Source organism: Pelophylax lessonae (assembly GCF_965119305.1).
Source record: "Pelophylax lessonae genome assembly, chromosome: 2".
In the NCBI taxonomy this organism is placed as follows: Eukaryota; Metazoa; Chordata; class Amphibia; order Anura; family Ranidae; genus Pelophylax; species Pelophylax lessonae.
In genome coordinates this window covers 370,426,584-370,570,762 of record NC_138769.1, presented here as the reverse complement: position 1 = coordinate 370,570,762, position 144,179 = coordinate 370,426,584, and the positions used below count along the sequence as shown (strand labels likewise).

Below are 144,179 nucleotides of genomic sequence, written 5' to 3'. Positions count from 1 at the left end.
CTACAAATGCATCAAAATCATGCCAAAAGTAGTGCAGGGACTACTTTGAAATCGGTGCGACTTCAATTCGCACAGATATGAATGGGGCTCATTGAAAATAATGGAGAACGACTTGTCATGCACAGTCCCAAATCGCATGACAAGTCGCAGAAGTAGGGGCCTAAAAGAACAAAATTATGCATTTTAAGCATTGTGCTTATAGTTATCTTGCAGTCTTAACAGAGTTGACAAACATTTGCTGGAGGCGATTTTTTTGGACAGCTGTGAGTGAGCAAAGACCAGCTCTGTAAGAATTGAGGAAACGCAGTTTTAGGATCGTGAGAGGGGTTGAATCGAGATTGCGATTTTTTTTTTTTTTTAAATGATTATACATGCAGCTTTATCAGATAGAATGCACTCTTTGTTTAGGTATCATCCAGGATAATCATCAAATTCTTGCACCGATATGGCAGCTCAGATGACACACTCAACGCAACTCCTGGTGCCTGTGCAGTTCATGGCCGTGTTCAGAAAGGTCTAAGGGCTCTTTCACACAGGCGATCCGTATGTCCGCAAATCATCCTATTTTTTTGCGGATGAAATACGGACATAATGTAGGTCAATGGCATTGCGGATGTCAGCAGATGACGATCCGCTGACATCCGATTTTCATCCTTTCAGTTCGGTTACGTTTTTTGGAACGGAACAGAACCCTATTTTTGTTCCGTTTAAAAAACGGAGCGGATGCAAAATCGGATGTCAGCGGTGTCATCCGCTGACATCCGCAATCCCCATAGACATACATTATGTCCGTATATCATCCGCAAACAGATGGGATGATATGCGGACATACGGAGCGGATGACACAAGTGTCAACCGTGTCCGTGAGAAAAAATAAAAAAAGTGCCGGAGCGGATCGCAATGCGGTCCGCTCCGTGTGAAAGAGGCTTAAGTGTGCTTTTGCGCTGCCCCACTGGAGTTTGGCTTCACCTGGGTTGCAGCACAGTGTACCTGTACCTTTTTTTTGCGGGTTATTCAAACTCTCCCATAGACTTCTATTATGCAATTCTGAAAGCAAACCAAAGATGCAGCATGCAAGACTTTCAGAAAACATACAGGACACAATAGAAGTCCATGGGAAACAACGGTACACTGCACTGCAGCCCAACCACAGTGGGGCAGTGTGAAAGCGCCTTAAAAAGGGATTGTAAAGGTTTTTTTTTTTTTTTTTTAAACCTTAAAGAGGAAGTAAACTCCCCCCCCCCCCCCCAAAAAAAAAAAAAACCTGAAAGACAAAAGGCATAATCAGCTAGGATGCATTGCATACTAGCTCATTATGAAATACTTTAGAATGAAGCCCCCGCAGTGCCGCCCGCTCAGCGACAAGACGACGGACATGTTCGGCCATCCTGCTTCCCGTCCTCCGGCCATCTGATTGGCCGGAGGCACGATTACATCACTCCTACGCATGCGCACGGGAGCCGCTGTTCACGGCACAGGGCTCCGCAGAACAGTCGGGGTGGCCGTTCCTTCATAGCGCATGCGCCGATGACGTCATTGGCTGCATTAAAAGTAAATATCTCCTAAACTGTGCAAGTTTAGGAGATATTTTCAGTACCTATGAGGTACAAGTTCTAAAAGAGGGTTTACAACCTCTTTAATGCATTCAGAAAAAAAAAAAAAACCTGTGTGCAGCAGCCCCCCTAATACTTACCTAAGCCCTTTTGTTATCTAGCAATGTTGCAGGAGTGTCTAACCTGCCTGGGACTCCCCTCCTCATTGGCTGAGACAGCAGTATGGAGCCCCTGGCTCAGGTAAGTGGGGCCCCATATTTGAATGAACACAGGGAGTTGTGACTCGGCGTTACACTAACGAATTTATGCCAAACTTGAGCTAACAATGTAAAAAAAAAAAAAAAATAAAATAAAATTTGGAAAAAAAAATATCCGTAGATCCCTACTATCCGGCAGTGGGTTTTTTTTTTTTTTTGCAGAAAGACATGCAGGTAATGATGGGAAACAAACCAGTACAAATGGCTAAGGAGTCTGGTGTATAAAATTGTATTTTTTATATATTCACACACTGCTCAAAAAATTAAAAGGAACACTTTTTAATCGGAGTATAGCATAGTCAATTAAACTCCTGGGATATTGATCTTGTCAGTTAAATAGCAGAGTGGGGGGGGTAATCACTTTCAGATGCTCTGGTGTAAAAGACATTAACAGGTGCACTAGATGGGCAACAATGAGAACAACCTCCAAAACCGTAATGGTTTTACAGGTAGAGGCCACTGACTCCCCCCCCCCCCCCCCCCCCCACCACCCGACTCATCTTTTCTGTTTTTCACCAGTTTTGCATTTGGCTAGGGTTATTACTGGACCTATAGAGGTTGCCCAGGCAGCGCAACTCCTCCAGGATGGCACATCAATACGTGCCATTGCCAGAAGGTTTTTAGTGTCTCCCAGCACAGTCTCAAGAGCATGGAGGAGATTCCAAGAGACAGGCAGTTACTCTAGGAGAGCTGAAACATGAAGATTAAGAGGCCGCACACTTTGGTAGTGAACAAGCACGCTGTTGGTCGCGTGAAACGCGTCTACCATTTCCATTCTGTTGTACCTTGTATACAGATTTGTACAAATAAATCTTTGCTACTATCAAGTCATTGTATTTGGTGTGTAGCCACTTTCTCTTCGTGCTCCTGTTATTTCAGTGGCGATCTGAGGTCCAGCGCCCAAGGCTGATTGTGGATATAGATCCGCCTGAGCAGTGTACACCTTTTCAGTATCTAGGAGAGCTGGACAACCCATCAGCAGGACCGGTATCTGCTCCTTTGTTCAAGGAGGAACAGGATGAGCACTGCCAGAGCCCTACAAAATGACCTCCAGCAGGCTACTGGTATCAATGTCTCTGACCAAACAATCAGAAACCGATTTCATGAGGGTGGCCTGAGGGCATGACATCCTCTAGTGGGCTCTGTGCTCACTGCTCGACACCGTGGAACTTGATTAGCATTTGCCATTGAACACCAGAATTGGCAGGTCCACCGCTGGCGCACTGTGCTGGAGAAGCCATGGAGAACATTATGCTGCCTGTAACATCGTTCAGCATGACCAGTTTGGTGGTAGGTCAGTAATGGTCTGGGGAGGCATATCCATGGAGGGAAGCACAGATCTCTACAGCATAGACAATGGCACCCTGACTGCCATTAGGTATCGGGATGAAATCTTTGCACCCATTGTCAGACCCTACACTGATGCAGTGGGTCCTGGGTTCCTCCTGGTGCACGATAATGCCCGGCCTCATGTGGCAAGAATATGCAGCCAGTTCCTGGAGGGTGAAGAAATTGATACGATTCAATGGCCCCCCGGCTCGCCTGACCTAAATCAAACAGAACACCTCTGAGACATTATGTTTCGGTCCATCCAACACTGCCAGGTTGCACCTCAGTCCGTTCAGGAACTCAGTGATGCCCTGGTCCAGATCTGGGAGGAAATACCTCACCCAGGACACCATCCATCTCATTAGGAGCATGACCTAATATGGTCAGGCATGCATACAAGCACTTGGAGGCCATAATAACTACTGAGTACCATTTTGAGTTACTGCAATAAACTTTCAGCAAAATAGACTAGCCTGCTGCATCATTTTTTCACTTTGATCCTCGGGGTATCTTTGAATTCAGCCCTCTGTAGGTTGATAATTTTCATTTCCATCAAGCGATGTGTCATGCTTCTGTTCATAACACATTACTCAGTCCATATCAGTATAGATATCCAATCCAGCATGATATTTTTCCTCATTGAGAACTGATGTGTTCCTTTAATTTTTTGGAGCAGTGCATCAGTGTGAGAGATTATATATATATATATATATATATATATATATATATATATAAAAAAAATGTAATTGTGAATATAAAGTTTAGTGTATGTGGATAGGATATATAATATCATGTATCATATCGACACACAGAGCCATGGATAAGGGGAGGGGGGGGGGCCCACACAGGGAGGGGCTTTAGTGATGGACATTTACAGAAATATTCCTCCAGCAGCTGAAAGCGGATCTCTCCCCCTCTCCCTGCTGCCAGCATTAATCTGCTGAGAAAGAGTTGTCCCTCACTAATCCCTCTCCCTATGTGGGCCCCCCTCCCAGCCCTGGCTCTAATGTTAGCTCTGCTCCTGAGTTTATATTCCTGCAGTTCTTCCTATACTCCTTGTCCCAGCCTGTATATTTTTTCATCGTTCTCCCCCATTGCTCTGTCTTCCTTACACAGTCACAACTGATCAGCTGCAATCCATGGGGTGAAGAATTACTGTTACACGGTTCCATAGCTGCCTTTTATCTTGTTCCAGTGTAGTTTAGTGTGCTTTATGTAGCTGGGCTTCCCACTCTCTCCCCCAGACTGCTTCCTGATCTCTGCTTCTTCCCCCCCTAACTGCCAGTTCCCTCTGCATCCATGCATCAACTTCTTCTATTTACCAGCTGATCTGGCCGTAGTAAACTCCGTTATTTATCTTTTATCTAGAGGTAAATCTAGAATAGGGCTTACATGTAGGTACAGTGAATATCTCCTAAATGTAGCAGCCAGGGATAGCACCAGCGCATGTGCACTGCACTCTCAGTGGTAACATACCATCCATTGAGAGAGCTGTGCTGTGACCATGACATCAGCGCACGCATGCGAGTTACATCATCGCAGTTTGTCCAAGCAACTGAAGCCGAAGAACCCAGAGAGAAGACCAGGTGAAGATGGAATCCCTCTTAGTAGTGACAGCACTGCTGGAGAGATCTGTTTTTTAGGTTAGAAAAATATAATTAAGGGCCTCATTCACACATTCAACCAGAGTATTAATTCAGGTACTCTGGCTGTATGAAGGAGGGGTTTGGGATGGAGCCACCTGTCATTCTATGGGGATGCAGCGCCTGTAGGAACACAGCCGCAGGCCCTATTTGGACAGGTGTGAAGGTGAGCGTTCCCCCAAATGCACATTGTCTGTGTTTGGGCTGTACACCTGCATCCCTACGCCTGTCAGATTAGAACCTGCAGCTGTGTTCATACAGCTTCAGACGGCCACATATGTGAGCCACTGATTCACACTGTACAGACCACAGCACCCATGTGCATGAGTCCCAACACCTCCCCCACACACAGATTTAACAACTCAGTTCCATCTTTTAGATTTAGCAGGAATTCTGGGAGTTATGTTGTATTGTATTTGTGTCTGCTAATAATGATTTTATTGTATTTTTTTTATATTTTCTTTGGGGGGGGGGGGGGGTAGCTGTCAGGCAGTCTGTACAAGGCCCTGCGATTTATATCAGTAGCCCTGTCCACACACACCAAACTTCATATTCCCAATTGCATTACCAAATCTAATTCATTGAACTCAAATGAAAGATTATGAATTATTGCATACTTGTTCATAATTAGGAGTATACACTGTAAACTCGGGGGGGGGGGGGGGGGGGAGTGTTGTTGAGGGTCGGTTCACACTTCCGCGTGTGCGGCGATCACATGTAATATCGGAGCGCACTGCTCCTTCATTACATGCGATCGGATGTGCAGTGCGAATTCAGCCATACACTTTGTATGGCTGAATTCGCACTGTACCCGCACAAAAGTCGCACATGAGGCATTTTTTCAGCCGCATCAGGATCACACAGTGGTTCACACTTGTGCGATCCCATCCTGTGCGAACTGTCAGATCGCACTGCGATATGCGATCAAACTGGGGGTGTCATTAATATTTCATTGACACCCCCAGCGTATCGCATATAGCAGTGTGAACTGCCATATGTGCGTTTGCGATGCGGGAACAGGCTGTGAATTCGCAGCCTTCCCGCATCGCACAAGTGTGACCCGGCACTCCGTGCCGGTTTACATATATGCGATGCGGGAACCCTGAGAATCCACTGCGGATTCTCACATCGCACCCGACTCGCAGGAAGTTCACACTGCCATTTACGAATCGATGGGGGTGTCAATACAAAGTTAACAACACCCCCAGATCAGTTTATATATCGCAGTGTGTACTGTCAGTTCGGACATGAATCAGATCGCATCCGATTCTGGTGCGGACCCAAAAAAGGGTCCTGTGCGAGTTATGTCTGAAGGCAATGCAAATGCAGCCATACAATCTGTATGGCTGAATTCGCATCGCACAGACATTGCATGTGATTTGCAGAGCAGTGCGCTCCGAATCACATGCAACGTCTGTGATCGCATACATGTGAACCGGGGCTTAATATAAAGCGCAAACTGCAGAGAGCGCTAACCCACAGCAGCCAATCAGAATCCACAGGGAAGATAGAGCAGAATAGGAACTGGTTATTGCGGGTCCAGTACTTTAATGATAAGACCAGTGGTGTCATAGATGGGATACACCAGAGGAAATTCTATAGAGGATTAGGCTGGTGTACTGAGCACCCCCCCCCCCCCCCCAATGTGTGCCATGACCCCCACACTGCCCCTAAAAGGCACAACCCCCATTTCCAGCACGTTCCCCGTGCAGTCAGGAAAGCCTGGACAACCCCATAAAAAGGAGAATGAAGTGAAATGGGGCTCGGTACACACAGAGCCACCCAAGGGTCACCCCGGAACCCATTTACCTCCCCCACATGTGCCTCCTACCTCTGAATCTATCCACCGACACCCCCCAACCTCCCGCACCCCGCCTCTCACACAGGCCACTCTCACCATCATAGTAATAGCACACTTTCTTCTTTGTTCCTTGTGTGTACGCCATGTTCCTTCCTGGGCTCCGGATCCACTAGAACTCGACTGGCCAGCGTTCAACTACGTCACCGGCACGTTTATCCAATGCCAGAGCGACATTGCCCGTCGGTGATTTGATGGACAGGGAAGCGTCCAATAACAGAGACAGCCCAGAATGGCTAAGGCGGAGCTTCAGTCATCGCCCTCTCAGGAAAGGGTTGGTTGAAAGGTTAGGTTGGCTCGTGCTGGTCGCCCTCATCCTCCAATTTGTCGTGTAGAATCGAGAGATTTCATCGCGAGAGGAGACTCCCGCCCTTTGTCTAGTCATGGCCATTCATAAAACCTTGCTGGTCCCAAGGAAGCCCTTTGTTAGTCCCATTGTTAAAGAAATGGGAGCAATACTATACTGCCATTGAAGACCTCATTTTGAGAATATCATCTGCCTGTTTGTGGGCTCAGTTACTTGTGTCAGACCTGGAACAACCAGGCAGTGAGCAAAAGGCAAAACTCCTGATCTGTGATGGTTGTTCTTGGGTAGAGATGCAGTAAGCCCTACAATTTTGGATTTAACGGCCAACCAGCTCTTTCAAAATGTAAATGTTTGGTTTGAGGGTAACAAAAAATGATTGGCCAAGCGACACTTTTAGCGACCCCCCTCCCCCTTCAACCATCTCCCATTAAGTGCATGGTATCACCAGCAGGGCAGCCATCAGGGGGGGAGAGCCCATACACATGTAGGGGGCCCGGGCGTTCCAAGGGGCCCAGCCGCCCAGGCCCCAACCACGGAGACCGAGTTGTTGTTGCTGCTGTAGTAACTAGCAATTGTTAAAGCAGGACAACTGCAGTGGAAGCCGATGCAGCTGAAGGGATGTCTCTTTGCTGGATTGCGCTGTCTCTTTGCTGAAAATATGAGACTGTCTCTTTGCTGGATTGGGATATCTCTTTGCTGAATATACAGTATGAGGCTGTCTCTTTACTGGATTGGGATGTGTCTTTGCCAAATATATGAGGCTGTCACTTTGTTGGATTAGGATGTCTCTTTGCTGAATATATGAGGCCATCTTTTTGCTGGATTAGGATGTCTCTTTGCTCAATATATGAGGCCGTCTCTCCGCTGGATTGGGGTGTCTTCTTGCTGAATGTATGGGGATGTCTCTTCACTGAAATGAGATGTCTCTTTGCTGAATATATGAGGCCGTCTCTTTGCTGGATTGGGATGTCTCCTTGCTGAATATATGGAGATGTCTCTTTACTGGATTGATATGTCTCTTTTCTGAATATATGAGGCCGTCTTTTTGCTGGATTGGGATGTCTCCTTGCTGAGTATATGGGGATGTCTCTTTGCTGGCTTGGATTAATTTTCATAAATTGTAAGAGTGTCAAAATATAAGTGGGTGCACTGAAGGACTCGGTGGGATGGCCAGTGGGCGGATTCGGTGGGATGGCCAGTGGGCGTATTCGGTGTGACGACCAGAGGGCGGACCCTGTGAAATATTGGTGGTCAGGCCCGGAGGGGCCCAGGCCTAAAGCTGTGTAAGGGGCCCCAAAAGTTCTGATGGCTGCCCTGATCACCAGTGGTGGGACAAGGTCATCTAAAGCCCAGGGTGACCATGCCAAACAGTGCCTCTCCTCCCAAGATGTATGAGCATTATGTGTAGGCAAAACAATTGAGTCTACCACATAAATTTCCCCTCCTCCAAAGACAAGTCTGCCCCCCTGCTGAAATCCCCCCCCCCCCCCAGCTCAAATCCTCTCTCCCTCCTAAAATTCCCCCAGCAAAATTTCCTCCCAAAAAAAACACTCCTCCTAACACACATTACACACCCTGTCCCCCCATTCCAAATCCCCCTCCCAGCACAAATCCCATCCCAATCCCCCCTCCTAGCATAATCTTCCCCCCTTCTACATTCCCCTACCTAGCACATCATCTCTACTAGCACAAATCCCCCCTCTCCCCCAAATAAAAACAATTGCCCTCCTAGTACAAATCCTCTCCACCTCTACCATATCACCTCTTCTAGCACAAATCCTCATCCCCCATCCTAACACAAATCCTCCCAAATCAACACTCCTAGCATAACCCCGTCCCCAAAAAAAACAAAATTCCCTTCTGGAATGATTCTTACCCCCTTCCTCCCCCAAATTTACTCCATACACAAATCTATGCACCCCCATCTTCCCTCCCAGCTCAAATCCCCCCCCCCCCTAAATTCCCCCAGCACAATTTCCTCCTACAGAAAAAAAAAAAGTTTCCCTCCTAGAACGATTATTACCCCATTCCACCCCCAAATTCCTCCCTCCCAACACAAATCCCCTCTCTTCCAAGCTCCTCATGGCGCCCTACCCACCTCCCATGATACCACAGTGCCCAGGGCAGCTGCCCACCCCTTGTCCCAGCCCTGGGTATCACCACTGGTGCCTTGGTGGTGATTATAATGCAGTGAATTGTGATCAGTGTACAGCAAGCCTGCTGCATGCGACCCATTCAATTTAATGTGCAAGTGTCCTCTCTATTTGGTAAAAATGGGGTTAAGCATGCGTTGAGAAAGCATCTCATCGCCTCCTCACTGTGTGTCAATCACCTCTGTAAAGCATTTCCAATGCAGCTTGCCTTTCAGAGGAGCAGTGGGTTTAGATGCACATCTAAAGAATCTAGCGTAAAAGAGTTCAGCAGTGACAGCCTACATCTATTTTCATTACAGGTTTCCTTTCAGGTCCTATTCACACCTGTGCATTTTTCATGCGCTTTCTATTTATATTAATGGAAATGCATCAAAAAGTATATGAATTGTCATGCACCATGATGTGATGTGCATTATATGGCGCACTGACATTCAATAGAAAGTGCAGTCACCTCCATTCTAATAGGCATGCATTTCTATCAATTTCAATGGAAAGCACCTTTGGAAGAAAAACACATCACCAATCAATGTAAATTACCCCTAAAGCAATCCTTTTGAAATTTTGAAAATTAAAAAAAAAAAAAAAAAAACAGAAAAAGATTTCCAGCTGTCCAGCTGGCCGTTCCTAAGATCTTTTCTCTGGTGAATAGCCACAGCCTCCTGCAAAATCCATGCATCCTACATTTCCAGGAATGGGCCTCACAGCTCCATTCATTTGAATGGCTTTCATATGGTGGTGGTACTACCGGCCCAATGCCACATAGGGAATCATTTTTGTGAGGCAAACCCTGAGCAGCTGCATGTAATCCTTAGGGCAGAGGTGTCAAACTCAATTTAATCGCGGGTGGCATCGGCATTATTATTGCCCGCAAAAGGGCCGGTTGTATTTGTAAGACTAGATGTCCAGAGCATCCCCTACTCTTACATAAGTTATCAAGAGCCTCCCCAACATCAGAAATTGAGTCCCCCACCCTCCCTTACATCACAGCGCATTCCCTTATCTTGTGCTGTTGCTGGGAAGAAGCTGTAGGCATTGCTGAAAAGCAAAAAGTACTGGGTCTGGAGGAGGACCAGAAGAGGGCTGGAGCTCTCCTGCAGCTGCAAGAGAGGTGCAAGGGCCACATGAAATGGCCTAGAGTGCCGGATTCAGCCCGCGGGCCTTGTGTTTGACACCTGTGCCTTAGGGCATTCAAGACTCAGTAATATCATGATGTCTGAACTGCCTTTTTTTACTGCCCTTTTTTCCACCCATGTTAACAAGGCCATGTTACTCATTGACATCCCTCTGTGATTGGACAACTACAAGTCCCAACATTCTTTGTGGCTGTCAGCTTGCAGTTCTCAATGAACTACCACAGCACTGCAGTGGTCCTCAACTCCGGTCCTCAGGGCCCACTAACAGGCCAGATTTTAAGTATTACCTCGGGTAGATGCAGACTAGAGTACTGCAATCACTGAGCAGCAAATGATATCACCTGGGATGTATTTCAGTTATCTTGCAAATCTGGCCTTTTAGTGGGCCCTGTAGGCCAGGGTTGAGGACCACTGCTGTAGAGCATTGTGGTAGTTCATTGAGAGCTCCTGTCAGATTTTATCTGCTTATCTGTACAATGTATGGGCACACAGATACACTGACAGGTCTGCAGGAAACCTGCATGGCACCAGATAAACTGCTGATCGCTGGTGCAATGCTTCAGGCTCCGTTCTCACCTGAGCATACTGGAATCACAGGTGGAATCGCACTATTCTGCTTATGATTTCAGAATCGCGGCAAAACACAGGACACATTTGCGATGTCATTATTTTGTAATGGCACCTAAACACAGTGATTTTGCTCCGACTGTCAAGTGACAAAACGAGCTAAATTTGCAGCAATAATCGCACTGCCAAACGCACTTGGCCCTATGCCAAATTGGGTACATGAGCTTCTTTGGAGCAGAGGGAGGCCCATTTAAATGTGGCACAAAAACACACAAAAAAGCTTAATAAAAAAAAAAAAAAAAAATGCAACAGCTGTCCCTCCACTATGCTTAGGTGTGAATGGAGCCTTCACACTTGCTGCGGCCACGGCTCACAGCAGGGGGTTCGGTGCGTCCCTGTTCTCCATTTCAGGTGTGACTCAGGTCCAAATCTTTGCCTGAATTCGGACCTGAAACGGACCAGAAGATGCAGAGGACCCTTTTCCAGTGCGGACCGCGGCCACCACAGAGATGTGTGAACCAGCTTTATTAAGAACCAGTCACAATCTCCTGTCATGCGAATTGAATGCAGGGAAACCCACATCTAATTCGCATAAGTGAGAACCCAGCCTTAGAGGCTTCTGAAACGAAAAATCATAAATGCACAAAAACGTGCATTTATTATTTTTAATTCAAAGGTGAACCTATGCTTTACGTTGGAGTAGGCAGTCTTCACTTGAAACAAAGGGAAAAGATGAGACAGGGGGAGAAAAAAGTGCATGGGTTGGGGATGGCACTGGACCCCTGCACAGGTGAGTGTCCTTTTATTCAAAGCTGCTAAGTTTAAATGTATTTATTTTTATTTTTTTAAAGAGGCTGAAGAACTTTAAAGTGGCCAGTTTTATCCTAAGTTAAACTTACTAATAATAATTTTTTCTCTTTAAAAGGAACTTCATCCCTGGTTTATGGTGTCTCTGTCCCCCCTCCAGTGCTGCCATTATGGCACATGGTGTCCTAACTCCTGATCAAGCACTCTGGCACATCTGCGCATGCAGCTTTGGGACTTCCTTAATACCTGTCTTTGCACATGTGTAGGGGAACCCACACATGTGTCTCAGGGAAGCCCTGCAGCACAACTGTGCACATGTAGAATCTTGTGTGTGGGGGATGCAGATATCATACTTGCCTTCTTGCTTACAATAAAGCCCCGTACACACGTACGGATCGTCGTCATACAAACGTCGGCGGACGAAAGATCTGCCGATTGTACGCGTGTTAGTATGGTGCCTCCGACAGCTGTCTGCACACAATCCGCGGACAAGAGTCTTTCTTGCAAACATGAAAATTTTTGTCTGCGGACACCAGAACGGACGATTGTTCGCCTGTCAGTACAGAAATCAGCCGACAGACCGCAGATTTGCAAGACTGGGCATGCTCAGAAAATAAAAAACACAGGGAAAGTTAACCATTACATGACATCACTTCTGCAGTCAGCTGAAGTCTGCGGACAAAATTCTTGTGCTGTCCTTGTGCTGTCTTTGCACTTTTCAACAGACACCGACATCCCGGGGAGAAAAGACGAACGTTTGTATGACGACGATCCGTACGTGTGTACGGGGCTTTAATCTCTAAAAAAAAAACAATCTATTTCCAATTGGAGGAGGCAATGCAAGAGGAGATTAGGTATAAGCCCTTTTCACACTAGCAGACTGATCGGATCCACCTTTAAGTTTTTCAGATAAACACAATTGGATCCTCCAGTCTCCGAGTGGTGGGTCCATTGACACCCGCCGACATCCAATCCTATCCGATAAATAAAACAGATGGATGGGGACCCTTTCCCCATCAGTCTGGTGGATCAGATTGGATGGCAGTCAGGTGTAAACGGACAGGCAGACCATTTCCATCCGACACCCTTAGGCTCGGTTTCCACTGTTGCGACTTGTTGTGCAACTTGACACATGTCAGGATCCCAAGTAGTACCATGCATCAATTAAATATATAGTTTGATCCATTTATAGGCATAGAGGGAAACCCTCATAAAAAAAAATCCATTATCTCCAAAGTGGGCAGCAACATAGAGTTCATCATAACTCTCGGTGGGGGACCCCTTGTAGGAAAGAGGATTTTTTAATACCATTACTGTTGAGCTTTACTTGTGGCCTGTATGCAGCAATGTCTTTGGTGGTCCCCTACACTGGCACTAGCTTTTTTGAGGACTATAATTTCCCTCTTTTTTCATTATTCCTGAATATGTTCATGGCTTTAAGGGGGCGGGTGATGAACCGTATATTGCTGCCCACCTTGGAATTAATGGATGATGTTTGCTCTCTTTGTCTATAAATAGATCAAACTATATATTTAATTGATGCTATATGGGACCCCGATCTACAACTCTTTATGTGATATACTGTATCCAGGGCCGGATTAAGAGCATCTTGGGCTTAGTGCTGAGGATTTTGAAGGGCCTTAAGGGCCGTGCCTTGGCATGCACCCAGAGGAGGAAGGGTGCAGCCATGCATGCCTAATTCAACATGGGATGCTGTCTCTGAAGCCCATAAACACATCCATGCATCGGCAACTGTCCCTCCTTGTCCGGCCTTCGCGCTGTGTGGGGAGGTTCTGAGGGAGCTGCCTGGGGAAGCGAGCATAGAAGCCAGACTTCTGTGTTTACAAGTGACAGAAGAGCGGTAACAGTGAATATGGCCAACCCGGGGCCTATATAAAGGTAGGGGCCTGGAGCTGCAGCTCCAATAGCCCCTACGTTATTCTGGCCCTGACTGTATCTGGAATATTTTCTCCGGCCGACGCTGTTGTAGCATTTCTATGTTTGCACCTTCTGCTCCTTATGAAACAGAACTTTGCGAAACATGTTTAGCTTTATGTGGGGTGGTGGAGCCCTCTACTATGTATATTGTTCTGGTTTTCAGTCTGCAATTCTCACACTTGGCCATCAGTCTAATCGACGTAGGTTGCACAATGCTACTGTGTTTTTAATTACAATGGTTTTAAGATTTTATTGAGCATTAAAAACATTTTGTATTTTATATACAAGGAAATTTGGTGGTAGCCATTAGGTCCATAGAGTGTGGTCCAATTCATTTTGGTTATATGTATTTCTGAATGCATTTTTTTATTTTAATCATTTTTTCACACCTGCCCTAAAACTTTTCCAATTTATTAAAAAATTGGCACCAAAAACTTTGGATAAAGCATTACCACTAAACATAAAAACAGGGTTCCCCTCTCTTTTCCATATCTCCAACATGCAGTAGTGGAAAAACAGTTCTGTGGTGGGTTTACCACAAATGCTTAAAAATTTAGGTAAATATCACAAAAAAATTAGATGCAGCATTAAAGTGATTGTAAACTTATTTTTTCTATAGTAACAAACTTGCTATACTTACCTGCTCTGTGCAATGGTTTCGCACAGAGCAGCCTTGATTCTCCTCTTCTGCGATCCCTTACGGCGCTCCTGGCTTCTCTCCCTGTTGAGTGACAAGAGCCATGCTCTAGTTTAACACCACCACCCCTCCTCTCCTCACAGTCTGTGATTGACAGCAGCAGGAGCCAATGGCTCCCACTGCTGCCTCCATGTCCAGTTAGGAGAGAGAGAGTGGAAAGAGATGCTGCTCGCCGGCACAGCACTTGCTTGAGATCAGGCTTAGGTAAGTGCTGGGGGGGGGGGGGGGGGGTTTCCTATGAAAGGGAGTTCTTTTTTTCTTTATTTTCGTTTTATTTGCTGATCCAGCCAGTACGTCTACTGTTTTTCCAACAGAGCAAGCTCTCCTGCAAATGTAGCAGTTAGAGTGTTGAGACAATGGATTTATCACAGACAGATGTGCTTACAATGATCAGCTTTTCATGTAAAACCTTTATCACAAAAGACCCAAAACTGTTACTGTAATTGCTCGTGTAACTGCAGTGTGAGCTGGATTTTGGCTTCAATTTGTTAGTGTCTGTACAGTATCTCACAAAAGTAAGTACACCTTTCACATTTTTGTAAATATTTTATTATATCATTTCATGTGACAACACTAAGGAAATTACACTTTACTACAATGTAAATTAGTGAGTGTACAGCTTGTATAACAGTGTACATTTGCTGTCCCCCAAAAATAACTCAACACACAGCCATTAATGTCTAAACCGCTGGCAACAAAAATGAGTACACCCCTAAATGAAAATGTCCAAGTTGGGCCCAATTAACCATTTTCCCTCCCCTATGTCATATAACTCAGTGTTACAGGGTCTCAGGGTTGAATGGGGAGCAGGTGTGTTAAATTTAGTGTTATCGCTTTCAATCTCTCATACTGGTCACTGGAAGTTCAACGTGGCACCTCATGGCAAAGAACTCTCTAAAGATCTGAAAAAAGAACTGTTGCTCTACATAAAGGGGGCCTAGGCTATAAGATTATTGCCAAGACCCTAAAACTGAGCTGCAGCACGGTGGCCAAGACCATACAGCGGTTTAACAGGACAGGTTCCACTCAGAACAGGCCTCGCCATGGTCGGCCAAAGAAGTTGAATACATACATGCTCAGCATCATATCCAGAGGTTGTCTTTGGGAAATAGACGTATAAATGCTGGAGGTTAAAGGGGTGGGAGGTCAGCCTGTCAGTGTTCAGACCATACGCCGCACACTGCATCAAATTGGTCTGCATGGCTGTCGTCCCAGAAGGAAGCCTCTTCTAAAGATGATAAATAAGAAAACCCGCTAACAGTTTGCTGAAGACAAGCAGACTAAGGTCATGGATTACTGGAACCATGTCCTGTGGTCTGATGAAACTAAGATAAACTTATTTGGTTCAGATGGTGTCATGCGTGTGTGGCTGCACCAGGTGAGGAGTATAAAGACAAGTCTGTCTTGCCTACAGTCAAGCATGGTGGTTGGAGTGTCATGGTCTGGGGCTGCATGAGTGCTGCCGGTACTGAGGAGCTACAGTTCATTGAGGGAACCATAAATGCCAACATGTGTTGTGACATACTGAAGCAGAGCATGATCCTCTCCCATCGGAGACTGGACCGCAGTGCAGTATTCTAACACAATATCGACCTCAAACACACCTCCAAGACGACCACTGCTTTGCTAAAGAAGCTGAGGGTAAAGGTGATGGACTGGCCAAGCATGTCTCCAGACCTAAACCCTATTGAGCATCTGTAGGGCATCCTCAAACGGAAGGTGGAGGAGCGCAAGGTCTCTAACATCCACCAGATCCGTGATGTCGTCATGGAGGAGTGGAAGAGGACTCCAGTGGCAACCTGTAACACTCTGGTGAACTCCACGCCCAATAGGGTTAAGGTAGTGCTGGAAAATAATGGTGGCCACACAAAATATTGAAACTTTGGGCACAATTTGGACATTTCACTTAGGGGTGTACTCACTTTTGTTGGCAGTGGTTTAGACTTGAATGGCAGTGTTGAGTTATTTTGAGAAGACAGCAAATTTACACTGTTATACAAGCTGTACCCTCACTACTTTACATTGTAGCAAAGTGTCATTTCTACAGTGTTGTCACATGAAAATATATAATAAAATATTTACAAAAATCCGAGGGGTGTACTCACTTTTTTGTGAGTTACTGTAAATCTACTAGTACATCTAACATTCCCTCCGCCAGGATTTACAATGCTGCTTGCCAAAGGTGCCCCCTGTGTTAATTCATCCAGAGTGCTGGGAACTCTAATAGTGCTAATAGAAGGTATGTTACTGGCCAGATCACCAGGGGAAAATGGAGGATAAAAAGCCTAAGAAAAGGAACATAATGTGGCCACCACGTCTAAGGACTGGTAAAATACAATAACATAAAGTCAATTCACAAAAAAAAGAAAACACGTTAATTATGTGTTCAATCATGCTACAGAGAGTAGATATTTTATGAATGTACAAACTAACAATGAGAGGACTTCTGCACTGGTCAGTAAGTTAAAAGTATACAATGTATCATTGTGGAAATGTTATGCCCTTAGCTCAGGGGTGTAAACAAATTGTAACATTTCACTAGAAGGAGATTGTTCTGTGAATGAAGGCACACAAAGGATGTTTTCATTGTTTCACAATATTTCTGTGTGCCTTTATTCAAAAAACAATGCAAAGTTAACCTGTGAAAAAATGCAATAAAACAATGTAAAAATAACACTAAAGTTGGGTGCTAAATATCACAAAGCAAATTTTGTAATGGATTTGTTAAAGCGGAGTTCCATTGGCTTTTGTGTTTATTAAAAGTCAGCAGCTACAAAAAGTGTAGCTGCTGACTTTTCATAAACACACAATCACCTGCGGCTGGGGGAGTCTCGGTTCTCACTCCGTCTTCTCCCTGCAGTGCCAGCATCACAAGTGTGGGCACCCGGCTGTGACAGCTTGCGGCTTCACAGCCAGGTGCGCACTACGCATGTGCGAGTCAGACTGCGTGTCGTGACTAACCAGGCAATCTTCTGGGACCTCTGACGTGTCCCAGAAAATTGCAGGGAGAGATTGCGGAGAGAACTTCCGCCCGAGCCGCCTAGTGGGAGCAGGTACCTGTCAAAACTAGGTACCCGCTCCCCCCCAAAACAAAATAACATGCCAAATGTGGCATGTCAGGGGGTCGGGTCCACTTAAAGTGGAAGTATCACTTTCGAGTGGTTATAAAGGCTGAAGGTTTTTTTAAAAAACTTTTTTGTACTGCTCCTGATGGCAGAGATGGGTTTTACTGCATGCTAGTACCAAGTCAAGGCCCTCAGGGTCACCCCGCCAGGAGATGAGCAAGCAGTGGTCCAGTAGTATATATAGTAGGCAGGGTTTAAGCGGAAACATAGCCAGTAAACTGACTACAGAAGAAGAGCCATTTCCCGACAACAAATATTCAGACCCAGGCCCTGACACTATGTGCCAGCAGGCCTCTAGCTCCTTTTTTTCTACCTGCTCTGGTCCTGCCCACATATACAAGCTATCTAGACAGAAAATAGCAACTTTTTAGAATGATGTCATGTGTTCTCAGGTACAACTAGAGCCTTGGCTATGCTGGATCTGCACACCTTTTTTTTGCATTAGATATTGTTTCCTGTCAAGAAGCTGTTAGCTAAGGTGTGGCTCCAAGCTGGGGTGTCTGCCTTACAATAGAAAGCGGGGAATAATAAAAAAAAGTGGGACCACAAAGGTTTCCCAAAAGATTTTCCCAAAAAATTGGAGAAAACTTGGGGTATGCGCAGACCGCTGATAAGGCAGTACAGCCAGCCCTCCTGTACTGGGCCAAGGCCCCATCAGTTAAAAAAGGGAGCCCGGGCACCTGTGGAGCAGGAGCGACGGATGTACTGCCTCATTGCCAACTCTTGTGGCTCCCCTTGCAGCGCTGCCGGCTTCTCCTCCTTTTTTCTTCCTCTGGATGCACTGCAGGTGGATTGGTATCTGCAGGGGAGGGTGCCCCCCTCCCCTGCAGCATTGCCAACTTCCCTCCTCTCCTGCCAGCAGCTGCTAAGTCCTATTTACCAGCCCCTTCCTTTCCTCAATGTATGCAGTGAGCAATTGGCAGTGATCACACACTGTGTCCATTCATCACTGAAGCATAGTAAATTGTGTTTACTATGCTTCAGTTTGTGAGTGAACAGGGAGCCTCAGAGCTCTTCCAATTCAGTCACTGTTCAGTGTAGATGAGGCTGCAGTGAAAGCGACTGGGGAATCTCTGTCATTAGTCCCATTTTCTGTCTCTAATGTGAGACATCAGGGGTCTGTTTAGACCCCTGATATTTTACCAAAGGGTCCCCAACAAGACTGCTTAAAAAAAAAAAGAGAGGGGGGGGGGGCTTTTAGGTAGGCTGTATGGAGCCCGGTGATTTCTAACAGCAGTTCTGGCTTGTGTGCATCGGACCTAAGAACATAAGGGACACTGTTCAAAATCAAGCGAGAACTGCATTTGATGGATAAGTGGAAAATTCTGCATGCCACATACACAGAACTGCTGTTAGAGATCACAGAACCCTGTGCAGCCTACCTGAAAGACCCCCCCCCCCCTTTTTTTTTTTTACATTCTTTTAGCAGTCTTGTTGGGGGGCCTTTGGTGAAATATCAGGGGTCTAAACAGACCCCTGATGTCTCACATTTGAGACAGAAAAAGGGACTGATGACAGAGATTCCCCAGTCGCTTTCTCTGCAGCCTCATCTACACTGAACAGTGATTAAATGGGAAGAGCTCTGAGGCTCCCTGTTCATTCACAAACCGAAGAATAGTAAACACAATTTACAATGCTTCAGTGATGAATGGACACAGTGTGTGATCACTGCCAATTGCTCACTGTATACATTCAGGAAAGGAAGGGGCTTGTAAATAGGACATATTCACCGCACACCCCCACTGAAATTAAAATTGAAACTTTCCCCCGCGAGTCCTCAGCAGCTGCTGGCAGGAGAGGAGGGAAGCTGGCAATGCTGCAGGGGAGGGGGGCACACAGAAAGGCCCGGACAGCAAAGCAGGGGGGTGGGGACACAGATACCACCCCCCGAGCAGTGCATCCAGAGGAAGAAAAAAGGAGGGGAAGATGGCAGAGCTGCAGGGGGACCCACAACATTTGGCAATGAGGCAGTACAGCCATTGCTCCTGCACAGCAGGTGCCCGGGTCCCCCTTTTGAACCAATGGGGCCTCGGCCAAGTACAGGAGGGTTGGCTGTACTGCCTTATAAGTGGCTCTGACACAGGCTACAGTGCCATTTACATTACTCATTTGTGATTTTGAGTTTAAGGTTACTACCAAGTCCCAAGTATCCCCATATTTGAGACAGCACAGAACAGGTTTTCATCGTTTCCAAACTGATTATAGTCTAATTTTATGGGTTTTGCTATATTATATTTCCCTTATACTTCTGAACAGGGATTAGGTCTCTCATCTCATTTCTCTTCAGCAATCTGATAACTTACCAATTATCTATGTAATACATTCCTTCTGTCTGTATTGCAGAGTCTTATCTTTTCCTTTGACTGAATTTGTACAACATAGGTTCATGTCATTGATTTTGTTACTTTATAACTATTTCAATACTATAGAAAATCTTTAGAGATAGAAAAAACATTCTGGGCTGAATGTTCATTAGACAGTTAATCATTACCTGACAATTACCCCTGGTCTCAGCATTTAGAAGACTCCAGCTCTCCTCAGGTCCTCCTCCAGAGCCTGCACTTTCTGCTTTCCCACCTCTGCCCCCATTGTGATATAAGGAGGGATGGGGGACCCTTGACCTCTGATGGTGGGGGGCTTCTGGCATCTAATGTAAGGGGGGGTGTTGCTCTGGACATCTAGTCTTACAGATACAATCGGCCCTTTGAGGGTGACCATAATGCTGATGCGGCCCACAATGAAATTGAGTTTGACACCCCTGCTTTAAACAGACTGTCACATTACATAGATTGCTAAGTCAAGTCAAAGTGTCTTAACCTGTTACCGACCTCCTGCCGCAGTTATATGGCGGCAGGCAGCCGCTCACAGGCAAATCGCCGTAGCTGTACATCGGGCTCGTTCATGAGGCTAGGGGGCGAGCGCGCTGCAGGGGATGCCGGAAATCTGACTTGTATCTTAGTGCAGACTTCTGGGAAAATTGGTGAGCCAATCACACGAGCAGGAAATGATGTTTCTGGGGTGTGGTCAGTACATATTCTGTGTACAGAACAGCTCCAGGTAGCCATGTTGCATTGCATATTCAGAAAATTACAACAGCTGCAGATTGAAAAGGAAAGGTGTTTTTTAATAATATTCAATTACAATATGATTTGTGTTGCAATTGTATACGCTATATTGTTTTTTCTTTATTTGCTATTTTTGTCCCCACGAAAGTGGAGTTACCCTTTAAGCTCTCTGAACAAAATTGTTTTTATATTACTGTTTTTGACATTACCTTTATTCCCTGGACAGTAAAAATAAATCTTCATTGCTTAAAGAGTTACTAAACCCACAACAGTCCCCAATCCATCTCCTGATAGTACTGAGCCTTGGAAGCACTCTGCACATGCTCAGTTTGGTGTGTACTCCTAGAGAGTTTTTTTTTTTTTTTTTGGTTTTTGGGAGGGTGCATGTGATCAGCACAGGGCAAATCAGCACTGTCCGTGCCGCCTCATAGGACAGTCAGAGGAGAGAAAAAAACTCCCCCTACAAGCTTTAATCAGTGCTCAGCCAGACACTGATAGAAGTCAAAAGACTGCTATTTACTGCCGATGAGAAAAGGTATTTAGAAATTTCCATGTTCTGTGTACTGTGGGAGATCAGATATAGTGAATGCAGGGTCCTGGGTTTAGTAAGGCCCCTTTTACACAGGCTTTCCGATCAGATGCTCCATTTACCCTATGGGGCTGCGGATGTCAGCGGTGACATGTCCGCTGACAGTCGCTGATATCCGATCCTGTCCGTGAAATCCAGATGAATGGTAACCCTATTTTCCATCTGTCTGGCAGATCAAGTTGGATAGGATCGGATGAAAACGAACAGGCGGTCCATTTTCATCCGATCTTCCATAGAGGAGAGCGGTGCTCTGACAGGTCCATCTCTGCACAGAGAGCGGAGACAGACCTGTCATTTGCCCGCTCAGCGGGGATTGGCAAATCAATCCGTCACTGAGCAAAATGGAGTTTCCGAGGAGGAATGCCCGTGTGAAAGGACCCTAACACTTTAACTCATTTTGATTTCATGGGGAAGTTTAAATATTTTACACTAGACTGGTTAACTTTTAATTTAACATGTATCCTAATAATATCATATTATATTATTTTATATCAATGTTACTTGTTTTATAAATTCAATAAAAATCTGTTGAATAAAAATCAAAGACTTTGCAGGTTTGTGTAATGGTCAGGTGGCCTTCAGTGTCCCCCTCCAGGATGCTGTGAATTGAAAAATTTCAAAAAGATTCTATTTGATCATTGATCTCTTCTTGTCCCTGTGGTCTCCTTAATTTGTTGATCTAGCTAGCACTTTGTTTGATTGTTTTCTTGATGTATACCTGTCTACATTTCTGATTTTTCTTGTTGTTGCCAGTTGGGTGAACTCGGGGCATTGTAAGCTACTATATTTCAAGCAGTATGTCTATGGAGAATCCATAGTATTCCTCAGGCTCTATGTCCCAAAAGCCAGTGCCCGCTACTGGTGACAATTGTAACCCTTCTACTCTTAGCCTGGCCTAGTCTTTGGTTGTTTTAGCTGCACTGCATTTGTAAAGTGGTATTTGTTTGCATGCCCACAAGTCACACACTGTAGCACTGGTTGAGAACAATATACATATTATTAAGATAAGAAGGGAGTCCTTGAGACCGTGCATGCTGGGACTAAGACTAGCACGGCAGACAGAAATGTCAAGATAATAAAACACAGCAGAAAGTTCTGATTTCAGTTACGTAAATGAGCTATGCAGTCACCTTGAACCCTGTGTTTGTGAAGGCTATGCATCTAAATTGCAAATCCTGCTTTTTTCTTGCTCAATAGTTTTATTAAACTTTTGTGCAAAAAATGAAAAAGGCACAGATAAGCCCACCAAAGTCAGCAGAGCTGTGCCCTTCAAAGGGGGATTTAAGTGTGCCTCTAGAAAATATCTATATATGCATATACCTGTAGGTATCACACACAGAAATTGTAAAAAATGACATGTAGATGTATTGATGTGTATCTTTTTTACATTATATGTTTAAATAAAATTTATGTCATTTTTTACAATTTCTGTGTGTGATACCTACAGGTATATGCATATATAGATATTTTCTAGAGGCACACTTAAATCCCCCTTTGAAGGGCACAGCTCTGCTGACTTTGGTGGGCTTATCTGTGCCTTTTTCATTTTTTGCACACTTTCTACATATGGGGGAAGGTGCCACTATATCCTTTGTATCAATAGGCCCATAACTCCCCTTCCACAATCTTTCCTGTTTTATTAAACTTTTATAGAACAAAAAGAGGGGAAAACACCACTGAGGTACATCCAGAAACATTTGCACACACGAGTTTACATTACGAGTTAGAGCCATTATCAAGTCTGCTGTAAATACAGATACTGTTATACTTGTAGCACCCTACAGGTAGGTGCTAGCTAAAAGTATAGTGGGCCTTGTCTGCTTAACAGCATGGCCATGTTTTTAGTCAGGTTGTCATGGTTTCCTGGTGTGGCTGTTGAGACTGGGGAGTCTCCCCACTGTGCTCTATGAGAGGGCTCTCATTGGGCAGTGGAGGAAGCCCCGCCAATGGCACACTCAGGCTTGTATCTACCCCAGAAAGGCAGATTCTGCCGCACAGCATTCTGGGAGTGGGTATAAGTTTGAGGGGAGCACATGACGCAGCATCTTTGGCGGGAAGCAGAGTCCCAGGAAGGAGAGTACGGCTGTCTCTCCTCCTGTCAGAAGGATCGGGTATCCCAGGTGGCTTGCCTGAGGGGACAGAGAGCTGAGCTGCAGAGAGGATCCGGTGTGCCGAGGACCAGTAGAGTAGAGGGGGTCCAGTTTTAGGAGTAAGTTTGTGAGTACTGCAAACTACCCCTGGGGGTCTGCCTTGCTGAGAGGGGACCGCTCCAGTGAAGTTCCAAGGGATCCAGGAGCTAGCTAGTGGTAAAGGGGGTGCCAGTGTTGACCCTGAAGTGTCAGAGGGGGTGCCTAGTGAGAGGACCCTGAAGTATAGAGGGGGTGCCTAATGAGAGGACCCTGAAGTGTAAAGGAAGTGCCAGCGGTTGGGCCTTGAAGAGCTAAAGTGCACAGCGTGCAGTGTACAGTGTTGAGAGTTGCAGCAGCAAGTAGTTACAAAGAGCTACCTCAGTCAGGAAGGACTGGAGGGAGCTGTATTCATATTGCAAGTATTACATTAAAAGGTTGATTAAAGAAATAACATGCATATAATTTATTTATTTTGTGACATACTATATAATATTAAAGGTAAGTTGAAGGTTCAGGATGAGACCTAATGTAGGTGAATAGGGCATCGAGCATTGCTTCTGGAGTGCTCTGAAGGGTTGCTAAGTTTTATGCTTAGAAAAGAAATAAAGAGAAAGAGAGAGAGGCATAAAATAAATAAAAAAAAAGAAGTGAGCAACAGGGACAGTTGGAGAAAAGGGGAAAGGAGAGGGAAGCAACAAGGAAAGGTTGGACAGAGAGGGTTTAGGTAAATTACCTTCTCCCATGAGCCATCCAGATACCCACATAGTTCAAAGGCTTAATGCCCTTTGGCCTGGTTGGTAGTAGGATATCAATGGGGATCAGATTTGGAAACATTTCTCATGGGTGTCAGAGGAAATGGCAAAAAGTTTTTTTATTAGTCATGGTCTCATTCTATCGAATGTACCAAGTATTAAACTCAGTAGAGTTTAATACCCAAGACTTCCAAGAGTAAATCCTGCATTTTTGTATTGTGTTAAAGTGGATGTTAATCTCTGAAATGAAAAATGAACAACACATATCCTTCAATAGTGTGTACCTGCCTCTATCAAAAGCACCTAGTGTGGAACCTGTCTGCTCATTCATTATTTTGCTGTCTGCATAAGCCAATTCTTGACAGTGTAATGGTATTGCACAGGGCGGCCCCAAACCTCCTCTTCTGGATTCTCCTGCAAATGCTCTTGGCCCCTCCTCTTTTGTGTGTGTCCACATAGCAAGTGGCTTCCTCCCAAGGCGGGTTGTGTGCATCCATAGACACACACGGTGTTGTTCGGCCTCTGCCCCCACAATCTCATCACAGCCCAGAATGCATTAACCACTTTACCACCGGAGGATTTTGCTGTCTTACGTCCAGGCCACTTTTTGCGATTTGGCACTGTGCGACTTTAACTGACAATTGCACGGTCGTGCGACGCCATACCCACACAACATTTACGACCTTTTTTCCCACAAACAGAGCTTTCTTTTGGTGGTATTTGATCACCTGTGCGATTTTTACTTTTTGCGTCATAAACAAAAAAAGAGCGTAAATTTTGAAAAAATAACAATATTTTTCAAATTTTTTTTATATGAAATTCCCCCCCCCCCCAAAAAAATGTAAAAATCTAACTTTCTTTACATTTTTGGTCAATTTGTTTTCTGCTACCTATGTTTGGTTAAAAAAAATCACAATAAGCATATTTTGATTGGTTTGCGCAAAAGTTATTGCGTTTACTAAATAAGGGAAAGATTTCTGTCATTTTTGGTGTTTTTTATTTAATGCGTAATGGCGGCGATCTGCGATTTTTTTTGCGGGACTGCGACATTGCGGCGGACAGATCGGACCCTTGACTGACATTTTTGACACTTTTGGGGGTACCAGTGACATTACTGCAGTAATCGGTGCTATATATATGCACTGTTACTGTAAAAAGCTATGCTGAACCCTGCAATGTGACCCTGCCTGCCACTTGGGAGATCCGCCGGCTTGTGTTTACACAAGCAAGCGCGGATCTCCACACTAGATCCCCGATGATCGGGGAAGAGCGGCGGCGATCGCGATCGCCGCTGCTCCTCCCCTGACCCGACTCCCGCTGTGACTCCCGCTCCTGCCCCCGCTCGTTCCCTAAGCAGTCCGCGCGTGTGACCGGCAGACCCGATGTCCGCCGGTCACAAAAAAATCGCAGATCGCCGCCATTACTCGTTAAAAAAAAACCCACCAAAAACACTTATTGCGATTTTTTTTAACAAACATAGGTAGCAGAAAACAAATTGGCCAAATATGTTAAAAAATTTTGATTTTTACATTTTTTTGGGGGAATTTCATATAAAAAAATGTGAAAAATATTGTAATTTTTTCAAAATTTACGCTCTTTTTTTGTTTATAGCGCAAAAAGTAAAAATCGCACAGGTGATCAAATACCACCAAAAGAAAGCTCTGTTTGTGGGAAAAAAAGGACGTCAATTTAATTTGGGTACAGTGTCGCATGACCGCGCAATTGTCCGTTAAAGTCACGCAGTGCCGAATCGCAAAATAGGGCCTGGTCAGGAAGGGGGTAAAATCTTCTGGGGCTTAAGTTGTTAAGTAAGGCTGCAGAGTGCCCATACTAGACCCATTATAAAAGGATTTTGACTAATCTAGAGTGCTGTTAAAAAGTCAAAATATGACTGTAATCCAAAAAAAATATTGTGACAAAAAGCTGCCAACACAAAAAAATGAAAAGCTTGGTAAAGTACATAGTTTTATTACTTTGAGTTCAATACTTTGAGTCTCTGACGTAGAACAAGTTTGCAGAGAAGAAGGTCTGACTTGCTTATTCCAGGTCAGTGACTCGGGAAGCAATGAAACAAGAGACAGCCAGTTAGATAGCATTTTCAAAAGTAAGGCAGCCTCTGAAATTAGTTTAGTATAGGTTTTCTTCGGTTGAAATATTCGCTTGAACGATCACTGCAGGGCACCCACCCAGCATTTTGTGCATTTGTTTAAAATGATGCTCTTTGTTCGTACTGGCATTAAGAGAAAAAAATTGTTTCAATGATTTTTTAATGTAATATACAGCTAAGTAATATATAAGACTTACATAAGCTTGCTATGTTCTTTTAAATTCATTTAACAAAAGTTCAGTAAAGTAAATAGTCTCTTCAGGAAGCAGTTGGTAAAGCTGAAAAGCTCATACATTTCAAGTCTTATAATTTGCTGACAAGGAGTCTTTTCTTCTGTGCCATAAAGTAAACGTGCATTTTAAAAATGTTTTAAATATAAGGCTGAATAAAAAGTACCATGAGGGAAATATTTATAAGATTTTCCCCTTAAATGCCACAGGAGGTCCAGGAAAACCCTATGCAAATACGTACTTTCTTAAAGTTGATATTTACCTATGCACCAAGTAGTGCGTTGTGGAAAGGGGAAAAAGTGAGATACCTTCTCTTCATGTACCCTGGAAGCCAACCTGGTTTGGAGACTCCAACAGAACTCTAAGAAGGAATTCACGGAAATGCTGCAAGTATGGGGGCACATCATTGTGCTGCAGTGCTATGCGCGTTAACGTATGTGTAACCACAAAGCACATAAAGGCACGTTATGCATGTTGGTGCTCTGCCGTACCAGTCATTCTTAGTGCTCCCCCAATACATCTTGCCATTGCACTACAGCTCCCTAATGTTGTGTGTTGTGGTGACTGTGCTACAAAAAATAATGTAAGCATTTTTTTTAGTGCATCAGGCAGCACATTCAAATGAGCAAGCTGCCCTAACGCAATGCATGTTAAAAAGCGTGTACTAATGCCCCACAACAGTGTGAATCAAGCCTAAAACATTATTTAAAATGCACAGATTCACTTTAAATTAAGTTACCAGCGGCCATATCCATCAAAGCTTTTTTCCTATGTGTTAAGTTACCAGTGACCATATCCATCAAAGCTTTTTTCCTATGTGTTAAGTTACCAGTGACCATATCCATCAAAGCTTTTTTCCTATGTGTGTCTTTTTGAAATCAATACATTTTCTTCGGCACTTGTTTCTCCTTATTAAAGGAAGCTTTGTTAAGGCTGTGCTTGATACTGGCCCTCTGTAGCTGTGAAGAAGTCTTCAAGGTAAGAACGAAGAAATTCAAAGGTTGGCCTTTCTTCTGGATGGTCATTCCAGCACCGAAGCATCAAATCATAAAGTTCCTTTGGGCAATTTTCAGGTTGTGGCATGCGATATCCATGTTCAAGGTAGTCTATCACTTCAGGATTAGTCATACCTATAAAAAAAGGAGTGGACATTCAAACACTCAGTTATCTGTCATATTAACCTACTTCTGCAGTGCCGAAATAAAACATGAAAGTTACACCTTAGATAGCTGAGGGGATCCCAGTTCCCAATCTCCTGTGCTGACTAACAACAACAAAACTTTTTTTTTTTTTTATAGAGGAAGGTTACCGCAATGCACACTGCATGTCAACACTGGTGGAAAATACAGTTTTGGCATTTTCAGTCCACTAATCTCCGAACCTGTTCTGAAATATGTTATGCCCTACTGTAATAACAGTCACATTAGTGGTGAATAGGGCACTCTCGGTAAGTAGCTGTTGACAACTTTCACTGTCAGAGCAGGAAAGCACTTGGGTCTTTATTGCCTTCAAGGTATTTTATGGACACTCTAAATAAAATGAAGCCAGCATGCAGACTAGTATACTGTATTGTACAGTTAGTAAGTGCATTTCCCTTATGTAAATACATTTTATTTATTTATTTTATTTTGGGGTTTTACACTATGTTTGTTTCCGTTGGTCTATATCTTCATGGTCCTTGATGTCTGTGAGCCTCATCCTCCATTCATCCCACTGGATATACACCTGGAGAACGCCTGTGGATGCAGTCCAATTTAAGGAATCTCAGTACCATCATATGAGTCTTATTTGACCCTTATGCTGTATAGTAGTTTGGGTCAACACCTTCTGGTGAGCGCATTATTCATTTTGGTGTTGGTGATGGGATATATTTACAATATGATTCACCGGATTACCCTGGATGTCTTCACCTTGCACTTTTAATTGGGACTTTTTGATTTTCTTAATGTTTATAATACCATTGATTTGGTTTTATATGCACTTTGTCACTTACTTTTATATGGAGAACTGTCACAGTTCTATCTGATTCGGCGCTGCACTTTTATTTATTGTTTATATCAACCTGTTTCTCAGTTGTTTGTGCTAGCAGCTTTTATATGATTTGGGTTGGTTAGTGCAGTATACACATTTTCTCTTATACTGTAAGTTACCCTGAAAGAATTACACAAATTATTTTTTTTTATCTTGCAGCTTACCAGGATATGGGATGCGCCCATACGTGATGATTTCACTCAGAAGGACACCAAATGACCATACATCTGATTTAATGGTAAATGTCCCATAATTTATTGCTTCTGGAGCTGTCCACTTTATGGGAAATTTGGCACCTGCAAATCAAGAAAAATTAATAATAAATCAAGCAGGACGTCTGATCTATTCAACAAATTAGTGCCCTAACAATGTGTCCTTAGTTATTTCAATGGAAAAAAACATCTTCATTACAGTCATGAAAGATAGTAATATAAATGTGTGTAATTCTCGCGCTGTCAGGTATAGGTATCTGAAGACCTCTAATGCCGCAGGTACTATTATTGTGAACCACACAATTCTAATAAATAAGAGGGGGAGGAGTACCGCGCTTTAAAGGTGCATCTGTGCTCTTGTAAATAAATATATAAAAACCTAGAAATATTATGCTAATATATATAGAAAGTGTCTCATTATTAATATATAAATAAATAAATATGTGCTTATTATAAACAATGTGTATAATACCTTCCTTGTGATATTGTGTAAAATCATAAACATACAGTGGGTACGGAAAGTATTCAGACCCCCTTAAATTTTTCACTCTTTGTTATATTGCAGCCATTTGCTAAAATCATTTAAGTCCATTCTTCTTCCTCATGAATGTACACATAGCACCCCATACTGACAGAAAAACACAGAATTGTTGACATTGTTGCAGATTTATTAAAAAAGAAAAACTGAAATATCACATGGTCCTAAGTATTCAGACCCTTTGCTCAGTATTTAGTAGAAGCCCCCTTTTAATCTAATACAGCCAGGAGACTTTTTAGGAAAGATGCAACAAGTCTTTCACACCTGGATTTGGGGATCCTCTGCCATTCCTCCTTGCAGATCCTCTCCAGTTCTGTCAGGTTGGATGGTAAACGTTGGTGGACAGCCATTTTTAGGTCTCTCCAGAGATGCTCAATTGGGTTTAAGTCAGGACTCTGGCTGGGCCATTCAAGAACAGTCACGGAGTTGTTGTGAAGCCACTCCTTCGTTATTTTAGCTGTGTGCTTAGGGTCATTGTCTTGTTGGAAGGTAAACCTTCGGCCCAGTCTGAGGTCCAGAGCACTCTGGAGAAGGTTTTTGTCCTGGATATCCCTGTACTTGGCCGCATTCATCTTTCCCACGATTGCAACCAGTGGTCCTGTCCCTGCAGCTGAAAAACACCCCCACAGCATGATGCTGCCACCACCATGCTTCACTGTTGGGACTGTATTGGACAGGTGATGAGCAGTGCCTGGTTTTCTCCACACATACCGCTTAGAATTAAGGCCAAAAAGTTCTATTTTGGTGTCATCAGACCAGAGAATCTTATTTCTCACCATCTTGGAGTCCTTCAGGTGTTTTTTTTAGCAAACTCCATGCGGGCTTTCATGTGTCTTACACTGAGGAGAGGCTTCCGTCGGGCCACTCTGCCATAAAGCCCCGACTGGTGGAGGGCTGCAGTGATGGTTGACTTTCTACAACTTTCTCCCATCTCCTGACTGCATCTCTGGAGCTCAGCCACAGTGATCTTTGGGTTCTTCTTTACCTCTCTCACCAAGGCTCTTCTCCCCTGATAGCTCAGTTTGGCCGGACGGCCAGCTCTAGAAAGGGTTCTGGTCGTCCCAAACGTCTTCCATTTGAGGATTATGGAGGCCACTGTGCTCTTAGGAACCTTAAGTGCAGCAGAAATCTTTTTGTAACCTTGGCCAGATCTGTGCCTTGCCACAATTCTGTCTCTGAGCTCTTTTAGGCAGTTCCTTTGACCTCATGATTCTCATTTGCTCTGACATGCATTGTGATCTGGAAGGTCTTATATAGACAGGTGTGTGGCTTTCCTAATCAAGTCCAATCAGTATAATCAAACACAGCTGGACTCAAATGAAGGTGTAGAACCATCTCAAGGATGATCAGAAGAAATGGAAAGCACCTGAGTTAAATATATGAGTGTCACAGCAAAGGGTCTGAATACTTAGGACCATGTGATATTTCAGTTTTTCTTTTTTAATAAATCTGCAACAATGTCAACAATTCTGTGTTTTTCTGTCAGTATGGGGTGCTATGTGTACATTCATGAGGAAGAAGAATGAACTTAAATGATTTTAGCAAATGGCTGCAATATAACAAAGAGTGAAAAATTTAAGGGGGTCTGAATACTTTCCGTACCCACTGTATATAATCAATAAAACCACATCTTATAAAATTCATACAAAAATTCATACAATAGGTGTTTTGTGCTAATAATATTCCAACTGTTCCTTTAAATCTCTGTATAAGTCCCTACGTGGTTCAATCCAAGTTATAAATATAAAGTGCTCAAGTGTCCCAAATCAGTGTCGATAGTGCTCAAAAACAACTTTCTTCTAAATATGCATGCAGGTGCTCTTCAGTGCTGTGACCACTAGGTGTCCTATGCGCTCACCTCCATTTCTTTAATTTTAGGCCTTATATCTCAAATGTGTTTTTCTTGCTCCTCTACGCTTCCAAGGTAATTTAGATCAGTTAGATATCTCCTTCTCCTTATAAATGGGCTCGATGTAGCCAGGTCTCTGACAGGACCTCTTGATCTCCAAAAAATAGAACGGGCTCAAATGGTGAAGTACCGCCAGGTTTTTTATTAAAATAATAGAGTAACGCTTACATGAAACTTTCTTGGTTAAAAGCATATACCAAATGCGGGTCTGAATGCCGCTACGTCACTTCCGGTGCTTGATCTATTTTAGCACAAAACACCTATTGTATGAATTTTTGTATGAATTTTATAAGATGTGGTTTTATTGATTATATATGTTTATGATTTTACACAATATCACAAGGAAGGTATTATACACATGAATTGTTTATAATAAGCACATATTTATTTATTTATTTATATATTAATAATGAGACACTTTCTATATATATTAGCATAATATTTCTAGGTTTTTATATATTTATTTACAAGAGCACAGATGCTCCATGAAAGATGGTACTTTATAAAAAATAAACGGTATAGGCTTGTGACCTCCAGGAACCAAACACTACTAAAGAGGATATGCATAGAGAAAGGTCCCAAACACCGCACACCTAGCAAAGCCTTTAGTTACCTGGTGAAAGCAGCCTCAGCCAGCTTGATCCGAAGACACGCCCCAACATGGGGACCTTCATAATTAGGCCTCGTAGGTGGGGTAAAATGAGTTGGGGGCATGGCTTTGGATGAAGCTGGTTGAGGCTGTTTTCACCTGTTTACTAATGGCTTTGCTTGATGTGCGGTGTTTGGGATCTTTCTCTGTGCACATCCACAGTATGTAAGGAGTTAGACGAACACCTGCCTATCCAGGACCCACTGCAGGAAGCACCGAATGGATTTAGAGGAGCTGACCGGAAACCTTAAGTTTTATGAGGTACCACTAAAGAGGAACCACAATTTTACAACTCTTAATGAACATTCTGTTTATAGTATCCCTCACTCTTAGATTGTAAGCTCTCACGTGCAGGGTCCTCTGATTCCTCTTGTACCAAATAGTATTGTAACTGTACTGTAAGCTCTGAGCAACCTGCTGGTGCCATACTGTATAATAATTATGATAATAGTAGTTACTGTAAACAACCTGGGTAACGCTGATTTGAGATACCCAGTAACATAAGGTGGTAGGCCCTGTCTGATATTGATCATTTTTTTTTCACAAAACTTTTCCCATATAAGATTCAGTTAGAAAAAGGTGTGAATCATGGGTGAAAGTAGTGTGAATCTTGGGTGAAAACATTAAGTGCTTGTTAAAGTGCTTTGTAGCATTAACAACTGCCATGTTTTTCTTTTAGTAGTACTATTTTACCCTTTACTATATCTTTTGCACTTCAGTACTGCTGCTCTCCTGCAGCCTTTTTTTGGCACTCCCTGCCTACATGCACTTGCTCGAGCATCATTCTCTGGATCAGCTTCCTGATAGTAACAATGGTGGACCATGCCTGCAAGATTTTTGTTGGTACGTTGCCTCTAGCCTCATTCCAGAGCTGAATGTCTGTGCCAGTCCAGATTGACAAAGCAAGAGCAAAATTTTGAGAAAGTCAATGCTCTATAATAGGAAGTGCCTGGCAGGATCAGTGGGTGTTCCCCTAATACATGGTACATATTTAAAAATATTAAAAACTACTTTTGAAATTACAAGAACCTGTATAAAGCATTAATGAGATTTTAGTGATTGGGATCTACTCTATGCAACAAACAAGTCACAGAAGCTGGAAGTGTTTTTTTTTTTTTTTTCCAAAGTACTCCAGTGTGTAGGTATTTTGATTACAAAGCTGTATATATTATGGTCTCATACACATAGGAGGACCCCAGTAAATATTCCTTAAACCTGCCAAGCACCCCAGACACTGGACCCCAAATAAGCTACATAGCCCAACATACATGAGGACTTAGCAAAGCATTTGTTTCGCTTTGTTTCATCACATCCAGGTAAACATGGCTGCACACTAACAAGGCATAGATTAACCAGACTAATTTTAGCAGAGTCCAAGCATGCTGGATGCACTGTTGCATCTAATATGTCCTTAGTATCTTATTTAATTTATGTTTGTACTGTATTATCTGTACTGTTTCTTAAAATGCAATTCAAGCATGTACCTTCTCTGGCTGTATACTCGTTGTCCTCTATTATACGAGCTAAGCCAAAATCTGCTATTTTGCAGCACAGAGTATCTGACACTAGGATGTTAGCTGCTCGCAGATCCCGGTGGATGTAATTTTTCCGTTCCAGGAATGACATTCCTTCTGCCACCTATTGATAAAGGAAATCATAAAATGAAGAGTAAAATATTTAATAAACTCAATTAGTATTAAATTTACTATTCTGAGTCAACTGAAAAGTTTTGAACATGGAAGGATATCATCACATTGGTATATTTTATTGTTATTTATTCATTTTGTTCTTTTAATTTGGAGCACACGTTTCATACTTTAGAGGCTTGCTTTCTTACCTGAGCTGACATGTCTATGAGTTTATATACATTCAGTTTGAGGCCTTGTGATGTCTTCAAATAATCAACCAAGTTTCCTGCAGTAAAGAGAAAGAAATGAATGCTTTACTTCAAAATCAAAATACAAATTGTATGATTGAATACAAGACGCTCCTTTACTGTTTCAGGATTGTGCCTCTGTCTGAGAGAGAGAGAGGCAGATGTTGGTGAAAATTTCTGGGTATACAATTGATTTCAGAGATTATGTGTTATCATAATATATTTTCCTTTGTGTATTCTGCTTTTTTGATGACTTTTATTTCACTAAAGCTAATCTGTCTCAATGCAACTCTACGTTTTCTTTTCTGTTTTTATAAGATAATGGATACTGACTCAGTGTTTCTGTATATGCTATACTGCATCATATGCCATCATCCTCTGATGTACAGAGGAAATAGTATGCGCTCATCAGCTGATCTGTTCTTTATACTAAGCTTAATTAAATAGAAATATAAAATCACAGTCTGACATGACCCTTCCTTACTTTAGCTAAAACTATTAAAAAGGTATAATGGGAGTTCCACTGTTTTTTGACTGCATGATCACATTTGAGTTCCAGAGATGACGACCAAATGGAGCTCTCTAGGTCTATTTATGAGCTTTTTACTGAAGAATAGGTGCCTATTCAGAAAAAGCAATGACATCAAAGCCTCCACGCAGATAAGTCTTTATAACCCGCAAGTGAATATGGTAAAAATAACCCATTATCCAGGACTGATATGGGGGGCCATGCTTTTTTAATACCTTCAATGTGCTGTCATCTGTGTTAAAGGATTGTGTACATTTTGCAAAGCAACTAGTGTAAAACCTCTTCTCTTTGATGTCTTTAGTAACTGTTATTAGAGAGGTTAAAGAATGGGATAAATAATATTGCTTCTGTTATTTCAGCTTGTAATATATGCAATACATAAATTAGTGTGTCCACAGGCGAGCAAGTATTAATCTTTAGCAATGTAGTTCTAATTGGTTGCAGATTATCCATATCCTAACTTCTTAAAACATAAAAACTCAGACCAAGACCCATCATGACCCAACCAAATCCAGTTCACCATATCTGTATTTCAATATTTAAATTACATATAATCTCAGTTAAACCCATAAATTTTTGCCATAAAAAACAACATTTCCCCACAAAAGTAAGAAAGGCTAAAAAGGTATACATTAATAGTTACACCAATTTAAACATAAAAAACAATGCTGTAAATAATATGAAATAATGAGGTTTACCACTTTCAAAATAAGGAAAACCACTGTACTATTCTTTCATTGGGTTGTTGTTATGCTGGAAAGAAAACAGCAACTTCAGCTTTGTAGCATTTAAAGGGCTGATTGGCATGAATGAAAGCAGAGAGACCTCCACAAGTAAGCAGGAAAGTATAGTATATTATTGGACTATACACTATGTAGCTGATTTTCTCCAGCCTTTGAGTATGAGAATATTCCACCACCCCAAAGGGAACCCCTGTCCCTTTTATTATCTAATATTTATGTTGTTTCCTACTTAATAGTACTCACTATACAGTAGGGATGTAACGATATCAAAATCTCACGGTACAATACAATTTCGATATTGACCTCACGGTACGATATTTATTGCGATATTGTGGAAAAGCTCATGGTATTGTTAAATAGCTCATGATAGTGTTTGTGATGATAATAGCGAAAAAATACCGACATTTATTCTGCTTTTGCCAGTCAACAGGCAATTTATTGTTGTATTTATGGATCCATGACAACATAAAACACTGATCACATAGTGCTTTTAAAGTGCAAGTTGTAGTCAGGAACATCAATATTCTGTATAGTAATATTTGGTTGCATAACTGATCCTTCTGTGCAATGTTCAAGTTAAGAAGCAGCTAGAACAATTGTAAACAAACAATAGGCAATTCCCTTTAAGTGCAAACAAAGATCAAGTTAAGTCAGGTTTAAATGTGCAAGGCAAATAAAGGCAGCCTTTTAAAACTGGTATTTAGGAACATAACTTAAACTTAAATAAAATAGTCAGTCAAAAAGCCTTTAAAAAAAACACTGACCTATCAATTAGCTTATGTTCACGTTTTTCATCAGAAAGATCAAAATATCTACATTGCAAGAAAAAAAAAAAAAAACAGTAAAAAAAATCCTCAAACTCTGGTCTATGTAGTTAACAATGATTTGTTCCGCGGGACTGTGTTTATTCCTCTTGCTTTTTGACGGACACCTGTCCTTTTAATATTGTAACCCAACCACGACGATATCGAGACACGACCACGACGATATCGAGTCGACCACGACGATACGATATCGCGATATCTTCGATATCGTTACATCCCTACTATACAGTATATCCAAAATAAAGCTATCACACTGAAAGCTCCAAAAGCTTAGCCATAAAATATGTGGGAATACATAAAAGGATGACTTTACATATTTATTCGTTAATCCCTCAGTCCAATAACCAAAGTTCCTCCAGAGACACTGAAGTGTCTTTGATTACTTAGGTTACCCTATCTGTCTCAGTGGAAATTTCCTTCCTTGGAATCCAAATTGCTTAAAGAACTGAGTGTGATAGCTCTGGTTTTCAATATATGGTGAGTTCTGTTAATACCTTGAGAGGGTTTTGAATGTTGGAGAGAATGACAAATCCCCTGCCCAGCAGGGGATACATGGGCAAATCCCCTGTTGAATCAGAGCCAAATGGAACAGATGCCGGTTATGTTTACATCCATTCCTATTTAGTTTGTGTCTGGCGGACATGGGTGCACCTTGATAACTCTATTGATAGCCGGATGTAAACAGACTCTGATGTCTGTTTACATCAGGCTACCTCCAATCTGTCATGTTTATGCTTGGAAAACACAGAAAGACAGTCTTTTTAAAAAAAATTTTAAGACCTTGACAGACTCGGAGGTAGGTGGGTGTAAATGGTGCGCCTATCCACGGAGTTGCATGGAGCCTCCAATCAGGTTTGCCTGAAAAATTGACAGACAGACCTAACTGGAAAGCTAACTGTAAAAGGGTCCTTACCTACTGTTGTAAACAAATGTTAACAATCATGTGCCTGTGAGAACTTACACATAAAACTCTTATTAAAACAAAATACAAATATTAATTCTGAGATTAGAAAACCTTTAAAAGTATTTCCGGCGTACACACAAATGTTTATTTAACCGCTGGCTCAATCAGAAGTCTGATTGCCAAAAAATGTAATTTTATCATTAATATTGAATTACCTGTTTATTATGCTTCATTACTAGAGACATATACAATATATATATTTTGATACGCACCATTTTCCATATATTCTGTCACAATATAAATAGGTTCTTGGGTCACCACAGCATGTAATCGGACCAGTCGCGAATGCTGTAGTTGTTTCATTAGATTAGCCTCAGCCAGGAAGGCTTCTGCTGACATTGTGCCTTGTTTAAGGTTCTTTATGGCAACTTTTGTATGGCCATTGTAAAACCCTGTACAAGAGGACAAAACAAAACGTGATGCAGAAATATAAGAAAGATTATACAAATTGCATGTGCCCATACATTTAAGTAAACAATTGCTTATAAAAAAAAAGCCAGCAAGTCCCTTTATCTAGTAGAATGTAACCTCTTCTATACTTAATTAGAACTAACAGGGTGGATTGGCTATTTATGGAGGAGATCCGGCAAAATTTCAGATGAGGGGAGAAAATGTTTGGCTGAATATTAGGCCTTTACTACAGCCCAGATGACAGGGTGAAGGTGAACAGTCTGTCCCGACCTTTTCAAACTTGTAATGGAACCCAACAGGGGTGTCCACTCTCCCCACTCTTATTCGTCCTGGTGTTGGAAACCTTTTTGTGAATGATTAGGCTGAACACAGATGTTGGGGGTGTCTGCGTGGGCTTGAATGATCATAAACTGTCAGCGTATGCTGACAATATCCTCTTATACGTGTCCCAAACTCCTACCGCTTTGCCAATTTTGATATCTGAAATAATAAGGAGGCATGGTCAGCTGTCTAACTTTAAAATATGTTTTGGTAAATCAGAAATTCTACCAGTAGCAAGCCATCAAACCTGATGTCACAACTTAAGGTGAACTTTTTGTTTCTTGGCGGGCACTTACCCTGCCCTATTCACATCTAATCTTATACCCAACTTCTACTCCTGTAACTACGGACACCTTCTTGGCAACATGTATCTCCTACTTGGCCAGGATGTATTAAAGTACCCAAAATGAATATCCTGCTAAGGTTCTTTTATCTCTTTCAAACCGTAGCAATCTCTGTGTCACCGGCTTTTTTTCAACAAGGTCGCAGGCTATAGATAAAGAAAATAGGCGACCTTTATTTTGCATGGCAAATACCCAAGATTAGCATATTCTATTCTGCATAGAAGGAAGGAAGACAGCGGGCTGGGTCTCCCTATTATTAAGTTGTACCACTAACTGATGACCCTGGTCCATATTCTAAATTGGCACCATAACACTGCTAATAAAACTCTCTCGAGAACACTATTGCCGGCCATAGTTTGTCAGGTGCGATATGGATCTCTACCACAGCACAAGGTCTATCCTGTTGGACCTCCGCATTCCTCTTTAGCGACCTTAAGCTACCTTAAGAATCTAGGACCAGGTAAGCAAAAAGGGGGAACTGGCCCCTCAGACCTCCCCTTTAGCTTCTTTGGATGGGTTCCACTGGTTTGTGCCTGGTGAGGATGTCTCTTTTTTCAAAACTTGAGGAGCCAATAGCATCACTAGCTGTTTAAAATTATCCCCCATGGGTCACCTCTTGCAACAGCAATATGGGGGGTTCCCGATTGGATTCTAGGTGCCATAGGCTGATCAGAAATCAGAGGAGTCCAAACACTCCTTGTGCAAATGTATTGTTGCAAATGTATATGTTTTTGCTTGGCTTTCATTCCCATTCTACCCCGTATTTCATCCGAGAATGGGAAACAGACTTGGCAATAAGTTTCACACCAACTCAAATACAGAAAATCCTGAAACTCATCCATGCCTGCTCCATTAGTACTAGAACCCAGAAATCCTGTTACAGATTTCTTTCCTGGTGGTATAAAACACCACAGTTTTTAGCAAGATTTTTTCCTGGAATGGATTCCAGTTGTTGGAGAGGCTGCCCCCAGAAAGGCACATTTCAACACCTCTGGTGGTGTTGTCCAAAGATTTAGAAAATTTGGCAAGAGATCTCTCCTTGGATACAAAAAACTACCTTGAGACCCATTGACTTTTCTCCCTTGCCATACTTATTCCACCTTACCCCTACCTCCCTAAAATTGTCTAAACGCCGAGTTACCCCATATCTTTGAAATGTAGTGTAGGGTTTAATACCTGATTTTGGAAAAAAAGTTAATGTCCGACTTTACTGGATTGGCAAAGGGAAGTAAAGAGGATTTTGGAACCAGAGAGATGGGTCAATATTGCTAATAATAAAGAAGGGCATTTTAAAAGATATCTGCTCTGGATGGATGTACTACTACTTAGAGATTGACAAACTTTTCCGACCGTATCATTGTCTTCATATCTCCCCTTTGATTAGATCTACACGTGGAGTCCCTGTAATTGCACTGTTCCTTTGCAAGTAACTACCAACTGCCCTTGGTTAGCTTATTTTCTACTAGATATCAGACAGCTGATAGGGTGATTGCAAGATCATACTTTCTCATGTACTACACTGGTTTTTGAAGTTTTTTTTGTTTGCTAACTTTGTTCTCTTAAAGGGATATTAAAGGCTTACATTTAAAAAACAAAAACAAACATGTTATATTTATCTGCTCTGTGCAGTGGTTTTGCAGGACTTCTGCAGACTTGGCTGTGTATCTGTCTGCTTGTACCTTGTACGAGCAAGCAGATACACACTGCCAGGAAGAGAGAATGAACTACCAAACCTCTCAACAGCATCATGGTAGTTCATTGAAACTACAGGCCATGCTATTTTCAAACCATGACAGTGGACGCCCAGAGAAGGTGCCCACTCACTGTCACTGGGGAAAGGCTGAAGCTGCTGAAACATGTTACATGTTCCATCCTAAATACGGGTGGAACATGTAACCTGTTCCAAAAGGGGAACTCATCCTTTAAGATTTATGGCTAACCATTCATACTTTTGGATTATCAGTTCTACCTATGGTTACACAGAGTCATACCATATATACTATGCTAAGATTCTTGTGCCTTGCCTTGCCTCGCCTAATTTGCCTTTATTGGCTTTTGTATTAATCTTACAATACCCGCGTCTATGGCCTAAATGATGGTGAAGCCCAGCAAATTGCACCTGTAAAAAACTGGTTATCTGTCATCAGTATCTCTATGTGAAAGATAGTATAATTAATATTTAATGTATCCACAATACTTATTTTGTATCTTCTGATTGTTAAAGATGTCTATTGCCATATTGTTTTTTGTTTATTTAAAATCCCAATAAAAATGGATTGTAAAAAAAAAAAAAAATAGAACTATGGCCTGCAGCACATACTGTAACTCTAAGTGCATCTGCAAAGTCTGCAAAATATGTCCTTTGTGCTGTATGTATGTAGTTGTTAGCATAAATGTTTACATGCCAATGGCATAAAATACAGTTAATGCTGAAGACTGTAAACGCTAATTTTTCTAATTTTGGTTTACAAAGCATGAGTCCCAATACAGCTTCCTGTGATGAAGTAGCACCAATTCCCCCAAAATTCAGAGCAGAGTTGTCACTCTTATGTAGGCAGATGTCTGCTTGCACTACAGTGCTGAAAATCTCCCATTATGATCTGCCGCATCTGGGAGTATGTGTGAGACAAATGAAAGAGGATTTGCTTAGTCAGGGAAGGTAAAAAAGTTTTTGTTTAGTTTAGAAGGCTTGTGCATTAGTAACTGGATTTGGTACTTGGTTAGAATGTAATACGGGAGCCATTAGTTGCAGTTTATTCAGGAATCACTACAGTAGGTAAATGAATTAGCGTTGTCATCCTAGAAAAGAAAGTGTGTTGGGCAGGCCATATATGGTTCGAATCTTAGCCAGTTCAACAGGAACCAGCCAAGATTCGAACCGTGTATGGCTAGGCTAAATGTACCAAGTGTATCGATTGATCAACTTGGGTACAACAGCAGGCATACCGTATTTTACCTGCGATTATCGCTAGCGGTGGCTATAGCTGCTAGCAATAATCACTGTCTTCTTGTGGCAGGGAAGGCTTTCCTGCGCCTTCCCCTGCCCCCCACCAGGAGAAGATAATGGCATGGCAGGAGGGATTCCTGCATCAACACTATATATGTTGATGAGGAAATCATGTGAATGCTTCCCATGGTTGCAGGAAAGAAATTTGCTCCATATACGGCCGGCCTTACAGGCATTATTAGCAGGGGAAAATAAAAGAAAAAAGCCTAAAAACAAAAACTACCACAGCCACCACATCTAAGGACTGGTAAGCAGAAATTATTACATTTTTTGTTTCTGTATATATATATCTACTCTTTCACAGGGAAGTTCCTTGCTCTGGCAGTTAAGGAGATGGAACTAACTGAAACCTGTCCTGAATTCAAAGATAGCTACGCCCACAGAATTTTCTGATTGCCAGTTATGTAATATATTCTTCATATATTTAGTGACAATGTAGGTTCCAAGCCTCCCTGCTTGTATGCAGGAAAGTTTTATCACATACGTCACATACTGCATGTCTCACAAAAAATACTACTAAATACTTACACTATATTGACAAAAATATTGGGGCATCTGCCTTTACACGCACATGAACTTTAATGGCATCCCAGTCTTAGTTCATAGGTTTCAGTATTGAGTTGGCCCATCTTTTGCAACTATAACAGCTTCAACTCTTCTGGGAAGGCTGTCCACAAGGTTTAGTAGTGTGTCTATGGGAATGTTTGACCATTCTTCCAGAAGCACATTTGTGAAGTTAGGCACTGATGTTAGATGAGAAGGCCTGGCTCTCAGTCTGCACTCTAATTCATCCAAAAGGTGTTTTATCGGGTTGAGGCCAGGACTCTATGCAGGCCAGTCAGGTTCCTTCACCCCAAAATGGCTCATCCATGTCATTCTAGACCTTGCTTTGTTCACTGGTCCATATCATTCGGTGGAAGGGGGATTATGGTGCAGGGTTGTGTTTCAGGGGTTGGACTTGTTCCAACTTGTTCCCTTAGTTCCAGTGAAGGGAACACAAAAGGCGTCATCGTACCAAGACATTTTGGACAATTTCATGCTCCCAACTTTGTGTGAACAGTTTGGGGATGGCCCTTTCCTGTTCCAAATGACTGCGCACCAGTGCACAAAGTAAGGTCCATGAAGACATGGATGAGCGAGTTTGGGGTAGAGGAACTTGACTGACCTGCACAGAGCCCTGACCTCAACCGAATAGAACACCTTTGGGATGAATTAAAGCGGAGTTTGCGAGCCAAGCCTTCTTGTCCAACGTCAGTGCCTGACTTTACAAATGTGCTTCTGGAAGAATGGTCAAACATTACCATAGACACACTCCTTAACCTTGTCTTTACAGTCTTTACAGAAGAATTGAAGCTGGTATAGCTGCAAAGAGTGGCCCAACTCAATATTGAACCCTACAGACTAAGACTGGGATGCCATTAAAGTTCATGTGCCTGTAAGGGCAGGCATCTCAATACTTTTGACAATGTAGTGTGTGTATACATCACAGGAAGTGCTTTTTTCCAAACTCTACATTAATCTCGATAATTAAAAAAATAGATTTATTGAGAATTATAAAAAATACTTCAAATGAACATAAATTAGCTACATTTGAAAAAAATCTACTTACCCATCCACACCTCTCCAAACTGACCCGCGCCTAGTTTTTTTACCAGCTGCAGTCTGTTGCGAGGGATTTCCCATTCATCAGCCCACCAAGGTTTTTGTGGACGTTTAGTTTGACATGGGTCCTTTAGCAATGTACACAGTCCATCCAAGGATCCTAGATAAAACAAAATATTTTACTTCTGCCAAATCAAATCATATAAATGTGTACAGCATGATAAAAGGCCTGTGCTTAGTTCTAAGTGTTTCCTTTTTTTTTTTTTTAGTAAAATGTTAATGTTTTTGGATTAGTTTTATTTTTTAAGTGTATTTATATACTTGTTTTTATTATAATATAATTTAATTTAAATAATATATAAAATAATTAAATATAATATAAATAAATATTATTTATTAATTTTTTTTACTATTTACTATTTATATAAAATCTCTATTTTAGCAATGAAAATTAATCCAGTCTGCATCCATAAACCTGGTGTTGCAGAGCATTATGTTTTTTTGTTTTTTTTAAATGTGAAAGCACAGCAGAAGTTGTTTTCTTTCAGACTACTTTTAACTGAAAGACTCTCTATGAAGCCTTCTAAGCAGAGGAGATGAGGAGGGGCAAACATCACTGCTTGGAATCATTGAACTTTATTTACTAAAGAAGTACAGAATGTTCAAATATTATTTACTATTACTAAACAATCCAATTATGATTTTTACTTGCGAGTGATTGAAGTACATGAAGCTTCACCTTATTTTCTACTTAGTAAATCTCCTTTTCTACTTCACCCAAAATAGGAAGTTCCACTTGATTGCATCCTCACCTTCTCCACTGCCACATTTGGCACTTTTTTGGGGGAAGGGGGGATCAGGTACCTGGTTTTGACAGGTACCCATTCCCACTTTTAGTCAGATGTGCCACGATGATCTGAGCCAGAAGTTCGGCCCCCCTCCTTCCCCCGCAGCCTTCTGGGACACATCCCATATCTCCCATCACCAGAAAAAGGGTTTCTCAATATTATTACGGTCATTAAAAACATATGTGTGTTATTGGGTAGATTTAATCAATAAGTAGTTTAAGTATGCAATTTTTTTTCTTCATTTCTCTTTATTTGTACAACTATTATTTTAATCGTTATGTATGAAATTCTACCTTTTATAGTTAAAAGTTCCCATTTAATTGCTGCTACCATAAAATGGAAAATCACCAGACTTCTAGGTATTCTATATGTTTTAAATAGAAAAGCTTAGTCCAACTTGTTATATTAAAATATTAATTTATCCTATAACAGATTATTTTATAAGATCCATTTCCACTGAAAACTCAGGATAGACAATTCTTGTCCCAGGGTGCCATCTGGTGGCCAATTAAGCTAGTACATATGTAAACACAGAGTTGATAATTAGATTACCCTACCAATCATTGAAGAAGGTTACACCTTCTGGGCCAGGCTTAGTAAGGTTTTATGACAGTATTGTCTGGCCACTGTATAAAAGAGCAAATCAGAAAGGCAGGCACTCATCAGAAAGAGACACACTCATCATCAGCAGACAGACACCTATCATCTTTAGAACACACACCCACCATCTAGAGACCATAACGTTATCAAAAGAACACTCATCTAGATCTGACACCTCACTGAAGCCAGGACACCCAGCTCCATGCTAGATACATGCCATTTTGGGGAAGATCAACTCTACCCATTAGTCGGCAGTCGTTTTAGGAGAGTCAGGCCAAATCGCCATTTTAACAGGTAACTATAGTTTCCTATATTTACTTGAATTTCTGTGTGCAAGTATTTTATAATACCTAATTTGCTACACCATTATATCTCCTAACACCCCAAAATTTGGTCGTTTTAATTTGCCTAATTAGCATAAATTTAGACGAACTTCACCCGGTAATCAGACTGCATCGGTTTCACAGGGGCAACTTAGTCAAATGCAGATTATTATCATCCAAATTTTATAAAAACAAGTTAGGATATCTACAATTGGGGAAATTAAACATTTTGTTTTATCCAACAGATACACAAAGGCTTTAGCAATTTATTGTAAATTTTAGTGTCTGTGTTCACGTATTATTCAAACTGTTAGTGGTGTTTGTAAGAGACTTGTTGTAAAAAATATAAATTTATTTTTGATAATCTGCAGTCTATACTCACAGCGGTCTTGTAGCATTATTTAATTAATTTAGTTATCTTTATAAATTATTTTTGTATTAGAGGCACTGTTGTAAAAGGATTGATTTAGCTGATTAAATTAATCTTTGAGGCATTCCTTGAATACACTGTTCAGCGCTGCAACCAATTTGCTGCAGTGCTGATCGAAGGAAAAATTTACAACAAGCCAGTTCAAGAAAAGTTGATCATTGGTTGATCTCTGGAATGAGAGCTGTCATTGATGGAACGAAATTCGGACGGTTTCTGCTAAACTTGATGAATTTCTATCCATCTATGACCAGTTTTATTCAACCTCTAATGATATTGGATACAGTTCTTCACATACTGCTTATAGTCAAAATTAAATATTTACATACCTTTTTTTATACTTTCCATAGTTAAAAAGGCCTTAAAAGACATTTAAAAAACGTGTTACTTTCTTTGGACCCTTTCACACTGGTATATTGTGTTTTTAGGGCATTACTCGAAATTTCAACAACAATAAAGGCATATTGGGTTTTCAATGCATTTTTGATGCATTTACTGGCCAGTATATTACATTGTTTCGCAACATGTACCTGTGAAGCCTGGACATGTGACCCCAAAAGCACACCCAAAACACAACGCGATGCCTTTTTGGTGCATTTCCATTGATTTCTATAGAAGGGGAAGGTGCATTTTTGGTGTGCTTTTTACAGAGCACACCACAGATGCAGCACGCAAGACTTTTCAAAACACAGCAGAAGCGCAGCACACTGGTGTGAACAGCTATGTAGCATTTAAAGGGGAACACATTTAATGCGCTTTTGTCTTGCTGGAAACATGCGTTTGAGCGTTGCAAAAGCGCACCAATGTGAAAGGGGCCTAAGTGATGAAAATATAAACAAGATATCTACAAAAAGAGACAACAAAAAATATCCCCCTTAAAGAAAGTTAATTTCTGTATTTTTCTGTATTTGAGCATCTTGTACTTTCCCTTACAGTGGGACCAGAAATGCTTACCAGAATAATGTTGCACGAGTTCCCGAAGAGTTTTGAAAGTTATTCTTGGAGAAATGTAGAAACCTCCATTATCCATATTCCGAATCTTGTAATGTTTCACTACTTCTCCTTGAACTTGATCAAGATCCCGCACAGATAAGGAATAGGAACCTGAAGCGAAGTCAGTGATGGTAGTAAAATTAGTGAAGAAATTAGTGTTCCAATACAATCCTTACCAACTTTATGAAGTATGTACCCAGTAAATGGAACTATGGGCAAAATACAAAATGACATAAATGATGTAATCTAGCATTAGCATTAACAAAGCAGCCTTTGTTTTTCTGAGCCGCAGCCCTTGTAAGATAGTTTCATTACATGTTGATGCTGCCAACAAATCTAGTGTTTTACAATTTCCTTTACCAGACCAAGCTGAAAGTTAGAAGGTTGAGACAAACCTTTTAACACTGCTTACAATGGTCATCTTTTATTAATTCATTTAAAGGATATGTCCAGGCAAAACCTAAGCCTGCTCTGTGCCACTATCTAACCCTGTAAAGCAAAAATCACTGTACTTACCTATTCTGCAGCAGATATGGTCCGGTCCCACGCTGAGCTGTCAGCATGGAGGTGGGTGCAGGAGAGGCACTAGACAACGGAAGCACCATAGTAAGTCTATGGGTGACATCACTTCCTATTCATTCCACAGCTGTTGTTGGTCCTCTTCTTCACACAGCTTCCCTCGCTGGAGATGGACCGGATCGGGTGCAGAAAAGGTACGTACAGCGATTTTTGCTTTACAGGGTTAGATCGATTAGGTTTACAATGTGGCACAGAGCAGGTTTGGCGTTAGCTAGGTTTATGCCAAAGAAAAAAAAAAATATTCTGTGACTGCTTAAAAAAGTGTTAGCTGGAGATGACTTGAATTTGTTAGTCTCTAGTCAGTTATGTAAAGTCCATCTAAATCTACTAGTTTATCTAACACTACCCTCTCCATAGGTTGACAATGCTGCTGTCCAAGGGTGGCTAACCTGCTCCTCCGTGGATACAGGGAAGCCACTATGACAGGACGTGTGTTACCATATAAATTCCCAAGCGGGAGCTTAGTTCTAAGGTATGTATTTCATAATGAGCTAGTATGCAATGCATACTAGCTCTTTATGCCTTTGTCTTTCAGGTTTTTATTTATTCTTATTTTTTTAGGGTGTACAACCTCTTTAATGAGTGTCTTCTAACCAACACATTCTATTTTAAATAACAAAAATGCATGTTGATATCCATTTTTGTATATGACTCATTAGGGTTTATTTACAAAAGGCAAATTCACTCTACACTACAAGTGCACTTGGAAGTGCAGTCGTTGTAGATCCAAGGGGGACATGCAAGGGAAAAAAAAAAAACAGCATTTCTGCTTGCGAATAATTGAGTGATAGAAATCAGCAGAGTTTTCCCTCATTTCAGATCTTCCCCTTAGATCTACAGAGACTGCACTTCCAAGTGCACTTGCAGCGCACTTGTAGTGAACAGTGGATTTGCCTTTAGTAAATAAATCCCAGTATCTGGTAAACTGTTAAAGTGTTATAGCAAATTAATTACAAGAAGTAAAAGTACCCCCAGGGCTTGTCATTATTATAGTGAAAAGAAGCTACTTTCAGAGACTGAGAAAGAAAGAGTTGCCATTTTTTATTATCTTTGCAAGTGATGGGTCCATGTAAAACAAGCAATGGGTGGTGCAGGGCTTTACAATGGAGCTTTAACAAGAACCTTGAGTTGTCAGAAGGGGATAATCACTGCGTTAGTGGGTGCCAATGTTTCTCTTTTCTATGAAGACATCTATATCTGGGTTCTTTCATCAGTTTGTGGACAAAAATACCTTGGCTGGTCTCACTCTCTCTTATTAGAAATGATCCTTGCTGATTTCCTGGAGCTAAAAGCTGACGCTCTGCATCCTTCCGTCCAAGGTTCTTGAAGAACCAGCTGAAAAAAAATGAACAGGCTGAATCACATCTTTAGAATCATGATTGCGTATAATACGTTGTTGATATCAGAGGGGATACTAAAGATTATATTTATAAAGCAATGAAAGTGACATTAACCAATCATTAGCTGAAGGTGTATCTCCCTGGTGCATGTGTTTCATATTACAGTGATTGGTTCATCTGCAGTGAATGTCAAATTCACTTTTTTATAATATTCCACTTTCTTTAATAATGCAGTGCTAGTCAACACATTTAAACCAAAATGAACCCTCCTAACTTATTACTGTAATGCAGTCATACTGCACATACAATAATGAATATGTCTCCTGTATATTTTCTGTTATCTGCTACAGCAAAGGTTTAAAAATAAAATCTGTGCTGCCAGCACATAGCAAAGCCTAACCACATAGCTATCACACACCCTGTGGTCCATTACACCACACTGAACACTGCTTTGATCAACATTGGTCTGACATATCCCACTGCACACTATCAACATTGCTCTACCTAACAGAGCTGTTGATTAGTGTTCAATGGAATGTGTAAAAAGCTTGGCTGCCGTTACACTCCTAGTGCTGCCAGCACAGGATTTTTGGGGGCTTGTTCACACCAGCAGGTGTGTTATACCACAGCCACTGGTGCACACAGTGATTGGAGCAATGCTGATACACTGTATTGACACACTGTTTACTCTTTTTTTTTTTCAACTTTATTGAAATGTCACAAATTTCATCTATCTTTATGCACCGCAGCCCATAGCAATGCAGTGTAGTACGTCACAACACGCTGCCCTTTCAAAAGAAATTAAAAAAAAAAAGGTCTGTGGGAAAAAAACTGTTGCAGTTAGCAACAACTAGCAAATATGTCATGTGAAAAAAAAGCCTGGTATAACTGTAGCGCATGTGGACAGAGATAGGATTTAAAGACAATGCAGGACAGGACATCCACAGTATTTAGATCCAACAAAGGATGGAGAAAGTAAATGGCCCTTCCCTTCCCAAGATACAGTGAGGTTTATTTACTAAAGGCAAATCCACTCTGCACTTGGAAGTGCAACCTGGAAGTGCAGTCACTGTAGATCTGAGGGGGACATGCAAGGCAAATAAAATCAGCAGAGCTTCCCCATTTAAGATCTTCCTCTCAGATCTACAGCGACTGCACTTCCAAGTTCACTTGCAGTGCACTTATAGTGCAGAGTGGATTTGCCTTTAGTAAATCAACCCCACAGTGTTTTGCCACCTACATGATTTTCACTAAGGGTTTACATCTACTTTAAGAGACTTGCTAGGGCCTAGTCAAAAGAATTGTAGTTACTATTGCAAATTTTCAAATTTTTTCACGGAATCCACAAATTGGAACCTCATTCCTATTTGTAAGAGGTTTACGTTAAAGGACAACTTTAGTGTTAGTACAGTTAAACTTTATTTCATCCATCCACCCCCCTGAGTTCAGTCTACTTGGTAAAATAAGTACCTTCCTCCCTGTGCCAGCGACCCTGTCTGGTGCCATGCAGCCTTTATAACCAAAACACTTCTGCTGGATTTTCTTACTGTATCCAGTGGAGTATACAACAAGAAAAATAAAGGTACCAAACTGGTCACCCTTGCACTGGAATAAATGCAAAACCAATTTTATTGGAAAAGACTGACTGGCAAACACATTACAGTCACTAAAAATCTACAGCAGACCGATGGAAGACCTGTGGCACCAGATGCTGCAGAAGAAACCACATTTACTCTCACTAACACTTAAAGGGCCCCGACCACACCACCCTGCACTTCATTCACAGGTTCCCCCCAGACATCCTTATGATTTGCAAATGCATGAAATCATTCATGAATGATCAGTTTAAATTGCACAAATTGTGTACATGGCTTTATGGATGCAGGACAGTTCAACCTAATGGTCATCACAGGTTGGACCCTGCACTTCACCCTGCGCTTCACCGCCTTCTCTGACCACTTCTGTGTACACTTCCGGACTCCGGGACATCATGTGACAGAGATGTGATACGATAGCCAGTGCGGAAGCGGTGACAGTGAGTTCCCTTGTATGCTATGCAGACCCGCGGATGGGTCATGGAAGAGCACACCGGACTTATCATCCACAATCTGTGACAGACTTATACGGATCAGGAGTGGGCGGGTAAGAAGAAATTTAAGCCCAGCTGGCCATTTCTTGATCGACTGTGTCCTGACTGCAATGTTTGCTACCCTAACCCCACGGAGACCATCACCTGTCTATACCGACCTGTGCAGGGACGGCCTTAGGACTTCACTGTCCAGAAGCTTACCGCAATATCAGGCGACTGTCCCTATTGACACTTTATTGCACTTTTGAGGGGGAGAGATCTAATTTTGGACTGTATGCTGCCATTATTTTGACAACATGTTTGATACATGCAAATGTTTACCCTCCCCTTCCTTTATCAATCCTAAGAAGGTGTAAGGACACTGTTCACTGCCAGTTCACGGCTCCAAGGGATGTGTTATACTGGATATACACCTTGAATTGTTGTTCGTAATTAACTTGTTTCCAGTTATTTCCATTCCCCTTGAAAAGAAAAATGCCCGGGAGTTCCTAGATTTACACAGTCAGAAAATATCAAGGGCCATTTGGTTAATCTGTCCTGCATCTATAAAGCCATGTACACAATTTGTGCAATTTAAACTGAACATTCATGAATGATTTTGTGCATTTGCAAATCATAAGGATGTCTGGGGGAAGCTGTGAATGAAGTGCAGGGTGGTGTGGTCGGGGCCCTTTATGTGTGAGTGAGAGTGAATATGGTTTCTTCTACAGCATCTGGTGCCACAGGTCTTCCATTGGTCTGCTGTAGATTTTTAGTGACTGTAATGTGTTAGCCAGTCTATATTTTCAATAAAATTGGTTTTGCATTTATTCCAGTGTTGAGCCTTTATTGCAACACCTTGTAAGGGTGACTAGTTTGGTACCTTTGTTTTTCTTGTTTTGTCCTATAGTGAATTGTTGCTTAGGCTCCCCGGTCGGCACTTGACCGTATGGTGTATACATAACCAGGAAGTAACATTCCCCATCTACAAGGGTTGAATGGTCTGTTTGGATCCTTTAAAACGGTTTTATGTTTTGATGTGACTATCCAGTGGAGTATAGCTTATCCATAGGAATCGATGGGGCCCTGACACATATGGCCAGTATCAAGATGATTCTTTGATGTAAGTTTTGTTTCAAAGGGCTGTGCAGCACCGAGCATGGCCACTCAGTGAAGATAAATGAAATGGGAAGATTTATAAGTATTTTAAAAGTTTGGCTGCACCCTGGAGTGGGGAGATTAATAAGGGGCAACTGTGTTAAAAGTGCAGCTGTCCTTCAAAGGCTATATACATTTTTTAAATATTTATAAAATATATATATTTATATATAAATATATATATAAATATTTAAGTTTTGGGTAGAGTTTGAATAGGGTTAAAACCCCTGACACTTTTTTGATCTCTATGTACCAATGGACATGTTTTCCTTTACTTTCTGTCCCAGAGATATAACGGGAAGCTAGAAAGTGTGCCAAAGTGAGGAGAATTCCCCTTTCAGAGAGTTTTCCACAGAATAGGTGTCAGCTGTGGAAGATTTTCCTTTATCTTTCCTTCTAGTGATAACTTAAAATTTTGGCTTTTCACTCATTTTTTTTTCTTGGTGACAATGGTCACCAGTACAAATAAAGTGGCAAACCTTCCCAGCAGGGGACATAAACAACAATAAAAGTTTTAAGACAGAAACTAAAGGCCCATGGGACTTTAAAGAGACACACAATGGATATTAACCACTTATGCCCCGGAAGATTTTACCCCCTTCCTGACCAGGCCCTATTTTGCAATTCGGCACTGCGTGACTTTAACGGACAATTGCGCGGACGTACGACGCTGTACCTAAACGAATTTGACGTCCTCTTTTTCCCACAAATAGAGCTTTCTTTTGGTGGTATTTGATCACCTGTGCGATTTTTTGATCATGCGCTATAAACAAAAAAAAGCGTCAATTTTGCAAAAATAACAATATTTTTCACATTTTTTTATATGAAATTCCCCCCAAAAAATGTAAAAATCTAAATTTTTTAACATTTTTGGCCAATTTGTTTTCTGCTATATATGTTTGGTAAAAAAAAATCACAATAAGCGTATTTTGATTGGTTTGCGCAAAAGTTATCGGGTTTACTTACTAAGGGAAAGATTTTTGTAATTTTTGTTGTTTTTTTTTTTTTTTAAACGAGTTATGGCGGCGATCTGCGATTTTTTTCGCGGGACTGCGACATTGCGGCGGACAAATCGGACCCTTGACTGACATTTTTGACACTTTTGGGGGTACCAGTGACATTACTACAGTAATCAGTGCTATACAAATGCACTGTTACTGTAAAAATGACACTGGCAGGGAAGGGGTTAACTTTATTGGGGAAGGAGGAGTTAAGTGTGTCCCTAGGGGCGTGTTTCTAACTGTGCAGGGATGTGGCTTTACATGTAACAGCAGAGATCAACGGTCCTACATAGCAGGACCGTTAGATCTCTGCTGTTACACAGGGAAGAATGACAGGCGGCTTTGTTTACATTAGCCACCTGCCTTTCTCCCTTCACGGCGGACAATCGCGACTGACCGGCGGACATCGGGTCCGCCGGTCACACACGCGGACTTGTTAGGGAACGAGCCGGGACTGGAGCGCGCCTCCGGGGGCGCGCGCGCCCGCTATTGGCTCACAGGCTAGTGACGTACCCATACGTCACTTTGCCTGGCCGGGGCTGACCGCCGCAGAATATGTATTTGCGGCGGTCGGCAAGCGGTTAAAAATACAGTAATTTATTACATAAAAAAACACATACAAAAATACATAGAGAAAAAAATAAAATCTACAATATCATTAGAGATCATTAATAAAAAGTAATATAAATACATGCAAATAGTCACTTCATATATTTCTGACATTCCAATACTATGTCATTGATCAATCTGTGCTGTATGGATCTCAACGCGTTTCGCAAATTCAATAGTTCGATTCATCAGGAGAAACATAAAAATTCTAACCCTTTCCAACTAGGTTTTTCTTTGAGATGCAATTTAATAATTCTAAGTATTAAAACAATTAGGTAAAATGAAGTGGTTCTTATCTGTTTGTCATATAGGGTAAGATAATGCATTTTTTTGCAGTTTGGAAACTGTTCATTAGTGCAAAGGATAAAAATGTCAGTGCAGTTTAACTTTTTGTTTCAGGCACCCCCCTAAACACTTACGGCTCTGAGGCGATTCCGCTTACAGCTGCCACAAAGTTGAATGGTATCAGTCCCTCCTCTCCTGTGCATAGTGACCTGGCTTTCCACCATTCACCAATTCTACAAGGCAAAATAAGATGACATTTGTGAAATACAACAACACAGTTTACCAGAATATACACATTGGTAGATTATGGGTAATATATTATATATATATATATATATATATATATATATATATATATATATATATATATATATATATATATATATATTTGCGTGTGTTCATATTTAGGGTATCTACATCTGGAACCTAGTAACATCCATTATTCATAGGCTATATACTTTTATAACCTACAGTACTTGCTGTTATTATAGTCTAAGCCTTCACAACTGCCCTGGATCGCTGATTTCTGCTTGGCTTTTTTTAGATGCTATGGACTCTTTGTTAATTGAATTGTTTCAATTGAAGTCTATGGGGCCAAAAACACTTGTTCTGCCAAAAAGACGTTTTTTTGAGCTTCAGGCATTTTGCGTCAACTAACAGAATGCTCAGATGTGAACAGGGGTTATTGCTACCAGATTCCTAAATGTTAGGGTCAGCATAAACATTCTGTTAAGGTGTTGGGTCAGGGCATGTGGTGGTCTTATACTTTTTTTAATTGTTTGTGATTTAAAAAACAAAATCCCCGTCTGCTAAAACTGAAAATCCTTGTCCTGGATTTTATTGTATAATGCATGTACAGTATGTTGCTAAACTACAATCTTAGCATATACATTACAATGCAGAGTATATTTGCTCATGTGGGACTTCAACAATGCTGTAGAGTGAATGTGAGAATCCATCTACTGGCAATCAATTTTTTTTAGCCACTTTAAAAAAAAAGGCTTAATGACTGAAATTTTATGGTTATAATTATTTTGTTTTTATTCCAACTTTTACTGTAGTGGATTTACATATAGCTAAATGTAAAGTAGCATGAAATTACCACCCCATGGCAGCACCATTGAAAGTAAGTTTAGTTTTTTATGTAAGCACTGAACAAGTGAGTATGCAATCAAGGGAATACATCAACATTTAGGTGAGGGTTAGTGTTAGGAATACAAAAAAAAAACAAAAGCTATGTGATGGGGATTTGGCATAACATGCTGCACTGATAACTAGTGATGCGCTGACAGCTAAACTATCATAAACATGAGGGTCTTATGACTTGTCTTTATGTACTGTTGAGTCACACTCACGATTCCAGAACCTGCAACTTGTCTCCAGTCTTAAAGCCAAGGTCACCAGTATGAACAGGTTCATAGTCATACAAAGCCACCACCTGGTTATCTGTAGAACACAAACACAAATTCATACAGCAAAAGGTCAAAATAATTATTGCACCATTTTTTAATGTACCATAAATAACAGCTGTCGCTTCAATTCTATAATTTCTATAAATTCTTTTTTTTTTTTAGATTTTTTATGAATTTTACACAGAGAAAAGGAAAAAAAACAAAACATACCACCACGATTAAATATGGAAGGAAGCATAAAGAATAAAGAGTAAAAAAAAATGGTTACATACAGAACATGATAGGCGATAAATACCATGCAAGAGTAACAATGAATCCTATTGATAGGTACAACATGGATAGGTAAGACATTGAGTATAAAGAAACAAAAGCCCCCAAAAAAAAAAAAAAGAATCCTTGTCCCTATGATCAACTTGTTGACAAGGGAGAAGCCGCAGCAGAAATATAAAAAAGATGTGTGTGTGTGTGTGTGGGGGGGGGGTTTAGTACATCAGCTGTGGTGTAGGCTTCCCAGTAGCCATATTTAAAATCTTTGAAATCTGTGGTCAACGTTTGATAAAAGAACATATTTTACCCATTGAATCCAAATTATTTTAAATTTAGACATAATATTGTTTTGTTTGCTGTTCTCTATTTTATTAATGCAATAGTCCATGTAATACGACCTTTTACCTCATTACAGAGAGGGTGATTTCCATGCCTTACCAATGCTTTTCTTAACGGCAGAGGTGAAAATATGAGTCAAACACTTCCAAATATTCTGATTGTGCTTGTATACCTGTGATCTAATTTTTACATCATTACATTTTTGAATAAATTTAACACTAATTGTCTTTATTTTCTTTCTTCTGGTTTATATATTGAGATTTAACCAGATTTTTTTTTAGGGATTTTTCGCACAATATATAAATATGTGGCTGTTAATGTTTTTAAGGTACTTTCTTTTCCAGCCGAACTTACTTGGGCTATTGCTTTAGGTTATTTTTTTTTTTCAAAAGTTCTTTGGCTATTGTTTTAGGCTACTTTCTCTTCTGGCCAAAAATTCTTAGACTATTTACTCTTAGGACTAAATTATCTTAAGCCTGGTAGACACAAACAGTTTTTTTTCCAGCCCCAACCCCAGCGGGTTGAATGGAAAAAAATGGGAGCTCCAGTCGGAACCACTGTACTAACAATCCGACATTAGTACAGCGATCTCCCTTGCTGAGCTGTTGTGTTCTGACAGGGGGATGGCCCCCTGTCAGCCCCCTGCCAAAACACTCCGATTACACAGGGCAACTTGCCCTGCCATGCCCTGCCCTGCAAAAGACAACTTAAATATCAGAAAAAACTGTAAAATGATGCACATTTTAAAAACATTTGCAAGGGTATTATTTGTGACTTTTGTACAAAAATCGATACATTTACTTTTTATTTTTTTCTGTTTTTTATAAACAGATCTTAAGGTCACTATGTATTTTCCATATTATCACTAAAATATGTAACATACTTGTTAGGCATCACAACGAGCATGCTTTGGCAAAGTACGACTTTATTTTGACCGAAGTAACCCTGTGGATAACAGTTGCCTATTCTGCCTTGTTAGTACAGATGTCACTTATCTTAACTAAAACCATGTAGACCCTAAGCTGGTCATACATGGATCAAAATTCTGCTGGTTCAGCAGGGACCAGATGAGATTCGATCCATGGATGGGCAGGCTGATTGTACCCAAGTTGTTCCATCAATCGACTTGGGTACATCCAGCTTGTTAAATTTTTCTACATACTATTACTGCTATTGACTAAAGCTGCTGGCAGTAACCATTCTGTTGGCTGGGTAGGCTCCCCAAACCCCCAGCTGACAGAATACAAATCATTGCAGGAGACATTCCCTCATCAACACTGAATGTGTTGATGGAGCAATCGAGTGAAGTTCTTTCCTTCCACACGTGGTGGAAGGAACAAAAATCAAATAATCTATGGCCTGACTTAAGCTGGATATACACTATACAATCCTCTTTAGATTTTTTCCTTTAGATTTACCAAAACCATATATAATGCGGTCAAACCTAAACACTTTCAAGTTTTATGCAATCAGGCAGGAAGGTAAATCTGAAGGAAATCAAACAACAAACGTTGCGTAGTGTTTATCCAGCTCTACGCTTACTTTTATCTATCCTGAAATGACAGATCAGCTTTGAACTACTTTGCTGTAAACATAAACAGGCTTGCTGTTTTTTTATCCCTTTTTTAAACCACAAACTGAGTGATTTCCTCCAAAACTCTATCCCTTTTTTTTAATAGAAATGTTGCTAGTTAAAGATGATTGAACTTTGTAAAATTTTCTCAAACTAACCAAATCCGACTCCATAGTTTCCTTTCCTTATTTAATTATTTATTTTTGAAGGAAAAAACACCATTCAGTGAAAAACATTTTACATTATTGGTAGTAGAATAAATGGTAGCTTGTATACAACTACATAGTTAACTAGACAGCTACAGTGGGGGGGGGCATGCTCCAGGTACCTCAGTAAAACATGAGAAGAAAATAGTTTTTCCTTAGTAATTTTGATCAGAACTAAGTCTGAAGTGGGGCAAATGATGAAAGGAGGGGAAAGAGCAGGAGGAAACAAAATAAGGGGGAAAGAAAAAGAGTTTTATGGAAAATGTTATTGTGTTACCATAGTGTATAAGATGTTCAGTCTGGATATCAAGATTGGGCAGCTAGTGATGATCTGTACTTTTGTGAGCTTCTGAAATCTATCCAATAGAACCCGGTGACATGGAATTCATAATGTTGTTTTCATAATTACGGCCTAAGCTCTACCATCTAGCATAATGTAATTCATTTTTCCAAACCAAAAGCCGACTGATGACAAAGTAAATTGCTTCCAAAGCTGAGGTATACCAGCTATGACTGTGCTCACTAGTTTAAATGGCTAGTGTATTTTGCATTTTTTTTTCTTTTTCAGAAATGATGGAGACCATGTAGGCAGCAAGATCATTTCACAATTTGCTATCTATTGAGATCTGCAAGTTTTGTGGCTTTTTCAACCTGAACACACAACTACTGAGGAAATGGGCATAAGTGGAGCTAGACAGACAGAAGGCCTGACTCACAGTCTCTGCTCTAATTCTTCCCAAAGGTGTTCTATCAGGTTGAGGTCAGGACTCTGTGCAGGCCAGTCAAGTTCCTTCACCCCAAACTCACTCATCCATGTCTTTATGGACCTTGCTTTGTGCACTGATCTAAATCATTTGGTGGAGGAACAAATATGGTGTGAGGTTGCTTTTCAGGGGTTGGGCTTGGCCCCTTAGTTCCAGTGAAGGGAACTCTTATGGCATCAGCAGAGCAAGGCATTTGGACAATTTCATGCTCGCAAATTTGTGGGAACAGTTTGGGGATGGCCCCTTTCTGTTCCAACATGACTGTGCACCAGTGCACAAACAAGATCCATAAAGACATGCATGAGCAAGTTTGGGGTGGAGGAACTTGACTGGCCTCAATCTGACAAAACACCTTTGGGATGAATTATAGCGGAGACTGCGAGCCAGGCCTTCTCATTCACATCAGTTTCTGACCTCACAAATGCGCTTCTGAAAGAATAGTCAAACATTCCCATAGACACTCCTAAAACCTTGTGGACAGCCTTCCCAGAAGAGTTTAAGCTACAAGGATGGGCCAACTGAATATTGAATCCTACAGACTAAGACTGAGATGCCACTGGGCTTGGGAGCAATAAGAACACTGTAGTGGATAAAATATTTGAACATAAGCAATTGGATTGTTCCTGCTATAGGGGTTGTGCTAAGGCATTTCAAAAATATCCTGCATGTAAAATATTCCTAGCATACCGTATTTATCTCCCATCTCTCCAGTTGTTGTCAATTTTGACAAGCATTGTAAGCCCCAATGCGAATGAAAATGCTAGTAAAATGCCCATAAACAATTTGAAAATGGTCAAAACTTTGTATGTGTAAGGCCTCACGCACACTGGACATTATAAAAATGGCAGCAGCATTAGCTGTAGAATGAGTTTTGCATTTATTTTGCAGTAGCGTTTTTTAGCGTTTTTCAACTTTATTTAGCTGTAGCGTTTTTTTTTTTGTTTTTTTTAGCAAAACTGTACTCCCACAAAAGCTTATGGCTCAAAAACATTTTTATCAGGATTAGAGCGTTTTACAGCTGAAAAAGTCCTCTTAAAACCTGCTAGTTCTGGTTTTTTTTCCAGCCAGAACACGCCTATGCACACATAGGCTGTAATCAGCAGTTTTTAAAAACGCTGAAAAATGCCTTAAAACATCTAAAAAAGGGAAAACAACTTGGCTATTCTGAGCCATAAGCTTTTGTGGGAGTATGGTTTTGCTAAAAAAAGCTGGAAAAAAAACGGTGAAAATTGCTACTGCAAAAAAGCTGAAAAACTTCTTCTACAGCTACAGCTTTCTACTGATGTTGTCCAGTCTGCATGAGGCCTAATTCCAGCCAAAGTTTGTAGTTTGTTATAGGTGGTTTAGTTGGGACTTCTTATAGACTTGTTTACCCTTTGAGGAGATTTTTCTTTAAGATTTTGAATACTTTTTATGCCCCCATTAAGGAGATTTCCAATCCTTTAGGGCTCTTTCACATGGAGCAGCTTCGTTCAGCACAGGATCCGTGAACAGATCTGAGGTAAACAAGATGGATGTCAGTTTTTTTACATTCGTGCCCATTCAGTTTGTGTCTGCATTTACACAACGGACATGGGTGGACCTGTGATAGCTCTATGGGCACCCAGATATAAGCGGATTTGTGTCCACTTACATCAGGCTACCTTTGATCCTTTATCAAAGGTAGCCTCAGAAGTAGATGGGTGTAAACAGACATCAGATGTGAAAGGGCCCTTACTGTTCTGTCTAAACCCCACTATTTGGACAGGAAGTGTAGGGAAATCTTCCTCATTGGGACACTTACAGCAGTGAAATCCCGTTGGGGTTCTAAACCTTCCTCACTCTAATAGAAAATGTATCTTTAGTATTTTCTTATGGATTTCACCTTATTTCCTGTTTTGTCTGACACCTAGTCAAATATGGAAAAATTGAAGAGATTTCCCTAGGCATTCTGTTCTGTCTGACCCCTATCAAATCTGGGAACATAAACCAAGTCTCACACAATGGGGGCACAGTAAGCAATAAAACACTTCTACCATCTATCAAAGTTGGCAGGTGTTTGGCTTTAAATGCTGGTATATGCCTTGCTTTGTCAAGTAGTGTGAGCAGGCCCTTATTTGTTGTTATACAACAGAAAGGAATGGAGAAGCCTGCTCTCAAATTATAGATTCCAATACAGTATATTGTAGATTATGCCTCTGTATCCATTTTCCTATAGATGGGAGTAGAACTACACAACACAGAGATAACCTTAATGCAGGGTTCAACTTCCATATACATTTCTAAATGTATGCGACTTAGACCTCTCTTTTATTATAAATTTAGAAATGCATTTAATAGTTGTAATTTGCTAGATAATAGGGCTGAGTGTTGAGGAGTGTTTCACATTGCATTATGCATTAGAAAACTAGTGCAAAAAAAATACAGGATGAGAAATGTTTGGTTTGGTATTTGAACTCCAGCGGTTGTCATGAGAACAAGCTATTCTTGGGTCTTCTATTACAAATGATAAAATATAAGGATAGTATAAATCAGATGAAGAAACATGCCTAAACAGCACAGTTTCCTTGCTAATGTAGCACAACCTCTAAGGAGCCGCAAGTAAACTGGGATTCCCACCCCTGCACAGCCAGGCACACTGAATTTTCACAGGTACTTTTGAGACAAAAAACAGTTTGTGACTTTGTTTTTGTTATTTATTGAGGGTAATAACTTGGATAGGGATAGGTGGTTATGGGATGCCCATTTCACTTCAACAACAACTTCATGGACAACTCTTCCCAAATACAGTCTATATATACAGCTCCATTTATTCCTCCAGCACTTACTTGCTTGCAGAACCCAGCTGAAACACTGTTAATATCTGACAGTCACTCATTACAGACCCACATTACAGGCAGGAACCAAAGGCCCCTTAATTGTGTAGCAGAATTTCAGTGTCCAGCTTGCATCACTCCTGTGGCTACATTGATATTTATGTATTCTGCAGGCTGTTTTTTTTTTTAACAGCAGAGGACTAGAAGTCCCTCTCATTGATATTTTCCTGCTGATGGACTGGGAAAGAGCTGTATATTGATTATGGAAAAAAGTATTTAGAACTTTAAAAAAAAAAATAAATAAATACAGTGCCATCATTCATACACATAAAGAGAAGGGATGTGTGTTCAGTATCACTTTAACTGCTTGCCAACCGGTTCCCTTGAAGAGTATGATGGCAGAGCGGCTCTCCTGCACTGGATCACATATCTAGTACGTGATCCAGCACTTCTGGGTAGACTGTCACAGTACAAACCTATCAGCGGGTGCTGCCCAACGATTGACCACTGTCACCCACTGAGCGGCAAAGAAGATGACAGAACAGAGCTCTGTGAATGTAAACAGTACAGAGTTCTGTCCTGTCAGTGTAGGATGTGCCAATTTTTGTTTCCATGCAAAGCAGGGTAAAATAAATCAGCACATCTCTTAGTACAAACAGCACACAGTGAAGGCACACAAGCATTGTTAGGCACATACTGTATTTAACCCCTTGATGGCCCTAGATGTTAACCCCTTCCCAGCCCGTGTCATTAGTACAGCGACAGTGTATATTTTTAGCACTAATCATTGTATTGGTGTCACTGGTTCCCACAAAATGTCAGAAGTGTCAGTTAATGTGAAATGGCCTATATACAATCAAGGGAGGGAACCCTGCGCTAAATGTTGAAAGATGATGATAAATTGGTAATAAATATTAGCAGCTAAAATACTGGACCTATGGAAATCCAAACAGAGATATGTATCAAAATAGTGTAGCGCTAATAACAACTAAAATAGTAGATATATAACGTTGATCATGGGTGCAGGGAAGAAAAACAAGACCAAAAAAAGAAAGTCCATAAAAATCATGAATCTCAAAAATGGATCTTAGATGGAGAGTAATAATCCAAAAAGAGGTTGAGTCCCAAGGTTTGGTGAGCAGGAGGAAGACACCCGTGATAGGTAAATGAGAGATGGCTGCTTACCAGAGGAAGTGGGCCCCCAACTTAATGGACAGGACACAAAGGCTATGGAAATAAACCACTCGAAATAAACTCTTTCCTCAACACACATAAGGATATGGACCGCTAGTAACCAATCTTGACATCCAAAGGTACAACACAATGCAGCAGTAAAGCTCATATACAGCTCCGGTATTAAGTGTCAACCATATAGGGAGGAAGATAAAGAGAGACCATAGCGTAATCCAGCATTTACAGTCAAACAAGTTTATTAAAGGTTCCACTTACATCATAGTAGATATGTACAGGCAAACAGCATAAAATCGCGGCATCCCGCAGAAGTGAAGTGAGCCGGCGTCTAAAGGGGCGTGACGGGCATGGTGTCCGGCATGGTGTCCGGGGGCCCACTTCCTCTGGTAAGCAGCCATCTCTCATTTACCTATCACGGGTGTCTTCCTCCTGCTCACCAAACCTTGGGACTCAACCTCTTTTTGGATTATTACTCTCCATCTAAGATCCATTTTTGAGATTCACGATTTTTATGGACTTTCTTTTTTTGGTCTTGTTTTTCTTCACTGCACCCATGACCAACGTTATATATTTACTATTTTAGTTGTTATTAGCGATACACTATTTTGATACATATAATGTGAAATGGCCCACTATACTATCACAGTCCCACTATTAGTCGCTGATCACTGCAATTACTAGTATAAAAAAAAAAATAAAATTCCAGTTATCATACTATAGTTTGAATGTCACAGGGTTGGAATGCGTTTTGAGGAAGACGCATCCCTTTCAGCAGCCTAAAGCCATGGCAGGCTGATGAAGTCAATATGTTTTCTTTGAAAAGCATTCCAAACCTGTGACAACATACCCAAAAGATGCAGAACCTAGCACGCCATCATGATTCTCCTGCTGTCAATGCTTGCGGTGATGTTTGAGCCTAAATAATGGATTTTTAAATACAGACTTACCTGTAAAATCCATTTCTTGAAGTACATCATGGGACACAGAGCCCTAAATCATAACATATGGGTTTATTTAGCCACCTATAGTTGAAGGACACTGGAAACCAATCAGAAAGGATGTCCCCCTATATAACCCCTCCCACACAGGAAGTACCTCAGTTATGTAGCAAGCAATAAAGATCCAATAGAAGAGGGGAGGGAGCTCTGTGTCCCGTGTTGTACTTCAAGAAATGGATTTTACTGGTAAGTGTATTTAAAAAGAAAAAACTATTCTCTTCGTACATCAAAGGACACAGAGCCATAAATCATAACATATGGGATGTCCCAATGCATCTGAGGGGAGGGGGACACCAAAAAATACCGCCATCTGATCACCAAAAGGATCACACCGCTGCCTGCAGAACACTGCGGCCAAATGCAGATTCCACCGGAGACCTAACATCCACTTGATAGAAACGAGTGAACGTGTGCACCGACGACCAGGTCAGGGCCCTGCAAATCTGAGCCATAGAAAGCTTGATGGCGATGTGCCCAAGAGGCACCTACTCCTCTGTTAGAATGTACCCTTACAGGAAAGGGTGGAACCTGTCCTACTAAATCATATGCCTGGGTAATAACCTGGCGAATCCAAAGAGAAATCGTAGACTTAGATGCTGCCAGCCCTTTCTTGGGCCCTTCTGGCAGCACAAACAAGCTCTCAGTCTTATGAATCCGAGCTGATTCCTCCAAGTAAAACTTAAGTGCACATATTACATCAAGGGAATGCAATAACCTTTCCTCCTCTGAGAGAGGATCTGGAAAAAAGGAAGGTAGTACAATGTCCTGATTCAAATGAAAGGCGAACACCACCTTGGGCAAAAAACCTGGGTGTGGATGTAGAATCACCCTATCTAGATGGAAAATCAAGAATGGCTCTTTACAAGAAAGAGCTGCAGGTTTTGATGCCCCTCTGGCTGAAGTTATCGCAATCAAAAAGACCAATTTTCTGGTCAAAAGAACCACGGGAACTTGCCCCAGAGGTTTAAAAGGCTGTTTTTGCAAAACAGCCAGCACCAAATTTAAGTCCCAAGGACACAATGGTGGCTTCACAGGTGGAAGCAAATGCAATATTCCCCTGACGAACATCTGGACTAACGAATAGGAAGCAATCAGTTTCTGGAAAAAAAACGATAAAGCTGAAATCTGCCTTTTAATAGTGCTCAAGGCTAATTTCATATCTACCCCTGCTTGCAGGAAAGTTAGAATTCTCCCGATGATAAATTTTTCGGGGATGCCATTTCCTGATTTTACACCAGGCAATGTAGGATTTCCAGACCCTGTAATAAATATTTCTAGAGACTAGTTTCCTAGCGTTTATCAGCGTATGAACTGCAGGGCCAGATACATACCGCTCCTTCAAGATTAAGGCCTCAATAGCCAAGCCTTCAAATTTAGAGACTGTACAGCATGGTGGAATATCGGGCCTTGAGAGAGTAGGTCCGGACGCAGTGGAAGAACCCAAGGCCTCGTCACTGCCAATCCTCGTTTGGATTTGTGCATACCAAATTCTCCCCGGCCATGCTGGAGCTACCAGAATTACTGGTTTCCCCTCTAGCTGGAGCCTGCGCAACAGCCTTGATATCAGCTGCACCAGAGGAAAGGCATAAATCAGGGAATACTCCTCCCAAGGAGTCACCAAAGCATCCACTCCAACTGCGTGTGGATCTCTGGTCCTGGACACAAATCTTTTCAACTTGTTGTTGAACCTGGATGCCAACAGATCTATGTCTGGGACCCCCCAGCGTAGGAGAAGTCGTTTGAAAAGTCTCGGGATGTAAGGACCATTCCCCTGGAAACATCAGTTGCAGGCTCAAAAAATCTGCCTGCCAGTTCTCTATTCCTGGAATGAACCCTGCTGCCAGGCATGGCACAAACTTCTCTGCCCAGGACAGATGATATCCACCTCTTTCTGAGCTGACAGACTCCTTGTGCCTCCTTGATGGTTGACATAAGCCACAGCCGTGGCACTGTCAGATTGCGCCCTGACAGGGTGACCCAGAAGTCTGGGCATCCAGTATTTTGCGAAGCCTGACTGACAGCTCGGATTTCCAGAATGTTGATGGGGAGACTGTTCTCTACCCAAGACCATTTCCTATGGACAGTGGCTTCTTCCAGAACCGCTCCCAAGCCGGAGAGACTGGCACCTGTAGTCACCACTTTCCAGGTCACTGGAAGAAAGGATTTCCCCTTCTTCAGATTTCTGGTCAACAACCACCAATTCAGACTCTGACGTACTCTTGGTACCAGAGACATGGACCAGTTCAGAGACTGAACCCTTCCGGTCCATGCAGACAGAATGTTATTCTGCAAGGGTCTGGCATGGAATTGAACATAGGGAATAGCCTCGAACGTGGACACCATCATCCGCAGTAACATCATGCAAAAACGTATAGAAGGATATCTCAGCCTTACTACAGACCGATCCCTCAGAATATCTTTGCCTGTACCGTGTCCACAAGAAGACCCAGGTATACCAGACGCAGTACTTAGATTCGCAGGACTTAAATTCGGCTTAGAGCTGATGCTGATCGATCTATTAGTAATAGATCGTCCAGATATCCTATTACAGATATCCCTCGGGACCTTAGAACAGCCAATACTGGAGCTAGGATCTTTGTGAACACTCTTGGGGCTGTGGCTAACCATAAGGGCAGGGCCCAAAACTGAAAATGATGGTTTCCTATCGCAAAACGTAGAAACCTTTGTTGGGCCTGGAAAATTAGCACATGAACATATGCATCCTTGTTGTCTATGGATGCTAGAAATTCCTTTCCCTGCAGGGAGTCTATGACTGAACGAAATGCGGAAAGTACGATTGTTCAGAAACCAGTTTAAAGCTTTGAGAGCCAGAATAGGTCTCACGTCCCCCCTTGGTTTGGGGATTATGAACAGGTTTGAGTAGAAATTGTTGAACCTTTTGTTCTCTGGAACCTCTGTTATAACCTTTTGAGCCCTCAGCTGGTCCAATGCCAGAAAGAGAGACCTTCTTTTTAGGGGATCTGTCCGTATACTTGCCTACAAACCGGGGATACAGAAACACCGGGAACACCCCAAATTCCAGCTTGTACCCCTGTGAAACGGTGGAGACAACCCTTTTGTCTTGAATCAACTCCACTCAAACCCCTGAGAACTGCAGCAGCCTTCCCAAACCCAAGTGAGTGGGGGCGCCCCTTCACAGAGTGGGCTTAGAGGAAGACTTGGCTGATCTCTGGCCCAGGGCTTTTTCTGACCCTGCCCAGAAGGCTTGGTTTTGGATCCAGGTGGTTGAGGCCGTTGCCACTGTCTTGAATTAGAAGCACTGGTAGTATGAGTGCTAGAGATCTTAAAAGAAGGACGTCTGCTCTTCCTTTTTACAGGTAGTAACGTACTCTTCCCCCCGAGATCTTTTGGATATACTTATCCATCACCAAAAAGGGAAGCTAGCCAGTAACCTTTTACATGGTAATTCCGCAGACCAACTCTTTAACCAAAGTATTCTGCGCATATACAATGTCATCAGAGCAAATCATGACATTTGCCTTATGGAGTCCGTAATAGCATCCACTGCGAAACACAAAGTGCGAGGTAAATCTGACAGATCTTCCACAGACTCTCCTTGAGAAGGAACTGTCTTGGACACTCGCTTCATACGGTCTTTTAACGACTGACAAACTCCTATGGCCGGTACTGCTGGCTGTATCGCAGATCCTGCAACTGCAAAGGAGGCTTTCAATAAAGACTCCAACTTATTATCAGCTGTATCTTTAAAAACCTTTGTATTATCCAAAGGGCAAGTTAAACTCTTATTAACTGAAGAAATGGCAGCATCCACAGTGGGAATCTTCCATTTCTTAGTAAACTTTTCCTCCATAGGATAAAATAATAAAAACCTTTTAGGAGGAACAAAAATCCTATCAGGATGGACCCAATCATTATACATTTCTTGCTCCAAGAGCGGATGTATGGGAAATGTCTGAGGACTCTGAGGAGGGCGCAATGAGCCTAAAGAGTAAAAAGAGATTTCAACCATCTCTAAGGGAGGAAACTTGTATCCAAACTGGACCATTTCAATAATAGAACTGAATAAACAATCTCTGAGTTTGAGAGGCTGATAGAAACTCCTCTGACCCTGACTCCCCGGTAGTGGAAACCTCAGCTTGACCTTCCATAGGATCAGCTACATCTTCCACATCCTCTGCTCAATCCTGAACTGGGTCAGGAGGTGGCTCAGGTGAGGAGGATCTATCCTGTTTCTTCCCTCCTCGTGATACTGCAATCATGCCAGCAATCCTACCCTAAGGCTGGCTAATGCGATGCCAAATCGTCCTTAGTGACCTAGGCTACTGCAGGAGTACTCGGAGTAGCTACTATGCCTGGAAACTGTAATGGCTCAGATTGGCTAGTCGCCTCTGGCTCTTCAGGAGGAGTAGACACAGTGGAAGCACAGCTAGGACCCTCAAGGCCTGACGGTGGCATCATAGTGCCTCTTCCAACTGTGCCCCCCCCCCCCCCAGCCCCAGCAGACATTGTTTTATAGCAAGACAAACTTGAGGTATTAACCTTTAAGTGTACTCAAGGCTTGTGCCAAGCTCATACAGCTTATCACACACAGCACTAATTACCCAAGATTCAAGACCTGTTTGTGCCAGTAACATACACCCACAGTGATTCACGCAACCCAGCTGCTGCTGCTCTGTGTTCCCTACAGCCTCTGACAGAGGCTAGCGAGTTGGAAACAATTCCTTCAAAATAGCGCTTATTTATGCTGCATAGCGCATATGCGGCGTGGTACGTGGCATCCACGTGCAAGCCATTGCATTCAAACCCACCTTCCCTGTGGCGTACGACTGTTTTAAAAAACTAAGATTCTTGCGCACATGTGAACGATCCTTCGACACAGACACGCCAGCAAGGCGGGAGACGAACATGCGGGCGCTTACTCGCCAAGGCAAAAACAGCAACCCCATGGGGTGAGAGTAGCTTAGGCTGAATCTTGTTTGTCACAGCTGATACCCTTTCTGGTGATCAGCCCAAGGTAAAAAAAACTGTGTAATATCAGTAGGCAAAGAAATAATGCTTTAAACATACTTTTGCATTCATAGACTCAAGCAGAGACAAACATGGCACTAGTCTCTGTAATCTTATTAATGGGAACAGTGCATAAAATATATACAACTTGCAATTTTTACCTTTAAGGTTTGCTTGTATGTGTAAATATTTTTAAAATGGACTCGCCGCAGGATTCTGCTTTTAAACAGGAATCCAATCTTCACCCGTCACGGCGAGCTTTGTCTTGCCGACCTTCAGGGACTGTTTTTGAGGGGCCACGGCCTTGGACCTGTAGAGCACCCTGCATGGAGCACATTTGGGGTTTGGTATTCCAAGGGTCCGGATCCCAGGGTCCAGCGCATAAAAAGGACAGCATTACAGGCAAAACCTTGTATCTGCTCCCGAGGCTCAGGTACCATCTTTTTAGTCCATTGACTGTTTTAGATGGATCTGATAGCTAACCCCTTAGATTCAGTGATCTTTGATCGGGGTATGTAGCATAATCTTCTTTCTTCGTCTTTAAAACATAAAAAATATGTGGAGCGACTCTCCACAGTGACCATCACCTTTAGACACTGGTGAAACAACTGAGGTACTTCCTGTGTGGGAGGGGTTATATAGGGGGACATCCTTTCTGATTGGTTGCCAGTATCCTTCACCTATAGGTGGCTATATAACCCATATGTTATGATTTAGGGCTCTGTGTCCCGTGATGTACGAAAACATTTTCCTGCCTGTGGCCAGTATAGTTTCATCCAGCTGGGGGATTCCTTTTAAACGCCTTATGACTTCTAATTTTTATTAATTAATTTGACATTAACATGCTACATTATGGTGGGGTTTGCACCACTTTTTTTTTTTTTTTTTTTTTAGTTTTGTAGTATTAATAACCTACTGAACGTGCATCTGCAAAATGTGACTGCTAACATACAGTATACTGTATTCTGCAAATGTATTTTATCTATTAAGCTGCAAAAACAGATTTACCTTCCAATAATTTTTTAGTTTTAGTATGTTTACTTTTAAATTTATGTATCATTTTTTCTGTAATAAAGCCCTATTTTTTTTCCAAAGTGCAACTGTGCTTGAATATACGGTAAAAATGTCAGTGAAAGTATTTACTAAAACACTTAAAGTGGAAGTAAAGTGCAATTTTTAACGTATATCTACAGGTAAGCCTATATTAAGAGATATTCACATGGGATGCAGTCGGTGACATCACCGGCACATGCGCTCTGAAGGGACGACATACCCATGCCATACCTTCAGAGCTCTGTGCCGAGACTCCCATACGCATGCCCAGAAGTGATATCATCACGGCCCTGTCCATTCATACAGCGAGAGCCTGTGAACCCGGGAGGAAGACCAGGTGAAGGTTGAAGCACAGAAGAGCCGTGACCGCAATGCGCTGGAGGGCTCTGTTTGAAGGTAAGTTTGTCATATTGTGCTAGTATGCGGTGTGTACTAGCATATAGGACATTATCCTGCAGAGGCCAGATGTTTTTTTTTTTGTGGCGGTTTACTACCGCTTTAATGTATATATATATATATATATATATATATATATATATACACAGTATCTCACAAAAGTGAGTACACCCCTCACATTTTTGTAAATATTTTACTATATCTTTTCATGTGACAACACTGAAGAAATGACACTTTGCTACAATGTAAAGTAGTGAGTGTACAGCTTGTATAACAGTGTAAATTTGCTGTCCCCTCAAAATAACTCAACACACAGCCATTAATGTCTAAACCCCTAAGTAAATATATCCAAATTGGGCAGAATTAGCCATTTTCCCAACCCAGTATCATGTGACTCGGTAATGTTACAAGGTCTCAGGTGTGAATGGGGAGCAGGTGTGTTAAATTTGGTGTTATCGCTCTCACTTTCTCATACTGGTCACTGGAGGTTCAACATGGCACCTCATGGCAAAGAACTCTCTGAGGATCTGAAAAAAAAGAATTGTTGCTCTACATAAAAATGGCCTAGGCAAAAAGAAGATTGCTAAGACCCTGAAACTGAGCTACAGCACGGTGGCCAAGACCATACAGAGGTTTAACAGGACAGGTTCCACGCAGAACAGGCCTCGCCTTTGTCAACCAAAGAAGTTGAGTGCATGTGCTCAGCATCATATCCATAGGTTGTCTTTGGGAAATAGACATATGAGTGCTGCCAGCTTTGCTGCAGAGATTGAAGGGGCGGGCGGGTCAGCCTGTCAGTGCTCAGACCATATGCCGTACACTGCATCAAATTGTTTTGCGTGGCTGTTGTCCCAGTAGGAAGCCTCTTCTAAAGATGATGCACACGAAAGCTCGCAAACAGTTTGCTGAAGACAAACAGATCTAAGAACATGAATTACTGGAACCATGTCCTGTGGTCTGATGAGACCAAGATAAACTTATTTGATTCAGATGGTGTCAAGAGTGTGTGGCGGCAACCAGGTGAGAAGTACAAAGACAAGTGTGTCATTCAGTACAGTCAAGCATGGTGGTGGGAGTGTCATAGTCTGGGGCTGCATGAGTGCTGCCGACACTGGGGAGTTACAGTTCACTGAGGGAACCATGAATGCCAACATGTACTGTGACATACTGAAGCAGAGCATGATCCCCTCCCTTCAGAGACTGGGCCTCAGGGCAGTATTCCAACATTATACCTAACAACCCCAAACACACCTCCAAGACAACCACTGCCTTGCTAAAGAAGCTGAGGATAAAGGTGATGGACTGGCCAAGCATGTCGCCATGCCTAAACTCTATTGAGCATTTGTGGGGCATCCTCAAACGGAAGGTGGAGGAGCATAAAGTCCCTAACATCGACCAGCTCTGTGATGTCGTCATAGAGGAGTGGAAGAGGACTCCAGCGGCAATCTGTAAAGCTCTGGTAAACTCCATGCCCAAGAGTGCTGGAAAATAGTGATGACCACACAAAATATTGACACTTTGGGCCCAATTTAAACATTTTCACTTAGTGTACTCATTTTTGTTGCCACCGGTTTAGACATTAATGGCGGTGTGTTGAGTAATTTTGAGGGAACAGCAAATCTACACTGTTATACAAGCTGTACACTCACTACTTTACATTGTAGCAAAGTGTCATTTCTTCAGTGTTGTCACATGAAAAGATATAATAAAATATTTACAAAAATGTGAGGGGTGTACTCAGTTTTGTGAGATACTGTATGTTCAAAATCTAAACTCATATATTATTTCCACACTGTATTTCAATTATTTCCAGGTTACCTGAACGATTCTGATGTTTGTACACTTAATTAAAGTTGTATGAAGATCCTCACACATTTACTTGCTTGAATTCTGTGACACATATTCACAATGTCCTGAGAGTAGGCACTGATGTGTCACACATTTCACAGAACCTGCCTTCTGCACTAGAGAAGTGCTGAGAGGAGGAGTTTCAGGAGATGGAGTCAGTAAAGAAATCACTGCTTGCAGACATCAAGATACCATGGGATATGTAGTCCTTAGAAATAGAAAGTAAACAACAGAGGAGAAGCTGCAAAGCATGCAGGGAATTTAGGAAGTTACGGAAAGAGATGGCCAGCAGACAGGCAGCACTCACAACATAAGAGGAGATTTTTCAATTAAGCTTATATTGGATTAGCAAAAATAACTACAGTATTGTTTGTATTGTTATGTAGCCAGGTGATGGGCTACAGCAATATGGAGAAGGAGACATTTCCTTTTATTCTTCTGTCCCTGTCCCGATATACTAATGATGTTATGCTGCACCATCCTCTTCAACAGCCAGCAGGGGGAGAGCTAAAGCCAAGCAAGCCCATAGATTTCTATGCAAATCGCTGAGAATCCTGAGAGTTGTAGTTTGAGACAGCAGCCATATAATGGAACATACAGAAGGTCGAGGCAAAGAACAGACAGAGGACCTAACCTATTCAGCAGCTCCTACAGGGAAAACTCGACAGAGATTATAATGTTGATGTTATAAAAATGGAAGTGTATGCTGTGACCATAGAACTATGTTAATCATATAGTTTGGAAATATTCATCCTTTATCCTTTTATTCACCGTTGTAAGGGCAAATATAAGCTGGCTTTGGTGTTCACAAACGAAAGGGGTTTTTTGAGAAATGTTTCTTGTACAGGTGTCAGATGGTCAGATCATTACCAAAAAAATCAACATTATGGAATGTGTATAAGAAGAATTTACCAAAGAGGATCTGACTCAGTCATCTACGTTAAAGTTCAGCACAGCAGCTGTGTGTACATAAATCTGTGGCCTCATTCCTACCGTGAAGTGGAGAACCTGGAGGAGCTTGGGGCAAATATGAAACCAATGGATCTTGTACATCATATCTTGTGATCGTCTGAGAGAAAAACAGAAATATATCACTCTTGGTAAGTCTATTCTCATTCCTTGGAACATCCATATTTACACAGAGGTTCCACACTGGCCATGCCTTTTATGTTAATGAGCAACTTGCTTAATATCAGTAGATATTAGTATTTTTGGGATGGGTGTAGCAAACAGTTATGATGAAGAGCATAAAGTGCAGCAATTAATTTTAACTTAACAGATTTCACCGTTCAGTTGTAAAGGACAGTCAAGACAAAAACAATTGTTACTTGATTGCTATAGGCTACAGCACTTTGCCCATATTAAGTAAAATTATTCTCTGCGCAAACCTATTAAATAAACACATAGTAAGCAATGACCTATGTTCAGTTGTTGCTGCCCACACTGTTATATGCTTTCCACATCAACATAAAATGAATACAAATAAAAGTGCCGCGCAAAACCACTGTGTCTGTATTTATAACATACACTATATTACCAAAAATATCAGGACGGCTGTCTTTACACGCACATGAACTTTAATGGCATCCCAGTCTTAGTTCGTAGGGTTCAATGTTGATTTGGCCCACCCATTGCAGCTAAAACAGCTTAAACTCTTATAAGAAGGCTGTCCACAAGTTTTAGGAGTGCTTCTATGGGAATGTTTGACCATTCTTCCAGAAGCGCATTTGTGAGGTCAGGCACGGATGTTGGGGAGAAGGCCTGGATTGTTTTCTCTGCTCTTATTCATCCCAACGGTGTTCTATCAGGTTGAGGTCAGGCCAGTCAAGTTCCTCCACCCCACAGTCGCTCGTCCATGTATTTATGGACCTAGTTTGTGCACTGGTGCACAATCATGTTGGAAGAGGAAGGGCCAATCCCCAAACTGTTCCCACTGGTCTGAGGTAGTAAGCGGGGTGCCCCAGGGCTCAGTCCTGGGACCAACCTTGTTCAATTTATTCATAAACAGCATTGAGGACGGGATCAGTAGTTCGTTATCAGTTTTTGCAGATGACACAAAATTGGGTAGGGCAATAACTGCACAGCATAAAGCAGATATCCTACAGGATGACATGGACAAAATAACGGAGTGGGCAATGACATGGCAAATGAGGTTTAAGGTGGAGAAGTGTAAGGTTTTGCACTTGGGGACTAAAAACATAAAAACACAATACACGTTAGGAGGGGAACCCTTGGGGGAATCAAAAATGGAGAAGGATCTGGGAGTCTTGGTTGATGATAGATTAGGCAACAGCATGCAATGTCAAGCGGCAGCTGCCAAAGCCAACAGAATATTAGCATGCATAAAGAAAGGGATGTATTCCAGAGATAAGACTATAATCCTTCCACTTTATAAAACTCTGGTCCGACCGCATCTGGAGTATTCTGTCCAGTTCTGGTCGCCAGTCCTCAGGAGGGATGTGTTGGAGCTGAGGGGGTCCAGAGAAGGGCAACTAAACTGATTAGGGGATTGGAGGACCTTAACTATGAAGAGCGGCTGCAATCGCTCGATTTATTCACCCTGGAGAAGAGACGCCTGAGAGGGGACATGATAGCAATTTATAAATATCTCAATGGGGATCTCAGCTTAGAAAAAAAGCTGTTCATTCGAAGGGATTGCATGAGGACAAGAGGGCATACAATGCGATTAGAGGAGAAGCGTTTTAACCTCAGGCAACGTGGGGGGTTCTTTACTGTTAGGGCTACAAGACTGTGGAATTCTCTACCACAAGAGGTGGTTTCTGCGGGAAGTATGGTGGCTTTCAAAAGACTCTTAGACGTACATCTCAAGGATCAGGACATTAAGGGCTATGTGAGATGATTACAGCCACACACACCTACACAGGTTGAACTGAATGGACTATTGGCGTTATTCAACCTCACCTACTATGTAACTATGTAACAAATGTGAGAGCATGAAATTGTCCAAAATGTCTTGGTATGCTGACGCCTTAAAAGTTCCTTTCACTGGAACTAAGGGGCCAAGCCCAACCCCTGAAAAACAACCCCACACCATATACCCCCCTCCATCAAATGATTTAGACCAGTGCACAAAGAAAGGTAAATAAATACATAGATGAACAAGTTTGGGGTGGAGGAACTTGACTGGCCTGCACTGAGTCCTGACCTCAACCCGATAGAACGCCTTTGGGATGAATTAGAGCAGGGACTGCAAGCAAGGGCTTTCTCATCCACTTCAGTGCCTGACCTCGCAAATGCGCTTCTGGAAGAATGGTCAAACATTCCCATAGACCCACTCCTAAACCTTGTGGACAGCCTTCCGAGAGGAGTTGAAGCTGTTATAGCTGCAAAGGGTGGGCCAATTTAATATTGAACCCTATGGACTAAGAATGGGATGTCATTAAAGTTCATGTGCGTGTAAAGGCAGATCCCAATACTTTTCGTAATATAGTGTATGTTATAAAGCCTCTATCCTTTGTGTACAGCAATATTACCCCTGAATCTTTGTTGAAGAGACTATAGCCAAAATCAGATGACACACACAAAAGAAAAAAAAATAATAACATGATATTAAATGGTGTATTATTGTGCATAAATTGTGAAAATGTGAACCATATTCCAAATCCTAAGGCCTGGTTCACACCTATGCAGGTTGCAGTTTGCATATTCCAGGTGCATTTTGCGTTTTTCTATACACATTTTTGATCCATTGAAGTCTATGCAACCAATAACCAGAAAAAAGTCCCTGTCCCTTTGTATAAAATGCACAGATGTGAACATGACCCATGGCCCATAGAAAACCATGTTAAACAGTGTAGTGTGTTTCTGCAAAACTGAAAATGTACAAAAAAATGCATAGGTGTGAACCAGGCCTTAATGTCCTTACATTTCAATAAACATTTAAATAGCACACATGTCCACAAAAATAAATCTCTTCACATGTGCTTTTCTCCAAATCGTCAAATCAAATTGCTCCTTTAACACCAATAATACCACAGGTGAGTCTCATCCCCATTTATAATATACTCTCAGCTTAACATATTATGAATGGTGGCAGGGCTCACCTCTGGTATTAACCACTTGCCGACCGCCGCACGACTATTTACTGCGGCGGTCAGCCCCGTACAGGCAAAGTGACGTAGTACTACGTCGCTCGCCTGCGAGCCTCTAGGGGGCGAGCACGTGCCGCCGGAGGCACGCTCCCACCCCCGCTCGTTCACGGACATTCCAGCGCGAGTGACCGGCGGCACCGATGTCCGCTGGTCACTCGCGATCTCCCCCTGGAGAGAGAGAAAGGCAGGCGGCTGATGTAAACAAAGCCGCCTGTCATTCTCCCTGATGTAACTGCAGAGATCATACGATCCTGCTATGTAGGATCGTATGTCTCTGTGGTTACATGAAAAGCCACACCCCTTTACAGTTAGCAGCACGCCCCTAGGGACACACTTAACCCCTGCATCTCTAATAAAGTTAACCCCTTCCCTGCCAGTGTCATTTTTACAGTAACAGTGCATATGTATAGCACTGATTACTGTAGTAATGTCACTGGTACCCCCAAAAGTGTCAAAAATGTCAGTCAAGGGTCCAATCTGTCCGCCGCAATGTGTCAGTCCCGCAAAAAAAAAAAACGCAGATCGCCGCCATTACTCGTTAAAAAAAAAACAATAAAAATGACAAAAATCTTTCCCTTAGTTAGTAAACGCAATAACTTTTGCGCAAACCAATCAAAATACGCTTATTGCGATTTTTTTAACCAAACATATGTAGCAGAAAACAAATTGGCCTAAAATGTTAAAAAATTTTGATTTTTACATTTTTTTTTTGGGAATGTCATATAAAAAATGTGAAAAATATTGTTATTTTTTCAAAATTGTCTCTCTTTTTTTGTTTATAGCGCAAAAAGTAAAAATCGCACAGGTGATCAAATACCACCAAAAGAAAACTCTATTCATGGGTAAAAAATATCGTCAATTTCATTTGGGTACAGCGTCGCACGACCGCGCAATTGTCCGTTAAAGTCACGCAGTGCTGAATCGCAAAATAGGGCCTGGTCAGGAAGGGGGTAAAATCTTCCAGGGCTTAAGTGGTGTTGAAGGAGCAAGGGAGATACACGGATTGCACAAAATTTGGAGAAAAGCACATGTGAAGAGATTTGTTTATTTTTGTGGGCATATTTGTGCTACTCAAATGTTTATTAAAATTTAGGGATATTAAGGATTTAGACTATGGTTCAAATTTTTACAATGTATGCACAATAATCCACAATTTTTATCATTTTGTTGTTATTGTTTTTCTTATTGTGTCATCTGATTTTGGCTATAATCTCTGCAACAAAGTTTCAGGGGTAATATTGCTGTACACAAAGGATAGAGGCTATATAACATATGATAAAAATACAAACAGACACAGTGTTGTTGCCCGGAAATTTGTATTCACTTTGCACATATGTATACATTGTTTGAGAAATTGTTAGAAAACTTTTTTTCTCATATTTGTATAAAACCCATATATCAAAAAGGGCATAAACCAGTCACAATTAACCCATACCACATACTCGGGCCAATTGGGAAATAAGCCAATTATCCAACCAGGGAGAACAAACAAACTCCATGCAGATAGTATCCTTGGTGGGGTTCAAGCCCAGGAACCACAGCTGAAAGTAAAGAATACCTGATTTCTACCCAAAATGTGTATGTTGAAAACATGCACACAACGAAAAAGGAGATATAGATGGTCTTCATCAACATGGATGATGGATTTTATTAAACATGCTAACTTTAAAATCTGCAGTAAAGCAGCTGCTGTATTTTAATTGTCATTATGGTCTATAGGGGGGAGTTTAGATATAAGTAGTTCCCAAATCAGATTTTGAGCTGCAAACAGTGAAGCTGAGGGCAGCTAAAAAAAGGTTTGGAGAAGAATTATAAACAAATATCAATAATGGACTTTCCTGGCAGTCTCCATGGCAGCCTACTTGTGGGTTAACCCCACCTCCTCTCCAATGGTATAGGACCCCCCTCTATAAATTTCAGCTTGCAGGCACAGCCAGTGTTCCTTTTTTGTCCTCCTCCAAGGACCAACTATTTGGATTATTTCCTGTTGGAATTTGGTCGGCTTACCTCAGAATGAAAAGTCGGTGTCTATGTCCAGGGCCCAGCCATGGGCGGGTGAGTGACATTTCAAAAATCCCCTTTGGCTGATAACTGTGCGGTGCTTCGGATGGCCGACGGATATCCTGACAGGGTCTGAAGATTGTCTTCTCCATGGCAGTGTTTTTGTGATGTTTGTTTGTCTCAAACTACCTTTCTTTGCTATCCCTGGTGGCCCAATGGCGGCTGGAACGCTCCGTGCGTTCCAGCCATCTCCTTCCTGCTCCCCTCCGCTCAGTCCGGCGGACGCATGCGCTGTGTGGTAATGGAGCTCCGCTCGCTGCCTGCCCATGCGCACTTCGCCGCGATCGGAAGCGAGGCCTGGTCCGCGCATGCGCACTTGCGATCGCGGCCGGCCGTCACTGACGTCATCCTGGCGCGAAAATTTAAACGCCTGTCAGCTCCAGGGCAATTGGGAATGCACTGTGGGCATAGCGACGTCTTCCCGGTACCTTGTCCGTGTGAATACCAGGTATGTGGGGACCTGACGCTGCATACCTTTTGGCGGTGTGCAGGGGGGGGGGGAGCGGTTGGATGCATATTAGGATACACCTGAATGTTCCTTATTTCCTTGTAGTGATCCGCTGTATGCTCTACTTCCTAGTGAGTTTGTGGTTTTGCCTGAAACATGGATCCTGCTTCACCACCCTCTTGTGGCCAGCCCTCTCACAACAGGTGAGTGCTGGTACATTTTTAGAGGGATATGAAGGGAGGGATGCTAGCTCATGATTCATGGCTAAATCCTGTGTCTCCCTGGATTTCTCTTTCTCCCAGCTCCTCCAGGTCTGGTCAAGAAAGAGACCCTGTCAGGCCACGAAGAGAATCATCTTCAAGGTCAAGACACCATGAGTCTCCATCAGGGAGCAGGCATGAAAGGAGACGCTCAAATTCCTCCTCCAGACACCGCACACACCGCCACAGTAGCCATACGGCCCAGAGAGCCCATTGGGGTTGTGGGGCGCATGTCCCGGAGGACAAGTCCCTTTGTGAGCCCTGTTTCGCTCGTGCATCTGGTGAAAGAGAGTCTGAAGATCAGAGATTGGAATCCCTGGTGAAACGGATTGTCCAGCAATCCATGAAAGAGTGGGGTGCTAGTCCCACACCTGGGCCTGCTACTCCTAGCTCTTCTGCTGATGCTCCTGAAGAGCAAGGTCCCTCTCAGCCAAGCTTCACTTCCGGGAAATCCTCAGAAAGCGATTCGGAAGAAGAGGAAGGTGCAGTTGGGGGTTTTGATTTTGCCCTTGTTGCACCTCTCATAAGAGCAGTCAAAGAGGCTCTGAAATGGGAAGATCCCAGTACCCCACAAGTGAAACAGAGAAGGTTTTTCAAACACTTGGGGAAAGAGCGGCTGAACTTTCCGCTCCTTTCAGAATTGAAGGATGTCATCCTAGAAGAGTGGAGTAAAGGGGATAGCAAGACCTCCTTATCCTCCAAATATTCTAAGTTGTATCCCTTTAAACCAGAAGAGGTCAGTCACCTGGAATCAGCTCCTCTAGTTGATGCTGCAGTTTCCAGACTGGCAAAACACGTTACACTCCCGCTGGATGATGCGGTGTCCTTTAAAGACCCTCTGGATAGGAAAATGGACCTGGATTTTAAAAGGATTTATATCACAGCCGGTGCGGCTTGTAAACCTGTGCTAGCACTAGCAGCCATGTCTAAGGCCATCGAAACCTGGGTTTCTGATGTTGAACTAAAATTAAGGAGTGTGTCTGAAGATGCAGTAGAGAACTCTCCTGTTCAGGAATTGAAGTTAGCTTCTGTGTTTCTTGGAGAAGCTTCCATTGATGTGTTACGTCTCTTATCCAGATCCATGTTGGCTTCTGTCACAGCCAAACGGGCCCTGTGGTTGCGTCCTTGGCTGGCAGACCCAGCCTCTAAACAGGCTTGGTGCAAAATCCCTTTTGAAGGATCCTCTTTATTTGGGAACAAATTGGATAATGCAATTACTAAAGTGACGGGTGGAAAGTCAGGTCTCCTTCCCCAAGATAGGCGCCTCTTTGGCCCTAAGAAGCAGCAACCAAGAAAGCAGTTTGCAGAGGGTTCAAAGGATGCCCGCTCATATAGGCCTGGGAAAAGCAGCCAAGCATCCTCTCGTAAGCCGGTCAGAGGCTCAGCACCTTCCGGACAAGAAACCTCAAAGTCCTTTTGAGATTGGCCCCATTCAGACATGCCAGGTGGGGGCACGCCTGCTCCACTTTCGGCGTGTCTGGGCGGCCTCAATTTCAGACTTCTGGACCATCAGGACAGTGTCCACAGAACACACATGGACTTTCTCAACAGATCCCGTGTCCAGATTTATTCCCACTCGCTTGCCTTCTCAGGACGAGAAAAGAAGTGTTTTGCTCGACTATGTAAGCACTTTGGTAGCTCAGGGCGCAATAGTTCCGGTGCCCGTGCAAGAAAGATTCCAAGGCGTATATTCGCCCCTCTTTCTAGTACAGAAGAAGAATGGATCTTGGCGCCCTGTGATAGATCTCACCTATCTCAACAGGTTCATCAAGAACGAAAAGTTCAAAATGGAGACCTTATCTACCATCCAGAAAGCAGTGCTTCCAGGAGACTGGCTAGTGTCAGTAGATCTCAAAGACGCGTATTTCCACGTGCCTATAGCAGTAAACTTCTACAAGTACCTCCGTTTCGCGGTAGAACATCGACACTTCCAGTTCATCTGCCTTCCTTTTGGCCTGTCCACATCCCCAAGGGTGTTTTCCAAGGTTCTTCTAGCTGTGGTAGCTCTAATCAGAACAAAGGGTGTACGTCTACATCACTACTTAGACGATCTTCTACTGTTGTCACAAGACAGGGATCAACTTTTGTCCACAGGGACCTGGTCACTACAACTCTCATGGAGTTCGGATGGTTGTTGAATCTTCAAAAAAGTCATCTGGAGCCCTCTCAACATCTGGTCTATCTAGGGGCTCAATTCAACACCGTTCAGAATATACTTTCTCTGCCTCTAGAAAAAATTCCGGTGGTTCGGGAGAGGATCTTTCCAGCCCTCTCCTCCTCTTTTCTGACGGCATCCCAGTGTCTCAAGATCATCGGCACTATGGTCTCGACGGCCCCTATGGTCAAGTGGGCACTGTGGCGAATGCAGCCCTTCCAAAGGGGCTTCCTTCGGCAGTGGAATCCGGAAGAACGCGAGCAGCGTATCTTTATTTCCCACAGCATGAGGAGCAGCTTTTTATAGTGGCTCCAACGCAAGAACCTGCTCAATTGCCATTCTCTAGTTCCCATCACGTGGATCATCATTACAACCGACGCCAGCAACTCTGGCTGGGGAGCCCATTGCATGGCAGAGGTGGCTCAAGGGAAATGGCCTCCACAAGCCCACTCCCTGGTTTCCAACGTCCTGGAGCTTCGTGCGGCTTTTCTAGCTCTTCAAGCTTTCCACCATCTAATAGAAGGCAAATCCGTACTTCTTCGAATGGACAACACCACGGCAGTGGCTTATGTGAAAAGACAGGGCGGTACCAGGAGTCTCTCCCTTCTTCAGGAGGTAGACCCAATCATGACATGGGCCCAAGCCCATCTGTCCAACATCTCGGCGGCCTACATTCCGGGGCCACAGAATGTCCAGGCAGATTTCCTTTCCAGAGTCCAGTTGAATCACAACGAGTGGTCTCTCCACATCGACTCATTCAAGTGGATTCTGTCTCTAGGGGTCTCACCCGAAGTAGACCTGTATGCATCTCCATGCAATCACAAGCTGGACCGGTACTTCACACGCAGCAAGTGTCACCAAGCCTGCGGAACGGATGCTCTGACCGACAGATGGGAATTCAGCAGGGCATATGCCTTTCCCCCATTTCCCATCATCCTCAGATTTCTTCAGAGACTCCAAGCAGAAGATGTGGAGATTGTCATGGTAGCCCCTCATTGGCCAAACAGGCCCTGGTTCCCACTTCTCCTACAACTCAGTTATCGGAGCCCGATTCCCCTGCCCCTCAAACCAGACCTTCTCTCGCAGGGAACAACATTACACCCCTGCCCCGCTTTGCTCAGGTTAACGGTCTGGTTCTTGAGAGGGAGAGGTTGGAGTCACTCGGATGCCCTCCTGGGGCAATCCCTACCTTAATGAACTCCAGAAGACCCAGCACGAACAGAGTTTACTGCAGAGTCTGGTCTAGATTCTTGGAATTCACGTACCCAGAGGGAAATCCTTCCTTGAATTTGGGAGTTCAAGAAGTCCTGAAGTTCCTTCAAGCAGGTCTGGATAAATCTCTATCAGTTGGGACTCTCAGGGTGCAAATATCATCCTTATCGGTATTCTCAGGGTTCTCCTGGGCCAAGCATATACTCATACAACAATTCTTCAAAGGTGCGGTCAGACTCAGACCTCAGAGGAAGCCAAGGTTCCCGAAATGGGACCTTCCTCTTGTTCTTAACGTCCTTTCAAGAACTAGCTTTTCGGACTCCATTAGAGAACTTACCATTAAAACAGCCTTTTTAGTGGCAATCACTTCAGCTAAAAGAGTTTCTGAGATGAGTTCCCTTGGTCATAAAGAACCTTTCCTCACGTTCTTTCCGGACCGAGTAGTCCTAATCCCGATGCTCAATTCTAATCCGAAGGTATCATCGGTTTTTCATGAAAACCAGGAGATTGTGCTTCCTACCTTTCGATCTTCAGAGGATAATGAACCTCATCCCTTGGATGTAGGGAAGTCTCTTATGGAATATCTTCAGTCAACGTCTTCTTTTAGACAATCGGATAATCTCTTCGTCCTTTTCTCAGGCAAAAACAGAGGAAAACGGGCCTCGTCAAGGTCCATTGCAGCCTGGATTGTGTCTGCCATTCAGCGAGCTTACTGTGTAGAGGGTTTGGCTCCTCCGGAGGCGGTGACAGCCCACTCAACGAGAAGCATCTCAACGTCCTGGGCGGCTTCACATCATGTTGCACCAGAAGTAGTCTGCAGAGCAGCTTCCTGGTCTTCTGTAAATACGTTTATGACACATTATTGTGTGGAGCCAGCCTCCTTATCTTCAGTTAATTTTGGCTTGACTGTTTTGTCTGCTAATAATTTGAAGTAAAATTTGATTTGAAACATTCCCACCCGTGTGGTTTGGGCTAGTTATTTCCCACACGTAGGCTGCCATGGAGACTGCCAGGAAAACGGAAAATTCCTATCATACTTACCGTAATTTTCCTTTCCTGGTGGTCTCCATGGCAGCCGGAGGTCCCACCCTCTGGTCTTGGATTCGGCTAAGATATGGAACACTGGCTGTGCCTGCAAGCTGAAATTTATAGAGGGGGGTCCTATACCATTGGAGAGGAGGCGGGGTTAACCCACACGTAGGCTGCCATGGAGACCACCAGGAAAGGAAAATTACGGTAAGTATGATAGGAATTTTCCGTTATCCCCACGCTACTTAGCCAATATTCCAATATGGAGCTGCTAACACCCTTGTGTAATCACCAACTTAAGTACAATAAATTAAATATATAATTGTGCAGCGCTCCTTTTTTCTAACGTGTAAAACTAAAATATATCCAACATAAAATGCAATAAACATACATTTTTTCTAGGAATCATCATTCCAAAAATTAAAACATTCATATAGCTATTTGTTAATTATGAATGTTTAAATTTTCCATATATGATTCTCGCAAATAGTTAATTTTATTGCATTCGATGTTGTATATATTTGAATTTTACATGTTAGAAAACTAGAGCGCCGCATGATGGTATATTTAATTTTTTTTTATAAACAAATGCATTTCCAGCTAGATTTGGAAATGTTTGAGAAGACATTAAATCATTATAAATCAGTTGCCTTTAAAGTAACTTCTTAAAAACCCACTAAATAATCACTTTCCAATAGATTTTTCCCTAAGTGCCAAATGGTCCTTTGTAAGCAGACTAAACAGTAATATTCGATAGCCTGAGCTAGCATTGACTTTAATTAAAAGAAAGGACTTGATCTGTTTTTCATATCGCATGTGGGCTTTGACTGACTGTCTCCTAGATATTTTCCCCCTGATCGATTAACCATCTATATTTCTATGAGCTACTGGCAGATTCCACTGAAGAAGGCATCAGTGGGTGTGGGGGGATAAAGTTTAAACTTTACCTGATTGCTCTTGTCTTCTTGTTGCTAATCTACAGGGCTTTCTCACACGCATTTAAAGGCTTTGAACTTGAACAGTTGGCCAAGATGGTCATTCATGTTAAAAAATGTTCTGGCCTCTAGTGTCTATAACTACCTATACAACATAAAATATTCTCATCTACCATACCTTAGCAGCTTGGAATGGGGTCTAGTTGCTCAATGGGCCTAATATTGAAAAGGTGAAGAAATCATAGCTGAGTGATCTGCTCCGTCCAGCAATAATTAAAAAAGACATTTGGATAATTTGTCTATACAGACAAAAATATATAGACATTTGTCTATACAGAAAAAAGTAGGTTAATATATTTCTGTATACACTCACGCTTATAAATTTATTATAAAAGTATTTTGCCTGTTGAAGTTTAATCTATACACTTGGAATGGAGGTCCTAATTGTTGGACAACTTTTATGATGGAAATGGTAGGTGTAGTTGTGGTGGGGAATCCCTGGCCCCCTGTGGGAGTTAGTAATGCTGCTCAGCTCTTTCTGACTGCAGTCTTCCAACGTAATAACCAACAAAGATAGCATTGGTAATATACAGCACCTGCCCTCAGCCCTTTAGTCCTTCACGTTGAACGCTACACCAATTGATGTGCATTGCTTTTCAAAGGTTTCTACATACAGCAGTCTTGGAGATCAAAGTGCCATGCCTGAACTATACGTAGAGAGTGAGAGAAGCATTTGAAACCGCCCTGCATGCAGTCACTCAGAAGCAGCGACCTGTAGGGTGGACCTGCTGCATATTTGATCAATCATACCCATTCTCTACTTCAAAAAATTTTTTTTGATTTTATTTACTTTATCTATTTTTCTATGAGACCAACCGTTTGCACTGTTGTTAGTTGCTGCTTGTAGCAAGCTGAATATGACATGTCATTTTTTTTTTTTTTTTAATGTTACCTTTTACTTAATATTTAAGGTTAAAACCCAGCTAAACTTTTTATCAGGCAATCTTTACATGAACTTTAAATAGCATTACACTTACGTGTGACTTTTCCCGTGGCAGATGGCAGTTTTCACAAATATCAAAATTTTCCATCCAGTCATCTTCATATTCAGAGCTACAGGCGCACCCCATTGTACCTGCATAAAGATCCTTAAGTAAAGAGTCTTCATTCAGTAAAGGTCTGTGCACATACCAAAGACAATTATTTTTAATTAACATTTTCAGTAAGATGGTACAAACCAGTTAGGTGGTTAAACAGAATCTTAGTAAACAAGCTATTATTATAATCCAGTACTCAAGCAAGTAACAGAAACAGCAAATCTATTCTGAGACATTGTTTTCCAGTGAAACAATAAAGAAACTTACAATTGTGTATTTACAAAAGTACCTGGTTCATTCATTCATACGGAACATTTGTTCTTGGCAATGTGATTCCTCATTACTAAGCCATGCAGTTATTGTCAACTTAAAAATATCTATGAATTGTTTGTCAAAAATGTGTTCTAATAAAGAATTTCAGTTGTTTAAAGCGGAAATAAACCATCGAGTTACACTCAAGGCATGCCAATAATGATAAGTGATATAATTGCTTGTGCTCCCAAATGAACTGTCAAGCCATCAAATGGCTGGTATCGTAATTGATTATGTGTGCAGCACCATGGCAACTGCAGATCAAATAGAAGCCTAATAAAATCTAACAAAAGAGAAATGATTAGTAACGGCGCTCCCAGTTTGCAAATACTATGAAAATAAAATAATGAAAAAACATCCATAAATTATGCAGAATAAATTGTATAAATTTGTACCACTATACATATAAGTACTTATACCAAAAAGGTGTGAGTGTGCCAATTCTTTCACCATCTAACATAAACAATAAATAATGAAAACAATATACTAGGCCTATATATACTTTGCGCCAAATGGACCGGGGTAATGGTTAAAGTGACCAGTTAAGCTAAAAGGGATGCAGCTGCTATAGTAAAAGTAGAGGTATAATGTAAATAGCTGCAAGGGGAAGGCGCTATAGGTAGCCCCTTTCCCTTGTGGCTATTTACATTAACCACTTAAGCCCCGGAGGATTTGGCTGCTAAAAGACCAGGGGGTTTTTTGCGATTTTTTACTGCGTGACTTTAATGGACAATTGCGCGGTTGTGCGACGCTGTACCTAAACGAATTTGACGTCCTTTTTTTCCCACAAACAGAGCTTTCTTTTGGTGGTATTTGATCACCTGTGCGATTTTTTGATCATGCGCTATAAACAAAAAAAGAGCGTCAATTTTGCAAAAATAACAATATTTTTCACATTTTTTTATATGAAATTCCCCCCAAAAAAATGTAAAAATCAAAATTTTTTAACATTTTCAGCCAATTTGTTTTATGCTACATATGTTTGGTAAAAAAAATCGCAAAAAGCGTATTTTGATTGGTTTGCACAAAAGTTATCGCGTTTACTAACAAAGGGAAAGATTTTTGTCATTTTTGGTGTTTTTTTTTTTAACGCGTAATGGCGGCGATCTGCGATTTTTTTTCGGTACTGCGACATTGCGGCGGACAGATCGGACCCTTGACTGACATTTTTGACACTTTTGGGGGTACCAGTGACATTACTGCAGTAATCAGTGCTATATATATGCACTGTTACTGCAAAAATGACACTGGCAGTGAAGGGGTTAACTGTATTGGAGAGGGAGGGGTTAAGTGTGTCCTAGGGGCGTGATTCTAACTGTATAGGGACATGGCTATTGGTGTAAAAACAAAGATCAACGGTCCTACATAGTAGAACCGTCTGATCTTCATTTTTACACCAGGGAGAATGACGGGCTGCTTGTTTACATAAGCCGCTCCGCCTTTCTCCCTTCACCGGAGCGATCGTAGTGTGACCGGCGGACATCGGGTAGGCCGGTCACACGCACTGACTTGTCAGTAAACGAGCCGTGGCGAGCGCCAATTGCGAGCCCGCCCGCAATTGGCTCTCAAGTCAGTGACAGGCGAGTGACGTATCCATACGTCACTCTACCTGGCCGGGGCTGACCGCCGCAGTATATAGTCGTGCGGCGGTCGGCAACCGGTTAAACAATAATGTCCAATAATTTCAGCAAGAAGAAAAAAGTCCAAAGTGAATCCAGGCAAAAACATGATAATTTAACACTAAAGTGAATAATTGTGCTTCCTCTCCACCAGCATACATACAGCTCACTCACAGAACTTCTTGACCTCTATTGTAGGGAGTCAGGAACTGCATTTGGTAATTACTAGTTGTCAAGTTTTGGGTTCAGAACACTCTTCTTCTATCTATTCACATCCAGCCAAAGACTCAAATGTAAGGAGGGCATCCAGAACCAAACCAACAAAAATGACGCTCCTGTGCCTTTAAACTCTTAAAATAAAGCTTGCATAAAGAGGAGGATAGAAGAGGAACCTCTCATGGTGTAGTATGTAAAATAAAAGTAGTATAACATTTATTAGGATCAAAGTAAAATCAGACTTACACTGGGGTAAAGTAGTTTCAGCATTAAAATCAATGTGGGAACACTGGTTTACATTCCAAGATGGGAGAATTGATGTGTCCAGGAAGTCCCACCCAATGTGTTTCGTCAGTGTGCATCTGACATCATCAGACCTAAAACCTATTGAGCATCTGTGGGGCATCTTCAAATGGAAGGTGGAGGAGCGCAAAGTCTCTAACATCCACCAGCTCCGTGATGTCGTCATGGAGGAGTGGAAGAGGACTCCAGTGGCAACCTGTGAAGCTCTGGTGAACTCCATGCCCAAGAGGGTTAAGGTAGTGCTGGAAAATTATGGTGGGCACACAAAATATTGACACTTTGGGCCCAACTTGGACATTTTAACTTAGGAGTGTACTCACTTTTGTTGTCAGCTGTTTAGACATTAATGGCTGTGTGTTGAGTTATTTTGAGGGGACAGCAAATTTACACTGTTATACAAGCTGTACACTCACTACTTTACATTGTAGCAAAGTGTCATTTCTTCAGTGTTGTCACATAAAAAGATATAATAAAATATTTACAAAAATGTGAGGGGTGTACTCACTTTTGTAAGATACTGTATTTTAAATTTACTGTTCCTGGACAGCAAGCGAAGCTTGAAGAAGAACATGGTTCTCTTTCACATGTTTACCAATCTGAATAGCTGAAGCTTAAATTATTTGTATGACTTTGTATGGAGTTTAAATTAGATAGTTCTACTGCTAGAGACAGTGTGATGGATATTCTCATCAGGGGATGGTGTGACTGTATTCTATACTCAAGAAAAGCCTGTTCAACTGCATAAAGAAGATAAATACAGACAATTTTTTTTGTTTGACATTTTCTTTTAAGGTAAACTATCCTAATGGGAATGCACACCTGTTATTTCTATAGTGTGCAATATCTTACAGTGGTTCTAAAGGCAGAAGGTTTTTTATTTTTATCTTAATTCATTCTATGCATTAAGATAAAAAACCTTCTGTGTGCAGAAGCCTCCCTCAGCCCCCCTAATATTTACCTGAGCCACATCTCAATCCAGCGAGGTGTACGAGTGCCTCGGCAAGTCAGGACTCTCCCTCCTAAATTGGCTGAGACACAGCAGCAGCACCATTGGCCCCCGCTGCTGTCAATCAAAGTCAGTTAGTCAATGAGGAGAGAGAAGGTATGGCCGAACAACAGCTCCATGTCTAAATGGACACACAGAGCTGTGGCTCAGTTCGGGTGCCCCCATAGCAAGCTGCTTGCTGTGGAGGCACTCGTCAGGAGGGAGAGATCAGGAGCGTCGGCGAGGGACCCGAGAAGAAGAGGATCCAGGCTGCTCTGTGCAAAACTAACTGCACAGAGTAGGTAAGTATAACATGTTTGGTATTTTCAAAGAAAAAAAAAAAAAGACTTTAGTATCACTTTAAAGAGATGATACCTCAGTTGCTACTTTCTTGTCTTAAAAGGGAACCTATTACTGTGCAATTGTTCAGTGCCCCAACACAGACTACTGAACTCACCAAAAGAAAATGTTGGGCTTTATAGTACAGTTAGCTTAGATAACTGTTAGGTCTACTGTTATGTTACATTTATTAAATTGCTAATGCCAAAATTGTGATTCCAATTGTATTTGTTTAAGTTGCTTTCTGTCACAGGATTTCAAGGGTGTCATAATATTCAGATAGCTGTACCCACATACTTATCATAGCCAGTACTTGTGGGTGCACTACATCAGCTGCAGTCTTTGAGAACTATCTGACACGTAAGGACTACTTAAAGTTGTATTAAACCCAAAAGCAAAAATTTAATATAGTGCAGTTTACCAGTTCTTACATGTGGAGGTTGTATTCGTTTTATTTTTTTAAGCTTTTTTTCCCTATATTTTCACCCAGGGATCCAGCCAGTGAGTTAGTTTTTTTTCAACTACCTTTAATAGACCAACCTGTCCAGCAAAAGTGGAAGTTAGAAGGCTGAGACAAACTATTTAACACTGACAGGGGTGCTTACAATGGTCAGTTTTTTTCTTTTATGTAAAACCTGTTCCTGTAAGGGCCCTTTCACACAGCGTCATCAGTTCAGTCATATTTTTTGCAAAGGAAAAACTGATGATCACTGATTCATGTTACATCAGTTTACACATCCATCTTAAGTGTACATCAGTTTGCACTTTAGCTCAGCTCAGTCCAGTTCAGTTCTGTTCAGTTCAGTATACATTAGTCTACTTCCATTCTTGCATCCAGTTTTTGTTGAAAAAACTAATCATAGGTGACAGAAGTAGAAACATAAAATATGTTTCATGCCTAAAAATGGACATAAAAGGAACAGTCGCAAACAAGAGACATCTGTTTATATCCGTTCAGATCAGTCTAATCAGTACAGAATGCAGCCTTGTTTCTTTTAGAAAAAACAACCTGCACAGACATTATCCATGATATCCAATGAATGATCATCCAGTTACATTGGCACACCTATAGGAGTGGTGCAGCATGGTGTGAAGAATTTACACAGGTAGGAGCAATAGAAAACTTGTATTGAGGTAATGCAGTAACAGTTCATAACAAACCCGGTGGGAAGGCTACCCAGCCGGGTGCACTCATAGTTTTCAGCAATGTAAAAGAAGCAGATTCCAGCCAGACTGACAGCATCTGTTGAGAGGGGACAGTCTAGTGCCTAAATGGCATTACGAAGGTGTCCAGAAGAGATGTGACTCTATGCTTTCCCCTCCTCTTCAGGAACCTTTCCCCAGTGTTAGTACTGTCCCTAACAGACGGGGTACCTTTCCCTACTCTGCCCACTCACAAAATGCATGCACGAAGCCTGAGAGCCAGGGCCTTAAATAAACTCTGTCTGACCCAAGATGGCTGCCAGATTTACATGGGCCGGCAAAATACAATCCCCAGTGACCTAGGAGACCATAGAGGAACTGTGTTCCTATTGACTTCCTCTCCAGCTGTGGTACTGCTGCAGAAAAGCGCCACCTGCAAAGGAGAAAGAAGACTGTACCTGCCTACACGCCCAAAGACATACATTGTGGTTCAGCCTGAAGCAGTCTGAAAAACTAACAGACAAATCCAGACTGCATGCCCAAGTATTAGTTGGAGTTTGGCTTTAATTTGTTAGTAAAGTCCATCTAAATCTTCCAGTTCATCTACCACTACCCTCTCCTTAGATTGATAATGCTGTGTGGAGACACATTAAAACAGGAAGTATGTGACTGGATGGATCACCAATGTAAAATAAAGTAAAAAAAAGGTTTAAAAAAGGGAAGGAATACAGCTACCAAATATAAAGTGGTTCTAAAGGCAGAATGTTTTTTTTTACCCTAATGCATTCTATGCATTAATATAAAAAAACTTCTGTGTGCAGCCTCAGCCCCCCTAATTCTTACCTGAGCCCCATCTTGATCCAGCAATGTTCAAGAAAACCTCAGCTCTCCGGTGACTCTCCCTCCTCATTGGCTAAGACAGCAGTGGGTGCCATTGGCTCCCGCTGCTGTCAATCACAGCCAGTGAGCCAATGAGGAGTGAGAAGGGTGGGTCGAGCCGTGACTCTGTGTGTGTGTGAATGGACACACAGAGCAGTGGCTCAGGAGCGAGCCTGCTCAGGTGCCCCCACAGCAAGCTGCCTACTCTGGGGACACTTGGCAGGAGGGAGGAACCAGGGCACAGACAGGGGACCTGAGAAGAGGGGCATTGGGGCTGCTCTGTGCAAAACCACTGCACAGAGCAGATAAGTATTACATGTTTGTTATTTTAAAAAAAGGGTTTAATATCACTTTAAGGACTGGTGAGCTGCAATACATAACATTTTTGGGTTTTCTAAAGATCTGTGCAAGTTCTGTTTGAACTATCATAAAAAGCTCTTCATTATTAAATTAAATTATATTATTATATCTTCAGAAAGTTCAGGTTTGGCACATTTTTATCACCAAAGCTAGCAGCAGAAAACTGCTTTCCCTTTTTTTTGCGGGGAACCTTGCATTCATATCCATAGTCTAAAGATATATGCATAGTGTAATTTCTGTACAAAGGCCCCATATACTTTACAAATATATATAAAAAAAAACTGTTTTATAAATGACCTAATAAAATTTAAATAATACGTTTTATTAGGAGTTTTTTAGTAATCAGCATGATAAAATTTTGAACAAGAGAAAAAAAACTTCAATAAAACAAAGCAAAGAAATTTGAAATAAACTTGAGCCCATCAGAGTCCTCCCTTACATCAGAGGCCCCATCAAAATTCCCTCTTACAGCAAAGAGCCAAAAGAGATCTTGAAGCATGCCGTGGGCCGAAGTTTAGAGAGTACTGGTCTAAAGTAAGAACTGCACATATTTCAATGCAATTAGGTAATAGAGAATTATAATGAGATAAGCAACTCTCTCATGCAACCAGAACATCGCATATGTCCTACGATTTTAAGCAAAGTTAGAAGATCAGCAAACAACCAGTGGTTAGGAGGTCTATAAATCCAATCTCAAATCATTTGAAATCTCAAAATTGCAGTAAGACGCTTACAATATATTGACCAAATAATTCTTCCTTTTCGAATGCTTTCGGTATAGTCATCTGGCCCTTTCACTGGTTGCATTTGTTGTGGGATTCTTTGCAGTGTTCCCCAGGAGCCTGAGCTTTTGTGGTGCTTTTTCAAAGAAACTGTCCAGATCTTGCATGGTCACCGTGTAGCCCCAATTATTCCTGCTGCCTGCACCTTCCGTATTCTCTGGACCTTCCTATTGGCCACAAATATAACGTGTGGCTTCACTGGCCAGATAATGGGTAGGGTCAGGGCCACATGACCACCTTGTAAGCTTTGGTTACAGTTTTTTCTATAAAACAACCAAGGATTGAAGGCTACTATGCAAACTAAAAGGTGTGCCAATACCTGTAGCTGTCAGAAAAAAAGCATGAATAACAAACCTAAACAACCCATTGGTTTTCTTTAAGCGCTAATTCAGCACGTATTTTGGACCGATCTAAAAATATGGTTTTGCTGGATGAGTATTACACTGAATGATGATATTCCTTATACCTAGCTGATTAAATAATTATCAAAATTGTTGCAACTCTTTAATTCAACCAGAACATTGTATGTACCCTGTGATTTTCTGCAAAGCAAGAAGATCAGCAAACAACCAGTGGTCAGAAGGTTTATAAATTCAATCTCAAATCTTCAGAAATCTCAAAACTGCAGTAAGAGATTTTACAATATATTGACCAAATAATCCTTCCTTTTCAAGTGCTTTCGGTGAAGTAATTTGGCTCTTTCACTGGCTGCATTTGTTGTGGGATTCTTTGCAGTGTGCCCCAGGGGCCTGAATTTTTGTGGAGCTTTTTCAAATAAACTGTCCAGATCTTGTATGGTCACCGTGTAGCCCCGCTTATTCCTGCTGCCTGCACCTTCCGTATTATCTGGACCTTCCTATTGGCCACAAATATAATGTGTGGCTTCACTGGCCAGATAATGGGGGGTAGTGTCAAGGCCACATGACCACCAAGTGAGCTTTGGTTACAGTTTTTTCTATAAAACAACCAAGGATTGCAGGCTACTCTGGAAACTAAAAGATGTGCAGATACCTGTAGTTATTTTCAGCCCAGAAAATCACAAACCTAAACAACCCCTTTGGTTTTCTTTAAGTGCCAAGTCAGCATATATTTTGGACCCATCTAAAAAATTGTTTTGCTGGATGAGTATTACACTGAATGATTGATATTCCTTATACCTAGTAGATCAAATAATTATCCAAATTGTTGTCTGCCTTGTACAAAGCAATTTCAAGGGCAAACTTAGGTAAATGTAACCCAGGTCCTTAGGGATCCAACCAAACAGAATTTCTAAAAGTAAAGTTGCTCATTCCTAAAAAAGTTTATAGACTAGATTTTCATTTCTTACACAAATAATGTTTCAAGTGAGTAGTAAGTGGGTAGAAAAGTTCTTATGTAAGAAATGAAAATTCATTCTACAGACATGTTAGTAATACAAAACACATTTGAGCGTTGAGCTGATAAACTCCAAAAATTTCAGAAAATCATTAACTGGAAAGATTAACTGGAAAGACATTGTAGAGTATTTATTGGAGCATTCATGTATTCATGCACATAAATGAGAGTTCTGAAGTTGGGGACATATATGTTCTGTGTGTTTTTATGTGGCTCAGCCATCTTATGAAAATGCTAAAAGGAAACTGTGACAGAGCTAGACGCCATTTTATATGGTATATAGGTCATGTATCAAGCAACACCTTCACAAAACTTCACAAGAACTTTGGAAAACAAATGTAATATAAAAATAAATGCTTTGCTGTATTAAAATGATGCATGATTACCCTCAAATATAGATTACTCTAAAGCACATTTTTTGTACGCTCAGCTACAAACATCCCAAAAATATAAAGCACGAAATTCTATACAGAACTAAGAATATATAGTATTAGCATGCTTTTGGGAGTCAGCAGAGGAGTCAATGGATACATACAAAATAGATGGCATTTTGCAGAAAGGAAAAATGAAGTCTGTCAACATAAAATCAAAAGTTAAGAAGTGGTTTGTTAAAAAGCAGAATGCAATAGCACACCGTGGTCAGTCATAGACCAGATATAATTAGTCCACTTCAGAATGCTGAATCTGATGCACTGCACTGATACTTACACTCAATAATCCTGAATTATAGGTTAGCACATTTACCATACATTTTGATTAGCAGGCAGAACCATGGCATTGCTAGTCCAAAGCATGGAAAATATATAGACATCCCTAATGCCCCCTCTTTGAAACCAAGACATTTACCTGTAAGTAGGATGCTGTGAATAATACTCCAGTTAGGTTGCGATCATTGTTTCCCCCAGTGTGTCTTTCATATATTTGCTTTGTCTTTTTTTCAGCTTTCTTAATGTTTCTGTAAGGTCCAGTCAACTAGGGTCAATTTTTCTCCTGAGTCATTTTACCTTACTCACTATCCTTTTGAGCCCTGTTTTCAGTCGGTCACTTGTTTTTTTAGGCTTCTCTTCACTGCTTTCCTTTCTCTTCTTCACATTGCATCTGTTTCTCTCTCTCTCATTGTTACCTGACTTCCTGCCCAAGTAGAACTCTGAACATAGTGCAACCACAAAAACACTAGCTGATAGTTGTGTCTCAGAAGTCATATCCGCAGCCTACAGCTAAAACTAAAATATGTACTTAAAAAATTAAAAAATTTAAAATTATTAAAAAAACACTGAAATATTTTGTCCAAAATCCCAGACAAATAATACATTGCATATTGCATGCCAAAGCAACCATCAACTCATGTCATTCTGTAAAAATGGTAAAGGAAATCTGTGCTGAGAGAAATGCAAAGGCTTGCTTTGTTAACCTCCTGAAAATGCTAGTTGACTGACTGTGACCAAACATGCAGGTCAGGAAAGTCAGTGTAAAAACAAAACTCCTAATCTGCATATTCGTTCTATAGCTGGCCATACACCAGTAGATTTTCCAACAAACATTTGTTACATAGTTACACAGTTAGTCAGGTTGAAAAAAGACAAGTCCATCTGGTTCAACCATAAAAAAAAAAAAAAAAAAAAAAAAAAAACAGTATTGAAGACCCAACCACACAATCCCATATACACAATCCTTTACCCGCAGTTGATCCAGAGGAAGGTGAAAAAAAAAAACCCAGCAAAGCATGATCCATTTGCTACAGCAGGGGAAAAAAATTCCTTCCTGATCCCCCGAGAGGCAATCGGATATTCCCTGGATCAACTTTACCTAACAAAAATTTAGTACCCATTTATATTATGTACAGCTAGGAAAGAATCCAGGCCTTTTTTAAAGCAATCTAGTGAGCTAGCCAGAACCACCTCTGGAGGGAGTCTATTCCACATTTTCACAGCTCTTAAGGTGAAGAAACCTTTCCGTATTTGGAGATGAAATCTGTTTTCCTCTAGACGTAAAAAGAGTGCCCCCTTGTCCTCTGTGTTGACCTTAAAGTGAACAACTCAAAGTTCACTATATGGACCCCTTATGTATTTATACATGTTGATCATATCCCCCCTTAATCTCCTCTTCGCGAGAGAGAATAAATTCAGTTCCTCTAATCTTTTCTCATAGCTGAGGTACTCCATGCCTCTTATTAGTTTGGTTGCCCTTCTCTGCACTTTCTCCAATTCCCCGATATCCTTTTTAAGAACTAGTGCCCAAAACTGAACTGCATATTCCAGATCAGGTCTTACTAATGATCTGTACAGGGGAAAAATTATATCTCTCTCTCTGGAGTCAATGCCTCTGTTAATACAAGAAAGGACTTTGTTTGCTTTGGAAACAGCAGCTTGGCATTGCATGCCATTATTAAGCTTAAGATCTACCAGAACACCCAGATCCTTCTCCGCTATGGATTCCCCCAGTTCTACTCCACCTAGTATGTATGATGCATGCATATTCTTAGTCCCCAAGTGCATAACTTTACATTTATCAACATTAAACCTCATTTGCCACATAGTTGCCCAATGAAACAGTGCATTGAGGTCAGCTTGTAAGTTGGAGTCATCCTGTAAAGAATTTATTACACTGCAAAGCTTTGTGTCATCTGCAAAGACTGAAATGGTACTTTTAATCCCAGATCCTATATCATTAATAAAGGTATTAAAAATTAAGGGTCCCAACATTGAACCTTGGGGTACACCACTGATAACCTTAGACCATTCAGAGTAAGAATCATTAACCACTACTCTCTGAATTCTATCTTTTAGCCAATTTTCTATCCAATTACAAACTGATCTTTCCAAGCCACTAGACTTTACCTTACACATTAGCTGTGTGTGGGGAACTGTGTCAAACGCTTTTGCAAAATCCAAGTATACTACATCCACAGCCACCCCTCTGTCCAAGGTTTTACTTACCTCCTCATAAAAAGAAATCAGGTTTGTTTGACAACTTCTGTCTTTCATGAATCCATGCTGTCTGTTGCTTAAAATAATTTTTTCCAGCAAGAACTCATCTATGTGGTCTTTTATTAAACTCACCAATATCTTCCCGACTATAGAAGTTAAACTAACAGGTCTAAAGTTAATTAATTTTGGATTTTTGCAAACATTCATACTAAAGTTCTAGGCTGGGTCATTCTCCGCTGCGTACAGTACTGTACTCATGTTTTTTCTGTTATGATTAATGTAATTTCTTTGAAATATTTCTGTTTTCCAATGTCTAAGTGGAGTGATTTTGGATAGTACTAGATACTCATCTGTGAACCGCTTGTACTTACACCTTTTATTCAATAAATATTTTTCTTGTTAAAAAAAAAATCTCATCAATACATTCGCTGACATGTTGAATATCGTTTTAAAGTATTTCAAAACATTTGCTTTATGCATTCAATTTTACAGTGAATGGACTTTCCTGATCAAAAACCACATTTACTGTTAAAAATGAGTTTGTTCGAGAAATATTTTCCACCCTGCTCCAAAGAACTGTTTTGTTACTGCACTCAAAAACAAAAAATTTGAGCCCATGTTCAAAATATCAGGAACAGAGAAGACTTTATGACCCTTAATCTCCCTCAGAAGAGTGGACACAATTAACGGCAGAAGAGGTACAAGCCTTGTGCGAAGGAGTGGAGCATTGGGCCAGAGGAGTGACGTGGGCTGAAGCCATTGAAATATCAGATGCAGGTGTCCCCAAGTACTAATGTGACCTCACTTGAATAAGGTACAAAGGCCTGCCCAAGCTCTCAAAGAAAGACTCGAGGAAGGATAAGATGCATGACCCTCTGTGCAGTCTGACCTTAAAAGCATTGGAGGGTAGATGTTCTGATCTGCTGCTATGCTAGTGAACTCTCCAAAACAAGCGTGCTTGGTCCATAAAGAATGGGATCAGTTATAGCTATGTAATGGGGTGCTCTACTGACGGGGCCCCTGAAAAGGAGTGGCAACTGTTTGCCAGAGAAAAAAAAAATAGCAAATGCCCATTTCTTTATCTGCAAAAAAATGTTCATTTATTATTTTTTTTTAAAAAAGTGATATTGATTTTGCTCATTTGGTGCAGTGTGTTATATCCTAAGCTGCTATAGCCCAGAAATTCCATTGATTAGCATACTGTGAGTAAATTGATTCTTCTCCTTCTTATTTATTTATGTGTTACCATTTACTGTAAAATATGACAATATATCTACTCTCCTTATCATTAGTGATGCAAAATGTGACAGCGCTAAGTGTATATTTATCACACAAATCACATACCATAAAAAGCATATAAAAATGCAATAATAAAGTGTCAATTTAACAAAGTGCTCCCTGCTCTCTTCACCAGTATTCCCACAATGTGTTGACTTCTTTCTGTGAAAAAAATCGCCCACGTGACAACCTTCACTAGGGAAAACTCACTGGATTGCTATGACCCTCTTGCTAAATGTGGGTCATAAAGCACATGTTCCCCCTTAAGGGAGGGGGTTCCCGAATTACTGCGGCTCTCTCTCTTATTAATACACTCCACTCATGGGTGTCACCATAGATAAGGAAAAGCTCATATAGTGTAATAAACCTTCACATTATTAAAAACGTCCAGTAAAACCATGTACGCTTGGAGATTGGTAGTTCACAGGATCGAGGCAAAAAAACAGAGAACCCAAAGTATCAATTGGCTTCTGTGGGAGTAGCACTACATTTGCTTGTGAGACAGTTGTTGAGTTCCTAGTGCTTTATTAATTTCTTGCATCTGTACTTTTTTGGCATGGGCCAGCTACCTTTCAACTTTAATCTCAAATTGTGTCTCCATTGGGTAATATCTAAATTAGGGGTGTTATTTCCTTTCTGAAGCTATGCTCAGTTTTTTCAATCAGACATTAAGTCCTGGTTCACACCCATGAGATTTGTCATGTAATTTGACAGTTCAAAATCGCATGACAATTCGCACTTCGTTGCTGGCAATAGAACCATTTAAATAGTTGCGACTCAAGTTTTTGGGGATTTCATTGCCACTTGCATTGACTTCAGTTGAATGAAGTCGCAAGCTGCAATGAAATGGCACATCAAATTTGCACTGATCGGGCGCCTTTGAAATCATGCTGCAGTTGTGTGTTTTCAAAGCCCCACTGGTGTGAACCAGGGCTTAGTTTAAGTTTACCAGTTATAAAATCCAAAAACAAAAATGTTATATACTGTAACTTGCCAATCCTTAAAATGGAAGGCAAGTCAAAAGTAGACTAACCTTAAGGCCCCTTTCACACGGGCTTTGTGATCAGGTCTGCCTGTCGGTTTTTCAGGCGGACCTGATCGGATGCTCCATGCATCCCTATGGAGCGGCGGATGTCAGCGGGGACATCTCTGCTGACACCTGCCACTATCCGGTCCGATCCTGTTTGTGAAATCCAGACGGATGGAGGGTCAGATCGGATAGAATCGGATGAAAATAACTTTTTTTAAGCTGTTGAAGCAACAGGTTTTTTGTTTTTCCCTAAGATAAAGGTTTTACATACATGAATAAAAGACGATGATTTAAGCACCACTGTCAGTGTTAAATGGTTTATCTCAACCCTCTAACTGCCATTTTTGCTGGACAGCTTGGTCTGTTGAAAAAAACAGACTTACTGACCAGATCACCGGGTGAAAATGAAAAGCCTAAAAAATGAAAGCAAATGCAGTCAGCTCATATAAGAATTATTAATCTGCAATATTTTACATTTTTGTTTTTGGGTTTATAGCGGTAATAATCCCAAAGCCAAAAATGTATTATATTGCAGCTTACCAGTACCTAAATGTGGTGGCTGCATCAGTTTTCTTTTCTTTGGCTTCTTCCCTCTGTTTTCCCCTAGTGATCTGAACATCATCGCTCCCAGGAGTCAATACGCCTGCACCGGCCCCGCTCGTCACTTCCGGTGCGGCGCCTCATTCCCTGCTAAACAGCTTCTGGGCATGCTCAGAAGCTGTGCAGGGATGGCGCGCCCGCACCGGAAGTGACGAGCGGGGCCGGTGCAGGGCATTCTGGGACCGAAGAGGACACGGAAGAGGACGCAGAAGAGGATGACCTGGCTTCAACTGCCCACACCTGAGATGGCAGCGCTGGAGAATACATTTTCAAGGTACGTATTTCTTCTAAAAGGTAAGTGAAACCTGGGACAGTTCAGAGGTATCCATTGTGGAATGCACTAGCCCTGACTGTCCCGGGGGTATTTTTATCTAAAAACCATTTCTGAGGCTGTAAATGTTTGCTTTTACATTTAATACTGCTTTAATATATTTTACGAGGAGAACCTCCACAGAATGCTCGTTCAATCTGATGGATCTTTTACTGGCCACATTATGTAAATCCACTGTGTATGGTGTTAGGTGGGAAGACATGAGCAGTGGAGGGAGTTGCAAGAATTAAAAAGTAGCTCCAGACTCCTTCAGAAAAAAATTAAAAGTCAGCAGCTACAAATACTGTATCTGCTGACTTATAATATTAGGGCACTTACCTGTTCAGGCATCTAGCGATGTCCTCACCCAAGTCGATTATTCACTCAGCCATCGGGTGCTGGTGCCACCAACTTGGCTAAGGGAAACTGGCTTCACAGCCAGTTCCCTACTGTGCATGTGCGAAGAACACTGTGCTTTGGTAATGGGCCCCCAGTCTTCTGGGACCTGTGAAAAATTCCGAAAGGCTGCGGGGGGGGCTGAACTTCCGGCTCAGTTTGCCACAGCAACCACCTTTTGGGTGATGCTTCGCTTTAAGCACTGCTGCATCACAGTTGAATGTTGCAAGTGCCCTCCTTCTACTTTTTGAACATTTTGGATCCAGATCAGGTAAGTATTTGTGGTAATACTAACAAAACTGTGATCTTTATTGTTAATGTATTTGGCCAATTAGCCATTTCTCCAATATTATAAAATATATATGTGCAAATAATAAAATAACAGTAACATATTTTATACAAATAAATCAGTATCAAGCAATATGTAAAGTGTATGTCCAGTCAGTACTTTGAGAGTGGGGAAGAATTAGAGCCATTTTCGGGTTTTTTACTGTTATATGAGGCTCTGTTAGGAAGAATTTTCTTTACTTTGTGGCACAGTGAGAGTGGTTTCACCAGATACAAAGTGAAAGAAAATCTGCAACAGGTACACAGACAGAAATTATTTTTTGTTTTTATTTCTGTGTTGCTGGCCATACATTATACAATTTTCTCATTAATTTGCTTTAGCATACAAGATGAAAGTGTTTAGGTTTGACCTCATATTAATGGCGATCCTGTCTTATCGCCCCACCTCTTCCCTTATTGCGGATTGCGCAGGATGAGATCGCAAAATGGCGCCCGCACCGGAAGTGATCTCTAGAGGTCAGTTACGACCGCATCACTTCCGGTGGGACCGGGTGCTTATAGCCAGCTACGACGCAGTCCAAACAGGTCATGACTACAAGCGGTTTTACCTGCTGGACTGCGAACACACGTGTCTGGACGTGTTGATACTTCTGGTAAGCTTTGCCATTGAAAATCTTGCCGATCTGGCGGACATTATGGGCATTTACACTCCCTTTTGGGTCTTTGGCTTGCTCAACCTTGGGGCACCATTCTTCTTTGATATATATCTTATGGCTTACACACTTGTTCTCTCTTCTCTTGGGATCACTATGTAGTCATGTGGGTCTTATATCGGATGTTTCTATTCAGTCGCTCATGCAATTTACTTTATCCAGGCATCCCCTATTGGGAATGCAGGATTCTATCTGCACAGGATAACTTTGTGAATATGCTTTTTTATTCTTCTACTTACACCTATTAGGCACAAGGTATGATTTAATATTTAATTAGGTCTCTCTTCCCCTTTCTTTTACATTGTCCCATTGATGTCCGCCTCACCTGTCTGAAACCTTGATGATGATATTTGCTTGGCAAGTGGTGGCTTACTATATATATGACACCAACAGGATATATTACAACACACTAGCAGCGCTAAGAGCATAAAAAATATATATATAAATGCAGTCCACTGGGATAAAGTCCATGTGCTCATATGATCATGCAGTGTGCCCAGAATATTCTCTCCTGACAATCCAAGGTCGTGAGTATGTTGGTGAATACACCGGACCCTCCACCTCACCAATGTGCTCCCCCAAATCAGAAACACTCACCAGAAGTCTGGTCAATAAGCGCCTGTAACATCAGCCTATCACAGGCTTAGAAACGATCTCCTCAGGAATTAACCAGGAGCGCCGGCACTTGAACCGTCTCAATCAGATTAATTCTTGTGGTATACCCACAGAAGGTTCCAATCAAACAGGGGTGGTACATGTGGAGATAATAACTCACATAGGGCAATATTGCATGGCTAAAACACCGCTTTATTATCAAAAGAATACCCCCAGTAGCTGATGCACTTACAAATAAACAGAACAAAGCAAGCTTGTCATAAAAGATGAGGCATAACCTGCGTGCAGAGGCCGGTCCCGGTGGTAGCAGTTCGCCGCTGGTACCAAGCGATGGCGAGCCTCGGGTGCAGCATCGGACGCCGGTCTGCCTCGTGACCGCGTGACCACGCCCTGACGCGTTTCGTTAGCAAGTAACTTCGACAGAGGGCGTCATTGTATGTCATTTCATTTATAGCAGCAGCTTTGTTAGATATATTGTTTGTATCAAACATTCATATATCTTTTATATAATAGATTTTAAGGTACTTGTTTTTTAGCGCCGGTTGAGCAGGTGTTTATAGTCCCTCGTAGTGCCCCGCCTACTTGCTCCTTTTTTTGGCTTACTATATATGCCACCCCAGACCACACGTATATACTTTTTGTGGCAATTTCTTTTTCTTTCCATTTAAAGGTGGCAGCGATTCAATCTCCTTTATTGCTGACCGCTGTACAAATCACCGTTGCCTGGTACTGCCCGGTCCAGTTTCCACCGCACTAAGAGGACGCATTTAGCTGGACCCTGGTCCAGGAGTGTGAGCGCTCCCCGGAGGGATTTGCAGACCATGCTATTGGTCGTTGACTTACTAATTGTGCCCCAGATTTTATGATAGTGGTGAGTGCTTGACATGATACCTCTATTGAAACAATGAAACATGTACTATTTATGTCCAACTATGATATGTCTTTTTCTTATGTGATGTTTAAGAAGATGATATTTACAATATGTTATTTGTACCTAGAACCTATTCGGAGGTCACCAGCACTTATGGTCCCTGAAGAAGCCCATAAAGGCGGCGAAACATGTTGGACCTGTGTGACCCCATTACTCTAGGATACGGTTCTCAATCTTTTATATTGCACATATTCTTATGTCTGTATTGATGCTTATGCATCTTTGTTGTTTATCAGTTTTTATGTGTATACATGCATTAATAAAATTATTACAGTTTATCTAATTGTTCTTTATTATTTATCTATTTATGCCAAGTGAACTCCGCCTTTAAAGTCCCACGCTGGGTGTATCCTGTTCATATACACAGGTCCCTGTGGGGCCATTTCAGGGTCTCTTGTATTGGAACACCAACTTCTGTCTTTGTTTCTATATACGATTAGGGATGTGGCGTGAGCTCTCTTGGCTTATTGACATTTGGAGTCTGGCACCAATAATGTCTTCACTCATATTATATGGTTTTGTGAAATCTAAAGGAAAATTGTAAGAGAAACCTGTATAATGTATTGCCAGCCTTACTGTTATGTAAAAGCGTTGTCAACAAAAACCCAGATAGTAATAAAAAACAAACACGAGTTCTAATCTATTTCCCTCTCTATCTAATATTTTAGCTGGACGTAATGATAGAAAAGGAAATGATGCAGTTAGGTAAAGGGGGATAGTCAGCCGATGATGCTTAACCTATTACTGCGGCAGGGCGGCTTGGCTGTGCAAAATCATGTAGTACTTCGTGATTTAGTGCACGAAGTCTCGGCGGCGCATGCACGCCACCGGAGCCGCGCTCCTGCTGTATTTAGACACAGTGGGAGGCGGCCCGTGGGAGGAGCGGCAGCAATTGCCGCCGGCCTCCCGCGATCGTCAGAGAAACTGACAGAAGACCCGCATGCTTATGTAAACAAAGCAGGCGAGTCTTCTGTCACAGAGGCAGGCAGATATCAGAAGTTTCAGCTGAACTGAAACTTCGAGCTCTCTGTGCCTGTCACAGAACCCCCCACACACAGTTATGGGCCATACACACTATAAGATTTTCTGAAGACTTTTTCCTTTAGACTTACCAAAACCAGATAATATGAGGTCAAACCTAAACACTTTCAATTTGTATGCAATCTGACAGGCCCTTGCACTACATAGAAAAGGTAAATCTGAAGGAAAAAGTCTTCAGAAAATCTTATAGTGTGTATGGCCCTTTAGGAAGCATACTTAGGTACACATTAATCCCTTTGATCACCCCCAGTGTTAACCCCTTCCCTGCCAGTGTCATTTATACAGTAACAGTGCATAATATTTAGCAGTGATTACTGTATTAGTGTCACTGGTCCCCAAAAAGTGTCAAAAATGTCAGTTAGGGGCCCAATCTGTCTGCCACAATGTTGCAGTCCCACTAAAAATCGCTGATCGCCGCCATTACTAATAAAAACAAAAAAATAAATAAAACTTCCAAAAATCGATCCCGTAGTTTGTAAACGCTATAACTTTTGCGCAAACTAATTAAAATACGCTTTTTGGGATTTTTTTTTTTTACCAAAAATATGTAGCAGAATATAAATTGGCCTAAACTGATAAAAAAAATAGATTTTTAAAAAAACTTTTTATTGGGAATGTTTTATAGCAGAAAGTAAAAAATATCTTTTTTTTTTTTCAAGATTGTCGCTCTTTTTTTGTCTATAGGTCAAAATCCAAAAACCGCAGAGGTAATCAAATATCACCAAAAGAAAGCTCTATTTGTGGGGAAAAAAGGACATCAATTGTATTTGGGTACAGCGTCGCACGACCGCACAATTTTTCGTTAAAATAACGCAGTGCTGAATCGCAAAAAATGGCTTGGTCATTAAGGGGGTAAAACCTTCCAGAGCTGAAGTGGTTAAATTTGACAACAGGAAAATTGCCTAGGGCCCTACGCTACATCATATACTATACATTGTAGCACCTTCTAAAAAAAACTGGAGTTGGATTACATCTAATTTTTAATTTTAACCACTTACCGACCACCCCCTGTCGAGATAGCTGCCATAACCCCGGTACTTTTTTCAACGGCGGGCGATCGGCTTTCAGGTAAGGGTGGTCCCAGCAGCAGGTTCGCCGCGGGATCGCCCTTACGGTGCGGCGGAAGAGGTGCCCCCCTCCCCCCACGCTCTATTACAAGGAATATTTACATTCCTTGTAATAGGAATAAAAATGAAAATTTTTTTTTTTTAAACTGTGCAAAAATAAAAAAAAATTTATAAAATAAATAGGAAAAAAAAATTAAAGCGCCCTGTCCCCGTTAGCTCGCACGCAGAAGCAAACGAATATGGAAGCCCCGTCCACATATGTAAACGGTGTTCAAACCACACATGTGAGGTATCGTCACGATCGTTAGAGCGAGAGCAATACTTTGAGCCCTAGAACTCCTCTGTAACTATAAGCTGATAACCTGTAGAATTTTTGAAGTGTCACCTATGAGATTTTTAAACACCAAAGTTTGTCGCCATTCCGCGAGCGTTCGCAATTTTGAAACATGACATGTTGGGTATCTATTTACTCGGAGTAACATTATCTTTCACATTATGGAAAAAAATTGGGCTAACTTTACTGATTTCTTATTTTTTAATTCAAAAAATTAATTTTTTCCAAAAAAATTGCGTTTGGAAGACCGCTTCGCAAATACGGTGTGATAAAAAATATTGCAACAATCTCTTTTTTATTCTCTAAGGTCTCTACTAAAAAAATATATATATATAATATTTGGGGGTTTTAAATAGTTTTCTAGCAAAAAACAAAACTAATTTTAGCTTGTAAACACCAAGTGTCAAAAATAGGCCTGGTCTTAAAGTGGTTAAAGATGTTTCCTATCAATCAAACGTCTGCAAGTGTGACTTTTAACCACTTAAGCCTCGCAAGATTTTAGCCCCTTCCTGACCAGGCCCTATTTTGCGATTCGGCACTGCGTGACTTTAACGGACTATTGCGCGGTCGTGCGAAGCTGTACCCAAATGAAATTGACGTCCTTTTTTTCCCACTAACAAAGCTTTCTTTTGGTGGTATTTGATCACCTGTGCCATTTTTACTTTTTGTGCTATAAACAAAAAAAGAGCGTACATATTGAAAAAAATGGAAAATTGATATCAAATACTTACCGTAATTTTCCTTTCCTGATGGACTCCATGGCAGCATACGTTCGGGTAGGCCCCACCTCCTCTCCTACCTCATAGGACCCCACTCCCATAAATCTTTGCTCCAATATTTTTCACATTTTTTTATATGAAATTCTCAAAAAAAATGTAGAAATCAAATTTTTTTAACATTTTAGGCCAATTTGTTTTCTGCTACATATGTTTGGTAAAAAAAATCGCAATAAGCGTATTTTGATTGGTTTGCGCAAAAGTTATTGCGTTTACTAACTAAGGGAAAGATTTTTCTCATTTTCATTGTTTTTTTTTTTAACAAGTAATGGCGGCGATCTGCGATTTGTTTTTGCGGGACTGCGACATTGAGGCGGACAGATTTTTGACACTTTTGGGGGTACCAGTGACATTACTACAGTAATCAGTGCTATACATATGCACTGTTACTGTAAAAATGACACTGGCAGGGAAGGGGTTAACTTTATTGGTGATGCAGGGGTTAAATGTGTCCCTAGGGGCGTGCTTCTAACTGTAAAGGGGTGTGGATAGTGATGTAACCACAGAGACATACGATCCTACATAGCAGGATTGTATGATCTCTGCAGTTAGATCAGGGGGAATAACAGGCGGCTTTGTTTACATTACCCGCCTGCCTTTCTCTCTCTCCACCGGGAGATCGCGAGTGGCCGGCGGACATCGGGTCCACCGTTCACACGCGTGGACATGTTAGGGAAAGAGCGGGGGCGGGAGCGCACCTCCGGCGGCGCGCGCTCGCCCCCTAGAGGCTCTCAGGCTAGCGACGTAGTATTACGTCACTTTGCCTGTACGGGGCTGATCGCCGCAGTAAATAGTCGTGCGGCGGTCGGCAAGTGTTTAACACTGAATAGAAGGGTAAACAGTGATATTTTTTTCTGGGTTGACAGTAAAGGCTGGTACATATCGGCCCAAAATAGGGAAGTATCGGCCAGTTCAACAAAAACCGGCCAACATTCTGAAAGTGTGTACAGCAGCCTATCCAACAGAAGCTGGTCTAACATCTGGCTTCTGTCGAATAGGCATGCTGGAAAACAACCAGCCGATTGGCATCTGATCAGGACCTGCAGCCAATGGCTGCGAGCGCTTACAAGTGTGTTCTCGGCAGTCACCCTGTCATAACACAATAGCACAGCTGGGAAAATTCATAGTTGCATCACTTCTCCTCTCCCTTTGTGATACCAGAGGCAGCTGAAAATACAGTAATAGGGAAGAGTACTGTATATCTGTAATTACTTTTTGTCCTTGATGTATCCCGCTGACTGTTTTAGCAGTAGTTTAGCATTCTATACAAAGCACAAACCAGGAGCCATAATTATTTGCCATGTGTCTTGAGTCTCAACTCTTGCTTAAAAGATAAGGTTCATTTTTATTCAGAATGAGTAATAGTAATAGTAATAGAAATGACAGTGGAGGTTAAAGATGATGGTGAGTTAAAATAAGGCTGGGGATTTAACTGGAATTTATAAAGAGATTGTAAATTCTGCCTCAACACTTTCTATAGCATTTTGGCTTGGCAATAAATTTGCAAGCTAGATATCAGGCAAATGTATTACATTGAATATTATCACTTTAATTCCTACTCATGAGTATTTATCCCCAATAAAAAATATTGGAATAAATAATCTATTCAATTGTTGCTTGCCCTGTTATTAAACATATGTTGAAATGAGAGTTTTGTAATACATTACACAAGTTTACGCGTATATCTTGATTCCGTTCTGGGTATAGACCAAAAACATGGATAAAATCATCTAGAGTTCCTGATTTTATACTCAGCCAAAAATGAGTTGTTGGGGCCCTCAAGATGCAGTGTATAGAGATGAGGTTCTCTGAGGTTTATATGATTACATGACACTGCCTTCAGTTTCCCCAACACAACGGAACGCTGTGCTACATACTGCATAGAGATGAGACAATAGGAAAATCATCAAAATGCCCTTATTCCATATATGTCAATGCAGAGTATTGTAAAATGATCTTGTTCCACTGAATAAAGGCTGTTAAACTCTTACTAAACCCAGGACTCTGCATTTACTATATCTGGTCTCCCACATTACACAGAACATGGAAATGCGATTATTTTAGTAATTATAAACTGCTAAATACCTTTTTTCATCAGCAGTGTATAGCAGTTTTGTGACTTCTATCAGTGTCTGGCCAAGCACTGGTTAAAGCTTGTAGGAGGAGGTTTCGTTCTCCTCGAATTGTCCTATGAGGCTGCAGAACCCCTGACCCTCTGTCTGGACAGTGCTGATTGGCCCTGGGCTGATCACATGCACCATCCCAAAAAAAAAAAAAAAAAAAACTCTAGCAATACACACTAAACTGAGCATGTGCAGCTTGCCCCCTAACCTCTGTACTATCAGCAGATGGATTGGGGACAGTAAAAGAAGGGGAGGAACAGAGAAGACAGGATCAAACAGCCTTTTTACAAAATTGCAGAAGATTAACCCCTTAGGTTCCACAGTGAGTATAAAAAGCATGCTTTACTGCATATACACACTGTTTTTACTGTTGTGGGTTTAGTAACAATTTAAGTCTTCCAGTTCTAGCTCCTCCTTGTGTGGGTGTTTCCTGATCCTGGTCTGTCCCACATTACATTTTGGTGACTATTATGCTAACTGTTCTTTGAAGGTAACCATAGAAGGGGTATTAAGATTTTGTGAAAGCATGAAGTCCATGCTGGTGAATAACCTCAAGACCTGATACTGGCTTTATTGGACTAGTCAACACTTATAAATATAACTGTCCTCCTCTTATAGGACCTGTGTTCTTCAGTACTTTCAATCTATTGTGTACCTGTTTTCCCATTTTGGATATCTTTTAACCACTTGCCGACCAGCAGCCACAGTTTTATGGTGGTAAGTCAGCTCTGTCCCGATGTACCTGTACGTTGTTTCGCAGGACCGCAATATGGGGGCGCTTGCACATGCTGATTGGCTACAGGGGGTGCCAATCAGCGGGTTCAGCAGCCGCGATGTCTGCCAGGCATCTGCCATCACTCTCTGTGGAGACAGAACGGTTCCTCTTATTTAGGAACACATGTCTCTGTGTTCATGCAGCAAGCCCATCCCCCACACAGTTAGAAAGCACCCTCTAGGGACACATTTAACCCTTTGATCGACCCTGGTGTTAACCCCTTTCCTGCTAGTCTAATTCTTACAGTAACAGTGTATATTGTTCGCACTGATTACTGTAGTAATGTCACTGGTCCCCCAAAAAGTGTCAAAAATGTCAGTTAGGTGTCCGATCTGTCCACTGCAATGTCGCAATCCAGCTATAAATCGCTGATCGCTGCCATTACTAGTAAAAAAATAAATAAAAAAATAAATAAAAATGACATAAATCTTTCCCCTAGTTTGTAGACGCAAAAACTTTTGTGCAAACCAATCAATATACACTTATCTGGATTTTTTTTACCAAAAATATGTAGCTGAACACATATTGGCCTAAAATGATGAAAAAATTAGATTTTTCATTTTTTTTTTTTTATTGGGAATGTTATAAAGCAGAAAGTAATTTTTTTTTTTTTTTCAGAATTGTTGCTCATTTTTTTGTTTATAGCGCAAAAAATAGAAAATCGCAGAGGTGATCAAATACCGCCAAAAGAAAGCTCTATTTGTGTGAAAAAAAGGACATCAATTTTTTGGGGTACAGCATAGCACGACCGTGCAATTGTTAGTTAAAGTAAAGCAGTGCTGAATTGCAAAAAATGGCCTGGTCATTAAGGGGGGTAAAACCTTCTGGTCCATAAGTGGTAAAATGTGTAATATTTTCATAGTTTCTTATACTTACCAGAGCTGTGTGTTAAGGATAGTGTTTAGAGTAGGGGTGCTCAACCTTTTGAAGAGGGAGGGCCACTCAAGTGATTTGGTAACTGCTCGCAGGCCACTATGAACTATGGTGTTTAACTGCCCCCCCCCCCCCCCCCAAATTGCAAATGTAAATGAACCCTTACTTTCCCGAGCCCCCATAAGGCTGCTTTCACATTGATCCGCAGATACAGCGCAGTGCACCTGCGGGTTAGCTGTGCTTTGCCATAGATTTCGATTATATCTTTTGGGCGTGGTGTACTTTCTGAAAGCGCCCTCAAAACTCCTGCAATCAGGCTAATAAGCCTTTTTATAAGTGCTAATATGCCCATTGCAAAAGTGCAATGTATGTGATGCTTGATACACTGATCTTTTCCTCTACCAGCTTCTGCTGGCAGCATTCTCCAGGCTGCTGGACAGGTTCAGGGGAAGTGCATTTGGTATCACTCCGCTTGGGACAGGAGTTGGTGCTACAGAGGAAACATTCTCTTGTGCGGCTCCTGCTCCCTTCGCAGCGGGCTGCTTCCTCAGCTGCCGACTTGATGCACTCGGATGCTCTCGGACGGTGGGTTGGCAACCCATTGATCACAATCTGGGCTTGCTGACCCACCATCCTAGAGCACGGACATGTGCTTCCCTGGTTTGAGGTCGTGGGCCGCCCACATCAGGGGGCTACGCAGGCCATGGGTTAAGCACCCCTGGTTTAGTGTCATCATATTTAGGATAATAAAGCTAGAAAAAAGCGAACAACCTGTCCCTATATACCGTACACTCATTACACATACTCTCACTAGGTCCAGAATGGATTGCTAAGCAGAAGAGTGGGAAAGAGGCAGGAGGGCCCTGGGATAGATAACCTTTCTAGCCCATTTGCATTGTTTGAATTTGATTGAAATGTACTAGTTTAACAAATGTAAAAACATAGAAAATGTGCCAGTGACTATAGTTACTGTACTGTATATAATTACCAGGTCGAGTCATGCTGAGAGGAGCAAAATCAAATATTAGTAAGGCAATTATCTAATACACAAAGGCTAAAATCAAATTTGCTGGTCAGTTGCCTAAAATGAAAAAAACAGACAACTCCCTGCTAACAATGGTGACCATCTCTTTAGCCTTGACACTTTAGGGGAGGTGTAGAAAAGAGGTCAGGCACGACAAGAGCAATGTGGGCATCTGGGCATCCACCGTTGCACTGGTCTGAAACAGTGGAGCACCCCAGAAAATGTTTCACTGTTCTCTGAAGTTACTCTAAGGGAGATAAATGCAAACAAGGCATAAACATCTTTTTCCCTAATCTACAGGTGTTGCTTGTATTACGTTTTTTTAAAAATCTTTTCTCCTTTACATTGTTTTGTTTCTTCCATCCTTACACCCTTATGTGTTTCTCTCTTTCTCACTGCTACCTAACTTCCTGCCCAAGTGGAGCTCTTAACACTTTACTGTGCAACCACAAACACAAGCTTTTGTATATGAAGTCATATCCGTAGTACAGAGTTTAAAACCAAAGTCCTGGTAAACCAATGAATGCCAAGTTGAAACACATATTGTTCAGTCAGCCAGCTGGCAGAAAGCACAGCTAGTCATGGGTTTTTTCCTGCAGACTGTAGCGTAGGAGAGCAAGGTGGATTGGTCCAGAACACACTGCAGACCTTACGGGTGAAAATCTTATCTAATTCTAAGGCACTGCAGACATCCTGGTTTGGGAAAAGAGCAACACCCTAAGCATTTTTTGACCTTTTTCAGGCAATGAGATCAATGGGTTGGTGAATTGCTGCACATTTTAAGGTGACGGTCACTTATACATATTGTACCAAGGTGGAGATGTTTTCAACAACAACTTATCAGGTTTCTTCTCTCATTTTGTGGAAATATAAGACACCATTATGATTGACCCTTATAGTTAAAAACTCAGTTTTACATTCCTAATTTTCTTTAGTACAGTTTTAATAAATCAGCCCAATATGTATCTTGTTGTAAGGAAGATTGATGCTAACATATTCAAAGCTCGAGTAGCTAATATAAAACTATATAAAAAAGTTACTCAGACTTCAAATCATCTATGAATCTCATGTTTGAGGCCTTTTGCCACTGCGATTAAAAGAGATAAGTGGCTGACCATCGTCTTCTGTTATTGACTATTGCAGGCCTATTGGGCTAGTTTTCCAACAGTATAAAGAAATCCTAGCTACTGGATGCACTCTTTCTAGGATTTTACTATATAGTCAGAAGACAGAAGTTGCCTATTCTTATGGTCAAATGTTGCACCACTTTCTATGTCATTTGCCTTGTGATTATACACTTATGTAATTTATTTTGTCCAGTTGTGAGCATATGAATGTCAATGCACTCTCACTTACTAAATAAAAATAAAAAATAAATACTTATCCTAACTAGGATGTTCTAAAAAAAAAAAACAATATCTTAAAACATTTTCTGTTATAATTGGCAGCATTTAAGCATTACAAAGAGTGTAATAAGAAATGTAAAGACGAAATCAGGGCGGCTAAAATAGAACACGAGAGACATATAGCGCAAGAGAGTAAAAAGAACCCCAAGAAATTCTTTAAGTATATAAACAGTAAGAAAGCGAGGCCAGAACACATTGGCCCCATAAAAGATGACAAAGGAGATATGGCCACTGAGGACAGAGAAAAGGCGGAAGTGTTAAATAATTTCTTCTCTTCAGTCTTCACAAAAGAATCGGGGGGTTACACTAACCCAACTTGTAAGGCCAAACTAAACAACACACCTCAGGAAGTGCCGCCATGGCTAACAGAAGATAGACTTAGAACTAAACTAGAGAAACTTAACATAAATAAATCACCGGGACCGGATGGCTTGCACCCGAGGGTTCTTAACCACCTCCCACCCGGGCCATTGTACATATACGGCCGGGTGGGAGTCTCGTCCTTCTGATCGGACGTTCCCGGAACGTCCTTCAGAAGGAGAGAGATCGCGCCGCCGCGGGCACGCGCAGCGGCGCGATCTCGATGTGCCTGTGTCCCTAGGACACAGAGCAACAAGACTCGGCAGGAGGGCCCTGTGATTGGCCCTTCTGATCACATGACGGCTGTGTCCAATCACAGCCGTCATGTAATGTCAATACAGCCGTTGTAACAGCTTCAATCTCTTCTCCTCCTGACAGATCCTGTCAGTGAGGAGAAGAGGAGAGGATCGATTCTGCAGCCGGGGTGATCAGTGAGTATTTCTAATTACTCACTGATCACAGGGGGGGGTCTGTGCTGGTAATCAGATGATTGATTACCAGTGCAGCCCTGGGGGGAGGGGGTGCCACTAGAGCCACCAGGGATGCCCACCCATGACCACCAGGGATGCCCACCATGGCCACCAGGGATGGCAAACAGGGCTCAGAGAGCCTGCCAGTGGTGCCCCCTATCAGTGCTGCCCACCAATGCCATCTATCAGTGCTGCCCAACAGTGCCCGTTATTGCCATCTATCAGTGCCGCCCACCAGTGCCCATTATTGCCCACCAGTTCTGCCTATCAGTGCCCATCAGTGCCCCCATCAGTGCCGATCAGTGCCGCCCATCAGTGCCACCTATCAGTGCCGCCTATCAGTGCCCATCAGTGCCGCCTATCAGTGCCGCCTATCAGTGCCCATCAGCGCTGCCTATCAGTGCCCACCAATGCTGCATACCAGTGCTATCTATCAGTGCCACATATCAGTGCCCATCAGTGCTGCATATCAGTGCTACCTATCAGTGCCCATCAGTGCTGCATATCAGTGACACCCCATCAGTGCCACCCCATCAGTGTCTCCTCATCAGTGCCTGTCAGTGCGGCGTCATCAGTGCTCATCAGTGCAGGAAAAAACGTATCTATTTACAAAATTTTATAACCTAAACAAAAAAAACTTTTTTTTTTTCAAACTTTTCGGTCTTTTTTTATTTGTGCACCAAAAAAGAAAAAACCTGGCGGTGATCAAATACCACCTAAAGAAAGCTCTATTTGTGGGGAAAAAATGACATAAATTTGGTTTAGGTACAGTGTTGCATGACCGCGCAATTGTCATTCCAAATGCAACAGCGCTAAAAGCTGAAAATTGGTCTGGGAAGGAAGGGGGTTTAAGTGCCCAGTATTGAGGTGGTTAAAGAGCTCAGCCAGGTGATTGCCAGACCATTATTCTTGATCTTTAAGGATAGTTTACAGACGGGTATGGTGCCAGCTGATTGGAAAAAAGCCAACGTGGTACCAATATTTAAAAAAGGGCAGAGATATATCCCGGGTAACTATAGGCCGGTCAGCCTAACATCAGTAGTCTGCAAGATTTTAGAGGGGATGTTAAGGGACCACATACAAGACTTTAGTAATGAAAACGGTATTATTAGTAGTAATCAGCATGGATTCATGAAAAATTGTTCTTGCCAAACCAATCTATTAACCTTCTACGATGAAGTGAGCTGCCACCTAGATAAAGGAAAGCCTGTGGATGTGGTGTACCTGGACTTTGCAAAGGCCTTTGACACCGTTCCCCACAAATGCTTACTGTACAAACTAAGGAAGGTAGGTATGGACCATAAGGTGAGTACCTGGATAGAGAACTGGCTCCAGGGGAGAGTACAGAGGGTGGTGATTAATGGGGAGTACTCTGATTGGGCGGGTGTGGAAAGTGGGGTCCCCCAGGGTTCTGTCCTGGGACCAATCCTGTTTAATTTATTCATAAATGATCTAGAGGAGGGGATATCTAGTACAATCTTAGTATTTGCAGATGATACTAAACTAGGCTTGCCAATATCTTCTATGCAGGATGTGGAAACCTTACAAGCGGACCTGAACAAAATAACGGGGTGGACAACTACATGGCAGATGAGGTTTAATGTTGAAAAATGTAAAGTAATGCACTTGGGGGCCAGAAACCAGAAAGCAAGCTACTCACTAGGGGGGAAACCTCTGGGTGAGTCTAAGATGGAAAAGGACCTGGGGGTTCTGGTAGACAACAGGCTTGGCAGTGGCATGCAATGCCAAGTCGCTGCAAGCAAAGCCAACAGAATACTGGGATGTATAAAAAAGGGGATTCACTCCAGAAATAAAGAGATTATTCTCCCGCTCTACAAGACTCTGGTCCGGCCACATCTGGAGTATGCTGTCCAGTTCTGGGCACCGGTCCTCAGGAAGGATATGCTGGAACTGGAAAGAGTACAGAGAAGGGCAACAAAAATAATTAGGGGAATGGAGGACCTCAGCTATGAGGAAAGACTACAAGCACTGAACTTATTCTCTCTGGAGAAGAGACGATTAAGGGGGGATATGATATCAATGTACAAATACTGTACTGGCGACCCTAGCATAAGGAACAAACTATTCAGAGAAAGGAGATACAATAAGACACGTGGCCACTCACTGAAACTAGAGGAAAAGTGGTTTAACCTTAAAGTGCGTAAGGGGTTCTTCACTGTAAGAGCAGTAAGGATGTGGAATTCTCTTCCACAAGCAGTCGTATCAGCAGGGAGCATCGATAGTTTCAAAAAACGATTAGATGGGCACCTTAAGGACCACAACATACAGGGGTATACAATGTACGGTTAACAGCAAACACACACACACATCATAGGTTGAACTGGATGGACTGATGTCTTTTTTCAACCTCACTAACTATGTAACTATGTAACTATATAATTTATTAAATATCATCAACAATGCAGTTGTACATAATGCCACTGTAAATATTCTTTCCATCTTACCAATGCCTGAGTATAAAGAATTGCTTTATTAATATTAAGCTTGGTTATATCAGGGTGATAACTGAGTTCAATCTGCTTATTTCAGTAATGTAATTTTAAGTTTGCTGTGTCATGTGAATGCTTCATCTATTGCACCTTAGACCATGGCCCACTATTTAACATGGTTCCAACAAATCTTACCTTATTGTGTCCAAATGTAGTATTTGTTCAAAAAGTGATGATCAGCACATCATGGCTAAATAAAATCCAAGTGTTCATTCCATTTTGTAAAAGCTAAGAAAGCATACTGGTGTAAAGCATACTGGTGTCAGAAGATTGCATTCTTTTGGACAGTCTTCTGACACCAGTATGCTGTTTTTATAGAATATACACCTAAACATTATTAATTCATGGTGTGGTGACCATTCCCTTTTAAATCAACTTTGTATATGAGCTGATCTTGCAGTAGCTTGAATTCCTGAAAGGAATGTATGGAAGGTGATTTGGCTATGCTATGATGTAGATTTTTTTCTATCATATTGATTGAGGGACACAGCCATTAACTAAAAGCGTTTGTAAAGGTTTTTTGTTTTTTTAAATAATAAACATGTCATACTTACCTGCTCTGTGCAGTGGTTTTGCACAGAGCAGCCCCGATCCTTCTCTTCTTGGGTCCCCCATCGGTGCTTCTGGACCCACCCCCTCTGTTAGTACCCCCATACCAAGATGCTTGCTCTGGGGGCACTTGTACATACTCACTCCTGAGCTGCCTATGTGTGTCTATGAGACATATAGAGCATGGCTTGGCCCAGCCCCCTGCTCTCTCTTCACTGCCAATAGCTACTGCTGGCTGCTGTGTTTCAGTCAATAAGGAGGCAGAGACCCAGGAACGCTTCTGCTCTCGTGCACATCACTGGATCTTGTGAGTATAAGTATCACGGGCTCCTGTGAGTATAAGGGGGGGCCTGAGGGGAAGCTGCACACTAACGTTTTTTTTTACCTTCAAGTAAAAACCTTTAGCCTTTAGAACCACTTAAACATTATTTAGAGCCAGTGGGTTATAGTGCCATCCAGGGCCGCTGTTAGAAATCATGGGGCCCAGTACAACCTATCTGGCAGGACCCCGTTTTTGGCACCTAATAGAGAATTATGAGGTGACCCTTCAGTGTGACAAATTTGTGTTAACAGTGGGAAGGGCTCAAAACTTCAGCCTATGTATAGAGTGCGGGTGTCAGGTGCATGTAATGTACATAGTGCAGATGTATAAAATGAATAAAATGCAGGGCTCATGATTGGGTAAAAGATAGAGTGTACAAAGTGCAGGGGTCAGGAATGCATAAAGACTGTATTTTAGCCCTCCTCAAAGAACTTTTGTTGGAGGAAGAACCTTTTGTTTTTAGCCTTTGATAACACCATATGGTTAGCTATGCTTTGAGCCTCCTCCCAGGACCTTTCAGTAAATTCCGTAGGAGATGATATATATGCTGACTCTGCCTTCTGAACATCCTGTAACACTGATTGCTCCCAAGATCTAGTTTTGGTCTTAATAGATTAAATCGTTCTAATAATTTGACCAAGTAAAAAGGCCTTTAATGTGTCCCAAAAGATACCAGGGGGAGCAGAGTTCTGGTTAAAGTTGATAAAAGTGTTTAAAGTGTTGGAAATTGGGTCATGATCAGGGAATAGGGATAACCAAAAAGGGTTGATTTTCCAGTATGATCATTAAGAGATCGCAGATGTGAGAATTTGAATACATAAGGGAGAGTGATTGGATAAAGATCTTGCCTCATACCTTGAGGAAGACATTAAAGGGAGTATTGCTTCATTGCCCAGACCTAGATCTTTTCTAGAAAGTCCAACATAAGCATTTAAATGACATAAAAAATTCTTAACCTGCAGGTTTTAAATCCGCCATACATCACGCAATCCCAACTCCGACAGAAGCTTGGCAAAGGGGGTTGGACCTCCCTTGGTAGTTAGCTGTAATGCTGAGTTAGAGAATTTATCCAGCTTAGCGTCTAGATAGTTATTGATATCCCCCACAACAAGTGCAGGAATATTCGAGTGATGAGTTAAAAAGCTCACTTAGATTTTGATAACCTCTGCGGAGACGGAAGGAGGGATGTAAATATTAGCTATTACACATTCGAGTGCATCCAGATTACATTGCAAAAAAATGTAACGACCATATGAAAGCATGAAAACATAACATTTGGACAAACTGAAACACCTGGAATTTGAGGAGTAGGCAGAGTGAAATTGGGTTCCAAACACCCTGGAGAACGGAGATGTTTGGTTAGAGGACATATGGGTTTCCTATAGACATATCAAAGAGGAGCCAAACTTCTAACCATATTGGACAAAGCCAGCTTTTTCACTCTGCCTCCCATACCTCGAACATTCCAGCTAGTTATTATGTGAGACTTAGATATAGATTTGCAAACAATAAAATGTGACGAGCAGCAGGAGGGCACATGTTATCCTTAAAAGCTGGTTTTGGAGGCACAGATGAGCAGCTGTAAGACCTATAGGTGGATATGCCTTCAGACTCTAGAGCAAGTGGATAGTCAATGACCAAACATTTTCTACTAATAAAATAAAAATTAGCCTCATTCTCAAATGTGATCCACCACAGATTGCTTTTCAGAACATTAGCTTGTGTAAACCCAACCTAGGAACGATCATTGTGATGCCACCCATATTGCTGTCCTTTTAACATGGTGACAGTAAGTTGACTGCACAGGTGTCAGGTGTTTTTCACTCTGTAAAAAGGGCAGGAATCTGGGAGGCATTAAAATGACTTATTGGGGGGGGGGGGGGTAATGCTAACAGCTCCCCAGTATTCCTTTATTATTACTGGGGCAAAAAACTCCTTTACCCCAGTCATTGCAGGCTGCTTAGGAGCTCAATTCAGATGCACCAAGATGGGAAGACTGTGGGATGAAGATTTAATGCATATGATGCACAGCACTCCCTGTCCTATCTTACAGGCTGCACCACAACCTGCTGTCTTCGCAGCCAATGGATATTTGTGTTAGTGGGTATTTGAGGTTCCCTCAAAGGTCCCTCCTTCATGACATCACTTGCCTGTCCCGGCCTGCTGGTTTACTCTATAGGTGGGCCAGGACATGTAGTACAATACTGGACAATCTCCTTTTACAGTGGAATAGTGACAACCCTCATGTACATCCTCCCTGCTCCGACCCTTTGCTTACCCTTTGCCACCTGGGCCCAGTACAGGAGGGCCACCTGTATCCCCTTATTGGTGGTCTTGGTGCCATCTGCAGGTGTAGAATGCTAGGTAAAAACAACACACTGGTTCTAACTCATCTTTATTCAATTGCTTGGTCTCTCAATAAACACAGAGAAAATTTTATAGTAAGGGTAACATTCCTCTCCATTTCCAGAGGACAGTCCGCATTTTGAAAGGTCTGTTGGCAGTAAATGCATTATAATCAAACAAGAAAAACTACTCCCCTATTTTCTGGCCCTTCCCTCTACTAACTGCTTATTCAGTTCATCATTCATATAACGCAGAACTCAGTGGTGTATTTAGGTTTTGTGCTGCCCTAGGCCTGACTAAACTTGTGCGCCCCCTAATTAAAATATGACCCACCTCTTCCTGTAAAGGACACACCCCTTCCTGTTTATGACCCACCCTTTCATCTGTATACCACAGACCACAACCATCAGTGCCCATTAGTGTAGCTTCATCAGTTCCCATAAGTTCAGCCTCACCAGTGCCCATCAGCTCAGCCTCATCAGTGGCAACCAGTGCAGCCTATATAGTGCCCATCAGTGCAACATATCAGTGCCCATCAGGGCAGCCTATCAGTGCAGCCCCATCAGTAAAGCTCATCAGTGCCACCCCGTGCCCATCAGTGCAGCCTCATCAGTGCCAATGAGTGCAGCATGTCAGTGCTGCCTTATCAGTGCAGCCTCATTAGTGCCCATCAGTGCAGTTTATCAGTACCCACCATTGCCACCTCATTAGTGCCCATCAGAGCAGCATATAAGTGCCCATCAGTGAAGCCTATTAGCGCCCATCAGTGCAGCATATCAGAGTATATCAGTGCCCATCAGTGCAGCATATCAGTGCTGCCTTATCAGTGCAGCCCCATCAGTGCAGCTTTTAAGTGCCACCTCATCAGTGGCCATTAGTGCAGCCTTATCAGTGCCCATTAGCACAGCCTTATGTCATTGGATTAGTAAGATTACCCCTTTCTTTTAAGATATTTGGACTTGTGTTTGCTGCCACTGATTGTAATCATAGGATTATTTTACTTATTTGTATAAAGACTAGGAAGTCCATAGTCATTATACAAATAAGTGAAAAAAATCCTTGACAGCAAACACAGCTGCGGGAAGTGGCTGTTTTTTTTTTTTTTTTTTGTGCGGGGTGCAGCTTTTTTGCTGCCCCCCTGCAAAGTGCTGCCCTAGGCCTGGGCCTTGTTGGCCTAGGCCAAGATACAGCACTGCCAGAGCTGTTGGTAATGGTGCCAACTCCTAGCACAAATCCTGGTCTGCTGGTTATTTTAGATCCTCATAGTTATTTTATTTTTCAGACTGAAGGTATTTCTAAAGTGCTGGATACATCACATGTGTTCAAAAACAGTGCATATCTTATGCTTTACAGGTCTTTGACCTTGATCTTAAACTCATAATGCATTCCTTTAGCCTAAAGAGTACCCATGGCCCACATCAAAAACAACATTTGAGGGTCTAATAAAAAGCTCTTAATAGATAGTAATTTTATATGTATCTTCAAAAGCATCTGTTCTGCAGGCTAGTTCCTACTGGCATTCAGTTGGTGAGCATGCAGCTATATTGCTGGTTGCCAAAGATATGACTTCTACAGTCTTAGCATAGGGAGAATCTTCGAGAGTTAATGTTCATCTTAGTGACTCCAATGTGCTTAAGGGGAGTAGAAAGGGAAAAAGCAGCCCGTGGAGGAATGTTGCACAGCAAGTCAGAGTCCTCATCACAACCCTCTAGGTCAAATGTGGCATCATCCAACATCTCCTTATGTCTCTCACATGTTTGCTCTATTTTCAGTTGTGACATTCGAGACCTGAGCAGCATCAGTTGGCGGGCTAATTGGTGGTCCACAGCCTGCATCTCGCGCTGTTGAAACAAGAGAACAAAGTAAGTGCATGATATTAGATGCCTTTACTATAACAAATTCTCTTGTTCAGCCCAATAGACTGAATAAAAGAAAAACAGTTGATTCTTCCATCCACACTAAGATAGTTTGGATGGAGGAATCTTCACTGCTGAATATTGTAGTCAGGCAGTTGTGGCACTTGCAGCTACGTGAATCTCTGCATCTGATAGTATTCTGCATCTGTTTGGTTAATAATTTTCCAACCCACTCAGTACCGAAGCTTCACCCAAAAGGGGAAGCTCCGCCTTTTTACCTCCTCTCCCCCTCTGCTGCCACATTTGGCACCTTTCGGGGGGGAAGAGGTACATGGTTTTGACAGGTACCAGCTCCCACTTCTGGCTGACTTTGCTGCGGCAAACTCATCTGGAAGTTTGGCCCCCCTCCTCCTTCCAAAAGCAAGCAGCATGCTTTGTGCATGCACAGTAGCCACAAGGCTTCACTGCCAGTTTTCCTTACTCGAGATAGCGGCAGCCAGTGGCGGAACAACCAGGGTCGCAGCAGTCACACTTGCGACTGGGTCTTGGTGTTCCGCCACTATGGGGGGCGCCTGTCGCCACTGCTTCTAGGCAATGATCGGGACATTATGTGGGGGGGAGGGTGAGGGGGGCCGCCTCTAATTACAGGCATCATTACAGGCAGCACTCACTGCTACTGGCACAGCGCTCCGCCCATTCCTCTAAGCAAATCCATGTCGGGAAGAGGAAACTGGAGTGGAGGAAAAAGTCAGCTGATCTGCCAGTAGAGTGAGGGGGAAGGAGCTCTCCCCTGCATGAGAAGATGTGCAGACAGCGTTCCCATGTCGGGATAGCCACTACAGGAGGCACTGAGTCCAGACTAAGAGAGCACTGAGCAAGGAGGAGGATCGACTGACACTAAGAACAGGTGAGTGCCAGTGTCACCATCCCTACCCCCTCACCATTCCCCTGCTACTAATCCCATCCCTCTGCCACTGATCCCATCCCTCCCACCATCCCTCTGCCACTGATCCCATCCCTCCCACCATCCCTCTGGCACTGATCCCATCCTTCCCACCTTCCTTCTGCCACTGATCCCATCCCTCCCACCACCCCTCTGTCACTGATCGCATCCCTCCCACCATTCCTTTGCCACTTATACCATCCCTCCCACCATCCCTCTGCACTGATCCCATTCCTCTGCCCCTAATCCCATCCCTCCCACCTTCCCTCTGTCACTGATCCCATCCCTCCCACCACAGCTGCCTCTGCCACTGATCCCATCCTTCCCACCATCCCTAAGCCACTGATTCCATCCCTCAGCCACTGATCCCATCCCTCCCACTATCCCTCTGTCACTGATTCCATCCCTCTGCCACTGATCCCATCCCTCCCACCATCCCTCTGTCACTGATCCCATCACCCCCACCATCCCTCTGCCACTGATCCCATTTCTCCCACCATCCCTCTGCCACTGATCCCATCCCTCCACCATCCTTATGCCATTGATCCCATCCCTCTGCCACTAATCCCATCCCTCTGCCACTGATTCCATCCCTTTCACCATCCCTCTGCCACTGATACCATCCCTCCCACCATCCCTCTGCCACTGATCCCATCCCCTCCACAACCACTACTGCCACTGATCCCAAGGGGTCACTCAGGAGGATGTAAGGGGGCACCCTGCAGGTACTGTTTTAGTACCTGCAGAGTGCCCCCTTACATCTTTCAGAGTGTCCCCTTACATCCTCCAAAATGCCCGCTTGTAATAGTAAGGTCAGTGGTAGAACTACCAGGGTCCTAAATTTTGCACTTGCGACTAGGCCCTGGCATTCCATCACCATGTGGCGGCCTCAAGACGGCAGGAGGTGACCCACCGCAGAACACGAGAAAGGGCCCTGGGATGGGGTCGGGGGACCCTTCATGGTTTATTACATTGGGGCCCTGAAAGCTGTAGTTACGCCTCTGGCAGGGGCAGCACCTGAGCAACTCCTTTAATTTTTTCTGAAGTGGCCTGGAGCTCTGCTTTAAGTCAAATTTTGTAGAGCAGGAATGGAGTTTGAACAAGTTGGAAAGCCAGAAACTGGGAGTTTCAGAATTTTCCTCAATGTATTAAGCTTGTAGTTTGTGTTAGTGATTGTCAAATTGTGAGCTCCAAAAGTATAAAGCAAAAAGTACTTGCTATTTAAAGCAGACCCTCACTCACTGGTGGGTCTACCTCCCTCCCCCCATTTTTTTTTGCTGTTTAATTTTTTTCACATTTTATAAAAGGCTGCAGGAGTAGGACAAACAGCGACCCATGTGCAGAACTGGCATGCATCATCAAGGTCTGCCTGCCTAAACCCAGAAAAGGCAGCCAGCCCATAATGATGGAGGTGGACCAAGATGAAGGTGACATGAGACCCAAGCTGTCACACCTGAGCGGTGGATTGCATCAGGAAAACACTGGGTCCACTGGGTGGGTGAGTATGTGATTTAGTGCCGGTTCACATATGTGCGGCTGCGGAGATCGCATATAATATCGGAGCGCACTGCTCCTTCATTATATGCAATCGGGTGTGCGGTGCGAATTCAGCCATACACTCTGTATGGCTAAATTCACACTGCACCCGCAGCAAAGACGCACAGGACCCTTTTTTTTGAGCCGCATCAGGATCGGATCGCACAGTGGTTCACACTTGTGCGATCCGATCCTGTGCGAACTGTAAGATCGCACTGCAATATGCGTTCAAACTGGGGGTGTCGTTAAGATTACATTGACACCCCCAGCGTATCGTATATGGCAGTGTGAACTGCCAAGGGTGCGTTTGCGATGCGGGAACAGGCTGCGAATTCGCAGCCTTCCCGCATCGCATAAGTGTGAACCGAGCCTTAAGGACAGAGCTGCATGACCTGAAGGAGGGAGTAAAAAAAAGACAGAAGGGAGTAAGGCTCGGTTCACACTTATGCGATGCGGGAAGGCTGCAAATTCGCAGCCTGTTCCCGCATTGCAAACGCACCCTTGGCAGTTCACACTGCCATATGCGATACGCTAGGGGTGTCAATGTAATCTTAACGACACCCCCAGTTTGATCGCATATTGCAGTGCGATCTTACAGTTCGCACAGGATCGGATCGCACAAGTGTGAACCACTGTGCGATCCGATCCTGATGCGGCTCAAAAAAAGGGTCCTGTGCGTCTTTGCTGCGGGTGCAGTGCGAATTTAGCCATACAGAGTGTATGGCTGAATTCGCACCGCACACCCGATCGCATATAATGAAGGAGCAGCACTGAAGGTTTTCTTTAATGACTACTTGCTTGAACTTCTGCCAGATACACACACAGTACTAGATACTTTAACTATTTTTCTTAGATGGATATACTCCACACAATCATATACAATGTGCTAAAAAGTACCATAAATAACACACTACCAAAATAACATTGCAACTGTGTATATATGTGAATACTAAACATATAAAATATATTATACCACAGATATCTATATCAGTGCAACCTATTAAAATTGTGAGTAGTAGTCCAGTATATAGAGTGACAGTCCAAAAAAAGAAAAAAATGGTGATGGTATCTAGATCCATGTATCCATATCCGTGCAGACTACGTGTTTTTTCCAAATAAAAAGTTCTCCACCACATGCAATAAATATAATGCACTCACCAGAGCCCCTAGGCCCCAGGGACCATATCACGTTAAATTCCCATAATGGTGAATAATGCAGATATGACAGCTTTATTAAAACCCATGAAATAAAAAACAATTCTGCAGTAGTTGCCCTTACATTAAAACGTGCCCAGACCAGCACCAGCTCTGTGAGCATATAAATGCCCTAAGGCCACTGTGGGATGTATCAGGAACTCACTCTCTCCCGTGCCAGACTGCAAGCTCCTCAGCAAGCGTGCGTTCCACCACTCCCAGAAAGTGACGTCCAATGTTTATCCACAGAAGCTAGAGGTGACAACCTGATGTCTATGCATTTTGCCAGATAGGCATTATCAGCAGCGGATTTCCTGATGATGCCTATCTGGTGAAATGCATAGAGATCGGAACCCCTAACCCTCTGTCTGGACAGTGCTGAATGGCCCTTTGCTGATCACATGCACTCTCCCCAGAAAAAAAAAGCTCTCTAGCAATACACACCAAACTGAGCATGTGCAGCTTGTCCCCTGGCCTCTGTACTATCTGGAGATGGTTTGGGGACAGTAAAAAAAAGGGGAGGATCAGAGGAAACAGGTTTAAATAGTCTTTTTTACACAATGCAGAGAATTAACCCCTTAGGTTTGACAGTGAGTATAACAAGCATGCTTTACTGCATATACAGACTGATTTTATTGTTGTGGGTTTAGTAACACTTTAAAGGATAAGTTCACCTGTAGAAAAAAATAAAATAAATGCACATTTTGTGCATTTATTCTTTTTTTCTAAGGAGCCTGCAGAGCATTGCACCCACAATCGGGCTCACGGGTGCAATGTCCGGCTCCTGCAGACTCTAAGTATAGTGGTCTACTTGTACCATGTACAGTTACCTGGGAGTAGGAAAATCAATGGACTAGGACGCTCATCAGTGCCCTCACAGCTTATTGAAACATACAAGCCATCAGCAGCAATGGCTGACAGTACTTGTAGGCATTCATTCACAGGAAACTGTGAATGAACGATACGGCTGTATGGCTGCTTTCAAATAGTTACAGCGGGTGCAGGGAAAAGATCCCTGGCCCGCTGTTACAGGGAGGGGCGGAAGAGATGCTGCAGATGCTGGAACATGTTACATATTACATCCTAAAAATGGGTAGAACATGTAACATGTTCTAAAAGTGAAATTATCTTTTAACCACTTAAGGACCGGAAGGTTTTACCCCTTAGGCCCCTTTCACACTGTAGAGTCCATTGGCGGACTCTGATTATCTCAGCGGGGGATCGATCCGCCGATCCCCCGCTGGACAGGTGGATGGCTGCTCTGTCTCCACGCTGTGTGCGGAGACACAGCTGTCAGGTCCCCGCTGTTCTCTATGGGGGAATTGGATGGGAACGGACCGCCTGTCCGTTCTCATCCGATCCACTGGACAGATGGAAAATAGGGTTTCCACCCGTCCAGGTTTGACGGATCGGATGTCAGTGGACATGTCTCCGCTGACATCCGATGTCCCATAGAGATGCATGGGGCATCCATTCAGATCAGCATGAAAAACGGACAGGCGGATCTGAACGGTCCGCCTGTGTGAAAGGGGCCTTAATAACCAGGCAATTTTTTGCGATACAGCACTGCATTATTTAAACTGACAATTGCGACGCAGTACCCAAATAAAATTGATGTGCTTTTCCCCCCACAAATAGAAATTTATTTTGGTGGTTTTTGATCACCTCTGCGATTTTTATTTTTTGCGCTATAAACAAAAAAACGCGACAATTCTGAAAAAAAAAATATTTTTTACTTTCTGTTATAAAACATTCCCAATAAAAAAATGTAAAAATCTAATTTTTTCCTCATTTTAGACCATATGTATTCTGCTACATATATTTGGTAAAAAAAAATCTCAATAAGTGTATATTGATTGGTTTGAGCAAAAGGTATCATGTCTACAAACTAGGCGAAAGAGTTATGTCATTTTTATTTATTTACTAGTAATAGAAGTGATCAGCGATTTTTAGCAGGACTGTCACATTGCAGCGGACAGACTGGACACCTAACTGACATTTTTGACACTTTTGGGGGGACCAGTGACATTACTACAGTAATCAGTGCTAAAAATATGCACTGTTACTGTACTAATGACACTTGCAGGGAAGGGGTAACACCAGGGGCAATCAAAGGGTTAAATGTGTGCCACGGGGATGCTTTCTAACTGGGGGGGCTCACTGGATGAACATAGAGACCTAATTATGAGGAACACAGTATCCCCGATCCTCCTCTTCTCGGGTCCCTCTTCTGTGATCCTGGCCCCTCCCTCCTGTTGAGTGCCCCCACAGCAAGCAGTTTGGGGGGGCATCCGAGCCGCAGCTCCCTGTATCCATACAGACTCTTAGCAGCTTAGAGTAGGTGATCAAGTATAAGCTTATAACTGATTGGCTAATAGGCTCTCTACATGCCACTTTTATACTATGTTGTTAATTTAATGATTTATGGGGTTACATGCTGGAGTAAAAAGTAAAAGGGTCCTTCTCTATCAATCTTGTTTTACCAGAACATTAGAGTGGTACTAAAGGCAAAATAAAAAAATAACATATATAATGCAGTCTGTCACTAGATTTACAAAACAAATTCTTTGTTTTTCTCGTTCTCCTGTAACTTAGTTTTGAGGCCCCGTTCACATAGGGGCGACGCTACTTCGCACCGCGACCTCCGAGGTCGGGGTGCGAGCAGCGCGCCGCGACCTCGGATCGGCCGCCACGGACTTCATAACATTGAAGTCTATGGCGGTCGCCTCCTGGTCGCCCCAAAGAAGCTCCGGACCCTTTTTCTAAGTCGGAGCTATGGGAGGCGACCTACGGTCGCCTCACAGGTCGCCTCACAGGTCGCCCTAGTGTGAACGGGGACTGATTATTCTGTTATTTTTCAACTTCCTTTAACCATTGGCCTACTGAGCACTTTTTCCACCTTCCTAACCAGGCCAATTTTCAGCTTCCAGCGCTGTCACACTTTGAATGACAATTGCACAGTCATGCTACACTGTACCCATATGAAATTTTTATCATTTTTTTTTTCCACGCACTTTTTTTTGATGATATTTAATCCCCACTGGGGTTTTTATTTTTTGCTAAACAAACGAAAAAAAAAATTTTTTTTTGAAAAAAGTCTTTCACAGTTTGTCATAAAATTTTGCAAACAGGTAATTTTTCTCCTTCACTGATGGGCGCTGATGAGGCTGCACTGATGGGCACTGATAGGCAGCACTGATGAGGAGGCACTGATGAGGCTGCACTGATAGGCGGCACTGATGGGTGGCACTGATAGGTGACACTCATGGGTACTAATAGACAGCACTGAAGGGCACTGATAGGCACTGATAGGCGGCCCTGATGGGCACTGGTAGGCAGCACTGATAGGTGACACTGATGAGGAGGCACTGATGGGCACTAATTGACAGCACTGATGGGCACTGATTGGCAGCACTGGTGGGAACTAATTGAAAGCACTTGTGGGCACTGTTGGGTCTGCCCTGATTATCAGTGTAGATGTTCCTTTCACACAAGCCGGTTTTCGGCTCTCTTCTCCTCACGCTTGTCCAGCTGTCAATAAAAACAGCTGATCATGTGGTAAAGGGCCGCTGTGATTGTCCCTTTACCCCGATCTGTGATCAGCTGTGTCTGAAGTAAGCCCGCACTGTAGCCATCTTTCGGCTATATCATGGGCGGGAAGTGGTTAACCAAAAGTGAAAGCTAGAGTGTTGAGACAAACTATTTAACACTGACTAGGTTGCTTACAATGGTCAGCTTTAATACATTTAGCTAAAACCTTTATCCCAAAAAAAAAAAAAAATATTTCTGTAATGGCTTAAAAAGTGTTACCTGGAATTAGACTTGAGAGCCGGTTCACACTTGTGCGGATGCGCTGATCGCATGTAATTCGGAGCGCACTGCTCCTTCATTACATGCGATCTCCTGTGCAGATGCGAGTTCAGCCATACACTTTGTATGGCTGAATTTGCAGCGCATCCGCAGCAAACTCGCACATGAGGCATTTTTTGAGCCGCCTCAGAACCGGATCGCACAATGGTTCACACTAGTGCGATCTGATTCTGTGCGAAGTTGCAGATCGCACTGCGATATGCGATCGCAACTGGGGGTGTTGTTAACTTTTAATTGACACCCCCTGCGTATCGCATATGACAGTGTGAACTGACAGATGTGCGGATGCGATGCGGCAACACGCTGCATATTCGCAGCCTTCCCGCATCGCACAAGTGTGAACCGAGCCTTAGACTGTAAGCCTAGTACACACGGGCCGAATGTCGGGTGGCATCGGCCAGTTAAATAGAAACCGGCTGACATTCGGCCTGTGTGTACTGCAGTTGGTCCAACAGAAGCTGGCAGTTTGGCCAGCTTCTGTCAAAGGGGCATGACAAAGGTCTGCCAATTGGCTCCCGATTTGTGCTCTTAGCCAATGGCTGAGAGCGCTGACTGGAATTTTCTATTGGGGGGCTGTACCCCCGTCAGAACACAATAGCACAGCAGGGGAGATCGCTGTACTAACAGCGGATACTTAGAACATCGGCTCCTCCTGAGCTGTCAGGTTTTCTTTTTCGTTCAGCCCTGCTGAACAAAAAAAGAAAATACTTGTGTATACTAGGCCTTATTTGTTAGTTACTTATGTAAAGTTCATCTACTAGACTTTCTAACACTACCATCTCCAGACAGTGTTGATGTAAATTTCTTTCCTGAAACCATAGAAATTCACACAATTCTCCATCAACAGAGCTGACAAGGGGAATCAATCCTGCCAAGAAATTGTCTGCACCCGGCGGGGGCAGGCAGGGAAAGCTGTCTCCTTCTGGAAAATACAGTGATTATTGCTAGTGGCTATAGCAACCACTAGTGATATTCGCAAATTAATCCTGCAGGTTGGTTGTACCCAAGATCGATCGATCAACTTGGTACATTCAGCCTTCCCACAAATGTTTCGAATCTTGTCTGGTTCCAGCTGAACTGGCTGAGATTCAAACCATCTATAGCTGGCCTAAGGGTGACTCCTGTGCTCTTAGTGGGCTGAAGGAAAAAATAAATAAAGCATTCTTGCATCCAAACAAGCGAGGTGGATATAGGAATCCCCCCCCCCCCCCCCCCCCACTGGGACTTGCTTAATCTGCTGCCATGCACTGATCGACAAATGTTTTCCAATGGTTTCCAAATGTTTTCCAGCCTTTTAACAGAAGTTGATCATCAGAGCTGATGATCTGATGATCAACTTTTGTTGAACAGGGAGGGCCACACACAAATTAAAATTTGGCCGGTCCTTGCTGAACCAGCCAAATTTTTAATCCCTCTATGCTCAGCTTTAGACAGGAAGCGTGTTACTGGCCAAATCCCTAGGTGAAAACCAAATGATAAAAAAGAAAAAAGCTTAAAGGAGTTGAAGAAGTCAGGAAGGTTTTTTTTTATCTTAATGCATTCTATGCATTAAGATAAAATGTCTTCTGTGTGTAGCAGCCTCCCCAGCACCCCCTAATACTTACCTGTGCCCCCTCTCTGTCCAGTGATGTCCACGAGTCCCTTGACCGTCCTGGGACTCTCCCTCCTGCCTGATTGGCTGAGATACAGCCATGGCACCATTGGCTCCCATGGCTGTCAATCAAAGTCAGTGAGCCAATCAGGAGATAGAGGGGGTGGGTCAAATGGCAGCTCCGTGTCTGAATGGACACACGGACCTGCAGCTCAGCTCGGATGCCCCCCATAGCAAGCTGCTTGCTGTGGGGGCACTCGTCAGGAGGAACCTGAAAAGAGGAGGATCCAGGCTGCTCTGTGCAAAACCAACTGCACAGAGAAGGTAAGTATAACATGTTTGTTGTTTAAAAAAAAATGAGACTTTACAATCACTTTAAAAGGAAAAGTAATGCAGCCATCACATTTACAGGTTAATAAATTGCAATATATTACATTTTTGTTTTTCGGCTTAATAATGCTTTGGGATAAAAAGACAGATTTTACTAGATGACTGCAGAAGGAAGGAACACATGTAAAGGGTCTGTAAGGTAAAATGAGTACACTCATTTGACAAGTGATTCCATGTGGAAAAGCAAATCAAACATAAAACAGGATTATCTTTTAGTATCCATTAACGAATAATGCTGAGACACCAACAGTGAAATAGAACACATAATAGCTAAAATTCTATTAAAATAATCAACTTGGTCAAGACATAGACATCAGAAAAATCATCAGTGAAAGATAGGATTGCTTGGTACAGCTTCACTGCACTTTTCACATTATTGTTTACTCCTGCATACCTAAAAAGAATAGTATATAATAATAAAAATAATACTGTGCCATTTCACTAAAAAAAATAAATAAAAAAAAGCAATGTTATACTATGTACTAAATATATAAAAATATCAAGTAAAAGTAAAGGATTGCGCTATAAAACAGCAATATTTCAGTTTTAAAAACAACCTGCTCTGAGAAATGATGTAGACTGCCACTGCTGATCTGGAAAATCTTGTTACCTGGCTATCATGCTTACTGACTTTAGCACTTCCTTAGGCACATACCTGAATCAGTGACTCAGAAAGTTTTGAAGCCAGAGACAGCCAAGCATCTGGTATTTTTAGAAGGCGGTCAATAAAAATAATGTATTTTGTTCAGTACAAATGTTCTTTAAGTTATTTTTTTCCTTGGGATAATGCTGTATAGAATTGTATTTCTTTGAGTCTTCACTCACCAATTCTTTCCTAAGCCATTCCAAAGCTTCTTCCATAGAGCTGAATCCACACACGCTGTTTTTTGGGGTGTCCCACTTTTTTTTGAAAGGGGGGCTTTCCTCGGTAACTGTCTTCGTTTTAGCCCATGGCCGTGCTTGTACTCTTTGCGCCCATTCATGGTAGGATGGTCGACGGGTCTGCAGCTTCAGTCGGGCTGCCAAAACCTTTACAGACTCTAAATCAGGAGCAACATCATCGTCCCCATCTTCACAAAGCTCACTGAATCTTACTGGGGTGAAAGACATAGCTAAAGAAAATTAGCAATTAGAATGGTAATAAAAGGTGGTGTTAGTTGTCAGAATCGAAAGAAGTGCGTTGTTACAAAATGAGCGTTAATGCCAGGTCATGTGAAGAATTCAGCATGGGAACAGCTAAAGAACTGACGTATTAAAGACTTTTGTGAGTGAACAGGCTGGCTCCAGTTTTATGTTTCCTAAAGCCCCTTTGCTCTAGAAGTTTGGTCTCTTACTTTCATAAGTCGCACTGTTTTATTATTATAACTGCATGAACCTCCCACATTTGCAGGAAACTGCACCCTGTAGATAAGTTTATCCAAGGTTCAGGAGAACAATAACAGAATCTCCTGAGTGGCAGCATACAGAGGAAAGGTTATTAACACTCATCAACTATGATCTATTTAAAGATGACCCTGTTCTCCTGTATACACTTACATGAAGGAAAGGGAAGGGATGGGGTAGGATGATGTGAGCAGAACATTCCAAGGTTATCAGAATTTACAATAGATGTTCAAAGGACGGATAACTGAAACATAAAACTGTTTACCACTTTTATATGAAATTTACTGGAGTACAAATGTTTGCTCAGAGGACAGAGCAGACCAAACCAAGCTGGTATTATTGCTGACAGGCGTGCTGGTCTCCAATAATGAATACACGAATACAAATGTTAATGTCTTTGTAAAATGATTGGGCCTGGAAACCCTACATTTCTAAAAATGGAAATTTACATCTTGCCTACACTCAAACATGCTAGCACGGTGGTAGGGTGATGGGGTGGTCGTTACATCCTCAATGTTTTCCCTCCTCATTGGGCTCCAAACAAGGGTCACATGAAAGGCCTACCAGGGTGGGTTCTTCTGGGCTACACTAGGCACTTAGTACAGGGTCACTGCCTTACACATGGGGTACCATTACTTGGAGAAGACTTTTGAAAGTCCCTTGGATGCCAAGAAGATAACACCAGTCAATCCTGAAGGAAATCAACCCTGAATATTTACTGGATGGACAGATCCTGAAGCTGAAACTCGAATACTTTGGCCACCTAATGCAAAGAGAGGACCCACTGGAAAAGATCCTGATGCTGGGAAACATGGAAGGAAAAAGGAGAGGAGGGTGACAGAAAACAAGATGGATAAATAGCATCATCGAAACAATGAACATGAAGTTAAAGCGAAGTTCCGGCCACAAAAAGAAGATTTCAATGAACATACCCCTGGGACAGTCAGGGCTAGTACATTCCACAATGGCTAGCCTCTGATCTGTCCCAGTTCGCACTTACCTTTTAGAAGAAATACTCACTTTTACAATTTCTTCTCCAGCGCTGCCATCTCAGGTGTGGGCAGCTTGAAGCCAGCGTGATCCTCTTCAGTGTCCTCTTCCGTCCTCTTTGGTCCCACGATGCACTGCGATAGCCCCGCCATCACTTCCGGGGCCGCAGCGTCATCCCTGCACAGCTTCTGGGCATGCCCAGAAGCTGTTTAGCAAGGTATGATGCGCCTGAACCGGAACTGACGTCGGGGCCGGTGCAGGCGCATTGATTCCTGGGAGCGATGACGTTCAGCTCCCAGGAATCATTGCAAAGCGGAAGTGATGGCGCGGGCCGCGCGGCCGAGGGAGGAAGTGGAAGGAAGGTGAGTATTTTTTTTCTGCAATTACAAGGTAAGTAAAAAAAAAAAAATCGTAACTTCCCATTTCTTTTTCAGGTGACAAATAGGAAGTGGCTGGCCCAAAATCGACTATGTCGATTTTGTGGCCGGAACTCCGCTTTAAGCAAGCTCCAGGAGGCAGTGGAGGACAGAAAAGCCTGGCGCGCTATGGTCCAGGAGGTCACGAAGAGTCGGACACGACGAAACGACTGAACAACAACAATCTTTACTTGAACAGATGACTGAATTTTAATAAACTCTCACAATGTTACTGTGCATCACCGCAATCACTTGCGCATTTAGGAGGGACATGCAGAATCAATGCCCTCTCCACCTGTCAAGTGTATCACCGCTACCTCACTCCTAGTAGCGATATAGAGCCCCACTGTGCACCTAGTGCTGACTACATGCGTGTACTTCACCTAACTCTTCTTCTTCTGTACCTATGTACAGGATGAGGGCCCGATCTGCTCCCATTGCTATGGAAGACCAATCACTGCAGGAGTGCCGACAACATCTCCCTCGCTGCAAGAAGCACATGTATACGCTTACGGCAGGCCGCTAGACAATTCTTCGTTACCAGACTATGTGAGCTGATTACTTGCATTACACCCCTTTAGTAACTTCAGACCAGGCAAAGTCAAAGTTTCAGACTCTTTACTTGAATAAATTAACATGATGACATACTGTATATAGACGACAGTCCGAAATAAAGTGCAAACATTTCCTTAAAGCGTTGGTTACCATAAAAAAAAATTAAATGGATCCTGTTCCCTTAAAGCATGTTATACAGCACAGTGCTTGTGCTGTGTAATTTGGCCCCTTGTATAACCCTTAAAAACCTGGCTGATCCTGACAGTTTCTACCCTCCCCTCTGTACACTGACCACGATGTATCATGGCTGCTGAGCCCTGACACCGTTGTCAGTGTACGTGCCTCAGTTATCCGCAGCTCTCCTCTCTGTTGCCTGTGTCCTCCTCCCCCCTCCCTCCCTGCCTGTCAGCTCCATGTCATGGCCTGCCCACCCCACCTGCTGCTGAAATAACTGTTAATGTATTCTATAATCGTCTTTGTCGCCTAAGCCTGTGTGCCTCTGTATCTGTGTTTTATAAAATAAATGCAGTATATACCTGATTTCAGTGTGCTGCTAGGCGATCACGTGATCGGCCAGCTCTCTTTCTCTCCCCTTCTCTCCTCCTGATCGACGTCAGCAGGGGAATACCAGTCCCATCCCCTGCAGATGTCAGACGGGGAGAGGAGAGAGCCAGCCAGTCATGTGATCACCCAGCAGCACACTAAAATCAGGCACTGTATATACAGCATTTTTTTTAATAAAACACAGAGACAGAGGCAAACAGGCTTAGGAGACAAAGAGGATTGCACAAAGTCCTGCAATTGGCTTAACAACCACTTTAACATTCCTAGTCCCTAACTCTGGCTTGTGGCTGTCCCAGCATACCAGCATAGGAAAGACTCCATCTTTGGCAGTGTCCATAGTTGGCGTATGGCGCAAGCTCCAGCAGTCCTCCTGTGCAGTGGAAACTCCGACTTCGGCCCATCACTGGAAATCCAGACTGCGATGGCGAACCGACCAGGACCAAACCAGCAGAACAGCAACTAGAACCCCCTGGCAGCCCTAGGGCCTGGGCCCCTTTCTCTTTTATAGCACACAAGATCGGGGTTGTTGGACCCAAGAAAACCTGCCAAGAAAACCCTGGAAGCACAATTAACTCCTAATTTTCCACCTGGGGTAGCGCTAACCACTACCTGTCTACAAACATACAGCAAACTCACTTTATGGGTCAAATAATTTACACATGTGATTTACACTTTTATTCTCTGGTCCTATCATGAACAAAATATTAATTGAACCTAACGATATCAGGCACACTTTTATGTGCAAGACAAAACTATAGCCATAGGAGTCCATGTGGCTGTCATGGGGCTTGAGTGACAGAGGGGGGGCCTGGCTGAGGTCTGAAAAAAGTTTATAAAAAAACTCCACCCCTTGCTTTTCATTGCCCTCCACCCCAACTTCTTCCCGTTTTAAAAGATACCATTCGATGACTGAAAAATGAGCACTACTATTTTTTTCTGCATTAGTCCACATACACAAAGCAGAAATCTTAGCTGCATGAAACAAGAGGGGAGAGATGAGTGGATTAAAAAAATATACAGAAGTGTTGCACTCAGAAACATGGAGGATGCCAGGTTTATCGCTATGCTATGAAGAGTCCATTCTCAGATGATTATTGCAAAGACTATCAATCAAAGCTGGATACAGGGTGGGCTCATGAATGTACCTATAAATGCACCTATGTAACACACGTGTAAAGGGGAACTTGACTCACTCCACTACAACCAAAGACACCTCCTCCCTCCCCAACCCCACATTCTCCAAAAAAAATAATATAATATACTGACACTGTAATAATGTGGAGGTAATGGGAATTACAAAGGTATACTAGACCAGGAACAATGCAAAACCAAATAAATGAAAAAGGGTAAGGGATGGAGAAATAAATGTGACGATAAATGTGATCAAAGGTCAAAATAAATAACTGATTGATTGATTAATAAATTGATTTATTGTATTGTAATTTTTGTTTTTATTAAAACAGTACTTTTTATTATTTTCTAAGTCCACAGTGGGATTGTAATATTGTAATCTTAATATTATATATAATTTTATAAAAAAACTTTTTCAACTTATATATTTGGCTTCATGGATTTTCCCCCGAAACATACCTCTCCTTTGATAAGATCATGCATATTGACTCTTTTAGTGTTGATCAAATCTCTCTTATATATAATTCTAATAATAATTTATTTTGTTTCATTTTTTTTATCCTACTCTGGACCTAAGTGCGTAAATACTTTAGTTTATTTTTATTATTATTAATATCATTTTTTTATGATTATTAATTTCATTTTCAGTGATTTTATCATTTATCATCATTTATTAATACTTTCTTTAATTCTTTACCTATTATTATGATTGTGATATTCATGACTTACTATTTACATATTGTCAACTTACTCATTTTATTTATTCGTACTTTAATTCCTGCATGTACGATCTTATGTATATTCAATAGAGGCATTTGCCCAGTTAGCAAAGGGTTAACAACTGCACTAAGCGGCATCATAAATTCTTCCTGGAGGATAGGGCTCTTTCACACGGCCGCTCTGATTTTTTATTCCGCTGCGGCACTTTTTTTTTTCACGGACACGGATGACACTTGTGTCATCCGCCCCGTATGTCCGCATATCATCCCATCCGTTTGCGGATGATATACGGACATAATGTATGTCTATGGGGATTGTGGATGTCAGCGGATGACACCGCTGACATCCGATTTTGCATCCGTTCCGTTTTTTTAACGGAAGAAAAATAGGGTTCTGTTCCGTTCCAAAAAACGGAACAGAACTGAAAGGACAAAAATCGGATGTCAGCGGATGGTCATCCGCTGACATCCGCAGTGCCATTGACATACATTATGTCCGTATTTCATCCGCAAACGGATGGGATGATATGCAGACATACGGAGCGTCTGAGGTATAGCAGTCTGCCCTACCTCAGTCCCACACAGATGGCACTACAAGTCCCAGCATAGAGGGCTGCCATCCCTCAGTTCCCCCACAGCAGGCACTACAAGTCCCAGCCTAGTGAGCTGCCATTCCTTAGTCCCCCACAGATGGCATTACAAATCCCTGCATAGCATGCTGTCATCAGTCCCCCACAAACAGCCCAAGGAGACTTCAACGTTGTCACTACAGCCTACCACCCCCATACTCATGCCATCTTAATAGCGTAATGGGCCCCTGGCCAAACAAATACACTGGGGCCCCTGCCAGGGAGATGGTGACAGTGGGTGTAGCTAAATTATGCTACATACTATGCGTGGCTTTTTAGTCTGACGTTTTTTTTATATACACTTTTTAAAAATTTAAAAAAAATATTTTTTTACATTTTTTTCACAACGCTGTTGGGAGCTTTAGTGAAATATCAGGGGTCCAAACAGACCCCTGAAGTCTCACTTTTGAGACAGAGAAAGGGACTGAGGAAACACATTCCCCAATCCCTTTCTCTGTGACTTCAGCTGCAGTGCAAATGAATGAACAGGAGACAGAGGCTCATGTCCATTCATAAACTGAAGCATAGTAACCACAGTTTACTATGCTTCAGTTATGGATAAACACAGTAAGTGATCAGTACCGATATCTCACTGTATTCATTCAGAAAAGGAAGGGGCTAGTAAATGACATATTTACAGGCCCCTTCTCCAATTCTCTTTACCGAAGTTCCCCACAGCTGCTGGCGGGAGAGAAGAGAAGGGAAGCTGACAGCTGTGCAAGGGAGGGGGGGGGTGCACACAGCTAGGTCTGGGCAGGGGGGAATCCAATAGTGGACAGAGATCAGTACGGTGAGTGGTAGAAAAAATAGAACTGATCTTTTGTGGCTCTTACCACAGCAGCTGAAAGCCGGCATCTCCTCCTCCCTCCTAACGGCTTTCAGCAACTGCAGGGAGAGCCACATAGGATCAGTTCCAGGTATTTCTCCCACTCACTGTACTGATCACCCACTCTCTCCAGTGTCCACATGTGATTCCCACTGCTGGGGGAAGAAACTGCAGGGGCCCTCCATGCACCTGGGGCCCCTGGGCAGTGCCTGTGCGATTACTCGGCCATGCCCTTACCCTCACTCCCTCCCTGCCATACACTGCACCCTTCCCCTTTCTCTCCTTACAACATTGTCCTGGCGAGTTCCCCTCCAGAGTTCTGGCAAATTTCAGTTCCATTCTCACTGCAGGGTGGAATGGAGGCGGGGTAAGTCTGGACTAGAAGAGGAAATTACATTCCCCTCCATGCGGGGCCTATGCAAGCACTTCATTGGTTGCTAGGATGCAAGGCAGACCTAGCAATCAAAAATTCTCATAGCGACATGCAGCAAGCGAAATTTAGGAGTGTAAACTGCCCTGAAGACTACAAGCCTCCATTTTTTTTGTGGACAGTTTGTTCTGTCCACGGACATTTAATGATGGAACAAAAAAGGGTTGTTTTTTTATAAACTGTCTGTAAAATTACTGACGGTTGGCAGCTCTGATAGTTGGATACAATTTTTTTATTATAAACAACTTTATTGCTTACAAGGTTTCCTTTGAATTGTAACATTTATTTGTTTGCCTATAATGAATCCCCTCTGATCCAACCCCACATGCCCCCTAGTGGCTGGAAATAGTATGTATTTTTTGTGTGCACTAAGGGTTTGTGAACATGTGCCACAGGTAAGTTTTACTTTTTTATAAGTTTAGCTGCATTAACTGATATGAGTTTTACATAGATAGTGGCCATTAATGGTATTGGCTAATATTAGGGATACTATATAGACCACCAGGCCCTAATGTTGAAGGGGATTAATTTGTAATAATGTGGTAAAGGGGGGCTAAACTAAATTTTCTGGTCATTAGTGTTAATAATCTCTAATATCAGATGTGCAATACAGAGTGGGTGTTGCAGAGCAATGTTGCCAATCCCCAGTATTTTTACTGGCAGCCCGTAAAAAAACGGGTACTTTTCTCCTGCCAGTAAATGCCTGTGACAGGAAAAATGGGATTTTTTACTTACCGTAAAAAATATTTCTCTGATATTCACTGACGGACTCCTGATTTTCTTAACCACCTCCCGCCCGCCCTATAGGCAATTGACTGTGGGAAGGATAATGCACTCTGCGCGCCCCCGCGACACACCCCATCTCTGATCTTGGTAAAGAGCCTACTGACGTAGGCTATTTACCATGTGATCAGCTGTGACCAATCACAGCTGGTCACATAGTAAATAGGAAGAGCCGTTGATCGGCTTTCCTCAGTTCGTGCCTGACAGGCACGAGCAGAGGAGAGCCGATCTGCGGCTCTCCTGACAGAGCATTGATTACCAGCACAGAGCCACTAGAGCCACCAGGGATGCCCACCCATGACCACCAGGGATGCCCACCATAGCCACCAGGGATGGCAATCAGGGCTCAGGGGGCCTGTCAGTGCCCTCCCCATCAGTGCTGCCCACCATTGCCATCTATCAGTGCTGCCCACCAGTGCCCATCATTGCCATCTATCAGTGCCACCCACCAGTGCCCATTATTAGCCACCTGTGCCGCCTATCAGTGCCCATCAGTACCGATCAGTGCCGCCTATCAGTGCCCATCAGAGCCACCTATCAGTGCCCATCAGTGCCGCCTATCAGTGCCGCCCAAAGCTGCATATCAGTGCCCATCAGTGCCCAATAGTGCCCATCAGTGCCACCTATCAGTGTCCACCAATGCTGCATATCAGTGCTACCCATCAGTGCCACATATCAGTGCCCATCAGTGCTGCATATTAGTGCCATCCCATCAGTGCCACCCCTATCAGTGCCTCCTCATCAGTGCTTGTCAGTGCAGCCTCATCAGTGCAGGAAAAAATTTATCTATTTACAAAAACTTTTAACATAAACAAAAAAAAGTTTTTTTTTCTCAAACTTTTCGGTCTTTTTTTATTTGTGTAGCAAAAAAGAAAAAACCTTGCGATGATCAAATACCACCAAAAGAAAGCTCTATTTGTGGGGAAAAAATTACATAAATTTGGTTAAGGTACAGTGTTGCATGACCGTGCAATTGTCATTCAAAATGCAACAGCGCTAAAAGCTGAAAATTGGCCTGGGCAGGAAGGGGGTGTAACTGCTCTGTATTGAAGTGGTTAACCATTGGGTTATACTGCCCCCTACAGGAGTAGGGCACTAGGCAGAAAAAGAACTTGATAGAAAACCTCGATAGAGGGGTGGGTGTTGGATCTGTCAATGAACATCAGGGGATTTACGGTAAGTCAAAAATCCAATTTACTCTTTCGTTCATTGACGGACACAGCTCCTGATCTTCTTAACCATTGGGACGTCTCAAAGCAGTGTCAAACATGAGGGGTGGGAACAGCAAGAAAAATTCCCAAGGCTAAACTGTAGCCAACCAAGTAACAGGAGCTCAACCAAGACAGCTGGAGCCCACCTGAAAAACATTACACCCCCATAGAGGAAACAAGCCCCCTAGGCAGCCGCAAAACCTTGCGTCTAAAAGAGGGATCCGCAGATGCCAACACATCCACTTTATAAAAGTTTGTGAAAGTGTGCACCAACGACCAAGTAGCAGCCTTGCACACCTGTGTTACTGATACCTGATGACGGAAGGCCAAAAGAAGCACTAAGCGCCCGTGTAGAGTGCGCCTTCACAGGGAAAGTAGAACCTGACCCTTAATCGAATAGGCCTGAGTTACCATCTGTTTGATCCATCTAGAAATAGTTTCAGAAGAAGCCGATAGTCCTTTTCGAGGCCCATGTGTATGTTGGATGTTTTTGCCTTGGATACAGGGAAAGCAACACAATGTCCTTATTCAGATGGAAATCAGAGACCACCTTTAGAAGGAACGATGAGAATCTGAGGAGACAGATGAAAAAAGGGAAGGCGGGGGGGGGGGGCGCTTTTTACTACCCTCCCACCCAAAAGCCACCTCCACCAGGGACACAAAGGACTCCAGGACCGCCATCAGTACATCAATAGATGGTTGGGACCCGGAGGGCCCCGTAGGCTCTGAGAGGCAGTCAGTTGGGGAAATGTGCTCCAAGGACTCCATGAGGAATAAGGGTACCCCACAAAAGTGCAAAAAGACAATGCCAAGGAACACCCCCACCATGCTGGTAACACCACCTGGTCGCCAGCCACAGAGCACCCCCAGATCCTGCAGCAGAGAGAGGGAGAGGACCCCACCAGACTCACCACCCAGCCAGGCAGTCACCCAACCAGGCAGTGACCAGCAATAAAAGTACTCGACGTGCGGCACCCAGGAAGGAAAGAGGCCCAGTAGTCAGCACCAGGGGATAAGGAGGGGCTCCCACAGCTAAAATGGCCAATCAGAAGGCTGCACAGTAATGGTTACCATTCATTTCAATGCCAAACTAAAGAAAAATGGCCACCGCAGCTACACAAACATGGCCGCCAGCCTAAACAGGAAATAGGCTACAACGAAATGGCTTCTCCCACGCCGCTCCATGAGACCCCCAGGGACCCAGGAGGGATTCCTGGGCCTAGGCAAGACACAAAGCAAGAAGGGGGGGCCTTGGCAGGAGCCCCCCACCAGGTACAGCCCCCCCACATCTGATCTCACTGGCCAGACTGGAGTGACCACTGGATCTAGATTATCCAGCCCTTCGCCCATTCCGGCAATTGATTGTAGATCTTGCAGGAAAACACCGGAAGAAAAAAAATCTATCTAAAAAGAAAACATAGCACGGCCCAGAGGTCCCAGCAAGGAACTAGGTCCTTACTCCTGACTAGGCAAAAAAAAAAACACTGCTTGAAACAAAACTGAGTACCTATATCAGAGAAGGGGAGTATACCTCCTGGGACTGCCTATAGGCATAGTCAAGTTATTTTTCTGACTAGTGTCCTACTCCTGTAGGGGGCAGTATAACCCAATGGTTAAGAAGATCTGGAACTGTGTCCATCAATAAATGAAAGAGAAAGGTTGCCAGTAAAAAATATGACTGTGACACTCAACTCCATCCGAAACCATGCTTTTGTGTTCGGGCGGGTCTGGCGGAAGCGGTGCCTTAGCTTGTTGTGTAATCTCTTGGTGCAAGGGAGCCAAACGGAGCAGCTAGAGCCTCGTGTGCGGTTCTGTGCAAGCAAGGAAAACTGGGAGCAGGACTGTCAGTGCTGTTTGAACTGGAGTGGACTGAAGGAACCACCTGGCATGGGGAGAGACTGTCACTGTGACCCAGCAGGGGACCGGACAGGATGTGTCAGGTTGGCTAGGTATTCCTGTGAAAGTCAATTTCATGTGTGTGTGTGCCAATTCTGACAAGTCAAGTCAAGTGCAACATCACCTACTAGATGCTGGTGTCACTCTCACACTACTCGCTTAGTCCTCACTAAGCTTTTCCAATGATCCAGCCCCCACTAATTAAGAGTACGTTGGCACGGGCATAACTAGGGCATAACTAGCAGAAAGTTCATAGGTAGGTAGCCAAATGCACCTTCCAAACATCAGAAAAAAGAGATAAATTCTGTAGCTTTGTACACCATTTTATTGTACACCCAAGCTATCTTACCCACGTACCATTGCCAGTGCTCTCTGTGCTCTTGCTCTAGCATACGGATCTAGGAGTATTCAGTTAAAACTTTCACATGCCCCATTCCCCAGTGTGTGGAACAGGGTGGTATCTGATTTTTCGATTCGACTCAACCACCACAGCTCAAAGAAGACTTGAGATTTAAGATTATGGCCTTGGCCTGATCCGCTTTGGGCAATCGTATGGCCACACCACATGTTCAGAAAATTTGGCGGTAGCAACTGCTTGGTCTGGAGTAGGGATCACCACAGTAAACTTTGGAAAAGTAATCCGCAAACACTTGTGCATACCGATACTCCGAGGTTGTTTCAGCTACTGTCAAAAAGTTCACAATATCTCAAATGGCTTGGCCATGGAGATGTCCAGAGGAATGGTGTGCATAGCTTGACCATTATGGAGTCCACAGCTCTGACATGCTTGACATGCCTGCTCTACCTAGTCTGCCAACCCTGGGCAATAAAAATAGCACCAAGCAAAGGCCTCTACAAGGTCTGCACAAAAATACACACTTGTATAGTGTAGAATCTGACAGACTCCTAAAACAGGGGGATTGTGGAATCACTAACTGGTATATGTCCTGCTGCTCATTAGAAATACTGGCTTGCTGTACCTCGAGTCGGTCCCACTGTCAAAGTAGTTGTCTTACTGAGTCTGAGAGTTTTATCCACTCCCAATGTGTGGGCCTCTACTTCAATAAAAAATGTCCATCTTTGTGAGATATCAGGATCCTGCTTTTGCAAAATAGCCCATTCCTTCAATGAGTAGATCTCAGTCACTGGTTGCAGTTACTGCCCTGCCTGAAAAGCTGACTTGTCAATGCCTCCTGACTGTTCAACTCCTGAGGGGAGAACTTCAGATTCCTCCAAGCACTGATCCACACCCCTTGTGGTTGTTCTAGAGCAGTGGTCTCCAAACTGCAGCTCGGGTGCCAGATGTAGCCCTTTGCTTACTTTTATCCAGCCTTTGGGGCACTGTTTCATCCACTGATACCAACAATGCAGGATTCCTCCTAATGACATCAACAATTGGGCCCAATGACACCAATGATGGGGCACAATTCCTCCCAATGACACCAACAATGGGGCATAATTCTTTCCACTGACACTGAAAGGTGGGGTATTTTTTTTCGAACTGACGTCAGGGCCTTTTCTACTCCCAATGGCCACAGTCAGGCCCCCTAAAGGGAAGGGCACTAAACTGGCCCCCTGTTTAGAAAGTTTGAAGACCCCTGTTCTAAAGGATAATGGGATAGCTCATCCATATTACTGTGCAACCTCCCTGACTTGTAATGAATTGTGTAAAAGTGGGCCAACAGAGCAACCCAACTGTGCTCCAAAGCTCCCAGCTTAGAGTCGATAGGTATCCCAGTGGATTATTGTCTGTAAAAATGCCCACATGTCCTCCCAATCAAGAATTCCACACATTTTTCAGTGATGGCCCAGACCAGTGCTAACAGTTCCAGCTTAAAATAATTCTAATTGAATGGATTGCATTCTGTGGGCCACATGCTGCTGCTGATATAGACAATAACACGTTCAACTTATTCCTGTTCTTGTGCAAGCACAGCCCCAAGCCCTTGAAAACTACCATCGGTGTATAAATGAACGGAATTCTTAAAATCAGCATATGTTCAAAGAGGAGCAGTGGTCAAATGCTCCCTAAGTGATCCAAATACCTCTTCTTGAGCAGCATGCCAGTTAGATTGATTAGAGGGGGATGATTTGCCTTTCTGTTGATTTAAGTGTCCACACAATACATGTGACAAGAGCGGCAATCTGGCAAATTTGAAAATAAATTTCCGGTAGTACACTACCAGTCCCACAAAAGAATGGATTTCTGTTACTATTTATAAGGTCAGCCAATCCCACACTGCTATATCAGGGGACACCCTTCCAGCCTCTACTAAATGCTGTAGATACTGTATTCAGTTTTGCATGAGGTGGCAGTTGCCAGGCTTAGGTTTGAGCCCATATTGCACAAACCTAGTAAAGACCTGGTTAGGATGCTGGACATGGTCCTGAAAAGTCTTGGAGAAGATGATGATGTCATCCTGATAAATGAGGACTGTGTGAAAATTGCAGTCCCCCAGACACCTTTCCATCAGCGTCTGGAAGGTGCTAGAGGCATTGGTTAAGCTAACGGGCATTTGACTGAATTCATACAGTCCCATGGGAGTGATAAAATAATTTTGTTCTTGATGCTCCTCTCTTACAGGCACTTGCCAGTAACCACTAGCTATGTCCAGTCCTCAGAAGTAACAGACTTGCCCCAGGGCCATCAAGGATTCCTCCACCTGGGGTACAGGGTAGGCATCTCTATGGGTGCATGTGTTCAACTTGAGATCAACACAGCACAAGCTCCCTGACCAGGGACATCCTTCTGGACTAGGATGATGGGGGCATATCACAGACTCCTTTTCTCCCCAACAGCACTAGTCTATAGCATATTGCAGATTAGTATTCAATAGTTTTTATAGCTTGTTATTTAACAAAACAGCAAAATAGTAAAACATAAAAAAGGGGTAGCATACAGAAAAGTACCACGCACCACAACAGTGCTTGTCAGTATATGAACCATGACAATATCGGCAACAAAAAGTGCAATATTAAGATATTTGACATTATGATATACCAAGTCCCAAAACTGAGGTTCTTTAAAAGGAGGTACAGCTAGAGTCCAAAGGACCTACCAAGCCGGAGAACAAACTGGTGAGCAGAGGCCCCGCCCCACCCCAGACACCCCTAATGGGCACAAACTGTGTCCACGAAAGGCGTAGCCTCCCCCAACCCCCTCCCCCCCTAGAAGAAGAAACCAATGGGCTCCCTCCAATGGCCAATAATATATCAACCCAGACCCATATTTGGGAACCTAAACTAGAGCTCCGCAATCAGAGCAGATAGCGTCTCTCCTGCAGCCAGACCCCCAAGAGAGCAAGCAAACAAAGGAAAGAAGGACAAGAGAAAAGAAAAGGAGAATAGCGCACACCACGATGGGCAGAGAAAGAAAAGAAAGAAAAACGAACATAAGAAAAAATAATAAAGACTGGAACAAAAGCAATGTAAAGTAATCCTATGTCCTCCCGCGCCGGACCCCTATTCATCCGACCGCAACTACGGAGCCTGCAAATATGCAATCCAGGGGTTCCACAAGCGGTCAAATCTATGTTGCCTATCCAAACGAATGCTAGCCAACTTCTCATTAAGCATAATCCACAACATTTTATGTTTCACCTGCAATATATTTAGTCCAGGCGTCTTCCAAGCATGCGCTATAGTAATTTTTGCCACCAGGAGAATAAAAAATATAAGGGAACGGATGTGTTTGGGAATCTCAACTGGCAAGTCCGAAAACAGCACCGTCTTGGCGTCTCTATCAATCCTTTGGCCCGTCGCCGAGTGTATCAGGTTAATCACCCGATTTCCAGTATCGCCGAACCTTCGGACAGCTCCACCACACATGGTACATATCCCCGTGCTGCCCACATTGTCAGAAACACAGGGGGGAAATGCCCGGAAACAATTTAGCTAGTCTCGTGGGCACCAAGTACCACCGGGATAGCACCTTATAGTTCGCTTCAACTAAAGTGGTGTTGAGTATACCCCTGTGCACCATGGTCGACCACCTGTCCCAATCCTGCTCATCAATAGTTTCCCCCAAGTCAGTCTCCCATGCCAGCTGATAGGAAGGCTTAGTAGTCAGGTTGGCAAATAGCCCGTACAGTTCAGTGATTCCCCCCCTCATCCCAGACTTCCCCATGCATCTATTCTCGTACAGAGTTCTAGTCGTGATGTCAGTGTGGTCATCCGTGAGGGTCCGAAGAAAATGGGTAATTTGGAGGAGGCGATAAGACTCCCCAGGAGGCATCTTTAGTGTCTCTCTGAAATAGGTAGAAGCATATTGCAGATTAGGTCCTTAACCTCCTGACACAGGGTGGGAGGAATATTCGATAT

General features: G+C 42.5%; 3 protein-coding genes across 3 annotated transcripts in view; all 3 read right to left on the bottom strand.

The window, feature by feature from the left end:
- The window catches only part of HDAC1 (histone deacetylase 1), a 52,150-nt gene extending 45,335 nt beyond the window's left edge, over positions 1 to 6,815 (bottom strand). Inside the window, exon 1 of the mRNA XM_082248445.1 lies at positions 6,680 to 6,815. Coding sequence (XP_082104571.1) covers positions 6,680 to 6,728 — 49 coding nt within the window. The 5' untranslated portion in view covers positions 6,729 to 6,815. The remainder of the gene's footprint in view (positions 1 to 6,679) is intronic.
- Positions 6,816 to 27,113: 20,298 nt separating this feature from the next.
- Positions 27,114 to 93,012, bottom strand: LCK (LCK proto-oncogene, Src family tyrosine kinase). Its single transcript, XM_082247371.1, has 13 exons — positions 92,729 to 93,012; positions 83,511 to 83,621; positions 71,255 to 71,330; positions 53,786 to 53,876; positions 52,565 to 52,663; positions 47,201 to 47,304; positions 45,352 to 45,501; positions 42,207 to 42,359; positions 36,727 to 36,906; positions 33,416 to 33,492; positions 33,063 to 33,216; positions 28,435 to 28,566; positions 27,114 to 27,369 (listed from the first exon to the last, which is right to left on the bottom strand). The coding sequence occupies exons 2-13, from the start codon at positions 83,601 to 83,603 to the stop codon at positions 27,167 to 27,169; spliced, it is 1,512 nt and encodes a 503-aa protein (XP_082103497.1). The 5' UTR covers positions 83,604 to 83,621; positions 92,729 to 93,012; the 3' UTR covers positions 27,114 to 27,166.
- A 25,136-nt stretch (positions 93,013 to 118,148) lies between these two features.
- On the bottom strand, positions 118,149 to 129,654 carry FAM167B (family with sequence similarity 167 member B). Its single transcript, XM_082247216.1, has 2 exons — positions 129,152 to 129,654; positions 118,149 to 118,787 (listed from the first exon to the last, which is right to left on the bottom strand). Exons 1-2 carry the CDS (start codon positions 129,434 to 129,436, stop codon positions 118,524 to 118,526), a joined length of 549 nt encoding a protein of 182 aa, XP_082103342.1. The 5' UTR covers positions 129,437 to 129,654; the 3' UTR covers positions 118,149 to 118,523.
- Between the last annotated feature and the right edge of the window lie 14,525 nt (positions 129,655 to 144,179).

Bases quoted from the DNA above. Each gene is read 5' to 3' on its own strand.
- FAM167B (XM_082247216.1), bottom strand. From the start codon at position 129,436: ATGTCTTTCACCCCAGTAAGATTCAGTGAGCTTTGTGAAGATGGGGAC. The intron at 118,788-129,151 runs GTGAGTGAAGAC...TTGTTTCAACAG, and splicing joins AATGGCTTAGGAAAGAATTG to CGCGAGATGCAGGCTGTGGA.
- LCK (XM_082247371.1), bottom strand. From the start codon at position 83,603: ATGGGGTGCGCCTGTAGCTCTGAATATGAAGATGACTGGATGGAAAAT. The intron at 33,493-36,726 runs GTGCGTATCAAA...TCTTTACTGCAG, and splicing joins GACAGAATATATGGAAAATG to GAAACTTGGTTGATTATTTG. The intron at 27,370-28,434 runs GTAAGCTGCAAG...CTTTTTTTATAG, and splicing joins TGGGCGCATCCCATATCCTG to GTATGACTAATCCTGAAGTG.